At 36.7% G+C, this 117,775-nt stretch overlaps 3 protein-coding genes across 3 annotated transcripts; all 3 read left to right on the plus strand.

Moving 5' to 3' along the window:
• The first annotated feature begins 29,246 nt into the window (after positions 1-29,246).
• Positions 29,247-42,929, plus strand: LOC128234549 (solute carrier family 23 member 1-like). The gene is made up of 13 exons (XM_052948821.1): positions 29,247-29,648; positions 32,668-32,825; positions 33,378-33,478; positions 34,493-34,560; positions 35,552-35,733; positions 36,706-36,826; positions 37,208-37,364; positions 37,719-37,868; positions 38,141-38,244; positions 38,662-38,803; positions 39,577-39,708; positions 40,555-40,650; positions 41,305-42,929. The coding sequence occupies exons 1-13, from the start codon at positions 29,376-29,378 to the stop codon at positions 41,511-41,513; spliced, it is 1,893 nt and encodes a 630-aa protein (XP_052804781.1). The 5' UTR covers positions 29,247-29,375; the 3' UTR covers positions 41,514-42,929.
• Positions 42,930-58,075: 15,146 nt separating this feature from the next.
• On the plus strand, positions 58,076-58,561 carry LOC128223827 (keratin-associated protein 5-5-like). Its single transcript, XM_052933282.1, has one exon. It carries the CDS (start codon positions 58,076-58,078, stop codon positions 58,559-58,561), a length of 486 nt encoding a protein of 161 aa, XP_052789242.1.
• A 16,614-nt stretch (positions 58,562-75,175) lies between these two features.
• LOC128233880 (uncharacterized) lies at positions 75,176-96,004 on the plus strand. The gene is made up of 7 exons (XM_052947752.1): positions 75,176-75,612; positions 75,756-76,358; positions 82,450-82,962; positions 90,795-90,970; positions 91,426-91,510; positions 93,195-93,364; positions 94,010-96,004. The coding sequence occupies exons 2-7, from the start codon at positions 75,887-75,889 to the stop codon at positions 94,205-94,207; spliced, it is 1,614 nt and encodes a 537-aa protein (XP_052803712.1). The 5' UTR covers positions 75,176-75,612; positions 75,756-75,886; the 3' UTR covers positions 94,208-96,004.
• The last annotated feature ends 21,771 nt before the right edge of the window (positions 96,005-117,775 follow it).

The raw sequence follows: 117,775 nt of genomic DNA on the forward strand, positions 1-117,775 counted from the left end.
ATGTAAGTAACATTTGGTAATGAAAGTGTTGGCAGTCGCTATGCTTTTTTCATTTGATCGATTCTTTATGCAATATCGGTCCGAAAAAGCTGTTAACATATTCTTCATACTTCATGTGCGCCTACGACGAGAGTTTTGTAGAATTTTCGTTGCATGAACCCGCCAACCCCGACAAATAACATTCACAATTGCCAAAATAAAAAAAACGTAGTTCAGTAAAATGGTAGTGAAACGAAGTTTATATGAAAGCATATACTGAAGTCAAAACTGTTGAAGGTAACAACTTATGCTGATAGGAAGCATGCAAGGAATTCATGTTTCATTGTTTTGAGAGGGATATCGATATTATATACATCCTCCTTTTTTAAAAGCTTTACTACTCATAATCAGCCACGTTCAACCTTCTTCCGGCCATGCGCCCCCTTCTGTTTCCTACTTGTTATTTGCTATGTTGCTGATTTCCTCTCACATTGACATATCAATTGCAATTAATGCATTATGCATACCATGCAAGTGAATTGTCTGACAGTGTTTCTGAAAAATTCAGACTTTCCCAGTTTTGTACGATAGGTTGCCTGGTTACAGAGTGCTGAGATTTGGGTTTTACGGTTGGTGGTTGTCCATCTTTATTTTTGTCTTTATTTATATATTTTAAGATGCCTCAATTTGTGACAAATTATTCTAAAATCTGTTACAAAATATCTTTGTTATAGTAATATCTCAGAAAAAAAAACGAGGTCAACTTTTAAGACAAACATAATTACGCCAAAAAATGCTGGTCTTGGTAACATATCGAATTTGGTTATCAAGGGTAAAAACTAGCTCGCTAGGTGATATGTTAGAATAACATTGTCTACGTAACAGAAGCTGCTTTTTCATCTCATCCTTGTCATACTAAATCAGAATGATTGCCTTGATTGAGTTTCAATTAAGTTCAAATATGGGTCATCCTGTGTGCAAAAGTAGGTCAGTTGGGTACATCTTAGAAAAAAAAACTTAACTGCGCCATAGCGACTTCTTTCTTCTTATGATAAGTGTAAACATTGATCAAAGTGATGGATTTGATGGAGTTTCAATCGAGTTCGAAGATGGGTTATTTCAAATAACAAACTTTATCATACTCAATCTTAAAATTCCAGCAGTGGCAATAATTTAAGATAAATGCTTTATATATTGGTCAGACTTTGCTTTGATTAATACTCGGAAACTTTCGAATTATTGTCATTTAGGGTATGCAATTTTGTAGCTAGGTCAAATCGTGCTTATGCAATAGATGTTGCTTTTGTCATCCGAAAACTGAAAAACTTGATCCACCGAAACCGTAGTGTACGCGGGTGAGTGATTATAGACCACCATGGCGTTCTTTTGCATATATTGTATGTGTGTAGGCTAAATATAAAAAATGCCGAGCCCATAATAATTATAACAATGTTACAGAAAAATCTGTAGGTCATGTGTGACGTTGACATATTACCTAAAGAGATACTTTATACATGGCCCTTGTTCGCGATACGCGGTCTTCTCTTCGTCAAGCAGTTTCATATCAATATAAATAAAATGCATTGAAATTGTGGACCATGGTGCTGATTCCTTTTGTATTATCAAAAGAGTGACTAAGCGAGAGAACGAGCGACTGCATGAATGAATAAATGAGTGAATAAATGAATGCATGAATGAATGAATGAACGAACGAACGAACGAACGAACGAACGAAAGAACGAACGAACGAACGAACGAATGGGTGAGTGAGTGATTGATTGAGTGAGTGAGTGAGTGAGTGAGTGAGTGAGTGAGTGAGTGAGTGAGTGATTGAGTGATTGAGTGAGTGAGTGAGTGAGTGAGTGAGTGAGTGAGTGAGTGAGTGAGTGAGTGAGTGAGTGAGTGAGTGAGTGAGTGAGTGAGTGAGTGAGTGAGTGAGTGAACAAAGGAATGAATGGATAGTTAAATTTACTAAATAATCAATAAAAGAAAAATTGAGTTACTTAATAAATGAAAGAACAGGCAAATGGACGAAATAATGGATTGATGAAAACTGAATGTACGAACAAACAAATGCGCGCGCGCACGCACGCACGCACGCATGCTCGAACGAACGAACGTAAGAATAAATAAAAAATACAAATATAATAAAAAAATGGACTGAAAAGAGATCGTGCACCCTTGGCAGTGGTTTATAAACTGAAAAAGTTTTTGTTTCCTGTCTCAATGAGTGGTAGATTTGTTTCATAATTTGATTCTTTAAATTATTTCCTGCTATAATTGTTAACTATAATGACTTTCATTTAAACAATATTCTTTGTGTTTTAGGGAAGTTAATTATTTTATTGAATTGAAGTTCGACTTGAGTTGAAATAATATAATGTTGTTGTTGTTTTATCCTACCGTAAATATTTGCACTGTGTGTACTGTTAAATACATAATACATTATGAATAATAACTTGCTAGTAACGAATGCAGTATGTTGCTCTAACATTTTATTTAAATATAAACTTAATAAGGAAGCGTTAAGCTTGATTTTCTAATAACAATCTGAGGCAAGGTTGCATGCTTACCATATTTGCTGGTTTGCATTCTTGAAATATTTAAACCAACCGAATAAAAATGAAAGAAAGTACACCTTTGGGAAAATAATTTAAACGCACGCTTGAATCTAAAAAAATGCAGTGCATGTACTCAAGCGTGTAATAAAGGTGATAATGAGTCCCTCACGACATGTAATTCTCGCAGCACATGGAACGCAGGCTGTTTAACGTTTATAGGGAAATCAATTATCAAGGTTTCTATATATATATCTTATAAAAGTTGTTAATGACATCAAAATGCCAGATGTTGAAGTTTTACACAAACAACACCCCTTTACTAAAATTGTACATTTTCAGTTACTCCTATTTCTTAAAAAGTTATGTGACACATTGTGTGTATCAATGAAGTTTGACAAAAACGCTTAAGAGACTGTTACACATTCCATTTCTTAAGCATTTGTATATTGTGATACATAGAGAATAATACATGCTTGTAAGCAAGTAAGCAAATTGTATTGTCCTGGATTATTCTGTTATTGATGTGTGTGAGACCTTTAAACGAGTTATTGACGTCGCATGGAAATGTTTTCAATGTTGTACCATGGAGGGTCACGTGATCAGTTTGATCAACCAACATTATAATTGTAGAAATAAACTATAACGTATGTTTGATAAAAAAAATATGAACAAACAATTGTATAAACTGATCAAAGAAAAAGGAAAGAATCAAGATACAAAGGAACATATGTTTCATACTGTTATAACAAACCATTCGATATACATAATGGTGTTCATTAACTTGTCCCCAAATTCAAAATCCATGGAGTTGTGGATGTTTCAGCAATCAAAGAAACTCGGTTTTAACAACTTGTTAAGGTGATTGTCAGACTCGTTAAAAGACCCGTATAAATATTCTATGGCCTCGGACGAAACATGTATGGTTTCATGCATTTTTTATTACAGTTAACACATTAAAGCATCTAATTTATAGTGGTTTGATACTCTACATTATGGTTGCTCTTTGCATATATTTAACACCTAAGATAAAAGCATTACTACGACAACTATGCCCAAGATCGTATTAAATGTTTTGTTTGGAATGTAGAGAACAACTTATCTACGAAATCACGTTGACTGTGATAATGTGATTAGAATTAGGTCTCTTATCCTACATGTATGTTTGATGATAGCTATATTGGTTTTCGTACTAAGGGTTGACGCTAAACATAAAAGAAATGATGTGGCATAATGGTTAAATGCTATAAAAATGTTGTTTAAATGCACTCAACCACAACAAACTATTAAATGCGACGTATTACAGTCATCAAAGCGTTTTGGGGTGTATTTTATAACTTTATTTGACTTTAATGTTTGGCTCCGATAAAGCTTATAGCTCCAATACTGCTAATGTTGATCACTGGAAATATTGCAAAATACATTTCAAACAGGTACACCATACATAACAATATTGACGTGAAAAGCTACAGAAACAAGCTCAGTTGCAAAAGGTTTAAAGATAAACACGGTTTAATGGCACTGAGTAAACGCCAAAGACATAGAACACTAAATCACAAACAAGAAACATGGAAGAATAGCACCAATCTCCACAAGAAGCACAGTGCATACCTACTATATATCAAAAACAAGGTGTATCAAGGATCGTTAGGTACCGCCTTGGAACGTTCAGTAAAATGTAAATTTACTGGGGGTTTTAAACCTCACTCTTATCCCAACAATAAATAAAACGATAATAGATCAAACGCAAAATGTAAATCTTGTCAAAATATGCATTAACTTGAGGAAACTGAATAATAAAATAAATAATAAAAACTTATACGGGCTTGAAGACAAACGCGAAGCGTTTTTCTGTACAAGCCCTCTTACGGTTTGTACGTGTATGCAAGGGACTACTTCTTTTTGCCGGAGTGATAGGTATTAAAAAATTGGGGCACCACTTAACCATGAAAATGAGAACCAGAAAAGCTCGTCATACATTGTTCATATAAAGCGCTTGCATGCCGGCAAGCAAATTGTACATGTTTAGGGCGGGGTTGGACTTCCGTTAACCAATGAAAATCAATACGAAAATGACCGAGGTACATGTACAATCCACCTTCGGCACTACCATAAAAGTGGTAGAGAACATATGTTATGAATACACGTCTAAAGAGTACTTTTTTTTGACCGGAAATTTTATTTCATAACTCTGCAATAATAATAAAAAACGAACAGGGTTAGTCATAACAATCTTTTTTTTACCCCACATCTTAAAAAATACCGTCTAAATCGGATATCTAAATAATAAAATTAAATGTATTTATACGCATTTTACGACAACTGATGTAAACAATGATTTGCATATATCAATATCATGATGCAATAACAAGGATTTAAAGTTGCTTTCACGGTGAGTTGAACTAAGAATTATACTTGTTATTGTAAATTCAATCGTTCATACGTTGCTTTTATGACACCATAATGACATACCGTTGGTTTTTACGTTATAAACAAGCTAAGTTGATGCAATTGGTATCCACATCATCAATCGATATGACCTTCACGGCTTCAGGTCATAATTTATGACTCATCAGACATCACTATAGATGCCAAACTGCGACTGTTTACTTCGTTTATTGTATTGTAAAATTAAAGTATTGAATAAAAATGTTAAAACTAAATCTAAAAAACATTTTTTTTTTCATTAAATCTCATTGTGCATGAACCTGAGAAGAAAAGTGAGCCTAAAAATGTAGTGTAGGGCTCAGACTCACGACCGCAAGAACACTAGCACGGTGCTCTTTCCAACTGAGTTAAACGGGCAGCTGGTTCCAAATCGCACAGGCTAGACTGGTTCACCCATTAAAGGGGCTGTGTCACAGATAATAAAATAGCGACAAAAAATGAAAATTGTCGAAAAATGTCCAGTACAGTACTACATAGTTTATAATTTATTTAAGTTCAGCAGTTCGTATTTTTCCATTAAAAATACTATCAGGTAGATTTCATTCCTTATGCGTGATTAGCTAGTCGGTGTTATCACGTGATATTACCGAGGTAGGTGTATAGCTTAATTATGTCACCCGATTAGAGTAGGCCTTAATAGCTCAGTGAATAAGACACTTGACTTTAATTTTGGTGACCCCTTTTCGAACCCGGTCTCTGATATATTTTTTGTTACATTTTGGTTATTTTTTTACAATTAAGATATCAAACCGTAACACATTCTATAAGATAATTGTCCAGTGCAGTGATTAAACACACCACCGCAGCCAAAACTCTATACAGCTACTCAGAGCTAACTGGGCGGCTGGTCCAAACCAAAACACATTTCAGCTATCTAATCATAAATATATTGACACATGAATAATAGCCAAGTTTAAAAATTAAAAATGTTTATTGAATTAATATTTTTGTCATTGCGGAGTGGGTCAGATGATTCGCGAATACTTTAAGCGATAAAGATGTTTAACTGAAAATACAAAAAAAAAACTTGAAATCAAACGTTTAGTAATTCATAATTTGTTTTACAGTGTAGGGTTCGGGAGGGATTTCCATCAAATTTGGGCATGTTTGACCTGGTTTCAACAAGCATTATCATGTGAGTATTATAGATAATGAACTCGGGGGAGGTTTCAGCATAAAAGGCAATGTTTCTTTTTGGAAGAATTACATAATAACACTAGAGCTACAGTGTCTTACTGGTGATTGTTTTACCAACGTTTTCAGAAGGATACCTTTAGGCGAGATAAAATGTATTGACAAAATTGTCTTGCTTAAACTGGCACAATCATATTTCCGCCAAGAATTTCTTCATTTTAACCACTTTTCAAAATTATTCAGCTGAAGGCATGTATGAGCATGCAAGACAGTTTTTGACATTTACTCTTTCCTACAAAGTGAAAAATGAAATTTAAGTAAATAATTATTTAAATGGGGCGTGTTCGGGTGGGGTTTCCCCTTTCGACTACCTTTTTTATCCTGCATATAATCAGAAAATGCGGGGTCATCAGTTCAGCACGAATACAGTGGTGGTTTTTGCAATATTTTTCAGAAGTTTTTAACATGCTTGTAGGTGTGCAAAACTTACTACACATTTGATGCAGAATGATGTTTTATTTAAGCACCAGTAAATGGTAACCACGCCCACCCCCCAGGTCCGGGTAATAGCCGGGACTTTGACTTTCGGTCCAGCCAACCTCGGGTAAAATCCCCGCATTGCGGGGACGAACTGATGGTTAAACCCCGGCCAAATACACCGCACCTCCGCTAAATGTGGCGCTATGACAAAACCACCGCGGTCACCTGGCTCTTTTCCCCAATATACCTCCGGACGTGGGGGGCGTGGTTACGATTGACTTAGTGTGCATATGATTTTCAGCTTATGGACAAGAACACATCTACTTCAACAATCACAGCAACATAATAAGATCCCTATTTAAAAGAAATAAACCTTTCATTAATTAATTATATCAATCATTCATATATATTCATTAATTCATTTATTCAGTTTATACAACTTTAAACTTGGCATTTCTTAAGGCAAAATAAATAAAAAAGTGAGCCGCATTCATAAAGATTAGAGCCTTTTCCCTTCATGCATTAAAAAACAACCTTAATACATTATAAGTGTCTTAAAAACCCTAATGTATCGCTTATTTCAATAGCCAGCCTGGTTGCTGTAGCCACAGAGGAATTTTACAAGTACAAGAACCAGTGCTGGTCAAAATGTGGTCTCGTGTAGTTTTCCAAAAGACTATATATTTCATAAAATTTGTTCTTAAAATCCTTGAATTCATTAACCTTTCTGCAAATTTATTACATTTATGATTACATCAAATGTTGTGTATGCCTCAAATGAGTGTTTACATGCCTTTTTCAAACTTTAACAGTAATGGCAGATAGTTTTATTAGTGTAAAACATTGCTTTTGTGTCTTGCTTGCAGATCATGATGTGCCAATAAGCTCCAGTTAGCTGCGGCTTCCCTCCCCCTCCCTCGGCGGTAGTCCTGCAATCTGAATTCAGGAGATGCAGCTCTGAATCCAATATTACAGAAGAATGAAGATGTTAGTCAACTCTGTAGTATTTGTTTGTGTGTAAATGATTCCAAAGGGTGAGATTTGCATTTCATTTTGCACACACTCTATAGCAGATTTCTTCTGATTTGTGCAGTTGTTCCATAAGGTGTCACCATACTCTAAAAGCGGTCGAATGAAAGACATGTACATTTTTTTCTAAAGAGGGACGATTGAGGTCATACTTTCAGGACCTAAGAAGACCGATACGTTGCCAAGCTTTGTGGCCAACATTGTGTGATGTGCTGTGTCCATTTGGCATCGTTTGAAATGGTAATACCAAGATGTTTTTGTGACTCGACTTGTTCGATTGGAATATGGTTCATGTAAAGTTGTGGATGTACAGGCTTATTGTGTTTTCTAGAAAATATTATATACTTAGACTTGTCTGGATTGAAGGAAACAAGCCATGTTCGGGACCAGGAATAGACCGTTTGAAGATCTCTTAAGTTCGGAATGGTCTACCACAATGTATAAACTTGTATCGTCAGCAAATAAGAGAATATTGGCATTGATGTCCGTTGTGATATCATTGATATAAACGAGAAAGAGAAGTGGTCCGAGAATTGACCCCTGGGGACACCGGCGTTAATAGAAGACCAAGATGACGACAAATTAGCATATAACACATGTTGTTGGCGAAATGATAGATAGGAAGAGAACCAACGAGGCAAAGAGCCTGATATACCGAGAGGAGATATTTTGTGAGACCTCGATGCCAAACCCTATCGAACGCTTTAGAAATATCACAGAAGACTGCACAAACTTATTTGCCATCGTCAAGATACGTCATTGTATAAGAATGTAAGCAGGTTGATTGTAGAGTCGCCCTTGATGAATCCTGATTGGAGAGGGGATAATAGTTTTTTACTAACGAGATAGTTATAAAGAACCTTATGGATACTGCACTCAAGACATCTTGAGGAGAGATAACGATGTCTGATAAGACTGACGTAGCATTTCGTAAGTGAGGAAGCGGTTGAAAGTTTACATCTGGTTGTGTTGATTGTTTACAAAAATAGTTGTAAAGCATTTCAGTTTTATCTTCAGTTGGTCTTTTGAAGCAGTGCAATCATTTTCTTTTAATGTTGGTTGAGTTGCATTTGTTTGTTTATTTGTGAGGTTTTTTTTACTAGTTTAAACCATTTTAAGATGAGATATTGCTACTATTAACTTGTCTGATTAACTTGTGTTCATGTTTTTCTTTTGCCTTTCGAATTGAGTATATGACTTTATTTCTGGACCATGTAGAATTTGACCAAGCTGTCTCAGTGTTATGCCGTTTAGCTAATATGTGTATTTTTTCCTGATTGGTATTTGTTTTCTAATTATATTGGCTTTGGATTTAAAGTTATGTTTGTTTCTGAGTAATTATTCAAGTTGCCCTTGAAAAGAATATCGTTAATATGTTAGAGAGGAACACGCAGTTTTTGGCAGTTATGTTTAAAATTCGGGTTGTTGTGCTGCTTTATCACAAGGTTTGTGCTGATTGTTTCTATAAACAAAACAAAGATGCCTGAATTAAACTGTTATGATAAAATGTGTACTATATAAAACTGTGTACTATATAAAACTATGTTTCAATATGAGAGTAATACAATGTTGTGTAAGACGCAAAGTGTATAAATGCTAAATTGCTTATGAGGTGAAAGTAAACTTGTCAGGTCGAGGTAATACTGTCGGCCGAGTTGACAAATTTACAATAACACCGTCAGCCATCTAATATTTGTTTTGTTAAACCGAAACAATTTAAAGGGATCAATAGTGTGTTGTTAATACAAAATGACATTTTAAACCAAGAAATACTTTAAAAATCGTTTACTAACCATATTATTTATTGTTTTCGTCTGTTTACATCGGAAATAAAACATCAATGCATTCGCATGCGTACGATCATCAGTAACCTCCGAGTGTTTCCATACCAGATGAGAGCTTTTTTTTTTGACAGTAGAATTTCTCCATCTGGGCGACAGTAAATTGTAACAGGTACTGTACTGAAATCTACCGATACCGTATAAGAAATTTGCACTGCATCTGAGATATAATAATACCAAAAAAATGCATCAAGGAATTTAGCTTGCACTAATATTGGCTTGATTGTGTACTCTTTGTTTTAACAACAAGTTGTATAATAAGCATTTCGTAAGTTTGTTTAAACTAGCAAAATGACTCTTATTATTCAATGTTGTCAAAGACCATTTCCAAATCACATTTTTGTGGACTCAAGTAGATGACATTTTATATCATAACAGGTTGTGTTTATAAGCCATTTTAAAATGCTTTTCTGTACCCGTTTTTAATATTCTTGATATTATACTTTGTTGACATTCTATGTTTCATGTGTGTCCGGCCCGGGGCGGATAGTCCCAGTCATGGGACTTGCAGAAGCCGATTACGAGGATGCCGACTTACCGGTAACGCAGCGTGCCCGAGGGTTTTCGTTCCGGTCCGGAAGGACATGATTATTTTTTATTCCATTCCTTTAATTTTCAATTTTAGTTGAAAAGCCTTTTTGAACATTTCACAAAATAGCGCGTGTGACGTTGTTTACCAACGTCAAGAAGCGAAGTAATTTCTGTACATTGTTGACGTCAGATAGATTCTCTAGTACAGAGCGTTTTTACGATTAATTCTTTCATTCTGTTTTCTTCAGTTGCGCTGAATTATTTAGTCATAATTAAGTATTCATGAACGTCATAATAAGTTAAATCCGACTTGACGTTTAGTTGAGAGTTACTCATCCGGCATGGGGTATCCAAAAGGGATTTTCAGCCGTATTATAATTTAATTTATAAGTTCATATTTCTGTTTTTAAATAAACGTTAACTGTGTATCGTAAAACACAACAATGAATGGTACATCGTGTGTTTAACTCACATTAAGAGTTGAACATGTTTTATTCGCTACTCGTTGTTTGTCAGCAACAATTGATTTACATGACTTCCTTTATGTACGAAGTAGCTATTGGCATACATGTATTGTCCCTACAGGACTAACCCATTTTGAACATTTACAGACTGTCTTTTTATTACACTTTTAAATCGGCTTCAACACTAGTTCTTCATAACAAAACTGAATGAGCAGTATTAATTTGTATGGTATGATTTAAAACGTACACGTTAACAAGCATTTATATGAGTTCAAGACCATAATCAGGACAATGGGCATATAAGGCACCGTCGTGATGCGTGTGGGATTATATGGCTTTTGAATTGTTCATTCAATGATATAAAATATAATAGGTTTCGATCTTACGAGAACTTATTAGACTATATGAACAAGTGTATGATAAAAATGAGAATCCAAATGAGTTTAATCCCTTTCGTTCATTTATAATTATAAGTTCGAGATATTAAACCACATGAGCAGGTATGTGTTAGTACGTTCATAGGCTTCTTCCTTGAGTTTGAGAGGTTTTAAAATCAATTAGATAATAAGAAAAAGGAGCATGCGTTGCGCTGAATATTTATTGAGCTATATGTTTCGCATGAGCAAAACAGTATTGCAGTCACAATTTCAAATCAAGGAATTGCTGTTTCAGTTGTTTAAAACTGATAATACATGTAGAGTCATCGTAGGTTTTTACCCATTACAATAATAATGAAATGAAATAGTCACTTCTTTCAGACAATGCGACATAACATAGAAATGAAACTGAAACATCAGTTTTTTTCCTTGTCAATACAATAGATGCTGCTAAAGAATATCTGGATTAAAATGTATCACTGTAAGTCATTTAGTTAAGAATAGGAAAACCATAGAACTAGAATTTACCACAGCTACCAGAAATATTATCATTTACTCCTCAGATCAAGTAAAATCTCTTGGAATACAATTTACAAATGCTGCACAAAATGGACTAGATTTCCATTTTTTCCCATTATTTCAGAATGTCAAGTTTTGTCCGAAAAGTTCGCGTGACAGGAACTTACTCTGTTTGGTAAGCTTACAGCTTCTTTACACCTTTAATGATCAAGCAAAGTGCAGATGTTTGTTTTTTAACTTGTTAATATAATTACAAAAAGAATAATCCAGAATTAGAATCTGATTGCATTTCTTTAGGAAGCAGTTAAGCGTGGTATTTTAATGTTGAACAATTGAACTGATCACATAATTTGAACCACGTTTTCACTAATTTAAAAAACAATTAATTGTTTAAGTTTCATGAGGAAGAAGTATGTGTGAAATGTTAGGACTAGAACGATAAAAAGGTATTTTTAAACGGGGGCCCTTCGTTACTACAAATGATTACACGGTGATTCGGTCGAAATAATGCGCTCATTGAATGCTTGAATACACATGACATCTTTAAACTTCAACAAAACTGAATTGATGTATAGTACTTTACACTTGAACTCATACATTTTGCATATCCCTGAAAATGCAGCTGAAAAAATTCACAAAATGAAGACAACATATTTATACGCAACCGCTCGAAAACGGCGAAATACTAAGTGTATTGTTACAGGTGTGAGTCGGTTATAAGAAGTAGTTACCATAATTGATTAATCGATTCCAAACAATTCAAAAATTTCCTTAAAAATGAAATGATATGTAAACACTAATTCACTGATCAATAAACAAACAAACGAAGTGAATGCTTTTTGGAAACCGTATATCGATATCGCCATTTTGTAAGCGCCCTGCCTAAGAGTGTGTCATGGACTGGATTAAATGTGTATTGTAAGTATTTTATAATCAGGTTGTTACACATGAACGGCTCTACGTGTGCGTGGCATGACAGTTATTGAAATTGCTTCATTATTTGCACTGTATACATATTGTTCTTTGTGCAAATATCTGTGTTTTACCTGCGTTGTTTATGTGCGTGACCTACATTAATTGAGAGGCCTAAATCATGAACCTGCGTGTTTATTCTATTATTTAATTTGTTTAGATTACGATGTGAATTAGTGTAGTTCATCTAGCTTATTTTGATGACGTATATTATGCTTTTCGTTAATTTATGCATTCGTGCCGTTCGTGACTCGCACAGCTTCGTGACCTTAGGTGACCTACTACGTAGTTACATACCATGAATGTACTCAGCAGCGATGCCAAGTCGATTGTAGTTATCTCCCCTTATGAATCTCATGAATATAAATTTTTCACGGAAGGCGACTCAATGCTGGTACCGGTTTTATACACCCTTTAAAAGGCGTATATCAACATTTGCAGAGAACCATGTGGCTATTAATAGAATTAGATGATGAAATATTCTGGGATCCAGTCTGAGTTCACTGAAAACGAAAATGAACATTTGATTAAACGTTTTTTTTTTCATGTTTTAAGGCAAGTACAAAGGATTATTTGGTTTGTATTTAAGTATGGGAGGAGTCTCTCATAGTCTCACTTTTGTTTGATACGAAAACAACTGGACTATGAATGTTCTTAGACCATTTATAGACTTCGCCAAAATGTAAACAAAAATCCAAAATGGCTGCCGCGAAGTGAAACTACCTGGTATAGTTTTCACTTAGTCAGATGTTTGATGATTAATGCATGAAGCAGTTGCTGACAGCTTCAAAATGCAAGTACACCTTTTGTAAATAGCTGTAAACATTAAGAATGAATACATTTTATGTCTGTTCTTTAAATACTTGTTAAAAAAAAACATGTTTTTTCACAAAGTTTGTGTTCGTCCCCAGTTTCGTACCATTTCGTTCACAAATATGTTTACAGTATGTAATAAAGACGTGTTTATATAAAATAAAGCAAGAGAAAAATTCCAGATTTAGGTTACGTCAGTAGTTTTCTAACTGAAATGGGATATTGGGTTCATCTTCAAGTGTTGTCTTCATCGCACCTGTCATGAGCAGCTTTTGGTCGTGGTGGATCACTTAAAAGTTGAACCCATCAATTTAAACTGGTATGCCAGGGATGTGTTAATTGAGTATGTTGTGTAGGCTATAAGGGCGTCAATGATTGTATGTTTGGGTGTTGTTGATTTATCTATTTTCCTTTCTTATTATTTTAAACAGACCTGGGAGGAACTGTAAAGAACCAGCCAGACAGCCCGCCCGCCGAGCTGCCCACCCTGCCGAGCTGTACTTCGTGTATGCCAACATGCCGACATGCTATTAATTGTTAGTACTTCAAGATCATATAATGGAAAATTGTATCCAAACTGAAGTATAATTTGAGTAAGTTTGGGTCATATAAGCCCATTGATACTGTTTGTTCCATTCCTAAATGAATTCCTTTCATGTTGTTTCTCGATCACTTCTGGTGCGGCTTTGATAATAATATTATTTTCTAATGACACTGCTGGCTCGTTTAAGTCTTTGGTCTGTATTGTGCATGTATTCGCACATTTTGTTTGCTCTTTTAAGCAAACATTACTTTAATTTAAAATTCTATAAGCAAATAAACAAAACTTACTGCACATTTGATGCAGAATGATGTTTTATTTAGTGTGCATATGACTTTGAGCTTATGGACAAGAAAACATCTACTTCAACAATCACAGCAACACAATGAGATCCCTATTTTAAAGAAATAATGCCATCTTTCATTAATTCATTAATTCATTCCATCAGTCATTCATATATATTCATTTATTTATGCAGTTTATACATTGAAAATCTTGACATTTCTTAAGGCAAAAGAAAAGTGAACCGTTTTTATAAAGATTAGAGCCTTTTCCCTTCATGCATTAACAATATCAACCTTAATACATTATAAATGTCTTAAAACCCTAATGTATTGTTTATTTCAATAGCGAGCCTGGTTGCTGTAGCCACAGGGGAATTTTCAAGGACAAGAACCAGTGCTGGTAAAATGTGGTCTCATTTGGTTTTCCATAATGGCATTCAGCAAGGATTTCAGAGAAAGGAATACTGTCTCCAAGTAAGAAGAAATTCTAAGCATGTCTGGTTTTAATGCTTTCAAAATGCATCTGGGTACTCAGTAAGATGAGATTAACCTTTGAATTATTAAAATCTGATAGCAAAATGTCCAAAAACTATATATTTCATAAAATTTGTCCTGAAAATCTTTCAATTCATGAGCTTTTCTGCATATTTATCACATTTATGACCACATAAAAGGTTGTGTATGCCTCAAATGAGATTTTACATGCCTTTTTCAAGCTTTAACAGTATTGGCAGATAGTTTTATAAGTGTAAAACATTGCTTTTGTGTCTTGCTTTCAGATCATGATGTGCCAATAAGGCAAAAGAAATGAAAAGTGAACCGCTTTCATAAAGATAAGAGCATTTTCCCTTCATGCATTAACAAAATCAACCTTAATACATTATAAATGTCTTAAAACCCTAATGTATTGTTTATTTCAATAGCCAGCCTGGTTGCTGTAGCCACAGGGGAATTTACATTTCTTAAGGCAAAAGAAATAAAAACTGAGCCACTTTCATAAAGCTTAGAGCCTTATCCCTTCATGCATTAAAAATAACAACCTTAATCAATATAAATGTCTTAAAACCCTAATGTATTCTTCATTTCAATAGCGAGCCTGGTTGCTGTAGCCACAGGGGTATTTTCAAGGACAAGAACCAGTGCTGGTAAAATGTGGTCTCATTTGGTTTTCCATACCGGCATTCAGCAAGGATTTCAGAGAAAGGAATACTGTCTCCAAGTAAGAAGAAATTCTAAGCATGTCTGGTTTTAATGCTTTCAAAATGCATCTGGGTACTCAATAAGATGAGATTAACCTTTGAATAATTAAAATCTGATAGCAAAATGTCCAAAAGACTATATATTTCATAAAATTTGTCCTGAAAATCTTTCAATTCATGAGCTTTTCTGCATATTTATCACATTTGTGACCACATAAAAGGTTGTGTATGCCTCAAATGAGATTTTACATGCCTTTTTCAAGCTTTAACAGTATTGGCAGATAGTTTTATAAGTGTAAAACATTGCTTTTGTGTCTTGCTTTCAGTTCATGATGTGCCAATAAGGCAAAAGAAATGAAAAGTGAACCGCTTTCATAAAGATAAGAGCCTTTTCCCTTCATGCATTAACAAAATCAACCTTAATACATTATAAATGTCTTAAAACCCTAATGTATTGTTTATTTCAATAGCCAGCCTGGTTGCTGTAGCCACAGGGGAATTTACATTTCTTAAGGCAAAAGAAATAAAAACTGAGCCACTTTCATAAAGCTTAGAGCCTTATCCCTTCATGCATTAAAAACAACAACCTTAATACATTATAAATGTCTTAAAACCCTAATGTATTGTTCATTTCAATAGCGAGCCTGGTTGCTGTAGCCACAGGGGTATTTTCAAGGACAAGAACCAGTGCTGGTAAAATGTGGTCTCATTTGGTTTTCCATAATGGCATTCAGCAAGGATTTCAGAGAAAGGAATACTGTCTCCAAGTAAGAAGAAATTCTAAGCATGTCTGGTTTTAATGCTTTCAAAATGCATCTGGGTACTCAATAAGATGAGATTAACCTTTGAATAATTAAAATCTGATAGCAAAATGTCCAAAAAACTATATATTTCATGAAATTTGTCCTGAAAATCTTTCAATTCATGAGCTTTTCTGCATATTTATCACATTTATGACCACATAAAAGGTTGTGTATGCCTCAAATGAGTGTTTACATGCCTTTTTCAAGCTTTAACAGTATTGGCAGATAGTTTTATAAGTGTAAAACATTGCTTTTGTGTCTTGCTTTCAGATCATGATGTGCCAATAAGGCAAAAGAAATGAAAAGTGAACCGCTTTCATAAAGATAAGAGCCTTTTCCCTTCAAGCATTAACAAAATCAACCTTAATACATTATAAATGTCTTAAAACCCTAATGTATTGTTTATTTCAATAGCCAGCCTGGTTGCTGTAGCCACAGGGGAATTTACATTTCTTAAGGCAAAAGAAATAAAAACTGAGCCACTTTCATAAAGCTTAGAGCCTTTTCCCTTCATGCATTAAAAACAACAAACTTAATAAATTATAAATGTCTTAAAACCCTAATGTATTGTTTATTTCAATAGCCAGCCTGGTTGCTGTAGCCACAGGGGAATTTACATTTCTTAAGGCAAAAGAAATAAAAACTGAGCCACTTTCATAAAGCTTAGAGCCTTATCCCTTCATGCATTAAAACGACAACCTTAATACATTATAAATGTCTTAAAACCCTAATGTATTATTTATTTCAATAGCGAGCCTGGTTGCTGTAGCCACAGGGGTATTTTCAAGGACAAGAACCAGTGCTGGTAAAAATGTGGTCTCATGTGGTTTTCCATACCGGCATTCAGCAAGGATTTCAGAGAAAGGAATACTGTCTCCAAGTAAGAAGAAATTCTAAGCATATCTGGTTTTAATGCTTTCAAAATGCATCTTGGTACTCAGTAAGATGAGATTAACCTTTGAATTATTAAAATCTGATAGCAAAATGTCCAAAAGACTATATATTTCATAAAATTTGTCCTGAAAATCTTTCAATTCATGAGCTTTTCTGCATATTTATCACATTTATGACCACATAAAAGGTTGTGTATGCCTCAAATGAGTGTTTACATGCCTTTTTCAAGCTTTAACAGTATTGGCAGATAGTTTTATAAGTGTAAAACATTGCTTTTGTGTTTTGCTTGCAGATCATGATGTGCCAATAAGCTCCAGTTAGCTGTGCCTTTTTCCTCCACCGGTAGTCCTTCAATCTGAATCCAGATGATGCAGCTCTGAATCCAATATTTCAGGAGAATGAATATGTAAGTCAACTCTGTAGTACTTGTTTGTGTGTAAATGATCACAAGAGTGAGATTTATAGCAAATCAGGTGTAAATAAGCAACTTATAGATATTGGTGAAGTGCTGTACTCTGATTTTAATGCCAAATCTAGCCTTCAAAACAGATACGAGTACTTAAAGTAAAAATAAAAAAAATGGGCATATTAATGCTATCTCTTCATTTTCTACATCATGTAGCCACCTCATACATGAAAGCACTAGTAGTTGTCATGAATCTTTCAGTTTTGGTGTTTTTATACAATTTCTTTTGTTGCGCCATTTGTCCCTGAAGCAAACAGTTTGGCATATAGTGGTATTTAGACTGTCTATAAACACATTATCACTAAATTTCTTTTGTTAAACTGAACAGTTCTGTTACCTTTATATAAGTGGATAAGAAAAGCAAAATTTTGACAAGCTGAAGCATTTCAGTTTGGCTCTATGACATTTTTAGCTCTACTGGCCAAAGACCAGAACAGCTTATGCGATGGTAATTTGTACGTAGTATGTGCGTCTGTAAACAATTCATGTTTACACGATACAGCCTTCAGTTTTGATGGTATCTTGATGAAACCTGTACAGTATCTACATATCCATAAGAGCTCGGTTCCTTTTGAAAACCACCCAGATCCACTCAGCCAGTAGAGCATATGCCCTTTTGGGCCTCTTGTTTATATAAAACTCTAAGCGCAAAAGAAGTGCGAAAACCTTATTTTGCTTAGAAAAAAACTTATAAGAGTAGGCAGATCATTTTTTGTGGTGCTGTTCTGTAGACACCATTGAAAGCAAGAAGGAAAACTTTACTTGGTCAGACTATTCCAATGCATAGGGAAATAATGGCTCTTCAAAGGTTTGCAGCTTACCATTTGAGGGAAATGGCTGTTTCTGCTTTTTATGAAAATACCACAGGTGCTAATACTTGTCTCAATCATTTATTGTTTAATATGTCATTTCCAAACTTTCAGTATGTGTTGCATATAGCCTGCAGATGAACTATATGAGTTTTGATGTCTGTTCCCCCCTCTATCATGCAATGAATATTAATGACTATGTATGTGGTACATGTACTTTCAGAAAACTGAAGTCTTCAGGAAGTCAATGCCACAATGGTATTGATTTATTCAGCTCTGATGTACTCAGCTGTGATGTAATATGCCTTCAAGCCACTATCCGAAGAACATTCAGACGTTCTAAATGGACCATTGCCCTGTTGCCTTGGAAATCATTATGAGGAGGAGCACACAAACTGTCATGTTTTGGATATCAGATGTACCACGAACTGACCATAAACTTTTCAGATGCTCTGTTTATTTCATCAGCCAATTTCGATGTAAATTTTACTGAATAATGACAAACAGTCTTACTCATAAGCATCTCTTACTCATTCGTATTCCACAACTAAACATGCTTGCAATTACACTGTGCCATCTATCATAATATAGCAATGCTGCAATGTCCACATTTTTTGTAACAGTTGTTGCTTTAAACTGAAACTTTTATTGAAAATGGTGCATAAACACTGACAACACATCAATGTTTCTTTCATACATTTGTACATGTTCTTTCAGTGTTGATAATGTTGACATATTCCATGTACATTTACACATGTGTTTATTGACAACCTCATCAAAACATGCATAGTTTGCTCACATACATATTTCCAAAACAGACATTTACTGAATGTATTACTACTTTACGTTGATTTTGATATGTAAATAAAACATTATACTAGTTGTTTGTACAAAACACTTTTTATTTGCTATGTTGTTTGTTTCCATGTTCTGTCTGCATACAGATGGTATTATCATATCAATTTTTAGCTCGACTATTCGTAGAATATGGAGAGCTATACTACTCACCCAAGTGTCGGCGTCACACCTTGGTTAAGGATTTGCGTGCAAGCACACATAGGTTAATATCTCAGTTACTTCTTGGGGTATTGCATTGAGACTTGAAACAATGTTACTCAACCATCCAACCTAATTAATAAACCAAGTAAGATAACTCTACTTTGCATTTAATGTAAATTATAGGCTTTTATTATTTGACTTAGAAATTCTGGCTAAGGTTTTGCGTGCAAGCACACATAGGTAAATATCTCATTAAATACTTGAGGTATTGCATTGAGACTTGATACAATGGTACTCAACAATCCAATCTACTGAATTAACAAAGTTAGATAACTGTAGGTTGCATTTAATCCAAATAATAGGGCTTTATTATACGACTTAGAAATTCAGGTTAAGGTTTTGTGTGCAAGCACACATAGGTTAATATCTCAGCAGCTACTTGAGGTATTGCATTGAGACATGTTACAAGGTACTCAACCATCCAACCTAATTAATTAACCAAGTAAGATAACTTGACTTTGCATTTAATGCAAATGATAGGCCTTTATTATTCGACTTAGATATTTTGATTAAGGCTTTATGTGCAAGCACACATTATATAAATATCAAAGCAACTACTTGATGTATTGCATTGAGACTCATACAATTGTACTCAACCATCAAACTTCCCCATGTAAGATAACTCTAGTTTCATTAAATGCAAATAGTTGCCCTTTATTATTCGACATAGAAATTCTAGTTAAGGTTTTGCGTGTAAGCACACATAGGTAAATTTCTCAGCAACTACTCTATGTATTGCATTGAGACTTTATAGAATGGTATTCAACCACTAAATGTCATTGAATAACCAAGATATATAACTGTATTTTGCAAATAATTGCCCTTTATTATTAGACTTAAACATTCTGGTTGAAATTTTCCATGTAACCACATTTATGTTTATATCTCACCACATGATTTGCATTGAAATCTTATCTAACAGCGATCCATGCATGTTTCGCCAAAACTTTTCAATCCTTACACTGAAAAGCGGCGGAATAGTCGAGCCCGCTGTCTCTGTGTCAGCTCTTGTTCAAAATTAACGTGATGTTCATTTCCATTGTGAAACTTATCCCTTGGGAACGTTCAAACATATTCTACATACATTATTTTTTTATCTTACACTGTATATATATGTTCTATATGTATATGTCACGCCTAATTAAATTGAAGCCTGTCAACTCGTACGTTGTTGAAAACATATGAACCCCACCTTTCAACTTCCCTGTGTGTTCCTATCAATTCGTTTCTGAAATTCCTGTCATCATTTGAATAAATTGATTACTCCCTCGGGGCCACCGTTCCTCAGCGCTTTCAGCGCTTTGATTATTAACGTAAAAGCCCAGTTACTATGTGCATAAACGCAGAATAATATATTCATTTCCGGTAGCTTAATATAAAAAAGATAAATGATTACAATGTTTTCATTTTGACCCAGAATGACAGGAAATGTTAGGCATTTTTACTAAAAGTCGACAAATATTGATACCTAGTTGATTCGTTTCAAATAAAATTACTGACCACTAGATTCGTGTGTGGATAACGATGTAACTTAACTTGAAATCTTATCTTTGTCAACAGCCATCTGTTCTTGTTTGTACGTGATAATGGAAATGTTCTATTGTAACGTACATTATTTATACAAGCTGTCCAGTATTTTAAGAGAATCCTGTCCATTCGTCTAATAGTGATCTTTCCAATATATCAAGAATGGACTGCCCAATGTTCAAACAATAGCCACTTTTTTATTTATAAAATGGACAGTCAGTAGACTCCAAGCTACAATGAGCTATACAAAGAAGATAAAAAATAAACGTGACGTTACAGGTATTATTCAAATATATATAGTAATAGAAAGGAATTGGATCAAGGGGCTTAACTCAGCAAGTTCGAATGATGCACTGGAGCATTCTGTCACTGAAATTAATGTTATGTCAATGCGTCCAAACCGTTTGGTAAAAACATATAGGTAGTCTACATACCATTGTCCTGATTGCGCAAGGCTTATGTTCACTCACGTTTTGAGTGAGACGTATCATTAATGCAGTTATTTTTTACTAAAGATAATGATAAACATGTCATTTCAAACATATGCAGCAATTGTTCAAATTGCAATTGCTCCTTTAAATGCAACTTTACAGTGGAATACAGAAATGAGTCTTAGTATCAAACTCAGACACATGAATTTAGTAAGTATGCCGTACCGATGTTAAGTTTTAACATATTAGACAATATGGTGATCATATATTCAATGTGTGCCGGTAGCACAGCTGCAAAAGGATTCACTAGATGATCAAGGTTTATTTCATATCATACTTGCATCCGTGCAGAATTAGACAAATCCGTTAGTTTGAACTTCTTATTGACCTTTTGATATGAAGATTAATTTACGATAAGTTATTTTTATTAATAGTTCTCTATTCAAATTTGTTCTAAATAATACCTTAATTATCTCTTTTTTCTCCTTAGCATCCACATTTTACCACAACAAACATATCATATCCTTTTAAATACAACACCTCGGATTATATTTGATACTGCATTAACCACGAATGTTATTTGTAAAATGACGTTTTTATGTACTAAATTTAATTTACATACGATAAAACATTGTTTTCAGCGCTGTAGTTGCGTTATCCCCGCCAAACATTGCAGATAATATGTATTACCATCAACACTGAATCTTGTAGTATCGGTTCATCTTTGTTTGAAAACATTTGGTCAGTGTAATGGTAAAACGTGTTAAAAGCTAAGGTCGACATAATTCTGTACAGCATATTGCAAAATATATGTTGTTGATAACCCATTTGTGTCTGGAGGGTTGATAGTATATGAAGCTTGTATCGAGAGTGACAGAATACTGAAATACCATAATGTATCCTTTTGATTTCAACACCAAACATATTCAAAATATACATTTCTTCAATACAGTAAAACATCATGTTCTATACCAGTGTTTTCATGATCTAGCGGACCAGGGGTGCGTTTCAGAGACGATCGTTAAGGCGATCGTTAGCTGATTTTGGTAGTACGACTAAAATTACTGATCGGCACCGTTTCAGAGACTCAATGTGCACTTGCTTTATCGTTAATTTTGCTCGTAAACCTACGACCGGTAAGAGGCACTCGTTAACTTAACGATCAAGATGGCGGAGGAAGATTTTCTCAATATCAAAGTATATTTTTACTTTTTATCAACATTTGAGAGTTTAATAATGCGTGTAGCATGTTCGCTGGTGTGGAATTTTCCAAATATGTCTAAAAATAGCTGAAAACTGTACGAAAATGTTCTATTTCCGCCGTTCTGTCAAAAAAGGATTTTAACTGTAGAAGATGTAAGCTTTTTGTTATATTTAGTTAATGTGCTGATATTGTGTACATCTAAAACATGGAATATGATGTCGAATTTAATTTGGTTTCATTGCTGTTTAATATGTCATGTAAAACATTTTCTTGAAATTCTTCTATTTCGGATGGTTTTTAATTCGGATAAATAAATGCCTGTACATATTTTGTTGTAATATTACCGGTCTTTGTGGCATGTAGTCAATGAATAATTAAACCGTATTACCATTTTATCATGTCATAATATAACATAATTATTTTTCATATTTTTACACATCTAAAACTGATGCTAAATATGTAAATATACTGTACTGTACAGTAATGTTAACAACGCTGTCACAACAAATAAGTTGATTATTGGCACTTTAATACCATGGACACTATCAGGTGACAATGTAATCATTTTGCTTCACCTTTACTTGTAATTGAAACTTGTTTTAGTAAGGTATCATATGGTTTATGTAGAACTTTGAAGTATATGTACATATGTGAGTTTTCAACTGACAAAGGTTAAATCTTTTCTTTTTCAGTCATACCATTTGATGCCAAGTGTACAATAAAATCTGAAATGAAAATTGACAACAGATTGTCATGGTATTGGTGGAAAATGTTGTGTTCTTCATCGACCTCTGGTTTAATAATGGTATGGAAAAGGGAATTTAATTCTAATGTTGGTTTTATGAATAATAATGGAGGTATATTCAACATATGAACACATTGTCATAATTACTAATTAATGTAGAAACTAAACTGCAAAACCATATTATGTAAATATATTTTAAAGGGAGCGTCGAAACCCGCCACTGCCTCCATCACAAAAAATCCCGGATGATGATATACTTAAGATACAATTGTAACATAAATAGCAGTTGGTTAATCAGAATAGAGACCACGAGTTTGTATCATTTGTGTCAATTATTATAAAATGGAGAGTTACATTAATTGATTCCCTTCAAGAGATTATCAGTATTATTATTATTATTTTTATTATTATTAATATTATTTTTATTATTATTATTATTATTATTATTATTATTATTATTATTATTATTATTATTATTATTATTATTATTATTATTATTATAATTATTATTATTATTATTATTACTATAATTATCATTAGTAAAAAAGACAGGTGCGCTCATCAGATTAATATGACGTAACGTCATTTCACTTCAGACTGGGTCACTCGCTTTAACGCTGTGCTTTATCGTTATTTTTTACGTGCGACCGGAGAGTTTACGAGACGTTTCTGAAACGCCTTTATGATTATCGGTAAATTGGTCGTTAATATAATCGTAAATTTACGATAATGGCAGATCGTAAAATCTATCTGAAACGCACCCCTGTATCGTGTGTCCAAAGGTCCGTCAGTCCGCCAACTACGTTGTCAAAAATAACGCGTTCTATAATAACGCGATTTGTAACAACGTGATCCATTATAACGCGTTATATAATAACGCGATTTGAAACAATGTGATCCATTATTATAAGTATCTATCAACTGTTTCCGGTACAGTTAGAAAAATCCGACCCGAGGGCACGTGCGTCAGCCGGTTATGAGGCTTGCCGAGTTACCGGCCACGTAGCGTGCCCGAGGGTCGGATTTTTCGATCTGGACCGGAAATACATGATTGATATTTTTTCTTGCATATCTAAATTTAACAATTTGTTCAAACAAAATGACGTTGAAATCGAAATTTTGTACTATAACACCAAAAAGCGCGAGCGACGTTGTTTACTGACGTCATAGAGCGGAGTAATTTAAAACAATTAAAAATATCGTATTTTACGATTATTTATTTTCAATTTTAATTAAAACAAATATATTTGATTGCGCTTTATGGCATAATATATATTTCATAAACCATACAATAATATGAAATAAGAAATGGCGCGTTGTTGCGCATAACTCATCTTACATTGGGTATATAAGATGGGTTTTTCCAGCACTGGTCACATGACCGGAAACACACGTCCGGTATGTCCGGTTCTATAATCATACGATTCGTAACAACGTGGTCCAATAAAACGCGTTTTTTAATAATAGCGAGGTTTATTACACCGTGATCCAGTATAACGCGTTCGATAATAATGCGATTCGTAACAACGCGAAACAATATAACGCGTTCTATAATCATGCGATTCGTAACAACGTGATCCATTATAACGCGTTCTATAATCATGCGATTCGTAACAACGTGATCATTTATAACGCGTTCTATAATAATGCGATTCGTAACAACGTAATGCAATGTAACGCGTTCTATAATCATGCGATTCGTAACAACGTGACCCATTATAACGCGTTCTATAATAGTGCGATTCGTAACAACGTGATCCATTATAACGCGTTCTATAATAATGCGATTCGTAACAACGTGATCCAATATAACGCGTTCTATAATAATGCGATTCGTAACAACGTGAAAGAATATAATAACGCGTTCTATAATCATGCGATTTGTAACAACGTGATCCATTATAACGCGTTCTATAATCATGCGATTCGTAACAACGTGATCCATTATAACACGTTATATACTAATGCGATTCGTAACAACGTGATCCATTATAACGCGTTTTATAATCATGCGATTCGTAACAACGTGAAACAATATAACTCGTTCTATAATCATGCGATTCGTAGCAACGTCATACAATTTAACGCGTTCTATAATCATGTGATTCGTAGCAACATGAAACAATATAACGCGTTCTATAATCATGCGATTCGTAACAACGTGATCCAATATAACTCGTTCTATAATCATGCGATTCGTAACAACGTGATCCAATATAACTCGTTCTATAATAATGCGATTCGTAGCAACTTGATCAAATATAACAAGTTCTATGATAAAGCGATTCGTAGCAACTTGATCAAATATAACTCGTTCTATGATAATGCGATTCGTAGAAACTTGATCAAATATAACTCGTTCTATAATAATGCGATCCGTAACAAGGTGACCCAATATAACTCGTTCTATGATAATGCGATTCGTAACAACTTGATCAAATAAAACGCGTTCTATAATAGCGCGATTTCCAACAACTTGATCCAACATAACGCGTTCTATAATCATGCGATTCGTAACAACGTGATCCATTATAACGCGTTCTATAATAATGCGATCCGTAACAACGTGATCCAATAAAACGCGTTCTATAATAATACGATTCGTAACAACGTCATCCAATAAAACGCGTTCTATAATAATACGATTCCTAGCAACGTGATCCAATAAAACGCGTTTCAAATAATGCAATTCGTAACAACATGATCCAATATAACGCGTTCTTTAACAATGATATTCCTAGCAAAGTGATCTATTATAACGCGTTTAAAATAATGCAATTGGTAACAACTTTATACAATATAACACGTTCTATAATAATGCGATTCGTAGCAACGTGATCCAATATAACGCTATTAAAATAATGCGATTCGTAACGACTTGATCCAATATAACGTCATCCATAATAAAGCGATACTTAACAACGTGATTCAATGTACCGCGATCAATTTTTACGAAGTCACAATTTATCTCCGTCAATATAACGCGATTCGACATAGCACGATCACTATCACCCGATCCCTAGCAACGTTATCCAATATAACTCAGTTCAGTATCATGCGTTGCGACATAACGTGATCCCTAAAAAGGCTGTTTAATATAAAGCTATCCATAACAACCCTATTTAAAATAACGAGCGCAAATATAGCGCAATCTCTGACAAAGTGATTAGCAATAACGCGATCCTATAAAACGCTATTTTTAAAACGCAGTATCTTATAATGCAATATTAAATCGATTCGGCCCCATATAACGCAATTCCTAAAAACGTTTTATCTGATAGAGCGATCTTTAGTTATGCGACCTCAATATAACGCAATCCAAAATACCGTGATCCAATACAGAGCTGTTCAATACTAACGCGTTCCCTTATAGCACGACCAATAATAGTGTGATTTAATTAGATGACATCTTTATCTGCAATTGAACGCCATGTCGTGAAGGTGGTGGTGAATGAATCATTTGTAAAACTAATTTTTATGTGCATATTTAAATATATTTAAATATAAACATTGTCTGTGTGAATTTCGATTTTCTCATTGATATGATGTTCATACTGGTGCATTAAACATTGTTTTGTCAGTTAGAAGACAACCATTATTTTTATGTAAATTTTAAAAAGTCAAATGAATTATACTCAGTTATCATCAGTAGTAAAATGAAACTTGTTCCATTAACCGTACAGTGTTTTTGACAAGGCCAATGGGAGTTCAACCACATGTTATTGTATAGTGTTTGTATAGTTACGTGTATTAATCTCGGTCACGCTGCTCCGCCAATCTTCAATCTTAGACGACATTTTTGGACGCGCGTTTAATGTAACCATATGTCTGCAGGGAAACATTTCTTGCAAAATCAAACCGTTCCTTTTTAAAGCCTGAATACATTACTTTGCTTATGGCGTATATGAAGGCCGGAAAAAGAATCCCAATACATGTGATTTGCTATACAACAAAGTAGAAACACTAATTTCTGAGATATATTGTCGACGTGCTAACCATATCTCAAACAACTCCTTACTTTATTTAACGTTAACAAACTGTGTTGGTTTGTATCTCGGTTGCCTCGCAAGGCACACACTGCAAACGGGAAGCCAAATCGACCACGTTGGCAGCAAACTACGTTACATAACTGGATCCATATATTGGTCGACGAATATGTGGATTAAATAATATTGTTTCAATGACGTCAGTGTGCTTGTGACGACGTGATTCACGACTGATGTTTTAACGTTTTTAAGGTTTTAAAACTAATGAATTAACATAATATTATTTCAACTGAAATTTCTTTATCTTAAAGTAAACCAAATATACTTCCCATTGAGTAATATTTGTGTAGCATTCATATAACCCGTCAATTGACAGTACAATATCAAGAAAGTAACATGACGGACAGACAGACAGACAGACAGACAGACAGACAGACAGACAGACAGACAGACAGACAGACAGACAGACAAGACAGACAGACAGACAGACAGAAATATTTATTACGACGTGTACATAGTACATTGTCAATAAACTTATACATATTTCATGAAATATACAAATAACATTCAAAAGGACTATGATGATATTTATATATAAATAAATATAGTAAACATTCACATGTCTGGTAAATAAAGAACTAGAAAGAAAAAACACATCTAAAAAGACAAAACGCATCCAAAAACACAGAAAAAAACCATAGAGTAATAATTGTTTGTCATTTATGGTACCGAGGTTGTAGCTTTCAAAATATCTAAACAAATTATCAAATTTTATGTAAAAATCCACGACGGAAATGCTTCTGTCAATTCATCATAATGATAATTAAACAAGTTTTAATAGTGTTACGCCCCATTATTATATATGTAACATCAGTTTCCACATTTCACATAATTCATACAGTCAGGTTATTTATTTTTTCACCAGTCCCAGAAGAAAATAAAGCATATATATTTAACAATAACAAATATTTGAGTTTTGATTTAACGACAATGCTTCATTATTATTCTCCCTTTGTTCTAGTTCTATACCAAAACATGGATATCGAGATAAAAGGGGTTTTTCTGTTAAAGGGCTCTATTTCAAAATTAAGAAATCGGAAAATGATCCCATATGATAAACACTGAAAACAACATGCAAATTCTTATTTATTTATATGTAAAGAAATATTACTTGTACATGTGATCAAAATTGGTGTTGCGTTTAATATTGGCTTGTGGATTTGCACTTTAAATTAATCTAACTTGTATTTGTACGCTCGCTAATACGCCAATAAATCTATTTTCTCGTGATATTGTTATAATCTTGTAAAACTTTAATACATACATACACACTCTCAATCATGTTGTGCATAAAGGAAGATGCAAATTGCACGCTATCGAATTAAATTGATGGTTTCACGACGCATAAAGTCATAACAATATAAATAGTTGTCGTCGATTAACAATTGATTATATTCCGAGACATAGAACAAAACGATGACGCTAAACACAGATAGAAGAAATTATTTGTCCTGCGGCCGTATTCATTAACTAAGCATATTCGTGAAACATTAAGACTTAGTGAATATGTTCTTACTTCTGACAAGGATTACTTTAAATCTAATGTGGCCATGTTAAAGCTTGACCACACCTTGCATATTTTCATAATTTTGTTCTACTAACAGTGTAATTGTATGTTTGTTTAGCTCAGTAAAAAGACAATTGTATACGTTAGAAAATTGAATCTTTGTTGCTTTCTGTATACTGCCTCGTACTGTTTATCCCAGAGTGAGCGACTTCGATCGTGGATGTTTATTCCTGATTAGTCGGATGCTATCTTTCAGCCATTCATCGAAATCCCAAAAAGAACATTAAACCGTGAAACTCTTAAAGAGCCTGATGTTATTAAGGTCGTTTATCAGTTCACAAAGGTGACCATGTAACCTAATAAACGACATTGACCGTGAATGCTCATGTTCAGCCTGATGTTATCATAGGCATTATGATGATTATATATCAATGTGGTCTACCTTCATATTGAACCTTGAACTCACTGAGACACCAATAACAATTTTCATCACTCAAGGATAGACAGTTTTGCGCTTATTATTAGTCAGATTAAGTTTTTCGATCTTCAGCGGACCGTAAATGACGAGCAGAACATAGGACAGATAAATAATTGAGCAAAACCACACAACAGTTTGTAAAGATAAGATTTTCATTTGTGGAGTGCATTTTGTGTATTTAGTTGTTATTTAATGGTTGGAAAGGAAAGGAAGCAAACTGCATAAATCTGAACCGAAATGAACGAACCAAACAAAGAAAACAATGACGCAAAAGCAGATGAATCTAGTTGTCGACTGGGGACAAATCAAAATGTGGAATTCCATCAACAATCGGGCGACAGAGATGCAATGCAGACGAAATTTGATCAAAACGACAGAAAAGTACTGGAGCAGACGACAAAAATGAAAATGCCAATGGTTAACTTGCAAATGGATGACGAAGAATCCCTATTCCACTATGACGTTTTTGAAAATCCACCCGTACCTATGACGTTGTTTTTCGCCATGCAGGTAATGTTTTAATATTTTTCAATTATGGTTTTGTTATCAAATATCAGAAATTATTCAACCACCAATATTCACAAAATTAACCACGGGGAACTATTGAAACTGTTTGAAGCATCATACACTAGGTATAAAAGCAGCAACAAATTAACTCAAAACCGACATTTAGTGACAATTAATGAATGCGACTACAAAGAAATGCTGAACACCAAACAACTTATATATAACAACACAAACTCGACTCAGCAGAAATACCATGTGTAACAGAGCAACCACGACACAGCAGTGAACCATAGCTTTAACAACAGAATTCCATTAAACAGGAAACACTCGGTGTATATCTGACGACAAGGTGCTATAGCAAACAGCAAAAACAAGAAATGAATACAACAACAAGTAGTAAAGATAACAACAAACATCATGCTCGATACAAAACTACAGACACACAATACAACAGCAAGCAGTAGGAACGAATGGTGCAACAAATAGTATGTGCAACAACAAACACTAGTATATATATATATATATATATATAGGGCATAACAACCATCACTATGTGCTACAAACACTCGACATTGTTAACGCAAGAGCAAGTCATTCTTAAAAGAGCAGGCGATATCTGCAACAATCAACAGCAGTAAACCTTAGCTTTAACAATTAAACTCGATTCAAGGTTTTATCATTTGTTTAACGTTTGGTAAAACCTTGTCCATCTGTAGATAAACCCAAGTTATGTTCACCAATAAGTATTGCTTAAATACAGTATGAATTTAAACAATCAATACTTTGTGAAAGAAAGTATTTTTCCCACAACGAAAACAAAATTAAGCAACACCGATAAGATAAAAACGCAGACACTTTGTCGCAACAACAAAAATATCGGTTAAATATAAACAGTTCAACGGGACACATGTTTAACTTAAAGTAGCTGCACTAACAAACAAGAAACAGTTATAGGCGCAACAACAAATAATAGAAAATAGGAGCTTTAAATATCTGAACATACCCCAGATGATAACATTATAAGAAAAAAAGGAAATTGCCAAAAACTATCATAAAATTTATATCGTTGTGTATAACGCATTAAATCTTACTGACTGACGTATAACATTGCTAACGACCCTCGATCTTTAGCAGTTTTTGTTTACATTCCTATTTGAAATTCACTGGGTTTGTGAACCACGTAAATTCCAGTAAAAAATAAATAGCGTCATTATATGTATCTTTACTAATCATGTGACTTTCACATGCTAAATATGCATACTTCAAACTTGGAAACCATTATGCGCTTTTTTAAACGGGTAAACGAGGCTGAGGAGCGGCAAAATTCGTAGTAAATTTTTAATGCCTGAACTTGGTTAATCACATACAATGTATCTATAAACATAATCAGGAATTAAAAAGTTGACGTCTTTTCCAATAGGCAATTGTGACAAGAGCACTAATACATAAGCCCGGTTTCGTTGGATTTGACTTGATTTTGTGATATTGTCACTAATTTATTTCACCAGTTTCGTTACTGATGTCTTGACATTGCGATATGGGCACTTATTTATATGCCTGGTTTATATTCTGATGTCTTGAAATTGTGATGAGGGCACTGAATCTACGTACGGTATGTTACTAGTGTCTTGCCATTGTGATTAAGGCATTTATACCTATGCTCGATTAGATACTGGTGTCTTGACGTGGTGATAAGAACACTAATAGCTATATCCGATATGTTGCTGGTTTCTTCACATTGTGATTATGGCACTAATATGGGCCTGATTTCGTTACTTACGTCTTGGTTTTGTGACAATAGCACTAATATTGATTGCCGGACTCGTTACTTATATTTTGAAATTGTGACAAGGCCAATAATCTCGATTCGCATTTTCGTAATTTGTGCATTAGCATTATGACATGGACACTTATATCGTGTCCCGACTTTGTTATTGGAGAATTGGTATTACGACAAGAGCACTAATATCGCTTTCCGATTTCGTTTACATAAATGGTCATTGTGACCCGTGCTTAAATCGATTTCAGGCTTCGTTACTTGTGTCTTTGCAGTATGACAAGGTCAACAATATCTATACTAGGTTTGAATTATGTTGCCTTTTGAATTTACACGGACCCTTATATTTAGGCTCGGTTCGTTATTTATGTCATGGCAGTGTGACACGGGCACTAATATCGGTGCTCGCTTCGTAATTGAGGCCATGGCAGTGTGACACGGGCACTAATATTGGTGCTCGCTTCGTAATCGATGTCATGCCAGTGTGACACGGGCACTAATATCGGTGCTTGCTTCGTGATTGAGGCCATGGCAGTGTGACACGGGCACTAATATCGGTGCTAGGTTCGTAATTGAAGTCATGGCAGTGTGACACGAGCACCAATATCGGTGCTCCTTTTGTAATTGATGCCATGGCAGTTTGACACGGGCACCAATATCGGTGCTCAGTTTGTAATCGATGCCATGGCAGTGTGGCACGGGCACCAATGTCGGTGCTCGGTTCGTAATTGATGTCATGGCAGTGTGACACGGGCACCAATGTCGGTGCTCGTTTCGTGATTGTTGCCAAGGCAGTGTGGCACGGGCACCAATGTCGATGCTCGGTGCGTAATTGATGTCATGGCAGTGTGGCATGGGCTCTCATATCTGTGCTCGGTTCGTAATTGAAGCCATGGCAGTGTGGCACGGGCACTAAAATCGGTGTTCGGTTTCGTTACTGGTATCCTATCATTACGACACGGCCATAAACTATATGTCCGGTTTCGTTACTGATGTCTTTGCGTTATGACAAGGGCACATATATATAGTTTCTGATGTAGTGGTTTTTAACTTGTTTTTTTTTTTTTTTTTTTTTTTTACACAGTGTGATCCTATCCAAAACAGGTTTTATACCTCAATCATGGCTTTCCAAGTTAGGCCCGTGCTTTGTTGTGTGTGTTTTCCTTTAACCATTGCTAAGTTACATAAAAAACAAAAAGCCGTAACTTACCTTTAAATTCAACAGTGCAGTACTTCTGATTGCAGCAAGTGTTGATGTCGCTATCACGAAGTCTTTCCACGGCCTTACTGGTTGCGGACATTGTATGCGCCCGAACGGACGAGAACTTCAAAGCACGTCTTCTTAGCACGACGCTGTTTATTTCCGGTGTGACGTCATTTCTTCAAAACACCATTGGAATAAGGTATGTTTTGTATCAATATAAATATCTAAATTAATATTGTATGTGGTTCCTAATGGCATTTCAAACTATTTTACAAAACCATATAAAGCAAAAGAAGCGATTTTTTTCTTTTTTACTGGCTATTAGTAATATATAGGCTTGGTAATACTTGGAATAGTTCGATGAGTTTTGTATACATTTCCATTGCAAGCGAAATGAGATACGTTGTCAATATAGGTTATATCAACATTGATAACAACATAAATTACTACAATCAGTATAAGTATTACAGAAATATTTAGTCTTAACAGAGTAAACATGTAAAATGAATGGAAGTGTGTATTTTTCAACGATTTTAGTTTCTTTAAACAAAAAAACGACATCAAATGATACGGTAACATTTAATAAATGTACAAGTATTTGCTGATTAAGTTAATACACATTTGAAATTGAATAAAAATCTAACGGAATGCATCAAAGTTTTTTACATCAGGTTACATTTACAATGAAATAATGTATATCGGCAAGAGTATGACTGCGTTATTCGCCTACATTTTATTTCTGCCTCAAAAGACTGCCGTTGTACCAGGGTCCAGCCATGACATATGTTGTGCCTCTCCTTGCTATGTCATCCCTACCCCAATGGAAATGCCCCGACTTGACAGGGTCTACAGGTAAGTACGATACTACGTCTTTTTTAATGTTTGGAGTAGTATTACATGAACGTTGAAGATCCAATTATTACTCTAGTATACCATGTGATCATTGGCTTACCTGATATCAACATAAGAGCACATGTATCGGTATATGAGCATTCGAGAACATACAATATTCATATGTGAGGCTTTTGGACAAACCTCAGAAACGCGAATTGTAAATCCATGTTTTGTACGTGTTCCACCAGTTGCAATATTCTTCTCGTAGTATGTTAACTGATATGGTATTAATCTTCACCGTATTGGTGGTGAGGATTCATTCATTAAAGCCATCAAGAAAATCTTGGCCGAAATTTTCAGTAAAACATATTCTTCAAAACCGTTAATGAAAAACTATTTTGTATTTTGCTTTTACAGGTCTTAGCAAATTATCTGGATAGATGAAACAAAATACTTAAGCCTGTAACGCTAACGAATGTTCGAAACATCGTAGCCTGGGGACAAATTTAAAATTTATTTGAACCTTATGCTCAGAATTAGGATGCAGCGTTTGCTCGTTCCGCTCATCGTGCTTGGGCATTTATCTATCGAAAAGCTTATCCATAAACGTTTAAACATAATACTTATAAAGTCTGAGTATACACACAGTTCGTGTCAAAAAACGCTTAGCACATTATATAACATAAATATTATACCTGATATATCTTCAATAAATTGTTTTGTGTTTTGTCATTGCGTAAGGACTTGACACATAATAAGAACAGTATAGCATGTTTAAGACGCTGACAGTTTTATTCTCGAATTGATGGTGACATTTAAACTACACATTTTTCATAGAATGTTAATTTTGCATGAACTAATTGTACTCTGAATACCACTAAATCACGCCCCTGCAATTAGTACAAACGAGCTGTTACACAAATAAGGAAGTTGATATATAATGAATTAATTTAGAAACTATGAATATTTATGCGAAAAACTACAAAAACAAGATCAGTAGCAAACAGTTGAACCAAATATATTATTTTTCAGCTGCTAACTCTACTATAAACATAACGGACGGCGCCTATGGTGGTGACTATGCTGTAAAAGTACGGCAGGTAAGTGTATCGAAAGTAAACTTTCAATCATTGAAAGAGGTTATTTCAAACAAAATTATTTCAATTAGTATTGGAATTATATGTCAATAATAAGTACTGTATACAAATGTACACACCAATTATTTTCGAATTATTTTCACTTTAATGATCCACATCGACTCAAAAGTGCATATCCAACGAATAAGTATTAACTAGTATTTGATTAGTTTTTATGTAGTGCATCGACCAAACGAATATAGTCTAATGAAAAAATATCCATATTTATTTAATGAAAAAACAACAACTTTGTTTTGACATACTTTTGTATATATTTTAAACAACATGAAAATAAAACAATGCAAATGCAAAATATATATTCGAAATTTGTGAATGCGAACTACCAACTTTATCTCGATCTGAACTACTGATCTGCTTATTACTTGTAGAGTGATAACATTCGTATGATGGTATCAGATATTTGGCACACTGCTATCTTATTTTGGTCATTTACAAGATATGACAGCACATTCAATATGTGATTTAGTTCATAAACCTTGACATAATTAACACTGAATCAGACATTACAATAATCACAATGCTAAGATCATTTGCAAATAAAACAAGTAACGATGTGGCTAACAAACAGATGTAGTATGCAAAATCAGAAAGACGGCATTAATCTATTGCAATGATTAATAATGTTCAATGGTGAATTGTCTTTTCGGTACAAACCTGTTACATTCAACAGATGGTCTTGAAAAGCCAAGTTGAAAGTTGTAAATTCAGAACACTATTTGAGAAGACCGCGGAAGAATCTGATTACCTAAGCATCCATCAAGTATTCCTGAGTTTTTATTGGTACCCAGAAGGACGCCATAAAATCGCTGGAGAATAAACTTTTGGGTCAACGATAAATTGTTCCATCCATTTTTACTAGGAAGAAGAAGTTTCATAATCGCTGGAGCGTTAAAGTGCTGATCAAACGATAAACTATTTTTTTTACAAATTTCAGCTAGAAGGAAGTCTTATGATTGCTGGAGCTGTCCATATGCTGTTTGGCCTAACGGGGATGGTTGGTGTCCTGTTGAGATTCATTGGCCCGGTCACAATCATTCCTGCTCTCACTGTTGTCGCTTTGTACATCTACAGGGCCACTACAAAATTCGCTAAAGCACAGTGGGGTGTAGCTATGTTGTAGGTTTATCATGACTTACCATTGTTAATGTATGTGGGGTTTTTTACTTTAAAATTACCCGACTACTTATCACTGTATGTTCTTGAACATATACTCATTATGGTAGCTACAGTGACAAACCTAGTAGGTTGTTTATTAGCACAGATATTTAATAGTGACTAACTTCACACAATTTTCACTAATTTCAGCCCTGGTGATTATTATTATCATTTTGGCATTCGGAGAGAATAACATAATAGTAAACATGTCGTTCAAACTAGTTTATAATAATAATTAAAGGATATAACCATTTAATAATGTACCCATATCCACCGATGCTAAAACTAGAAAGTTGAAAGGCTTTTTCAACGCTGGCAGACCGATCATCGATCATCAAATGCATTTATAACCTTACAGTATGGCCATTTTTACTTCTACAAATTGCATCTACAAAAAACAGTGTTTGATGAAAAAGGGATAGTTTCCATCAAAAACCTACACTATTTAATTTCATACGCAACTTCTTGTTTGTGCATGAACACTGACTTGTGTGCCCTGGGCAAAATATCAATATCCATCTGTCAAACATACCAATAGCTTTCCGACCGTTTACACAATATTTCTTACGATTTGGCAGCTAGACAGTATGTATTATCAAAACAGTAACTTCCGATTTGGAGTACGTTGCCCTTAAAAGTTTCCAGATACTTTTATTCTGGTATTTATATTGACATTATAGCTAGTGGACTTTGAAACAAGACATTTTCATGAAAATGTAGGCATGCCATACATCTGTATGGACATGAGGATCACGAATGGAATAGTTTTAAAATGTCTTACTTCAAGAGGACTCTTTGAGGAGACTCAGAATAATATCACAATAAATCACAGTTTCGTCAAGTTCAGTGACTTAACTTCTGAAACGTGTTGCTTGCATTATGTTTTCAAAATTTGTTGGAAGCACTGATATATCACATGTAATACATGTTCAGGGTTGTGGCCACAGCGATGGTTTTGTCGTTCTACTTGCGCAGAAAGAACACCCCTATACCTTGCTGGAAACGGGGGCGTGGGTTCTACATATTATGGTTTCCCCTTCATAAGATGTTTGCTGTAAGGTAGCATTTAAAAGTGTATTACTTGAACACATAATATGTCAACCTTCGAAGGCAATGTTGTATTCCTATTCAATTGTTTGACTGATTCTGCCTAGCATCTGATGATTGAAAGAAACTATTATTATATTTGTTTTGCCAATATGCATTCAATTGTATTCTTACGCATATCATGATGAGGAATTACTACTAAATGTTATGATAGCGTTTTGATTAGGCTTTTGAGGGTCAGCACTTTGTTCTCCATAATTGACCCATTGTGGTAGCATCCTTCAAGGGTGGGAAATTCTTATTTACAATCATATTCAAGATATCAGAACGCTATCGCTGAAATATACGACCACCTATGAACCGACCTATAAGTTCGTGTCTTTTGTAGGTCTTGATAGCATGTTTACTTGGCTGGGGAGTAAGTGCTATCCTCACGGTTGCTGGCGTTTTCTCTGATGACACATCAAGTCCGAGCTATTACGCCAGGACGGATTCCAGACTCGCTGTTATCGATGAAACTCCTTGGTTTCTTTTTCCGTATCCAGGTAACTTAATGTTTGTAATTATTAGGAAAAACTTATGTTTCAAACTGTGTGCAATGTATCATTTGACAATATAAAAATGATACTTAAGAAAACCGCCCAATCGTAAAGTGAATAAGACACATGATTAATTGATAAAAGTATATCTGATATACAGAAGTATTATATGATGTCCAAATGCAGGGGTCGAAAATAAGTCAGTGTTATTCGTGTCGGGCTTCAACATTAAATGTCGTGAATTCGAACTCTTAGCATCTCCAAAATGACACAAGTATTGGTGCATTTTTCATACGAACATACAGTTGCATTTTTAATCAAACTGCACTAAGTGAGCAATTAAATACACGATATTTCCAGGTCAATTCGGAGCCCCTCTTTTCGAGACAGGAGCTTTTGTTTCCTTCATGATGGGAACGATTAGCTCCATAATTGACTCAATAGGTGATTACTATGCATGCGCAAAAGTATGTGACGCCCCGCCCCCACCTAATCACGCCGTAAATAGAGGTATGCTCAACACTTACCAATTATATACACTTTGGTTTCTTTTATATATATATATATATATATATATATATATATATATATATATATATATATACTTATTTTATAAATAAGTTATTTAGTAACTAGTGAGGCATCATGTCTGAAGGTAGCAGGAACAGTATGGAAGTTGTGTTTTATTGATAATTTTATTACGCAATTTCTTTCAACATTTAAAAATGCTTTATAAATCTGGACCGTAGTGAAATGTTACTTTCGAGTTGTATCTTACTCAGGTATAGCAGTTGAAGGTATGATGAGCTTCTTCGGAGGATGGTGCGGTGCGGGACATGCCACGTCAACATTTGGAGGAAACATCGGAGCTATTGGCATCACCAGGGTATGTTGACTTAAAGGTTACACTCTGAAAATTCAAGGATGTTTGGTTTAGTACGCTTTTTTGTATCACAGCGAAAACATAAAGTAGATATATACTTGCAATTGATGCAAAATGAGGAATATTAGTATCATTCGAGTAAACTATCATTTATTGTTATTATTTGTATTTCTACTTGTTTCTGTTTCATTATTAATCTATCTGATTCAGATTTGACTTATAAACAATTTGTGTTTTGGTGTGAGGCTTGATTTTTGGATTTAGTCTTTTGCGTCTTAATCATGTGCTTTTAAGAAGTAATATAGGACACACATTATATAAATACAAGCTTAAATGCCATATTTATACTTAGTGTTACTTGTAAACACAAGATTTACACTGAAAAACCAAATTTTAAGATAATTTTATAACCCTTTTTAGGTGGCGAGTTTGAGAGTATTTCAACTTGTCGGTCTTATCTACATCGTGTTTGGCATTGTGGGTAAGATTGGCGCTGTTTTCGTCACCATTCCCTACAGTGTCGTCGGTGGCATGATGATGATCAACTTTGGCGTCCTCATCGGTAGCTTTGTATAATTTCTAAATTTATTATTTTTTTAAATGTTTATCTTCATTCTAGACAAAAATATACATGGCATACATTACATGAGGATTGCATACTAACCGATAAGTAGACCATTACTTTCAGTGTGAGATCGAAATATATTGCAACGAGTATGGACCAAAAGCTGTATATCACAAGATGCTTCACGAAGTAAAATATATTTCGATCTTACACTGCAACAATTTTGTTTTATTATATACCTGCAAAGGAAGTGACAGCTATTTAAAGCTTGATTAAAACAGCACGCTAAATATTTCGGTATTGACGTCGTTATGATTGTGCCCTGTTCGTGCTGACGTTTTATTTGGAAGTAAAAGCAGGCTAAAACTTTAAAACAGTGAATAAACAGAGAGCTGTCATGTTTTATTATATCTATGATAATGAATGTTTTTTGATAAAAGTTCCACTACTTTAAAGTTTAAACTTCATGCCATGCCATGAACATTGCAAAAATGGTACCGAATCGATACCCATGGGTTATGAGACTAATATGTTGTGGTGGTATAGGTGTCCTTTGTGTTACCCAACTAGTGTTAAATTCGATCTATGCATTTTTTTTTTACCTTTAAATAAGGACATAAGATCTGGTTTCCACCCAGGAAATGGACCAGAGAGAGAGAGAGAGAGAGAGAGAGAGAGAGAGAGAGAGAGAGAGAGAGAGAGAGAGAGAGAGAAGAAACCCGTTGAAAAGATCTGAATATTTTTACCAGTACTGACTGTGAACATTACAGGTGTGATGCTCTCAAATATGCAGTTTATTGACATGTCGTCGACTCGAAGTCTGGCCATCATCGGAATGTCAATGTTGATAGCACTCATGACCCCGTATTGGATCGAAACCACGGACGAGCCAATAAACACGGGTAAAGCTTTTAAATATATATTGTTTTATATAATTTTAGATTTAGATTAAGATTTATTTTATTTTCCGATAACATTTTTGTACGAATGTTATCGTTTGACCAATAATGCGATGTTTAGAATCCGCAATGATACAATATAAGTATATAAATGATGGCTTTGTATTTTTTATCGCAAATCATACAGTATACAGATGATAATACAAAGGTTACAAACCGCTTCTAGTTCTTGAACAGAAACGTTTAGTTACACATGCACGTTAAAGGTGCAGTTGACTTCAATAGTAAAGAATTTTCTCTAATGTCTTATTTCACGTGTAGCCTCATTGTTATATTGTTACTGACACCCAAGTACCTTCAAAAGCATGCAGCTGATAAAAAGTCGGTTTTCAATACTTTATCAACGTGGTCTTTCTTTTTTGATTGTTATAAGTTTAAAATAGATCATCATTTTGTAGATTTTACAAATTTGGATTATAAATGATGAATCTATTAACTAATTTATGAACTGTCAATATTTAGCGTGACTTTAGGGGACGAAGACTTCATGACTGGCGTTACCATTTTAAAACAGTAGTTTGCAGGAGCCTGTTTACCATTGCTAAAATAATTTCCCTTTTAATTACACATTATGTATTGTAATCACATTACACCGTAGATATTTGCTATTTTATTTTATAGCTATAATATGTATGTTTAATTGTATTATTAAACTTTTCTTTTACCCCGGGTGTCATCGCTTAACAAATCAATTTCATAGATTATAACTCATAGTTTTCGGCTATTCTCATGTCACTGTTGCAACTGGTATGGGGTTTTTTGGTGATTGAACTTTTTATGTGTGTGCAGGAATACCGACATTGGACAATTTGTTCACCATGCTACTGGCCAACCCCGCATTTGTTGCTGGCGTCCTCGCATGTTTTATGGACAACACTATTCCAGGTATGTGTTTTTAGTCGTCTGTTCGTTAAAAGTTTATTTATCCTATCCACCAATTTACATTTGCAAAATAATAAGGTATGTGTATTCCGGTGGTGGCGGGATTCATGTTACAGGGTTATGTGTATGAAAACACTTAGTAACTAACACGTCTTGTCTGTAATCTGTTAACTGACATCTTGCTATTATACAAAAAAAATATACATGTTCAGGTATATCAATGAAAAGAATAATACTTTTGACAGTTGGGAAAGGCGTGATTTTATATTTGAATACTTGATAATCCCACCTTTTCAATAAATGCATAGTTTTATTTAAAAAAAAAATCCTGCTCGAAAATATCCACTACCGGTATACACCTTAATTTAACTATGACACCGCCGTAACGTGCAGGGTGGAACGGTTTCATGTTCTTAATCTATGATATAACAGGAAAACAGCCGTCTTTCAGTTCACAAACCTGAAGTTGGTCGTTTTAGTTTGCTTATTAACAGTACGTGTTTGTCATCACGCTTATTTCTAAGAAACAATCCTACTTAGTGTTCAACGGCTGTCTCGATACAGAACCGAGGTTTGAGTGAGAAATCTGTCAACCGGTCTTCTGAAAAACTTTAATAATCATACATGTATTTAAAAAAAAACATTCAATCTTAACAGGCTCGGATGAGGAACGAGGAATGGTATCCTGGAAGAAAAGCCTTGGAGTTGATGAAGACGACCTTGACACTGAGACCAAGGTCATAAACAAAGAGGTCGAGAGACGACGGAAAGTGATGCAGACTGTCTACACTGTTCCATATTGTGCAACGTTGCTTAAGAAAATGCCTTTTTTAAGATTTATTCCTTTTTATCCAAAAGGAAATTAATGATTGTTGATCATTTCAATCATTAATTGCAGTCAACATTGTAATTTTGTTGTTAAATTATGTGTACGCAGATAAATTTATATCACACATCGTCATGCTTAAACCATTGCGTTTAGATGCAATTATTATGCAAATGAGTATCTCATATTTTGTCTCATATTTATATTGTGTATTATGTGAACAAAAGACAATTTTCCATCGGCAGTGAATAGCGCCTCCTACTGAATTAAAGATTTTTTATCACATTTTGTACTAAATAGGCCATTATATATTTATGTCTAAGAGATACATTTTAACTTGCATGATATATTGACGATAAATTTTGATTTCAGTGAAAACCCATATGTTTCAAGGTTGGTCTTAGGAAAGGAATTAACACGAACAAAATAACTCTTTAACCACTTTTAATTACCCAGTGTGCGCTGACGTTTTATTTGGAACTGAGAGCGGGCAATAACTTTTCAAAACAGTGAAAAAAACAACAATTCTATTTAATTTACAAATCCCTTAAAATCACCGGAAAGCATATAGTGATATAATAAAAGAGTTTAGATTGTCGGGATTTCATGCATAAATTATCTCAGCAATACAATATGTGTTTGTTGAGATACCAAATTAAATGTGATAATATGCAAAACCTTAACCAGAATTACTACGTCAAATAATAGACGGCCATTATTTGTATTATATGCGAAATACAACAAGCTATGCTTCGTTATAATTCATTATAGTAAATTTTAACTGAAAGTTCACCGAATACAGTTATTTAAAAAGTAGTTCTTCTCACGCCAGACTGAAAGAGATCGAATGTTATAAATTTCCAGGAGCCAGAATCATATGACCACCATTTACGTACAGTTGAATTAACACTCTTTCACCCATAGGCATGAATCAAGCCATTTATGTGAACAAAATGTAAATGCATCCGAATCCATTGCTAACTGCTTTTGTAAAAAAGCATTTGAAGCCTTACTTCCAAATATGCATAAGACATACATGAGTTTTATGAAATTCCATTCCTAAATCTCAGACCAGCAGGCTTAAAATTGTCTAAATTGTTCATATGTTGAGCTCTAAGGCCGATATTTAATTCCAAGCAGCCTCTGTGTGCTTCATAGCGATGCATACAACTCATTGTTGCGTTCTCATAGTCAGAAGTTCTTTACACTCAGGACTCCATTATTGCTGTGTGACACTGCTTTACACTGGGTTTCAACTCAAACATGGACATTAATTACCGGTTAGTTTAATGACCGGTGAATGCAAAAAGGTTCTAAGTGACATCTAAAAAGAAGAAGATAGAACCTTTTCGCTTTCACCCCCCGATGTGGAACAAAAGACTGTAGATGGTGTCTCAAACCTTACCGATTCCACAACATATAACACATATTGCCCCATTAAAATGGTGAGAACATTTTTGACACGAGCATTCCTTGATGTTCATATTTTAATGTTAGAAACCCCCTATACAAACATATTACACCATTGAATTTATTGCTATAAAACAAAGGCATACCAGTGTTTTCTTGGTGTTACAAAATGTTGCAATCATGTAAATATTCACCAGATATCCCTTGATTCGAAATTATGCTTTTTGAGAGGCAACACTAGCTTGTGTGTATTTGAGTACCACGCGCTCTTGAATGTGACCAAGATGCTGACGGTGGATCATGGGGTACAGTGGGGATTCTAGTGCGAGTTGGGGTGGGGCTGGGTAGGGGTGTGACCGTTTCCTTGATATATTACTTAAACAAACAGGAATGTTTTCTTCAAAAGAACCATAACATGACGTTTAGTCCATTTATATTCGAAGGGGTGACTTAGATAAAACACGAAAATGCCGAAGAATAGACATGCAGCCATGTCTAATCTATTATGTATCTAAGTTATGTTGCCTTAGAATTAACATTAAGCGATGTCCAGTCCAATTTGTTCTAAGATGGCATTGCATGAGCATGACATGGAGCTATTTCTAGTTCATTTTGTGCCAAGAGGAGGTTGCCAGATAGATAACATAAAGTTATGTCTAGTTCCTGTTATGCCGAGTGTCAGAGGTATAAATGAAACTATATATCAAATTAGTTTAGTGCCAAGAGGTAGTTGGCGGAGAATCAACATGATGTAAGGTCAAGTCCATTTTGTGTTGAAGGGAGTTTGCCAGTGTTAATATAAAGATATGTCAAATATGTGTTTACCAAGTGGACGTTGCCGGAGAAATGACATAAAGTTTCGTACAGTCCATTTTTGCCGAGTGGCGAGGGGACAATGTCAGAGATATAACAGGCAGTTATGTCTAGTTCAGTTTGTGCCAACTGGACGTTGCCGAGGAATTACCTTGAAGTTATGTTAGTCTAACTTGTGCCTAGGGGACGTTGCCGAAAGGTTGTTCCCAGAGAGTTAACATCAAGTTATGTCTAGTCCATTTCGTGCCGAAAGGTTGTTTCCAGAGAGTTAACATCAAGTTATGTCTAGTCCATTTCGTGCCGAAAGGTTGTTCCCAGAGAGTTAACATCAAGTTATGTCTAGTCCATTTCGTGCCGAAAAGTTGTTCCCAGAGAGTTAACATCAAGTCATGTCTAGTCCATTTCGTGCCGAAAGGTTGTTCCCAGAGAGTTAACATCTAGTTATGTCTAGTCCATTTCGTGCCGAAAGGTTGTTTCCAGAGAGTTAACATCAAGTTATGTCTAGTCCATTTCGTGCCGAAAGGTTGTTTCCAGAGAGTTAACATCAAGTTATGTCTAGTCCATTTCGTGCCGAAAAGTTGTTCCCAGAGAGTTAACATCAAGTTATGTCTAGTCCATTTCGTGCCGAAAAGTTGTTCCCAGAGAGTTAACATCAAATTATGTCTAGTCCATTTCGTGCCGAAAGGTGGTTCCCAGAGAGTTAACATCAAATTATGTCTAGTCCATTTCGTACCGAAAGGTTGTTCCCAGAGAGTTAACATCAAGTTATGTCTAGTCCATTGTGTGCCGAAAGGTTGTTCCCAGAGAGTTAACATCAAGTTATGTCTAGTCCATTGTGTGCCGAAAGGTTGTTCCCAGATAGTTAACATCAAGTTATGTCTAGTCCATTGTGTGCCGAAAAGTTGTTCCCAGAGAGTTAACATCAAGTTATGTCTAGTCCATTTCGTACCTCAAGGTTGTTCCCAGAGAGTTAACATCAAGTTATGTCTAGTCCATTTCGTACCTCAAGTATGTTCCCAGAGAGTTAACATCAAGTTATGTCTAGTCCATTTCGTACCGAAAGGTTGTTCCCAGAGAGTGAACATCAAGTTATGTCTAGTCCATTTCGTGCCGAAAGGTTGTTCCCAGAGAGTTAACATCTAGTTATGTCTAGTCCATTGTGTGCCGAAAGGTTGTTCCCAGAGAGTTAACATCAAGTTATGTCTAGTCCATTGTGTGCCGAAAGGTTGTTCCCAGAGAGTTAACATCAAGTTATGTCTAGTCCATTGTGTGCCGAAAAGTTGTTCCCAGAGAGTTAACATCAAGTTATGTCTAATCCATTTCGTACCTCAAGGTTGTTCCCAGAGAGTTAACATCAAGTTATGTCTAGTCCATTTCGTACCTCAAGTATGTTCCCAGAGAGTTAACATCAAGTTATGTCTAGTCCATTTCGTACCGAAAGGTTGTTCCCAGAGAGTGAACATCAAGTTATGTCTAGTCCATTTCGTGCCGAAAGGTTGTTCCCAGAGAGTTAACATCAAGTTATGTCTAGTCCATTTCGTACCGAAAGGTTGTTTCCAGAGAGTTAACATCAAGTTATGTCTAGTCCATTTCGTACCGAAAGGTTGTTCCCAGAGAGTTAACATCAAGTTATGTCTAGTCCATTTCGTGCCGAGAGGTTGTTCCCAGAGAGTTAACATCCAGTTATGTCTAGTCCATTTCGTGCCGAGAGGTTGTTCCCAGAGAGTTAACATCCAGTTATGTCTAGTCCATTTCGTGCCGAAAGGTTGTTCCCAGAGAGTTAACATCCAGTTATGTCTAGTCCATTTCGTGCCGTAAGGTTGCTTCCAGAGAGTTAACATCAAGTTATGTCTAGTCCATTTCGTGCCGAAAGGTTGTTCCCAGAGAGTTAACATCAAGTTATGTCTAGTCCATTTCGTGCCGAAAAGTTGTTCCCAGAGAGTTAACATCAAGTTATGTCTAGTCCATTTCGTGCCGAAAGGTTGTTCCCAGAGAGTTAACATCAAGTTATGTCTAGTCCATTTCGTGCGGAGAGGTTGTTCCCAGAGAGTTAACATCAAGTTATGTCTAGTCCATTTCGTGCCGAAAGGTTGTTCCCAGAGAGTTAACATCTAGTTATGTCTAGTCCATTTCGTGCCGAAAGGTTGTTCCCAGAGAGTTAACATCAAGTTATGTCTAGTCCATTTCGTGCCGAAAGGTTGTTCCCAGAGAGTTAACATCAAGTTATGTCTAGTCCATTTCGTGCCGAAAGGTTGCTTCCAGAGAGTTAACATCAAGTTATGTCTAGTCCATTTCGTGCCGAAAGGTTGTTCCCAGAGAGTTAACATCCAGTTATGTCTAGTCCATTTCGTGCCGAGAGGTTGTTCCCAGAGAGTTAACATCCAGTTATGTCTAGTCCATTTCGTGCCGAAAGGTTGTTCACAGAGAGTTAACATCAAGTTATGTCTAGTCCATTTCGTGCCGAAAGGTTGCTTCCTGAGAGTTAACATCAAGTTATGTCTAGTCCATTTCGTACCGAAAGGTTGTTCCCAGAGAGTTAACATCAAGTTATGTCTAGTCCATTTCGTGCCGAAAGGTTGTTCCCAGAGAGTTAACATCAAGTTATGTCTAGTCCATTTCGTACCTAAAGGTTGTTCCCAGAGAGTTAACATGAAGTTATGTCTAGTCCATTTCGTACCGAAAGGTTGTTCCCAGAGAGTTAACATCAAGTTATGTCTAGTCCATTTCGTGCCGAAAGGTTGTTCCCAGAGAGTGAACATCAAGTTATGTCTAGTCCATTTCGTACCGAAAGGTTGTTCCCAGAGAGTTAACATCAAGTTATGTCTAGTCCATTTCGTGCCGAGAGGTTGTTCCCAGAGAGTTAACATCCAGTTATGTCTAGTCCATTTCCGTGCCGAAAGGTTGTTCCCAGAGAGTTAACATCAAGTTATGTCTAGTCCATTTCGTGCCGAAAGGTTGTTCCCAGAGAGTTAACATCAAGTTATGTCTAGTCCATTTCGTGCCGAAAGGTTGTTCCCAGAGAGTTAACATCAAGTTATGTCTAGTCCATTTCGTGCCGAAAGGTTGTTCCCAGAGAGTTAACATCAAGTTATGTCTAGTCCATTTCGTGCCGAAAGGTTGTTCCAAGAGAGTTAACATCAAGTTATGTCTAGTCCATTTCGTACCGAAAGGTTGTTCCCAGAGAGTTAACATCAAGTTATGTCTAGTCCATTTCGTACCGAAAGGTTGTTCCCAGAGAGTTAACATCAAGTTATGTCTAGTCCATTTCGTGCCGAAAGGTTGTTCCCAGAGAGTTAACATCAAGTTATGTCTAGTCCATTTCGTGCCGAAAGGTTGTTCCCAGAGAGTTAACATCAAGTTATGTCTAGTCCATTTCGTGCCGAAAGGTTGTTCCCAGAGAGTGAACATCAAGTTATGTCTAGTCCATTTCGTGCCGAACGGTTGTTCCCAGAGAGTTAACATCAAGTTATGTCTAGTCCATTTCGTGCCGAAAGGTTGTTCCCAGAGAGTGAACATCAAGTTATGTCTAGTCCATTTCGTGCCGAAAGGTTGTTCACAGAGAGTTAACATCAAGTTATGTCTAGTCCATTTCGTACCGAAAGGTTGTTCCCAGAGAGTTAAAATCAAGTTATGTCTAGTCCATTTCGTGCCGAAAGGTTGTTCCCAGAGAGTTAACATCAAGTTATGTCTAGTCCATTTCGTGCCGAAAGGTTGTTTCCAGAGAGTTAACATCAAGTTATGTCTAGTCCATTTCGTGCCGAAAGGTTGTTCCCAGAGAGTTAACATCTAGTTATGTCTAGTCCATTTCGTACCGAAAAGTTGTTCCCAGAGAGTTAACATCTAGTTATGTCTAGTCCATTTCGTACCGTAAGGTTGTTTCCAGAGAGTTAACATGAAGTTATGTCTAGTCCATTTCGTACCTAAAGGTTGTTCCCAGAGAGTTAACATGAAGTTACGTCTAGTCCATTTCGTACCGAGAGGTTGTTCCCAGAGAGTTAACATCAAGTTATGTGTAGTCCATTTCGTACCGAAAGGTTGTTCCCAGAGAGTGAACATCAAGTTATGTCTAGTCCATTTCGTGCCGAAAGGTTGTTCCCAGAGAGTTAACATCAAGTTATGTCTAGTCCATTTCGTGCCGAACGGTTGTTCCCAGAGAGTTAACATCAAGTTATGTCTAGTCCATTTCGTGCCGAAAGGTTGTTCCCAGAGAGTGAACATCAAGTTATGTCTAGTCCATTTCGTGCCGAAAGGTTGTTCCCAGAGAGTTAACATCAAGTTATGTCTAGTCCATTTCGTACCGAAAGGTTGTTCCCAGAGAGTTAACATCAAGTTATGTCTAGTCCATTTCGTGCCGAGAGGTTGTTCCCAGAGAGTTAACATCAAGTTATGTCTAGTCCATTTCCGTGCCGAAAGGTTGTTCCCAGAGAGTTAACATCCAGTTATGTCTAGTCCATTTCGTGCCGAAAGGTTGTTCCCAGAGAGTTAACATCAAGTTATGTCTAGTCCATTTCGTGCCGAAAGGTTGTTCCCAGAGAGTTAACATCAAGTTATGTCTAGTCCATTTCGTGCCGAAAGGTTGTTTCCAGAGAGTTAACATCAAGTTATGTCTAGTCCATTTCGTACCTCAAGGTTGTTCCCAGAGAGTTAACATCAAGTTATGTCTAGTCCATTTCGTACCGAAAGGTTGTTCCCAGAGAGTTAACATCAAGTTATGTCTAGTCCATTTCGTACCGAAAGGTTGTTCCCAGAGAGTTAACATCAAGTTATGTCTAGTCCATTTCGTGCCGAAAGGTTGTTCCCAGAGAGTTAACATCAAGTTATGTCTAGTCCATTTCGTGCCGAAAGGTTGTTCCCAGAGAGTGAACATCAAGTTATGTCTAGTCCATTTCGTGCCGAACGGTTGTTCCCAGAGAGTGAACATCAAGTTATGTCTAGTCCATTTCGTGCCGAAAGGTTGTTCCCAGAGAGTTAACATCAAGTTATGTCTAGTCCATTTCGTGCCGAAAGGTTGTTCCCAGAGAGTTAACATCAAGTTATGTCTAGTCCATTTCGTACCGAAAGGTTGTTCCCAGAGAGTTAACATCAAGTTATGTCTAGTCCATTTCGTACCGAAAGGTTGTTCCCAGAGAGTTAACATCAAGTTATGTCTAGTCCATTTCGTGCCGAAAGGTTGTTTCCAGAGAGTTAACATCAAGTTATGTCTAGTCCATTTCGTGCCGAAAGGTTGTTTCCAGAGAGTTATTATCTAGTTATGTCTAGTCCATTTCGTACCGTAAGGTTGTTCCCAGAGAGTTAACATCTAGTTATGTCTAGTCCATTTCGGACCGAAAGGTTGTTTCCAGAGAGTTAACATCTAGTTATGTCTAGTCCATTTCGTGCCTAAAGGTTGTTCCCAGAGAGTTAACATGAAGTTATGTCTAGTCCATTTCGTACCGAGAGGTTGTTCCCAGAGAGTTAACATGAAGTTATGTCTAGTCCATTTCGTACCGAAAGGTTGTTCCCAGAAAGTGAACATCAAGTTATGTGTAGTCCATTTCGTGCCGAAAGGTTGTTCCCAGAGAGTTAACATCTAGTTATGTCTAGTCCATTTCGTGCCGAAAAGTTGTTCACAGAGAGTGAACATCAAGTTATGTCTAGTCCATTTCGTGCCGAAATGTTGTTCCCAGAGAGTTAACATCAAGTTATGTCTAGTCCATTTCTTGCCGAAAGGTTGTTCACAGAGAGTGAACATCAAGTTATGTCTAGTCCATTTCGTGCCGAAAAGTTGTTCACAGAGAGTGAACATCAAGTTATGTCTAGTCCATTTCGTGCCGAAAGGTTGTTCCCAGAGAGTTAACATCAAGTTATGTCTAGTCCATTTCGTGCCGAAAGGTTGTTCACAGAGAGTTAACATCAAGTTATGTCTAGTCCATTTCGTGCCGAAAGGTTGTTCCCAGAGAGTTAACATCAAGTTATGTCTAGTCCATTTCGTGCCGAAAAGTTGTTCCCAGAGAGTTAACATCAAGTTATGTCTAGTCCATTTCGTGCCGAAAAGTTGTTCCCAGAGAGTTAACATCAAGTTATGTCTAGTCCATTTCGTGCCGAAAGGTTGTTCCCAGAGAGTTAACATCTAGTTATGTCTAGTCCATTTCGTGCCGAAAGGTTGTTCCCAGAGAGTTAACATCAAGTTATGTCTAGTCCATTTCGTGCCGAAAGGTTGTTCCCAGAGAGTGAACATCAAGTTATGTCTAGTCCATTTCGTGCCGAAAGGTTGTTCCCAGAGAGTGAACATCAAGTTATGTCTAGTCCATTTCGTGCCGAGAGGTTGTTCCCAGAGAGTTAACATCAAGTTATGTCTAGTCCATTTCGTGCCGAGAGGTTGTTCCCAGAGAGTTAACATCAAGTTATGTCTAGTCCATTTCGTGCCGAAAGGTTGTTCCCAGAGAGTTAACATCAAGTTATGTCTAGTCCATTTCGTGCCGAAAGGTTGTTCCCAGAGAGTTAACATCAAGTTATGTCTAGTCCATTTCGTGCCTCAAGGTTGTTCCCAGAGAGTTAACATCTAGTTATGTCTAGTCCATTTCGTACCTCAAGGTTGTTTCCAGAGAGTTAACATCTAGTTATGTCTAGTCCATTTCGTACCGAAAGGTTGTTCCCAGAGAGTTAACATGAAGTTATGTCTAGTCCATTTCGTACCTAAAGGTTGTTCCAAGAGAGTTAACATGAAGTTATGTCTAGTCCATTTCGTACCGAGAGGTTGTTCCCAGAGAGTTAACATCAAGTTATGTCTAGTCCATTTCGTGCCGAAAGGTTGTTCCCAGAGAGTGAACATCTAGTTATGTCTAGTCCATTTCGTGCCGAAAGGTTGTTCCCAGAGAGTTAACATCTAGTTATGTCTAGTCCATTTCGTGCCGAAAAGTTGTTCACAGAGAGTGAACATCAAGTTATGTCTAGTCCATTTCGTGCCGAAAAGTTATTCCCAGAGAGTTAACATCAAGTTATGTCTAGTCCATTTCTTGCCGAAAGGTTGTTCACAGAGAGTGAACATCAAGTTATGTCTAGTCCATTTCGTGCCGAAAAGTTGTTCCCAGAGAGTGAACATCAAGTTATGTCTAGTCCATTTCGTGCCGAAAGGTTGTTCCCAGAGAGTTAACATCTAGTTATGTCTAGTCCATTTCGTGCCGAAAGGTTGTTCACAGAGAGTTAACATCAAGTTATGTCTAGTCCATTTCGTGCCGAAAGGTTGTTCCCAGAGAGTTAACATCAAGTTATGTCTAGTCCATTTCGTGCCGAAAGGTTGTTCCCAGAGAGTTAACATCAAGTTATGTCTAGTCCATTTCGTGCCGAAAAGTTGTTCCCAGAGAGTTAACATCAAGTTATGTCTAGTCCATTTCGTGCCGAAAGGTTGTTCCCAGAGAGTTAACATCAAGTTATGTCTAGTCCATTTCGTGCCGAAAGGTTGTTCCCAGAGAGTTAACATCAAGTTATGTCTAGTCCATTTCGTGCCGAAAGGTTGTTCCCAGAGAGTGAACATCAAGTTATGTCTAGTCCATTTCGTGCCGAAAGGTTGTTCCCAGAGAGTTAACATCAAGTTATGTCTAGTCCATTTCGTGCCGAGAGGTTGTTCCCAGAGAGTTAACATCAAGTTATGTCTAGTCCATTTCGTGCCGAAAGGTTGTTCCCAGAGAGTTAACATCAAGTTATGTCTAGTCCATTTCGTGCCGAAAGGTTGTTCCCAGAGAGTTAACATCAAGTTATGTCTAGTCCATTTCGTGCCGAAAGGTTGTTCCCAGAGAGTGAACATCAAGTTATGTCTAGTCCATTTCGTGCCGAAAAGTTGTTCACAGAGAGTTAACATCAAGTTATGTCTAGTCCATTTCGTACCGAAAGGTTGTTCCCAGAGAGTTAACATCAAGTTATGTCTAGTCCATTTCGTGCCGAAAGGTTGTTCACAGAGAGTGAACATCAAGTTATGTCTAGTCCATTTCGTGCCGAAAAGTTGTTCCCAGAGAGTTAACATCAAGTTATGTCTAGTCCATTTCGTGCCGAAAAGTTGTTCCCAGAGAGTTAACATCAAGTTATGTCTAGTCCATTTCGTACCGAAAGGTTGTTCCCAGAGAGTTAACATCAAGCTATGTCTAGTCCATTTCGTACCGAAAGGTTGTTCCCAGAGAGTTAACATCAAGTTATGTCTAGTCCATTTCGTGCCGAAAGGTTGTTCACAGAGAGTGAACATCAAGTTATGTCTAGTCCATTTCGTGCCGAAAGGTTGTTCCCAGAGAGTGAACATCAAGTTATGTCTAGTCCATTTCGTGCCGAAAGGTTGTTCCCAGAGAGTGAACATCAAGTTATGTCTAGTCCATTTCGTACCGAAAGGTTGTTCACAGAGAGTTAACATCAAGTTATGTCTAGTCCATGTCGTGCCGAAAAGTTATTCCCAGAGAGTTAACATCAAGTTATGTCTAGTCCATTTCGTGCCGAAAGGTTGCTTCCAGAGAGTTAACATCAAGTTATGTCTAGTCCGTATCGTGCCGAAAGGTTGCTTCCAGAGAGTTAACATCAAGTTATGTCTAGTCCATTTCGTGCCGAAAGGTTGTTCCCAGAGAGTTAACATCAAGTTATGTCTAGTCCATTTCGTGCCGAAAGGTTGTTCCCAGAGAGTTAACATCCAGTTATGTCTAGTCCATTTCGTGCCGAAAGGTTGTTCCCAGAGAGTTAACATCAAGTTATGTCTAGTCCATTTCGTGCCGAAAGGTTGTTCACAGAGAGTTAACATCAAGTTATGTCTAGTCCATTTCGTGCCGAAAGGTTGTTCCCAGAGAGTTAACATCAAGTTATCACTAGTCCATTTCGTGCCGAAAAGTTGTTCCCAGAGAGTGAACATCAAGTTATATCTAGTCCGTTTCGTGCCGAGAGGTTGTTCCCAGAGAGTTAACATCAAGTTATGTCTAGTCCATTATGTGCCGAAAGGTTGTTCCCAGAGAGTTAACATCAAGTTATGTCTAGTCCATTTCGTGCCGAAAGGTTGTTCCCAGAGAGTTAACATCAAGTTATGTCTAGTCCATTTCGTACCGAAAGGTTGTTCCCAGAGAGTTAACATCAAGTTATGTCTAGTCCGTTGTGTACCGAAAGGTTTTTCCCAGAGAGTTAACATCAAGTTATGTCTAGTCCATTTCGTGCCGAAAGGTTGTTCCCAGAGAGTTAACATCAAGTTATGTCTAGTCCATTTCGTGCCGAAAGGTTGTTCCCAGAGAGTTAACATCAAGTTATGTCTAGTCCATTTCGTGCCGAAAGGTTGTTCCCAGAGAGTTAACATCAAGTTATGTCTAGTCCATTTCGTGCCGAAAGGTTGTTCCCAGAGAGTTAACATCTAGTTATGTCTAGTCCATTTCGTACCGAAAGGTTGTTCCCAGAGAGTTAACATCTAGTTATGGCTAGCCCATTTCGTGCCGAAAGGTTGTTCCCAGAGAGTTAACATCCAGTTATGTCTAGTCCATTTCGTGCCGAAAGGTTGTTCCCAAATGGACCGAAAGGTTGTTCCCAGAGAGTTAACATCAAGTTATGTCTAGTCCATTTCGTGCCGAGAGGTTGTTCCCAGAGAGTTAACATCCAGTTATGTCTAGTCAATTTCGTGCCGAAAGGTTGTTCCCAGAGAGTTAACATCAAGTTATGTCTAGTCCATTTCGTGCCGAAAGGTTGTTCCCAGAGAGTTAACATCAAGTTATGTCTAGTCCATTTCGTGCCGAAAGGTTGTTCCCAGAGAGTTAACATCAAGTTATGTCTAGTCCATTTCGTGCCGAAAGGTTGTTCCCAGAGAGTTAACATCCAGTTATGTCTAGTCCATTTCGTGCCGAAAGGTTGTTCCCAGAGAGTTAACATCCAGTTATGTCTAGTCCATTTCGTACCGAAAGGTTGTTCCCAGAGAGTTAACATCCAGTTATGTCTAGTCCATTTCGTACCTAAAGGTTGTTCCCAGAGAGTTAACATCAAGTTATGTCTAGTCCATTTCGTGCCGAAAGGTTGTTCCCAGAGAGTTAACATCAAGTTATTTCTAGTCCATTTCGTGCCGAAAGGTTGTTCCCAGAGAGTTAACATCAAGTTATGTCTAGTCCATTTCGTGCCGAAAGGTTGTTCCCAGAGAGTTAACATCAAGTTATGTCTAGTCCATTTCGTGCCGAGAGGTTGTTCCCAGAGAGTTAACATCAAGTTATGTCTAGTCCATTTCGTGCCGAAAGGTTGTTCCCAGAGAGTTAACATCAAGTTATGTCTAGTCCATTTCGTGCCGAAAGGTTGTTCCCAGAGAGTTAACATCAAGTAATGTCTAGTCCATTTCGTGCCGAGAGGTTGTTCCCAGAGAGTTAACATCAAGTTATGTCTAGTCCATTTCGTGCCGAAAGGTTGTTCCCAGAGAGTTAACATCAAGTTATGTCTAGTCCATTTCGTGCCGAAAGGTTGTTCCCAGAGAGTTAACATCAAGTTATGTCTAGTCCATTTCATGCCGAAAGGTTGTTCCCAGAGAGTTAACATCAAGTTATGTCTAGTCCATTTCGTGCCGAAAGGTTGTTCCCAGAGAGTTAACATCAAGTTATGTCTAGTCCATTTCGTGCCGAAAGGTTGTTCCCAGAGAGTTAACATCAAGTTATGTCTAGTCCATTTCGTGCCGAAAGGTTGTTCCCAGAGAGTTAACATCAAGTTATGTCTAGTCCATTTCGTGCCGAAAGGTTGTTCCCAGAGAGTTAACATCCAGTTATGTCTAGTCCATTTCGTGCCGAAAGGTTGTTCCCAGAGAGTTAACATCCAGTTATGTCTAGTCCATTTCGTGCCGAAAGGTTGTTCCCAGAGAGTTAACATCAAGTTATGTCTAGTCCATTTCATGCCGAAAGGTTGTTCCCAGAGAGTTAACATCAAGTTATGTCTAGTCCATTTCATGCCGAAAGGTTGTTCCCAGAGAGTTAACATCAAGTTATGTCTAGTCCATTTCATGCCGAGAGGTTGTTCCCAGAGAGTTAACATCAAGTTATGTCTAGTCCATTTCATGCCGAAAGGTTGTTCCCAGAGAGTTAACATCAAGTTATGTCTAGTCCATTTCGTACCGAAAGGTTGTTCCCAGAGAGTTAACATCAAGTTATGTCTAGTCCATTTCGTGCCTCAAGGTTGTTTCCAGAGAGTTAACATCAAGTTATGTCTAGTCCATTTCGTGCCTCAAGGTTGTTTCCAGAGAGTTAACATCAAGTTATGTCTAGTCCATTTCGTGCCGAAAGGTTGTTCCCAGAGAGTTAACATCAAGTTATGTCTAGTCCATTTCGTGCCGAAAGGTTGTTCCCAGAGAGTTAACATCAAGTTATGTCTAGTCCATTGTGTGCCGAAAGGTTGTTCCCAGAGAGTTAACATCAAGTTATGTCTAGTCCATTTCGTACCGAAAGGTTGTTCCCAGAGAGTTAACATCAAGTTATGTCTAGTCCATTTCGTACCGAAAGGTTGTTCCCAGAGAGTTAACATCAAGTTATGTCTAGTCCATTTCATGCCGAAAGGTTGTTCCCAGAGAGTTAACATCAAGTTATGTCTAGTCCATTTCGTGCCGAAAGGTTGTTCCCAGAGAGTTAACATCAAGTTATGTCTAGTCCATTTCGTGCCGAAAGGTTGTTCCCAGAGAGTTAACATCAAGTTAAGTCTAGTCCATTTCGTGCCGAAAGGTTGTTCCCAGAGAGTTAACATCAAGTTATGTCTAGTCCATTTCGTGCCGAAAGGTTGCTCCCAGAGAGTTAACATCAAGTTATGTCTAGTCCATTTCGTGCCGAAAGGTTGCTCCCAGAGAGTTAACATCAAGTTATGTCTAGTCCATTTCGTACCTAAAGGTTGTTCACAGAGAGTTAACATCAAGTTATGTCTAGTCCATTTCATGCCGAAAGGTTGTTTCCAGAGAGTTAACATCAAGTTATGTCTAGTCCATTTCGTACCGAGAGGTTGTTCCCAGAGAGTTAACATCAAGTTATGTCTAGTCCATTTCGTACCGAGAGGTTGTTCCCAGAGAGTTAACATCAAGTTATGTCTAGTCCATTTCGTTCCGAAAGGTTGCTTCCAGAGAGTTAAAATCAAGTTATGTCTAGTCCATTTCGTACCGAAAGGTTGTTCCCAGAGAGTTAACATCAAGTTATGTCTAGTCCATTTCGTGCCGAAAGGTTGTTTCCAGAGAGTTAACATCAAGTTATGTCTAGTCCATTTCGTGCCGAAAGGTTGTTCCCAGAGAGTTAACATCAAGTTATGTCTAGTCCATTTCGTACCGAAAGGTTGTTCCCAGAGAGTTAACATCAAGTTATGTCTAGTCCATTTCGTGCCGAAAGGTTGTTCCCAGAGAGTTAACATCAAGTTATGTCTAGTCCATTGTGTGCCGAAAGGTTGTTCCCAGAGAGTTAACATCAAGTTATGTCTAGTCCATTTCGTGCCGAAAGGTTGTTCCCAGAGAGTTAACATCAAGTTATGTCTAGTCCATTTCGTGCCGAAAGGTTGTTCCCAGAGAGTTAACATCAAGTTATGTCTAGTCCATTTCGTACCTAAAGGTTGTTCACAGAGAGTTAACATCAAGTTATGTCTAGTCCATTTCATGCCGAAAGGTTGTTTCCAGAGAGTTAACATCAAGTTATGTCTAGTCCATTTCGTACCGAGAGGTTGTTCCCAGAGAGTTAACATCAAGTTATGTCTAGTCCATTTCGTACCGAGAGGTTGTTCCCAGAGAGTTAACATCAAGTTATGTCTAGTCCATTTCGTTCCGAAAGGTTGCTTCCAGAGAGTTAAAATCAAGTTATGTCTAGTCCATTTCGTACCGAAAGGTTGTTCCCAGAGAGTTAACATCAAGTTATGTCTAGTCCATTTCGTGCCGAAAGGTTGTTTCCAGAGAGTTAACATCAAGTTATGTCTAGTCCATTTCGTGCCGAAAGGTTGTTCCCAGAGAGTTAACATCAAGTTATGTCTAGTCCATTTCGTACCGAAAGGTTGTTCCCAGAGAGTTAACATCAAGTTATGTCTAGTCCATTTCGTGCCGAAAGGTTGTTCCCAGAGAGTTAACATCAAGTTATGTCTAGTCCATTGTGTGCCGAAAGGTTGTTCCCAGAGAGTTAACATCAAGTTATGTCTAGTCCATTGTGTACCGAAAGGTTGTTCCCAGAGAGTTAACATCAAGTTATGTCTAGTCCGTTGTGTGCCGAATGGTGTTTGCCAGAGGTATAACATAAATGTATGCCTTATCTATTATATGCCGAGGGGACGTTGCAGAAGAATATACATGTGTAGTCCTTTTTGTGCCGAGAAAACATTGCCAGAGAAATAACATATAGTTATGTCATGTCCATTTTATGCCAAGTGAATGTTGTTGGATAATAAACATGAAATATGTATTGTCCGATTTGTGCCAAGGGGACATTGCCAGAGATTTAACATGAAGTTATGTCTAGTCATCTTTGCCGAGGTGACGCTGCCAGATGATTGACATTTAGTTATGTCTAGTCCATTTTATGTCGAAGTGATCCTGCCGGGGAAATAAGTTGAAGTTATTCCTTGGCCGCTTTGTGTCGAGGGGACGTTACCAGTTGGTCATCATAAAGTTATGACTAGTCCATGCTGTGCCGAGGGAACCTTGCCAGAGAATTATCATGACGTTATGACAAGTCCATGCTGTGCTGAGGGGACGATGCCAGAGAATTACCATGAAATTATAACTAGTCAATGCCGTACCGAAGGGACGATGCCAGAGAATAATCAGGACGTTATGACTAGTCCATGCTGTGCCGAGGGGACGATCCCAGAGAATTACCATGCAGTTATGTCTAGTCCATGCTGTGCCGAGGGGACGATCCCAGAGAATTACCACGAAGTTATGGCTAGTCCATGCTGTGCCGAGGGGACAATGCCAGAGAATTATCATTAAGTTATGGCTAGTCCATGCTGTGCCGAGGGGACAATGCCAGAGAATTACCATGAAGTTATGTCAAGCCCATGCTATGCCGGGGACGATGCCAGAGAATTACTATGAAGTTATGTCTAGTCCAAGCTGTCCCGAGGGGACGATGCCAGATACTTACCATGAAGTTATGACTAGTCAATACTGTGCCGAGGCGTCGTTGCCAGATACTTAGCATGAAGTTATGACAAGTCCATGCTGTGCCGAGGGGTCGTTACCAGAGGTTTACAATGAAGTTATGACTAGTCCATGCTGTGCCGAGTGGACGATGCCAGAGAATTACCATGAAGTTATGACTAGTCCATGCTGTGCCGAGGGGACGTCTTCAGAGAATTACCATGAAATTATGACTAGTCCATGCTGTGCAGAGTGGACGATGCCAGAGAATTACCATAAAGCTATGTCAAGTACATGTTGTGCCGAGGGGACGATGCCAGAGAATTACCATGATGCCAGAGAAATATCATGAAGTTATGTCTAGTCCATGCTGTGCCGAGGGAACGTTGTCAGAGAATTACCATGATGTTATGACTCGTCCATGTTGTGCCGAGGGGAATTACCATGAAGTTATGGCTAGTCCATGCTGTGCCGAGGGGACGATGTCAGAGAATTACCATGCAGTTATGTCTAGTCCATGCTGTGCCGAGGGGACGATGCCAGAGAATTACCATGAAGTTATGGCTAGTCCATGCTGTACCGAGGGGACGATGTCAGAGAATGACCATGAAGTTATGACTAGTCCATGCTGTGCCGAGGAGACTTTTCCAGAGAATTACCATGGAGTTATGACTAGTCCATGCTGTGCCGAGGCGACGTTGCCAGAGAATTACCATGAAGCTATGTCTAGTCCATGCTGTGCCGAAGGGACGACGCCAGAGAATAACCATGACGTTATGACTAGTCCATGCTGTGCCGAGGCGACGATGCCATAGAACTACCATGATGCGTTACACTTTTGCATATAGAGTAATTTTAACAACAATATTTATAAATTAATGAAGTATACATGACCAAAACCAAAAAGCTACTAAATCTTGTGTCCGCGTTTGGTTAGATTTGGTAAACAAGACTATTAATTAAGCAACAGTGGGAAATGGCAGGTCCGCTCTTGAATGCCATGTAAATTGGAGTCATGTGCCATTTCTGGCCGCAGAAGGTTTCAAAAGTTGACAACCTGATTAAACGAGTTGGTCATACGCAGTGATCACATTCTGTGGTCATTTTCGTAAATAAACCATTCCCTTTTGAGATTAGGCGGCAGAGGACTTTACCATCAGAGAATTTTTCTTAAATCTTTTAAAAACCCATGCTTAACGTAATACTAAAGAAGGGAAACTCTGCTGAACAACCTAGTTTGTATTTGTATCAAAGTGTGTTGTTCTCCCTTAGTTATTGAATTTATGTGAAAATACGAAAGAGTGTAAACATTGAATATAAACTGTAACTCGAAGAACAATTTATTACTAACTTAGTAAAGACTTATGTTGTTAATATATGCAACTTATTATAAAGAGACAATAATAAAAACTGTTTTAATCTTTGTAAGATAGACCAGAGGACCTAGTTGTTTTTAAAACCCAACATATTTATATCTTTATATAATAATAATTTCTCATTTGAATGATTGCTTTTTTTTCAATAAATATGTAATAAAATATTATATCTTGAACTTTGCTCAACCTCATCACAGATAAATGTTGAACAAAAGACGTATTATGCGCTACCTCTGCGAAAGACTTTACATATGTATAGAAGCATATATTTTTAAAAGTGGAAATACATGTATTTTGCCTTCTCTACCTACTTGTATAATAAAGAAAAGCCTAAAACTAAACACAGCGTTCCTTCCTATACCTAGTTAACAGACTACATCGCCACAATAGACGATATGTTCTCCCCCCCCCCCCACATAAGTAGATCCAAAAATTTAACCATGCTAGAAATTCTTTTCTCCCACCTCAGATAAGTAGATCCAATGATTTAACCATGCTAGATATTCTTATCTTGCCCACGGGCGAAGATAAAATGCCCGTATGGAACTCCTTTTACCACATTGTAATTACCTCCCTTGTTGAAGACTGTCGTCAGTAGCATCAAGGAAATCTTGTCTTATGGTAATATTTAGAACGCTAATTAATTATTTTTTTGCTTCAAATGTCACTATAAAACAGTTTTCAGGCACCATTGAAGAAATGATGCTTCATTCTCCTTAGAACTATTTAAAAAGACCGATTTGACTATTAACATTAACTGGATTACTGCGCGTATATGGCTCAAGACCACAGTTATCTGCCCCCCCCCCGTTGACCAAGATCCGGATGTTAATACAGAAAAAAGAGTGCTTGTGTTCAAGTATGAATATTTTATTTAAATTGAATTTGACACTCTATTGCAGAAATTGATAGTTTTCAGTGTAAATATTGGAAAAATCATAGCTTGTGGAAGTCTGAAAATTTGTTGTTTATAGCCGATTGACTCCTTGGCGGAAGGGTTCTGTATTTGAACTCAATTTTGACAGTCGGGTCAATAGTCAACATGGTGTTTTCTTGTGATTATATTTTGTGTCTTGAATTGTTCTAGAGATGCCATGTCCTTGTTTTTCAATTGGAATGTGTATAAAGTCAAAAGCCAGGTTAGTGTCTATATGAAACATATAGTAAAAATAACTGTGGTCTCACGCCATATCCATGACAACCACGTGTTATCGCATATCCATACGCAATTATTTTCACTAAGCAAAAAAGAGTTCCAGCAAAAAATACATTTTTACTTAATTTTGTTTAACTGAGGTGGTAGAAAAAGCATCTACCATAGCCGCTCGTATAAGATAGGTTCATCCCGACCCTCGCGCAGTGTGTTTTGCGGAAACTCGGTAAATCTCGTTTCCGCAAAACACCCTTCGCTCGGGTCGGAATGAACCTATCTTACACTCTCGGCCATGGAAGATACTTATAATCTTGCCCACAGGCAAAGATAAAACAAGTACCCGTATGAAACTCCGTTTTAATGGTCATCACATTGTAATTACCTCCCTTGTTGATGACTGTCTACTGTAGCATCATAGAAACCTTGTAGTGTGGCAATATTTAGAATGCTAATTAATTATTTCTCGCTTCAAGTGTCACCATAAAACAGTTTTACGCACCTTTCAAGAAATAATGCTTCACTATCCTCAAAACAATTTAAAGACCCATTTGACTATTAACCTAATCTGAATCACTGCGCGTATATCCATGACAACCACGAATTATCACATATCCATACGCATTTATTTTCACTACGCACAAAAGAGTAAAAAAAATACGTTTTTGTTTAACTGAGTTGGGAGAAAAAGCACCTTCCATAGTCGCTCGTGTAAGATAGGTTCATCCCGACCCTCGCGCAAAGTGTTACACTCTCGGCCATAAAAGATACTTTTAGACGCCAACTCCGCAAAGTTAATGTGGCGAGGTTTCGAGGGCGGTAGTAGTCCCATTTCTGATTGCCTATCAGTCCGGACAAGGTTTCTGTGGCACATGGAGATCATTCATGTATATATATGTCGGTGTTGGTGATGATGCCATGATTTAGATTATGTAAAAACTATAAGGGCGGTAAAGTTATGGGTATAATTTTATACATAAACCAACAAATAAAAAGCCCAATAAGGAAACACATTGTGGCGAATCCATGGTTAAGTTGTTCCCTTCTTCAGCACTAAATATGTTAAATTCGGGGACGTTAAATGGGGATCTCGTGTATAAGTGCTGAGTGTATACGTGCTGAACAATGAAGAACGTTAAAGTACCAGGGGCCGTATTCAAAAGGCATCTTAAGTCATTTCCTAACTTAAGTTGATTTCTTAAAATTTTACATAAGTCAAATTAAAAGAAATGTATTAGTGTTTTTAATATTAAAGTATTTTTTCCCATTAAGGTCAATAAAATAATGAATTTTGGAAATCTTAAAGCTTTAATTTCTTATGACTTAAGAGTTACTACAATTAGGAAAGTGCCTTAGTTAGGAAATGACTGAAGAAGTTTTATGAATACCGCCCCAGAGGTAGAATACGACTGTATCAATCCCATGGATATTCGTAACCGGTCGTTAAATAAAGTACATGACCACAATCCAGAAAATACATTTTAATTTGTTCAAGGGTAAGCGTGAACAACATTACCTGGTTCCAGCTACTGGTGTCTTAATTCTTGTGTGGATTTCATCTGATGCTCTCTTCATTTTTTTTGTTCAGTTTAAATCATTAACAAAAAATGTTTTTACACAAGTGAAATTCTTTACTGTTCTCGTGCGTACTGTTCCACAACTAGCAATTTAATTGTGTTTCATTCTATTTCAGCGAATTCTGTGACCAGACAGCGTTATTGGAGGTATCAGCAAGTATACAGAGGCTAACAGCTTGGACGAAACTGGGCTTAATTGCTGCTCCTTTAAGACAATGGCGTCCACATTTTACAACTTGTTCCGTGCAACCGTAACTGTAGTTGAAAATGTTATTGTTCTTTCTGATTATGATCATGTATGTGAGTTATTTTTTCAAGTCAATAATTTATGCGAGGAGTAAATCTGATTTAAAGGATATCAGTTATATTAAAAACATTTATGAAAGAAATTTTGGAGACATGTAATTTATTAAAATAACCAAATACAGAGCGAAATGCATAAACGTAAATAAATTGCTCCAATGATAAAGCAAGTGCTTCTGCCACTTCAGTTGCTGTTGATGATGCTGCTGCTGATGATGATGATGATGATGATGATGATGATGATTGATGATGATTGATGATGATGCTGCTGCTGCTGATGATGATGATGATGATGATGATGATGATGATGATGATGATGATGATGATGATGATGATGATGATGATGATTTAATGTACAATTTTTCCCTTAGCCTGCGCTATGTTTTGTAAATATTGATACGACTATAACAAACTTACAGCGACTTCTTTCAAACGTGGGATGTATTTTGCTTCATGCAATAACCAAATGTGACGTCAGAAACCACGTGGTATGTCAACACTGATCAAAAGATAGATATGTCATTCGTGGAATATAGGCTTGAGAGAAATACTTTGGGTGTTCACGGGGCGAAATATATTAAGATCCTACAATGAAATAAACAATTACTCTCATATTTCAGTCGATTATTTTTGTTACACTAGATTTATTGTTATCATGTATATACATTTAAAGCTGCACTCTCACAGATATATCATTTTTGCAACTTTTTTATTTTTTATCTTGGAAAGAGCAAATTTTTTGCGTAAATATCTGCAAACCAATGATATTAGAAGATTGCTGACAAAAGATGAAATCGTAGATTTTCATATTTTCGTTCGAAAATTAATGTTTCATGACTTAAACCGTTACTTACGTTTTAAGAAAAATGCATAAAACATCAATTTTTGAACTTAAATATAAAATCTACGATCTATTTTTTATCGATTATTTTCCCTCATTTGTTTATGTACATCGATTAAAACAAACTTGAAAGAACGCCCAAGTCTGTCAAGAGCAGATAACGAGTTATGTTCATCGATTGTATTAGACGTAAGAATGGTTGCCCTTTTCGAATACTCAAACTCTTTTCATGTGATTCTTTATTGTACATAAACAATTCGGAAAACTATCGTCTGGCGTTTGGTAGTATACACCTGTCATTCAATTTTATTCTATTTCATAACAAAGGAGAAAACTATATTTTATTCCTTAATCCAGGTGGTTCTTTATGAATAAAACTCTCGAAATTGAAAATGAGTCCAGTGTACTTAATAACATTTTTAAAAATGACCTTCAATTAAGCTCAGCTTATTTCAAGTGACATTAATTACCCATTGTTATGAACATAAAACTAATACTTATGTTATTTAAGTCAAAGCCCCATTTGTTGTTCAGGTATTATTGTTCCATGCATGACTTGTTTTGCAACGGTGAGGTGATGTTTGCGTTATGCACGATGGTTCGTGCAAGTGTAGTCATCCGTGTAGCTACGTGTACAGGTCAGGGTCAGAGTTAGGGTTAGGGTTTGGGGTGATAAAAATGGATTACAAGTAATACGAAGTTAAGGTCGTCAAGGAAAACATCCGATAAGCATTGGGCAATAAAAGGGATTGTCTGAGCCTCTAAAGGCAGGGGCCGGCCCTTTTATGTGTTTTGATGGGAATAACATAAATTGTTATTTTGTCACGGATACTTGTATTATTACAAGTAATAGTTAGGGTCAATGACTCCGTCCGATAAGTAGCGTGCCATAATAGAAAATTGTCTGAGCCACTAGAGGCAGGGGCCGGGCTCTCCATGTGGCTGTCAATCAGTGTGTGTATACCATCTGATGAATAACGTCATAAATGATGTCTGAAGGCAACATTTTGCCTCAATTGATAACTTAAAACAAAGATATATTTTTTCTTTACTATTTTACATGAAACAAAGGGCACTCTATGTCGCTCAAAGCCCCGCCTTCGTTGTATTACCTGAGTTTGATTTAAACCTATTTCTGAAATAATGTTAGTGCTCCATCAGGCAGCAGTTTTGTGGAAAGATTTGTATGTCGGAGTGTTTTATGAAACTAAACTCTCAATCAAACTCTGGTAAAATAAACTGAAGGCATGGGTATGTAAGCGGCGTAGACTGCCCTTTGTTTCGTTTTATATGATAAATAAAACGTAAAGTTAACTTTGTTTAAAGTCTTCACTCAAAGAAAATATTGCCTTCCGAAGTAGCATTTATCACGTGGTATACACACACTGTCTATGGGAATAACCATTTAAACAAAATCATGATTTGTACTTTTGTCACTGACACTTTTATCATGCGATCACTTTCGACAGTTTTCAAAACTATTTAGAATATAACACCAGGATGATATTTCATCTGAGTATTAATCTCCGAGTACATTACCTTTTGACTAAGCGTTGAGGAGCTTGGTTATTCTTTCTTCATATGAAAAATGTTTCACCGCATCCCAACTCCGCCACAAAAACACAGACACACACACACTCGCTACCCCGTGTCATTGCGATATTCAATGTCTGGTGTTCAAGGAGCATTTGGTTTACAAGACGACCGTACCTGGTACACTAAACTCAATAGTGGGCAGTATTTGGTACGCATACTCTCAAATGCGTTACAGGAATATGATACGCAGTATTCATATAGAAAGTGTACTTGTGTTCGGTACGTCAGGCAGAGAGCTGCTGTGGTGGCGATGGCCGGGTGGTTAGCGTATCGGGTTACGAATTACATGTACTTAGCAGATTTATAAACTGTTCGGCGCTAAAAAGCTCTACATAGCTCATACAGTGTATGTATACCACGTGATAAATTGCGTCATAAATGCTACATCGGAAGGCAACATTTGCTTCGAATGGAGACTTTAAACAAAAATAACTTTCATATTTCTTCACCATTTTAAATGAAACAGAGCGCAGTCTACACCTCTTATGGAGCCCCGCCTTCCGTCTTTACCAGATTTTGATTGAGGGTTAAGTTTCTTAAAACACTTCGACCAACCGTTTCACAATATGGTCGTCTGACGCAGCACTGTCAAAAAATTAGTTTGGAAACATGTCTTTCGAAGTGTTTGATGAAACTTATCACCTTATCAAACTCCAGTAATAAAACGAAGGCATAGACTGCCCTTTGTTTTATTTAAAATGGTGTAGTAAAAGAATAATTATCTTTGATTTAAGTCTTCATTTTAAGCAAAATATTGCCTTCCGACGTAGCATATATGACGTTATTTATCACGTGGTATACAAACACTGTTATACTGCCTGTTTGATTGTCAATGATCATTGCGACGAAACACAAATCTTACCTTTAGAGTGCTACTTAATCAGAATTCATTCGGAAGCGCTTGATTGCCATATTTTCTGGCTTCACCAGATGTAGCGTTGAGGCAGATGGGGCAATTAGATGACATGAAGTAACATTTTAATGATCAAGAATGGGCGAGGTGAGCGTATGTATTACGATCATTCTTGAATAGGGGCCATGGCTTATGTGAAGCACCAGTGTATGAAAAAGATATTGTCCTGATTTATCTTGTACTGTGCTGGGTTTTTGTTTATTATAATTTCTTTTTGCTCGAATGTGACGAAAGCTGACAGCTTTAAGGAACAGTCACGATTCCGTCTTCTTGGCAGAAACTTACACTGGTGTTCATTTTGAAGGCCATGAATATACCTGATGGGGATCGAACCCACAAGCGCTTGAGCGAGAAGCGGACACCAATACCATTAGATCACGTTCATCCTTCAATATTAAATGGCTACGAAGTTACTTAAACTATTTTTTACCAGATTTACAAAATTGGTCGTGCAAGTATATTTCAATTACCTATTTAACTGCTTATTTAGTTTAGTTGGAAAAGTGCTTGGAAATAAAATGTTGGATGGCTGCAAGGTCTTATGCCAGTTTAGTATTGTTTTAATACATGAATGAATCTCAAAAGGAAAGTGTTGACGTAATTCCAAATACGGCATGTTCAGCGTCTTGAACTTAATATTTTGAAATGTATCAGTGTTGGCTTGTGCACAAATGGCACGTCGTCAATTTCCCACGTGCATCGCGCCGTTTGATGTCCACCTGTTCATTAAAATATCTTATGGTGTGATGTCTTTATAAAACTCCTTAAATTACGTCCTGTACTTATACATGAAAAACAATTTTGCTTATAACAAAAGAATGAATTCACCTGAACTGAATAACCTCCGACAAATTATGAATTCTTTGAATAATCAAAAAGTATTACATTTGTTTGTTTATCTGAGATGTACAAGTCAAACACTTTTCTGATTGATATAACCATTCAAAGGGCTCCAATCGTTGATCGATGCAATACGTTCGTGAGAACAGGGAAATCTGGATTTAGCATCTTTTGCGTACCCGATAACCTCAAATCAGGTTGCGCCATTTGGGCAAACCATTTTCATGGCCTTTAAATCTTCCATTCATAAAAGCAATCAGCTTTCACGCACCGCGTCATGGTAAATTGAGCGCTGCTTGATGCGTTATTTAAATCAAAACCATTCGGACAATTTTGACTAATCGAACACGCAAAGGGGTCTGTGTTGTTGATATATTTCGGACATAGTTAACATATTTTACGATGCTTAAACTGATTAAATCGCTGAAATCCGATTGTTAACAGCACGGTATATAATTATAAATTCTTTATAGATGATTTACATTAAAGTGAAATCGGTATCGTGTTAAGGTTTGAGATTAAATTTCATGAATGAAAGTGTTATGTGTCAAATAAATGCTTCCTACATATCTATCAATAAGAATTACAACTTATCTAATGTTTAAGTAATATGCTGTTTTTTATTATTTTAATCACTACAGAAATATCTGTTTTTATGTAGGCGTTTTCCATATTTCATCGGGCCTGCCTTCCCGTCCAGGTGGTATTCAGTGCTGTCCGCATCCGTCTTCCGTACCCGCGTTCTAAATTGGAAACCATTGTTCACGTGTCCGCAAAAATAATACAGAAATGTTCTAAGCAGAATTATCATCTGCTAATATTACATTATTTTTAATGGACATGAAGTAAGCGGCCCAGCGACCTAGCGGCGTAAAGTTAGCGGCCTAGTGGCCTGAAGCCTAATTTTTTTTCTATATTTCAAAGAAATTGAAAATGCATTTTCTTGCAAATGATAAATCAGCGGCCTTTATTTTTTTGTATGCGTTTTCTTCTTCAAGAATTATTAATTAACTGTTTTAAGGCACAAATCATCAAATTATAGCGATTTTAAACATGTTTTTCCAAAAAGTCGCAAGCAGTTCAGCGGTCTAGCAGCCTAGCGGCGTAAAGGTAGCGGCCTAGCGGCCTAAAATTGTTCCATATTTTAAATCATTTATACATTCTTCTTCGTAATACCGAGGGTCATAACTTAAGTAAGGAATACGTAATAGTTAGGATATTTCTATGTTAAGCTGTTTTTCCTTTCGTATGTCTGAACAGCGATTTAATACTAAAATTTATTATATAAAGCATACGCTTCTAAAATCATAGTGACGTTATTTTTGACGTCAGTTCAATTGAAACATACATTTTGACGAAATAATAAGTTTGTCCAAAATGCGTGTCTTGTTATTTGTGTTTAAATTTTGATCACATTTTATATTTCCTTTAAAAGCTACATTTTAAACACAAAGCCATTCGAGCAAAGTTTCAGCAGTACAAACAATTATGTTTTAAGTTCAACTCTATTTCAGATGTCTTTCTTTTATACATGTGTTAGTACTGGAAAATAGGCCAAGCCTATTATATCAATAGTTTTAATGGTGACTTATATCTCTAATTTGACGTAATTTTGAATTGGAATTAGCCCGTTATTATAAAGAGCTTTTAAACGCGGTAAGATGAAAGGCGGGACATGGGACAAATGATTTAATATGGTCACTCCACAGGGATTAAAATAAGTGGAGAAATATGCATGAATGAAAACATTCAACTAAGACGTAGATTGTCGAATTAGCAAAAACTACTCCACGGGATGTATACATGTGCCGAAGAAAAGATGGTAAAATTATTTGCTATAGTATGAATTTGTATGTATTGAATGTTGTGCGATGAAATTTCGCTGGCGTACTTAGTAAACATAAAATATTGCAAGAATACAGTATGAAATTTGTGTAACATAACTTTTTTTTCATTCGCCTGTCTGACGATGCGTAGATTCTCGTAGTACGTCAGATGGCCGTACTGTTGGGGTTCTTCGCCCCTCCCGCGACCCCCACCCCCTCCCAACACACACACCCAGAAGCATCCCATGTTACTATGCTGATCAGGGATGGTATTCAAGATTGATCTTAATTGGATCTAAGAACGATGGAGCTAATCGGATTGCGATATCTAAGTAACGGCCCAATACTTTGAATGAAGTCAATCATTTATGGCCATACGAATTACTTAAGTTGCATATTGAATACTGCTCCTGGTCGTTTCACAAGTTAGCCGTGAGTCGAAATCGGATATTACAAATGCAGTTTCCGAGTTAAGAGGCAACTTTTACTATTTCGATGCGGATGGAAATACTAGAATGCCTTTCAAAAAATGCGTTAAGATCCAGATTTGAGCCCAGGTCCCCTGGCTGCTAGTCCAGCGTCTAAACTAGACCAACAATTCTGAAGCATATCGATCTTTATGGGAACGGGGCCTTGGGTTGGTATTCGTTATTCATCTTAAGTCGTTTCGTAACTTAAGTAGCGTTCCTCACTTAAGACACTTTTCTTATAAGTATTCAATTGGTCACATGATATAATAACTTGAACAAATTAGAAAATCAACATAAATAGGAAATTACTTCAGATGAGTTTATAAATACCGGCCCGGTGCCCTGAATCATAGTTGCAGCTTTACAAATCTTCCGGTAATGCACTTGACTATCAATCCAGGGGCCGCAAGTTCGATTTCCCGCCGCACCACTGTAAACTTCAAATCGTCTTCTGGGAGGGACGTTAAATATCGGTCCCGTTAGCAAGGTTCACATTCTGTCTGTGCACTATGCTCCCAAAACACAATAACTAAGAATTACCGAATGGGCCTTGGTCAAAGGTCTTATATGGGAAACAGATTTGTAGTACTGGTCATTTTTTTTTTTAAACTGCTTAAATTTCCGAACTTATATCATCTCATTTGTAATAATTCCATCTTACGTCAACTAAACGCCAGCTCCACAATGTATCGAAGGTGCAAAGAAAATGATCAGTGGACACTTCCGTGGTGCAGCTGTGCTTTCGTTTATATGTATAAACGATAATATAACTTATATTTCATCTGATATTTTTATTAAATGTTTCGGAAATCGGAGAAAAGTTGCTTAACACTTAATTCGGTAAGCGCAGTGGATAGCGCACTCGCTCCTCACCTAGGCGACTCAGGTTCGATTCCCGGCCTGGGGTAAGCGCGCTCGCTGTTCACCTAGGGGACCCAGGTTTGATTCCCGACCTGAGGTGAGCGCACTCGCTTCTCACCTAGGGGACTCAGGTTCGTTTCCCGGCCTGAGGTGAGCGCACTCGCTCCTCACGTAGGCGACTCAGGTTCGATTCCCGGCCTGAGGTAAGCGCACTCGCTCCTCACGTAAGCGACTCAGGTTCGATTCCCGGCCTGAGGTAAGCGCACTCGCTCCTCACGTAAGCGACTCAGGTTCGATTCCCGGTCTGAGGTAAGCGCACTCGCTCCTCACGTAAGCGACTCAGGTTCGATTCCCGGCCTGAGGTAAGCGCACTCGCTCCTCACCTAGGCGACCCAGGTTCGATTCCCGGCCTGAGGTAAGCGCACTCGCTCCTCACCTAGGCGCCCCAGGTTCGATTCTCGGCCTGAAGTAAGCGCACTCGCTCCTCACCTAGGCGCCCCAGGTTCGATTCTCGGCCTGAAGTAAGCGCACTCGCTCCTCACCTAGGCGCCCCAGGTTCGATTTTCGGCCTGAAGTAAACGCACTCGCTCCTCACCTAGGCGCCCCAGGTTCGATTTTCGGCCTGAGGTAAGCGCACTCGCTCCTCACCTAGGCGCCCCAGGTTCGATTCCCGGCCTGAGGTACGTGCACTCGTTCCTCACCTAGGTGCCCCAGGTTCGATTCTCGGCATGAAGTAAGCGCACTCGCTTCTCACCTAGGCGTCCAGGTTCGATTCTCGGCATGAGGTTAGCGCACCCGCTTCTCACATAGGCGACCCAGGTTTGATTCTCGGCCTGAAGTTAGTGAACTCGCTTCTCATCTTGGCGACCCAGGTTCGATTCCCGGCCTGAGGTAAGCGCATTCGCTTCTCACCTAGCCGAACCAGGTTCGATTCCCGGCCTGAGGTTAGTGCATTCGCTTCTCACCTAGCCGACCCAGGTTCGATTCCCGGCCTGAGGTTAGTGCATTCGCTTCTCACCTAGCCGACCCAGGTTCGATTCCCGGCCTGAGGTTAACGCATTCCCTTCTCACCTAGCCGACCCAGGTTCGATTCCCGGCTTGAGGTTAGTTCATTCGCTTCTCACCTAGCCGACCCAGGTTCGATTCCCGGCCTGAAGTTAGTGCATTCGCTTCTCGTCTTGGCAACCCAGGTTCGATTCCCGGACTGAGGTTAGCGCATTCGCTTCTCATCTTGGCGACCCAGGTTCGATTCTCGGCCTGAGGTTAGCGCATTTGCTTCTCACCTAGCCGACCCAGGTTCGATTCCCGGCCTGAGGTTAGCGCATTCGCTTCTCACCTAGCCGACCCAGGTTCGATTCCCGGCCTGAGGCTAGCGCATTCGCTTCTCACCTAGCCGACCCAGGTTCGATTCCCGGCCTGAGGTTAGTGCATTCGCTTTTCACCTAGCCGACCCAGGTTCGATTCCCGGCCTGAGGTTAGCGCATTCGCTTCTCACCTAGCCGACCCAGGTTCGATTCCCGGCCTGAGCGCATGTGGTCACCAATCCGGACAACAATGGTGGTGTCCGGGTACTCCGGGTCCCCCACTACACAAGAACACACTCTCGCATAGCATTGTTATAACTTGTTCAAAGGTCGATGTAAAATGAATAAAACTTTTACTACAGGTGTACTGCTATTTCGTTTCAATATTATACGAACAGTGGTTTCAGGAGCTTTTCTCCCGATAGCTCATTTTCTTTGGACTAACGATACGTGGTGGAGCTAGCGTTTAGTAGGGTTGCATGTGGGTTCGTTAACATAATCAGTGTGTGTATACCACGTGATAAATAGCGTCATAAATGCTACGTCTGAAGGCAAAATTTTGCTTCGAATGAAGACTTTAAACAAAGATAACTTCACTTTTTCTTCACCATTTTCAAATAAACATAGCGCAGTCTATGCCGCTTACGGAACCCCGACTTCGGTCTTTTACCGTTAAATTAGTTAGATTGAGAGTTTAGTTTCTTAAAACACTTCGACAAACCTTTTCACAATACGGCCGTCTGACGGAGCACTGTCAAAACATTATTTTGGAAATAGTTTTGTCGAAGTGTTTGATGAAACTAATCAACTTATCAAACTCCGATAATAAAACGAAGGCGGGGCTCTTTAAACGGCATAGACTGCACTTTGTTTCATTTAAATTGGTGTAGTAAAACAAAAGTTAGCTTTGTTTTAAGTGTTCATTTTAAGCAAAATATTGCCGTCTGACGTAGCATACATGACGTCATTTATCACGTTGTATACACACACTGAGAATTGTATGTTCGTAACTAAGGGTGACAAGGCAATTCTGGTGTACCAGTATTTTCAATTGTTTCCCTTGATGCTATTTTCATTTATGGCTGTGCAAAACCAGGGCCAGTATACAATATATTTCTTATCCTTATACTTATTAAGCTCGATACAAATAATAATATATGGTTAAAATTTCGAACATGTTCACTATTTTGAAACTATTTACTATGAAGCTTTTTTAATGGTCCCAGGTACGACCATTATATTAAATTGAGAACAACATTATCGCGTAGAACAGAGCATATATATATATAGCTAATCGTAAAAAAGCATTACTTAACATATGCTAGTATTATTTCCCCATCATGGCAATGCTATTTTGTTTGATGTCGACAAAATTTCCATTGCTTATTTTCAACCAACTAGGTGGTCTGGTTGTCTTATCAAAAACAAACTTCGGCACAATGAACCATATCTACAATCACAGAATGGTTATCACAGAAAGCATTTCACAAATTCTTGAATGAGAGTTTTAAATTGGTGTTCTGTAATTTAAGGTACCTGGCCCACAAAAGCGTAAAAACTTATGCTTGGGGAGCATATGCTTTTAGTATCACTTGAAAGGTTTTATGTGCACAGACATGGCATACAACATTTATACCCAAATTATATAAGCTCTTTTTGGCCTTGTAAGATTGCGAAATATGTTCATTCCATGTCCGATTTCAGTAGAAAAAATGGCCGAGGTACGAACTGCAATAACCTTTAAATATATGTATATTTAAATACATCGTTTGTTATCTATTGTTCATATAAGTAATTGGCAAGGAAATACTTTTGAAATGATACCGTACCAAAAATATAGTTCTACTATACAGTAGAATTCGTTTGTGTGGGCTTATGACAATGGATTTTTTTTCTGTTCATTTATTTAACGAAATTCGATTCTGACGGATGCACCAAAAATCACGATATAACGGGCCGGGCCCCCTTTTCCTGCGGCCTGCGGCGAGCTGCAACCGCTCTTTTTTCTGTAGTTTGCCAAAATTGAATTATCACCTTTTCAAGATAACCAGGCATCAGCATTTAACACTATTGTTTTAGAGCTTTAAGAAAATCAGCTCATGTGTGGGTTGTAATCCTTAAATGGTCAGTTCGGTACCCTCGCGGTTCTTTTAGAACTGAACGTTGCGTAGGAGAAGTCCCATTTGTGGTTACCGGTGTGAACAAAAATGTCCAAGTCATTAGAGAACATTTTCATGTCAATATGGTAGAGTAATTATGGTCAAATCACACCATGTTATGCACCAGTCAATTGAAACCACGCCCCCCCCCCCTCCTCAGGTCCGGGGAATGGCGGTGACTTTGACTTTCAGTCCAGCCAAGCCCGGGCAAAATCTCCACCCTGCGGGGAAGAACTGCTGGTAAAATTCCCGCCAAACGCCCACGCACCCCAGGGACCCGAGGTAAGGCCCATTCCCGGAGATCGGAGATTTTCATATTTCCGTTCGAAAATCGATGTTTTTGCGTTTTTCTTAAACCGTTAGTAACGGTTTCAGCCATAAAACGTTAATTTTGGAAGGAAAATATGAAATTCTGCGATCTGATCTTTTGTCAGCAGTCTTTTATCATTGGTTTGCAGATATGTACGCAAAAATTGGTTCATTCCAAGACAAAAAAAAATAAAAAAAAGTTGGAAAAACGGTAAATCTGTGAGAGTGCAGCCTTAACCTTCAACAGGAGCTTTGGAAAGTTAGATCGAAGTGTTTAAAAGCCAGACATCTAAAATACGTACCATCAAACGTTAAAAATAGTGATATATCGTTAAAACTAGTGAGTATATAAAAATGTGAAAAGCGTTAACAACGCTATTGAAAATTGAAACATTTAAGGTCTGGATTTACAAGATTTGCATCAAACGAGTAGCTGCCTCATGCTGTTGGATCTTTGCTTATAAATATAAGTAAAATATTCAATTAAAGCAAAATCGTTGCAAACATAAAATGATTCATTCTAATCAACTAAAAACTGCAAACATTCATCGGTGTCACCTTTGTCTGTTTTAAATATTTGATGAAAAACATATTTTACAACTACAAAGGTTGGTATTTAATCGTTTTGCGTACCTTAACAACAGCATATTTTGCGAGGTTATTGAGTTTCAATTTGTAGTTCAATTCTATATATTTATGAAATCAAGACACTAACGCAATTGTTTAACATAACAATTCTATGTATTAGGGTATTTTTTGCTGAAGATTATGCACCAGTCAGTTGTAACCAGGCCCCCCCCCCCCAGGTCCGGAGAATAGCGGGGATTTTGATTTCCGATCCAGCCAAGCCCGAGTAAAATCCCTGTCCTGTGGGGACGAATTGCTGTTAAAATCCCCTCCAAATCCCCCCGCCACCCAGAAACACAAGGTGAGGCCCATTCCCCGCTGTGTTGGTTCGAAGACGAAACCACCGCATTCACCCGGCACTTACCTGGAAGGTAAAACACAGACCATTTCCCCGGCTATCTCCGGTATACCCCCGGACCTAGAGGTGGGGGGCGTGGTCACAATTGACTGGTGGATTATAGGCTATGATAACTGTCGTTATCTCGAAAGTTTCATTTGTAAATGTGCAAGCATGTGCTGCTTATGCACCAGTCAATTGTAACCACGCCCCACTCTCATGTCCGGGGGTATACGAGGGAAAGCGGGGGAAATGTGCCGTGCTTTAACCTTCCAGATAGACCCGCAGTGAATGCGGTGGTTTTGTTTTCGCGCCGAAAATAACGTCGAATTGTCCTTACCTTATATGTCCCTGGGATGCATTCGGCGGGGATTTTACCAGCAGTTTGTCCCCGCAGGACGGGGATTTTACCCGGGGTTTTCTGAACCGAAAGTCAAAGTCCCCGCTATTTCCCGGACCTGGGGGAGCCGTGTTTACAATTGCCTGGTGCAGTATTTTAAATGTTTGTTTGCATTGCTATTTTTATTTAAATGACCGTCGTATTGTAAGTGAGTTATGTTACATTACATAAGTTATACCTTCAACACCATTATACATAACAAATAAATACAATAAAAACATTGTCAATCGATCGATCTGTGAGTGTGCAGCTTTAACAATAGATAATTTATGTGTGGATATAACATTTCATTTCATGATTCTAATATTTCTGTTTGTAAAACAAGCCTAGCCATAAATCTGTGAGCCAGGCCGCTATAAGTACATGGCCAATTTACCTCTGATTGATAATCAGACATCAAAGACCCGCCGCTACTGTTTATAAACAGGTACCTGGCCACTTTAATACTACACTACAGCAGTACGATAAACGCTCAGCAGTTCACAATATTCGTTATTTCACTGTTTTTCTCATTTCACAAGGTGTAACACGAGTCGATTGGCTTAAAGCTTTTATACGATTGATTCATACTTTTAATTGTATTAACGTTGTAATTAAAATCCTTGATATTATGTTTCTTTTTATAAAACCGCGGTACCTTTGAAATTGGCTCCTATGAATTAGTAATGACCAAATGCGAAGCGGAGCGGAGCATGAATTGTGTTAAGCGAAGATATATAAGACGGTGCGGATTATCTGATGAAAGTCAGTGAGTTCAGCCAATGTGGTTGGGTACATGGAATTTAGTTTCAAATGGAAATACAACTCTAAAAAGGCGGAGAAAAAGTTGAAGAATTTTATCGCGCTGAAAATATATATCTTAATTATCATTAGCTTATGTAAATGTGAAAACATTTCTGGTTTTGTTTTACATATTAATTGAATTAACGCGTTTGAAGTGAATTTATGTGACTTACTGCCGTTATTTACAGGCTACGGTAGGTAATTGCGAAATTGTGCGAGAAAAAATAAATATCTCATTGTTAACGAAATATATTTGTTAGGTATAATATTTATAACAAAAACCTAGCTACAACGTTGAGTCAAATATTTTACTCATCATATGAAATTTATCAAATAGTAACAAGACGAGACATAATATCAAAATTATGGATACCACGGAGCTACAAACTATTATAGGATGTGAAGTTAATTTTATGGGATAAACGTTAACGTCAAAAAACGTAGGTGTTTCATTAGTATATTTTTGCGATGGGTTTAAAGTTAGTGATATTATCGGCAATCGCCGCGAGATATGGATTGCTCGTGCCCCCCGTGCTCGGGGCTTCTATGAAATACATAGACAACAGTTCTGAACGTCATGACAGTTACTTCCGTTACACGACGGAACAAGAACGTTGGGCTGACGTTGCTTACACGTATATAAAAAATTTGGACTGCTCTGATACAATGGACGCGTTTTTTACAACTAAACGCGAGTGTAAAGAGTTGGTTGATATCGAACGTCAAAGAATGAACGTTTACATCGCGTCACCGTCAATTTTTGGCGCCAAATACCGGGCGTCATTGCCGGATGAAGAGCTAACACGGACGGACACACATGACGCCGTAATGGTTGTAGATCCTTTCCCTACGGCGAATTTTGGACATTTAGTGTTGGTGTTTTATATCGATAAAGGTGTTAGTCCAGGAGACTGTTATAATATGGACGGCCAGAATTTAGGTACGTATGTATAAATACATGTTTTATTGGCGTTTATTCTTAATAAATTGGCATGTTCATAACAAACTAGAATCTTCTTTAAAGTAGTTAAGCCACACTCTCACAGATTTACCGTTTTGACTTTTTTTTATTTTTATTTTTGGAATGTGCCATTTTTTGCGTAAACGTCAGGAAACAAGTGCTATATGACTACTGACAAAATATCAGATCACAATAAGCCATATGAACGATCGAAAATTTATGTTTTTTGGCTTAAAGCGTTACTAAATTTTTAAGAAAAATGAGTATTCCGGCAGTTTTCCAAACAATTGGGATATTTTCTTTTGTGTGTTATCTTGTATGACTGCATCGAAGGCTTTGGTGCCGAAATGAATTATTTTGAGCCAAAAATAAACTATAGATCAAACTGTCATTCTGTGAAGGTTCAGCTTTAACAGTGTTATTATAAGCTTTACACGTTTCTTCAAACGGTATCGTATAGTTTTTATATTAATTTTTTTGTAACGGTTATCTTTAAACCCGTGAACATAGAGCATAAATACAACCAAAAACGTTACGGTTTTATTAAAGGACAGGGAAAAAGCAGAACCGAACTTGTTCTAACAGCTTGTCATAATTAAATAATAGTTACTTTTGTCTTCTAAACTATTAAGACGACAGGCTTTAGAGAATTAAACATATATGCTTATTTTCTTAGTGTTTAGCGCGAAATGGCTCTATACTTGCTAGCTATTACAACCGTATGCAAGCTTCTAAAAAAACAACTAAATCAAACTGAATGATGACTATCTTGTAATGTGCTTCATCTAACTTTGGCTGTCAGAGCTTCTTTGAATGCGGATTAATAGTGAATCTGTCCGGCAATCCCATTGGCGGTGGCATGACTCCCAGCACTTAATCAAGTTACAGGATCATTGTGACTGTTTATGGAGTTTGAATTCAATACATTGTATTAGCAAAAAACCATCCCATTGAAGGCGTTCAGTACAAGATCAGTTTTCTATCTCCGACCTAAAACCCCAGAAAGTATATTTTTTCACAAAAATTGTACTTAAAACTCACAATATTTATTTTTACTCTTAACAAATATGTGTAATGAAGTCTTAAAGGGTGTTTTGATTTGTTTCTTTGTTTCAAAAAAACTATCATGGTAAATTCACAATTGTTGGCATTTAATCATTATTTTCACAATGCAATGAAAGAAAAAAAACACTCACAAAATAAACACATTTACACAATTCAGCTAGTCTAAGAGGTACTGCCAACATCGCAAGATATAGTTTTCAGATTTGAGATCTGGAATGACGTATGTTAGTGGTCTAACATTGAGGACTTCCATCCTGATAATTATCTTCACATTGTCGTAGCTTAAATGTATCTAAACGTCTCGTATGTGATGTATTCATTTTTTCTGATGTTTGGACGGTAATTATCTCGCGAAAACATACATTTAAACTGGCAATAAGATGTCCCTATGTTGTATGAAAATAGCCAAATTCTCTAACCCCACCCCTTAATAAAACAAAATATATCAAGGTTGTTGGGAAGGGACCGCATGTCCGAAAATGCGCCTCTCCCCCCCCCCCAATTGCGCCGCCTCAAACGCCTCTTCCTATAACCACCCCTGTGTACGATTATTGTTTTATTGATACCGGCATCTTGCCTAATACCGCGACAAAACATATGGCCGTTGCATACCAATTTGTAAAAATCATCTCCCCCAATGTTAAAATCGGTGTATAAAATAAACAGTAATGCTTTTTACAGTTTACTAGATGAATTATTAATATATATTACAGGATAGCATGTCAATGAACGAGGCGTTACGGGGCGCAACTTCTCGGTCCCACATGCACCCCTTCTACCCCCCCCCCCTCCCCCCTCCAAGAATGATTTGGCAGGTGTACTCGATATACATCTTTCTCCAATATTGACATACAAAAAATGATCACTTCATCAATAATATGAGGATGGGGAGGGGGCAAACGCCGGACGCCCCCGACCACAGCCATGAATCCTTTAATGTCGACCGTATCAAAACAGTACCTTAGTCATTCTGTTAAATTAGCTTTAAACTATTCATCACTGTTTACGTGGATTAATCTGTAAATATTTGATTTCCATATCCGTCGATTATGAATCAAGTGATTATCTATTTACAAACCACATTAACCGAATATGATGTTTCAGTTTGATTGAGATATGACGAAGATTAAATGGTTGGTGTTGGTTTTGTCCTAACATACATGTTACACCAGACATGCCAACCCATCAATACATGCGATATGGTATTATTATTACGTTTATTTACAAAAGGGCTACAGTGACTTACAATATGTTTACAAGCAAAATACAAATGATAAAAAAGACAATACAACGTCAACTACAGCAGCATTGAGACCTGGCTTTTCCCTAAGTTCTATCAAGTATGTCTGTGTTGTTGTTTGATAAAAAAATATCATTAACGTAAAGTGAATTATACCTTTAATGTGCGCTGTATTGAACATTAGAAAACATTTAGCATACAAAACAATGGGATCAATTCAGATGTAATCCATCTCCGCGGAAAAATCGTAAAAACTGTATATTTTTGCTTTCTGATATAATACCACACTTTATAGTTTGTGTGTGACGAAAATGCATTTATAGTTTGTGTGTGACGAACAGGCATTATTTCAATGCTATATATTGACTGCCGAAATAGCAAATGCTTCAGGTGCTAATGGAATAAAATAAAGGCGGTTGATGGCGTTAAGACACGCAACTCTTTACTGATGAAATATTGACGTAATGCGACTGAAATTTTGTGTTTAGAATGTTTGGAAGTGGTTCATTCGTGACTTTACAGTTCCAAACAGGCAGGGGACAATCCCCCACCCACCTTCAAGTACATTGTATTGAGAATTATCTAATGAAATGACCATTCTCGCTCAAATGTACGTTTGAACAATTCAAAATACCACAATTACGTCTGTGTTAGCAATTTTTTTTGTGTTATTTTTTTCTTTAAAAAAGTTCCTTTATTAATTCAAAATGTAACAAACTGACAGTTATTATTAAATAACTTGATAAGCCAATTTATAATATCTTTAATATAAACTCTAGATTGTTAATCCATTTGAAGTTACTGTCACAACAAAATGTGATTAATTGTGCATATGACCGTCCTTACTTTGAACTTATAACAGCCTAACTTCTTGAAAACTTCATAAACGTCAGAAATGACGCTTTAATGCTATCCTCCACTGATGTACTAATTACCGTGTCTTTCATATAACCACTTCAAAAGAATAATTTTATTTGAAAGTTTTATTTCACCTGTGCGTTAAATTTATCTATTTAATTAATTCGTATCATTCCTGCGCTAAATGCTAACAAGTGTGAGTTTTTTTATGATATTAAAGATATTATTCTATATTTGTAAACACAGACATAAGCGAAACGAAATAACAGATAGTAACTGTTGGGTTGGTGTTTGATGTGTTTGGAATTAATTTGTAGTAGATTCCTTTGATATTTTGCCAATATCTACTACCATATGTTTGATCAAACAAATACATAAAATGCATAAATTTGATTAATTACTTAACTTGTTTAAAAATACTTGTTTTGTTATCATTTAACCCGTCAAAAAGAGCTTACGTCAGATAGATATAAAATATATTGCGCTCTTAGTTTTGACCTCTTTCCTTTAATATTGAATAAATTGTTTTGACATCGTGATTTCGAATTTAAGAAGCACTGTATAGCATCATAAGTTATTTAGTATATCACATTACAGTCAAGTTGGTTAAGAAATGATGACATGAATGTAAGATAATGTTTTAAATGGTCACATTAAATTCAGATAGTATCTTATATAGTAACATGAATGTAAGGTAATGTTTCAAATAGTAACATGAATGTGAGATAACCAATAGTAACATGAATGTGAGATAGCAAATAGTAACATGAATGTGAGATAGCAAATAGTAACATGAATGCTAGATAACAAATAGTAACATGAATGCTAGATAACAAATAGTAACATGAATGTGAGATATCAAATAGTCGCATGAATGCTAGATAACAAATAGCAACATGAATGTGAGATAACTAATAGTAACATGAATGTGAGATAGCAAATAGTAACATGAATGCTAGATAACAAATAGTAACATGAATGTGAGATAACCAATAGTAACATGAATGTGAGATAGCAAATAGTAACATGAATGCTAGATAACAAATAGTAACATGAATGTGAGATAGCAAATAGTAACATGAATGTGAGATAGCAAATAGTAACATGAATGCTAGATAACAAATAGTAACATGAATGTGAGATAACAAATAGTAACATGAATGTGAGATAGCAAATAGTAACATGAATGTGAGATAACAAATAGTAACATGAATGCTAAATAACAAATAGTAACATGAATGTGAGATAGCAAATAGTAACATAAATGTGAGATAGCAAATAGTAACATGAATGTGAGATAGCAAATAGTCGCATGAATGCTAGAACACAAATAGTAACATGAATGTGAGATAGCAAATAGTAACATGAATGTGAGATAACAAATAGTAACATGAATGTGAGATAGCAAATAGCCGCATGAATGCTAGATAACAAATAGTAACATGAATGTGAGATAGCAAATAGTAACATGAATGTGAGATAACCAATAGTAACATGAATGTGAGATAGCAAATAGTCGCATGAATGCTAGATAACAAATAGTAACATGAATGTGAGATAGCAAATAGTAACATGAATGTGAGATAACCAATAGTAACATGAATGTAAGATAGCAAATAGTAACATGAATGTGAGATAGCAAATAGTAACATGAATGTGATATAGCAAATAGTAACATGAATGTGAGATAGCAAATAGTAACATGAATGCTAGATAACAAATAGTAACATGAATGTGATATAGCAAATAGTAACATGAATGTGAGATAGCAAATAGTAACATGAATGCTAGATAACAAATAGTAACATGAATGTGAGATAACCAATAGTAACATGAATGTGAGATAGCAAATAGTAACATGAATGCTAAATAACAAATAGTAACATGAATGCTAAATAACAAATAGTAACATGAATGTGAGATAGCAAATAGTAACATGAATGTGAGATAGCAAATAGTAACATGAATGTGAGATAGCAAATAGTAACATGAATGTGAGATAGCAAATAGTCGCATGAATGCTAGATAACAAATAGTAACATGAATGTGAGATAGCAAATAGTAACATGAATGTGAGATAGCAAATAGTAACATGAATGCTAGATAACAAATAGTAACATGAATGTGAGATAGCAAATAGTCGCATGAATGCTAGATAACAAATAGTAACATGAATGCTAGATAACAAATAGTAACATGAATGTGAGATAGCAAATAGTAACATGAATGTGAGATAGCAAATAGTAACATGAATGCTAGATAACAAATAGTAACATGAATGTGAGATAGCAAATAGTAACATGAATGTGAGATAGCAAATAGTAACATGAATGCTAGATAACAAATAGTAACATGAATGTTAGATTATGTTTAAAATAGTAACGGAAAGTAACATGAATATTATATAATTTAAAAAATAGTAACATGAATGTTAGAAAATAATTAAAATAGTAACATGAATGTGAGATAACTAATAGTAACATGAATGTGAGATAACATATAGTAGCATGAATGTTACATAATGTATCATGTATGTTAGAGATATTTCAAATAGTAGCATACATATTGGCCCGATTGATCAGAAAGCCGCTAGAAGTCAGCGATTCGTCAAATTAACAATCGCAACATTTCACGTAGCGCTTGCTAACGAATTGTTAAAATTCCGATATCGCTAAATTTAAGCAACACATGTGCAATGGGGTTGACCCATAATGCTTTAGCTTTTTCCCACAATACATTTGGATGCATCAAGTATTACCCACAATGCATTAAAACACAATGGCTGCCCTAAAATCATTTTGTCTTTAGTAGAAAAGTGTAAGAAAAAAACAAGAACACGTAGCAGGTTTATTTCTGACATACAGTATTTAGGTTTCTGTTTAAGTCTGTTTCATTCTTGTTTTTCAGGGAACCAGCACTGCTTAACCATGGCGTTACGAAAACGTTGTAAAAACGCATTGGAGCGTCGTTTTCGACGAAGAAATTATGCCAAACGATGTGAAATCAACTTTTTACCAGTTGTTCATTTTGACACACCAAATGACGGCTCATCAGCATCAATATCGTCATCGGAGGCGTTCCCATTAAAACGAGAAAACCATTTAGAGTGCAAGTCAAACTTTGCCGGTTTCGGACAATGTCCTGAATTTCGGACAGTTAAAGAAACGTCGGAATTAATATGCAATCCGATCCGAGATAACACCCAGAGGTGTTCTACGACTCACGAGACAGTCCATACAAGCTGCCGGATGTTTGAAACGTGTGACCAAGCGGTGATTTTGTCCGGCGGTTGGAATCGACTGACGACGTCGCGACGCCATCACCGTAATGTGGAGTTATTTTATTGGATGTTACGAGAACATGGATTCAAACGACGTAACATAAAGGTGTTCTTCGCGAATGGAGCTGAGGGCGTGCAAAGTAAGTCTTCAATATGGAATTTGTAGATATACCGGGTTAAAGTGGCTCAAACAGGCCCCAAGCACCAACCCCTGACACACAGCCGCGCCAATGAACTCTCATATAATTGTACTGGTTATTGATTTGTTATGTCCCCGTTACAGACGAGTTAACATGAACTTTGAACGCCTAATATTTAATATCTAAAACTAGCAAGACCGTTTATTTAGAAAGCATACGATGCATTCAATAACAAAACTCGACCGATTTTAACTATCTTTTTTGCCAACATGAGTATATCTCGACATTCATGCGAGGCATCGTCGATACCCCCTGTGCTCGCTTACGCTATGGCCCGCTATTCACTTGCGGATCCAGAGGTTCGGTATATCCGGCGCCCCGTTTAACTGATCCTTTAATATAAAAACTAAAAATATCTGAACTACTAGTACTTTATCTCCATGAGTTCATGTAAAAAGCATAGTGTTGTGTTCAAAACACTTTTTACTCTTCTTAAAATTTGACTGAACATTTTCAGAAATCAACTTAAGTTAAGAAATGACTTAAGATTTCTTATGAATACAACCCCAGCACTGGTATTCATGAAACGTCATAAGTAATTTCTTAACTAAGCCGATTTCTTAACATGTTCATAGTAACATGAAAATAAATTTATAAGGTTGTTTGTTTTTTAAAGCATCTATCTTCAATAATTCAATGAAGATAAAGTATATTAGATAATATTCAGTTATTATCTCATATTATCTTGAGATACTTAATTTAGGAAATTGACTTAAGAAAGGATTATATGAATACGGACCAGCAGTGCTTTATTTCTTTGGTAGCCTTGACTGAATTCTGTTTAGGAAAGTACGCGATTTTTTTTGTTACATTCGCCCATATTTTGTTCGTTTAACTTGCACGGAAAACATGTCTGTTTTCTTCTCAAAATTCATAAAAACGATACGAGATTACATTTTCATCTAGTTTGATACATTGATACATGAGAAGAAACATCAATTTTGAGGGGAAAACATTAATTTAGCGAAATACAAGACGCGACAATGTAACAACAACAGCTTGTGTTATTAGTAATTTCAACGGGCGAGGGACGAGTCCGTGACGTCCCTAGCATAACAAGATTTCTCGCATACTTAGGCGCAAAAAGATGATACAGTTTTATGCATCACACCCCTCCCCCCCCCCAAAAAAAAATAAAATAAAAAAAGATAATAATAATAATGAAAATGGGAAAAATAGGCCGCATTTCTTTTTATTTGCTATTTTTTTTTTTTTTTTTTTATTATCAAAAACAAGAAATTATATGCATTGGAACATCTTTTTAATCACTGTTATTGTTAAAATCGAAATCACTTCATTTCTTACATATAATAAAAAAAGAAAATCATATAAAACTCATATTTCTCAAGGCAATAAATCGTGAGATTAAGGGACGGCAGACAAATAGGGCAGGTCGGAAAACCTGAAAAACATTTTTATTATTTACGCCATTACTGAATGCATCATATATCATTTACTGCTCATGTTATTACTGCGTAAGAACATCATATATGTTATCTATACATAAAACTCGTGATAACGACCTGATTAATTGATTACTCGAGAGATCACAAGTCAATCACTTAAAGCATAAGTCATAAAACCAGCAGTTTCATTTGAAATAAATAAAGTAGAAGTTGACACAAGTGTGACGTTAAGCGTGATTATGAAAGTATACAGTGAGCCAGCTGTAAAGAGTAAACCTTATAATGCAAATCTTCACGTTAAATAGTTTGTTTTTCTTTTCTTTTCTTTTATCATACTAGATAATTAAACAATACAGACCAACAAAAACAAATCGGCGGCGATATCAAAGAGGTTTAAAAGATGATATACTCATTGATCGGATCTTAATATTCAGAGATCTAAGGGAAATGATTGATAAATATTGCGGTGATTTGTAGAAATATTTGTAATGAGTATCAAAGCAAAGCGGTAACATCAAAGGAAAATGCCGACGAAAGTATTGAGATGGCCAGGCGACATCTTCACCCTGCGTTTTTCGTAGACCGACCGTCGGGAATAAGGCATGTTCCGACGGCGCCGGGTTGAATATAAATATGTGAAAATATGGTTAAATTAAAGAAAATAAAAGAAAGAAACATACAAAGCTATGATTATAAATTTACTATAATTATTTAGTATGTGTTTTCTCAAATATATAATACACTGATTTCAACAATACGTTATTTGCGTTCTTAATGATGGTCGACATGTTTTCAACCTCGGGGAATGAGAAGCGTTTATTCATCGTCGAAAACCACTTCCTATATAAATTAACACGCACATAAATTTAATGTCATGATGAAAAGTTGACTTAATCTGTTAGACAAGTCACATCATTCTTTATATTGGTTAGAAACTATCAATAATATTTTTTATACCGTGACAATGCATATTGCTTTTTATCTCGTGGCCACCACATAATGTCTCGTTCATCAGACTAAGTCATCTCGTACCAATGACTAAGTATGTCGTAGCAACGACTTACTAACTCGTGCCCATGACTAAGTATGTCGTGGCTACGACTAACACTCTCGTTCCAATGACTAAATATGTCGTGGCTACGATTAACACTCTCGTTCCAATGACTTAATATGTCGTGGCTACGACTAACACTCTCGTTCCAATGACTTAATATGTCGTGGCTACGACTAACACTCTCGTTCCAATGACTTAATATGTCGTGGCTACGACTAACACTCTCGTTCCAATGACTTAATATGTCGTGGCTACGACTAATACTCTCGTTCCAATGACTTAATATGTCGTGGCTACGAATAACACTCTCGTTCCAATGACTTAATATGTCGTGGCTACGACTAACACTCTCGTTCCAATGACTAAATATGTCGTGGCTACGACTAACACTCTCGTTCCAATGACTTAATATGTCGTGGCTACGACTAACACTCTCGTTCCAATGACTTAATATGTCGTGGCTACGACTAACACTCTCGTTCCAATGACTTAATATGTCGTGGCTACGACTTACACTCTCGTTCTAATGACTTAATATGTCGTGGCTATGACTAATACTCTCGTTCCGATGACTTAATATGTCGTGGCTACGTCTAACACTCTCGTTCCAATGACTTAATATGTCGTGGCTACGACTAACACTCTCGTTCCAATGACTTAATATGTCGTGGCTACGAATAACATTCTCGTTCCAATGACTAAATATGTCGTGGCTACGACTAACACTCTCGTTCCAATGACTTAATATGTCGTGGCTACGACTAACACTCTCGTTCCAATGACTTAATATGTCGTGGCTACGACTTACACTCTCGTTCCAATGACTTAATATGTCGTGGCTACGTCTAACACTCTCGTTCCAATGACTTAATATGTCGTGGCTACGACTAACACTCTCGTTCCAATGACTTAATATGTCGTGGCTACGACTTACACTCTCGTTCTAATGACTTAATATGTCGTGGCTATGACTAATACTCTCGTTCCAATGACTTAATATGTCGTGGCTACGTCTAACACTCTCGTTCCAATGACTAAATATGTTGTGGCTACGACTAATACTCTCGTTCCAATGACTTAATATGTCATGGCTACGAATAACACTCTGGTTCCAATGACTAAATATGTCGTGGCTACGGCTAACACTCTCGTTACAATGACATTATATGTCATGGCTACGATTACCAATCTCGTTCCAATGACTAAATATGTCATGGCTACGACTACCACTCTCGTTCCAATGACTTAATATGTCGTGGCTACGACTTACACTTTCGTTCCTATGATTACGTATGTAGTGGTTACGACTAACCATATCTTTCACACGAGTAAGTTATCCACTTCTATGCGAGTTCAGCCTATTTGAATGTTGAACAAGATTATTTGTTTTACACATGCAGATATTCATTATTAGCCTCAGTGTACATGACAAATATACTTTTTTTCACTGTAGAGTCAGCAACCAGATCGGACAATACTCTTTGACGATATTTAAAATGTGCTTGTGCTGTTTTATTTGTTGTTTGTAAAAGATTGCACACCTTCTATTATGATTGAACGGTTCATTTGATGCTTGCTCAGTCAGTAAATTGGCAAAGCAAATGGAATGCATCTGGCAATTTCAAACCGTAGATACACCCAAAAGCCTAATTCGCAAATGAAATAAAATCTTACTATTCTAGGCTGTCTTTTGTACGAGTCTTGCCCTTCGGGTATTTTTTCCTAGCGTTTATATTAAGATTGAGAAATATACATCATAAATATAAATGCCAAAAGTTTTTTTTTTTAAATAATGCTATTAATACTTACAAATTAAGGTACATTTTTATAGACTCAATTCAGTCTCAGTCATAAGAAATGATTTTGTAGATCATATTCTCTATCGATTTAAGAGTCAGACTCAGCTCAGAATATTTCATTTCCTTAAAGGGACTCGCTCATGTTTTGAAAACAACAACACATTTTATGATGAAAATAAGTGTAACAAATGTTGATATATGCTCAACTATTGTCTTTGAAGTCCTTGATTTTAAATAGCGTTAGTAACGTTGTTCGAAAAAAGGCTTAATGTTATATTAAAAGCCCTAGTAGGCGAGCGGTTTTGCTGTTGGTTTTCTAAACATATCTTGATCGATCCGGCTTGGGTTCGCTCTCCTCTTAAACTGGGTGTTTTGTATACTTGAGTCGCACTTTTTCGGCAATTTCGGTATCATAGAGTAAAATAATTATAAAATTAGTGTTTGTAAAAGAAAAAAACAACAAATATTTGGTCAAAGACATGAGCAAGTCCCTTTAACGCACACATCTTTGCATCTATTGATTGATGGCTAACGTTAAACTAGTTTATTGGTATTCTTTTTCAGACTTTTAAAACATGTACTTATGATTTTAAAAAGAAAACGTTAAGCTTATAGTTTCAGTACACAATACAAGAAAATTTGACATTTAGACCGAGATTAAGTTTGAACGAAAATAACATTTAAATACAACTGATCCACTTGAAACACAAATTCACCTCTATTTGTTAAGGATTGACAAAGCTATACTTAAACACTTGGTCAACATTTATCTATTGTAGCCATTGGATTAATGTATTTTGTTAAAGAAAAATAAATATTCGAGTCACTCGAAAACACTTTTTTTTACAAAACTAAACGTAAGTTTCCCAGTTTTCCGTAAGGATGGGACGATTTAAATTCGTAATATATTGCTATGTACTTCAGATAAATTCAGAAACAGTTCGAGATCAATAGACATGTCTAATTTTGATTTGATCGGTTCTCTTTGATCAGTATCGAACAGTAAGACAGGCTACCGCAGTGGATCACGTAGTTTACCTTTGGGTCGGCAGACTTCAAAAACAAAGATCAAAAGCGCGGCGTTTGTGTCGCCGTTTTTGATCTTAATGAATTTACACTGGTTAGGCAAAGGAAATAATGAGTGGTTCCCGATACATGTTAACACGACTAAGGGAAAAGGTTGCTTTCCTTTTGTGAAAACTGCCATTGAGTTTAGCTCTGAGTTAATTTAAGGAGTTAGTATACGCTTGCGGCTAACGTTCGCAATTTTCGGTATATGCGTTGCTTTGCAACAGGGATAAACAATAGAACAGTTTGCTTACTTGATCGACTGTGCGCCTTAACTGTACGTAGCCATTTTCAAACGAAAATAACCTCGGATGCATATGGACGGTTTGCAATGTCAGAAGTATTTGAATTGCGTTTAACTGAGCAGCAAGTAGATCGCGTAGTGATTTTCGATTTAGCAACTTAACTTTTTTTTCTTTTCTTTTTTGGAAAATGACCGAGGTGTTCCGAATGAAATGAACGTGGACATTATTTGGAATTTCAATACGTAAAAGGGTACAAAATGTATTCTTATAGGGGATCAGAAACCACAACACTTTGTTTATGTGTCCGGTATGTTTCTATCATCTGTGGCCTTTTGTAGTGTAATCTGTATTTGATAGATACTACCTGGGCTTTGAACTACTGATCCAATCCACGCAGGTCTAAAAGCCAGCGCCGTCACCACTTTAAAACCATGGAAATCAGGGGAGTCGTAGCCATCGATTAAGCCATTAACATCACTAGCTTTTGAAGTTCGACACTTCAAATGGCGTTTGCCCTTCTAAGTGACAACAATAAAGACTTTAATGTTCTGGTGGCGCTTTGTTTCTGATTGTAATGAATAATTGACATCATTGGATGAAGCTTACTCGTTGGCTGTCTTCTTTCTTTCCTTTATTACGCTCAACACATTATACATATGAATAGAGGTAGACATTATATTACAATATAATATAATATAATTATAATATAAAAAACAACAATTAATAAACCGGGTTTGGGGGGTCAGATTAAAGCATTATATATTTGAATTTGAAAAGACATAAGATAAGACATAAGTTGTCGAGTGAAGGTTTGTTTTTTAATTGTAACAATCAAAATTAATGTCTTCAGATGTTCAAGTAACAACACTGTGTTGTGTTTTTTTTTGGTCTTTTTTGGAAGGGGTTGGGGATGGGGGGGGGGGGATGGGTGGAAGTATCAGCCTCAGCATTTGCAGTGATGGCAGGGTGCTTGGTTCTGCCACACACCCATAGCCTACCCCCTATTAAATACCAAAATGTAAAAAAATATCCCCGCACATATAAATAATTATATGGGAATAGTAACTTGTACTAAATAACAAGTACCCAAATCACCTCATCGCAGATATAATAAATGTTAGGAAGATGACCTTTATGTCAAAATAGAGGAAATTTAAAAAAAAAAAGTGAACAATTAAAGACCGTGCTCCCTCCTTCATTTGCAGAAATGAGTCAGTTATATGATTTTAACTCTTCAGCGCTGATTCGCTTCGTAGAAACAAATGATTATCTATCTGAGTACCCCCATAATGCATCAGTGATAACCTAGATAATAAATATACAGTCGAACCCCGTTGGCTCGAACTCGCTTGGCTCGAATTCATCATTGAAATAGTTTTATTTTGTTATTGTTTGTATTGTGTCAGAAGGCCAATATAAACTTGTTGGAAAGTGTTAATTATAAATAAAATGTAAAATGTATTGTTGTAATTAGCGTTTCAATATAACGTTTTAAAGTGATTTGAAGTGATTTATTTTTTCCCCGAGTTATTGCGACGTAATATGATAAACTGCTTACGGTTACGGTCGGGTTGTTCTATTTATAGAATGGCTGAGAAAGAATTACTGTAAGGTTTTCTTAAATAATATGAAGTGCTTTTAAACAATTCTGAAGAAAAAAAACATGAACAAACGGTGCAAATATAAGTAATGAATTGCGTGATTGATGTAATTATCGGGGATATGAACGCCATTGAGCTGGGTATAGTACGCATGGACTCCCTTTAACCAGCCCAACTGCGTTCATATCCCGGATAATGACACCAATCACGCAATTCATTCCTCAAATAAATCAAAGTTGTTTTCACCTGATAAAGAATAGAGGAAGTCGAAACGCGTTGTGAAAATGGGGATATGTCTTCAGGTTCGGACATTTATAATCATTACTAAATATCCATGCACGTGCGATCCCAAAGATGATCAAACTAAATGTTTGAAAAAGTTAAGTTTAAAGAAAAACTAATAGAAGTCAAATCTGCTGTCGCAACAGAATGTCAACCAACACAATTAATCACGTTATATCTCATTTAAATTAACCGCATGTCATCGCCCAAAGATGATTAAGGCAATGATCACACATGGTCTATGTGAACGTTAACATTCACTTTGAAACATGATTCATTTTAATCTCGTTGATGACGTCCTATTAATTTATTTCCAGTGCCAGGGGAGCACCCTCATCAGGTACTTCCGGCTGCTATGAAGCTGGCCTTCCGGTATCACCTTCAGACTATGTGCGCAACAATACACTGCGTGGACGCTTTGGTTCTGTATATGAACAGCCCCGCGAAGACGGACGGTACCGCTCTACTGTGGGACGTGGACGGGGATGGCATTGTGAGTAAATCATGAGGTCACATTTACTGGCACATGCCAATGTATGCAGTATTTTAACTCGATGACATCACATTTATTTATTAATTTCATTGCTTTGGTGATGTCATGGGAAAGCCATTGTGACGCATTCCATCAGATTAAATGTACATAAATGTTCTAAGTCACGATTCATTGAATCATGCCAATAAAACACTATTTTGGTTTCGTTTTCCATTAAGAAATTGTATGGTAAGGAAGTTAATAAACAATAACAAAATCCAACCTACCCACTCACATCTCAAAATGTGTGTCCGGTTAGGCGAAACAAAGTTTTTTTATTATGGCCCCAATGGCAAAATGCGGACTGAACTATTGGTATCAACATTCAAGGATGAACAAGAGAAAACAACATTAAAATAAAAGAGAGAAATGGTATTTTTGGAATGTTTCCTAACTTTCACTTTCAATACTTCTAGGCCAGCGAAGGAGAGCAATACCCCATCGACGAGTTGTTATCGGACCTCTCGAACTGTCAGGCACGGTCTGTCCACGTGGTTATAGGTACGTATCCAGTGTTTTAAACTCCGTTAAGACTCGGTCGGTCGCCGATCTCCACTTTCGGAACTCCTCAGCCATTTCCCATCGAAAACATTATCGGATGTATGCCGGTACATCAGTAGAAGTAGTTCGAGAAAAAAAACATTAATAAACTCCAGTAAAGTCATTACATTGCACTGTCAAATTGAAATTACTACGCGATCTACATGCAGCGTAGATAAAATGTAAAGGTTTCTTACACTGTAAATCGTCCATAAACATCCGAGGTTATTTTCGATGGAAAATGGCTGAGTAGTGTCGATTGTTATCGATTGTTATCTGAAGGTTTTTTTTAGTTATTCGTATACTGTTTGGTGTCTTATAGCGCTGTGACTCTTGTTTGGTATGTGTTTGACCCCAGTTTGGTATGTGTTTGACCCCAATCTTTGGGCTTTCTGATAGAATAATGGTTAGTAACAAGTAGTTTTCATTGTTTTACTTATAGCAGCCCTTCTCTTAATTATACTCATTTAGTTTCTAATACATGAACTAAACATTAACAAAAACAGTTGTCCTTCTTGAAAACCAGGAATTTAGTAGATCATTATGACGTCACGACTCAAATATATGACAATGGAATATTAATAATATCTGTCATGTGTTCCCGTTCCGGATAGAAAAATCCGACCCGAGGGCACCTGCGTTGCCTGGTAACGAGGCTTGCCGAGTTACCGGCTACGCAGCGTGCCCGAGGGTCGGATTTTTCTATCCGGAACGGATACACATGATAGATATTTTTTCTAGCATACCTTAATTATTTTTTTTTTGAAGAAGCTGCATAAAAAGCTTATTTTTGTACATTTCGCCAAAAAGCGCGTGCGATAATGTTTACTGACGTCATGACGCGCAGTAATTTTTATTCACTGTAAACGTCAATAAGTTCCTTCGATATCAAGTCTTTGAAGGGTTATTTCAATTTGTTGTGAAGATATATTTTTGCAAAGTTAATGTTTATGAAACTCATCTATTGAAATCTCATAATTATGGTTACTTAAAGTATATAATAAAAGAAATAAAAAGTATTACGTCACAGCGCGTGACTCATCTGGCATGGGGGAATGCCAGATGGGATTTTCCAGCACGGCTGACGTCACCGGAAATGCCTATCCGGTGTGCTAGAAATGTACATCTGTGGATCATTATGACGTCACGACCTAATATATGACAATGGAATATATGTACATTTTTAGATCATTATGACGTCACGACCCAGTATATGACAATGAAATATAAAATTATGTACATTTGTATATCATTATGACGTCATGAACTAATATATGACAGTGGAATATATGTACATTTGTAGATCATTATGACGTCACGACCCAATATATTACAATGGAATACATGTATATTTTGGCGCTGTTTTGCTGGATAAGAAGCGCTGAACGTTGATGCCCGTACCCATATTTAAAACTAGGTCTACTTTTCTGACAAACTGGTTATTGAGATTATTAAACATTGATGGAATATATTATTGTATGTTGATTTTTGAAAAAAAAGTTCAGTGAATAAAATTTACATCAGATTTTCTGTCCGTTCACGAGCCACTGAAATGATACCCATATATATGTACATTAAATTCTCGACGATCGAAAGTTTTGATTATAGCTGATGACTATTAAATTGGTTGTGTTTAACCTTATAGATCAGTCCTATGCTGGGGAGGTGGCGGCAGCGTTCCGAGGATCTGCGGCTCACAAGAACGTTCTAGTGTTCGCTAGTGGCCGGGATAACGAGTATGCTTACAATGACGATTACACGCTTCACTGGGTAAAGGCAAACCACCGGAAACAATGTAGTCGCCAAGTCCACGAGGTATGACATTTTTTTGGATGGTTACTTAATTGCAATATGACATGAAGTAAAATCTTTATGAATAAGAGTGGACGGAGAGAGAGAAGCGATTTAGTCTTTCTTAATAACTATGATTTTATTTCACGTCATCTAACTGACTTAGAATACAAAACCATTCGCTGACAAATTGTTGTTTCAAAATCTTACACAAGGATTCTGTGTCAATAGGTGGACCTTAAAACTCCCGTGAAAGCTCAAATACTCAATGATAAAGCCTAGTACCTAATGAGTGCCTATCTACAATGTCATTGGCTGTATATAAGTAATAGTAAGATGGCATGATGTAATTTCTTAATGAATAAGAGTGGGCAGAGTAAGCGTAGCGAACGAGGCTTTCTTAGGCATAAAGAAATTACTTCAGGTCATTTAATTGACTTCAAATACAAGCTTGTTGGTTGATACATGAACAACGTAAAATCTATTGCATACATGCGTTTCCCATTACGTTACTTGATGTGCACGTTGTATTTGTAAATAGTGTCTGCTTTTGTTTTCTTCGAAAAGCGGGACACAGCATTTATATAAAAAATGTTCAAATAAGTAAAAAACATTTTATACATAGTCTGTTCTCAATATTGTATTACTATTTTTTTTTAAATTTTCCAGCATACTGCTAACGCCATAAAACAATCCTCTCCAATCATGCGTGAAGGCGAACAAGGACGAGTCCACTCGACAATCTTCGGCGCCCCTTGTGACGTCACTCCGGAGTTTTCCGATCAAGAATTGCGCGAGCACTACCTTGGATGTCAGAACCTGCCAACTGCCGAATGGTTAAAAGCCTTATCAAGCCAAGGGGATTGATTGTTCTTTTACGGAAGAAGAAATGTGTAAACGTGATGAAGTATCATATTTAATGTAATATAACCTTACAAAACGCATTCCAAATATGACAGGGGGGTTTAAATGTTGCATTTTGTGTTAAGACAATAAATCTCAGTGATACTTCAAGACGATTTATCGAACTGAGAAGTGATATGCCTTTCTGTATATATGTGGCCGAATATTCGGTCATATTTGAAGTGAAAATGGACACTTTGAACTGATGTGACTATGTAAAAATTCAATGTGCAATATCGCCTACGTATATAAAATCACGTGTATTTTCACATGTAATACGACTCTTATATGATATTCGATATCAGTTCACGGGTAATATTTGATAGTTCAATACAACAATGATATAACGCTTATTCGTTGATATTATATTGGACAGTAATGAATTTAAGAATTTGCCCATTTATTTGTAGAATAGTATAATTGGCAATTGGTTAAAACACTGATATCAAGTTTATTCATTGATATTATCTTCAAGGCGTGTTTGACACTTATGAACTTTAAATTACACCCTTTCTTTGTCGAATAGCCTACTTAACAATCATTTGCTCTATCGTGGAAGCAAGATATCATATTTATTTTATTTTGTACACTTCAAAAAGCTCTGACCGTTTCTGTTTCGGACGTTATGACTAATGGAACACGTGATGTCATCAATAAAATATAATTATCATATCGAGTTGACATTTAGAAAATGAGTAAGTTAGATATTTCTTTAAAGCTGACCTCCCACAGATTGAACATTTTGACTTTTTTTTTTCTTTTAACTTAAATTAAAAATCTGCGATCTATTTTTTTTGTCAGCAGTCTTATATAACTGGTTTCCGTAAATTGGCTCGTTTCAAGACAAAACATAAAAAAAGTTGTCAAAACGTCCAGTCTGTGAGAGTGCAGCTTTAAGTCTCTATTTCAATTGAATTCATCCATTAGATGACCTCATCTGCAATCATTCAAGACCAAAAAATCCTGCTTTTAATATGTGTTTCGGTAGTAACACATCAAATCCTTTTGAATGATACAAACTTAATATGGGTCATCAGGGACCATGGTTAGTTTACCAATGAACAGCTTTAAGTCCAAGTCTAGACTCAGACGCAGAAAAACACGTTTTCTTGATTACAAGGAATCATCATAATTCCATCACTAAACAATGCTAATAATTGTAGAACTTCAAATGGTAATAACATTCAGCAAATGTCATCATCAGTACCGATCTAGAATGGAAGTTGCAATGGTAGGAATGCCCGCAGTTTTGTCACTTGTGTCAAAACTCAGACCGTTAGACCATAGCCCATGGAACCCAAAGTTCACATGTTTGTACAACAGATACTTTAAATTATAGGCCGTAAAGTTGTCTTTGCCCTTGGATACTGACAAGATCTAAACGTGTACATTTCTATTATTTATTTCCTGTGATGTTTGTCAGTATTTATCATTTTCATTTATAAAAACTGCTTTGTAATTGTATGCCGACCAATTCCACCTTATACCTTATGACAAGTATGACTAAACACCAAAAAGCGCGAAAAGCACAGATCTTGCGAAAAACGTTTCCTTGCTTTTTGTACTTTTCGGTGTTTAGTCATAACGACTAATGACGTAATGACATATACAAGAAGCTATGTATGTCAATATTTATTATAGCGTTCGAGATCTACGTTTGGCTGTTTATATGTTAGACCTGTTCAACGAAAAGCGTTTACATTAGTTTAAAATTCTTACTTAACTTTAAAATGATTATGTTGATTTGAAAGAATAAATTCTTATCCCAATCCACTTGCCTTTGTTATGAATAATAGCTGCAATGGGTACATGTAGAGAGAGGGAGGGAGGGAGTGAGGGAGGGAGGGAGGGAGGGAGAGGGAGGGAGGGAGGGAGGGAGGGAGAGAGGGGGGGGGGAGGGAGAGATGGATAGGGAGAGTGAGAGAGACAAATATACGACTTTAATATTAACAGACTGACAGACAGACTGGCGGTCATGCCTACACTCAGACGGGCAAACAGTCAGAAAGACAGAAAAACAGACAGTCACATGGATTTTGCTAGCTAGCCCAAATTTCTCGAAACTTCTTAAGCTTAACAGGCTTAAGTAGCTTATTTGAATTACCCAATATTCATACTTAAACTAAAATTCGATATATTGTGGGTATCATGAAGATAATTCCTCTCATGTACAAACACTCATCAATACGTATATATTACGCAAATAATTGATACACAAAATAGCATAATCCTGTTATAAAGGACTTCGAAGTTTCGAGACATTAGGGCCATGATGTTTAATTGTATTGTTCGTGTAAAAATAATTTACCAACAAATATTATAGAACTACTTTAAGCTATGGCAATTTATATTTAGGATCCTATTTTATTGATATCAGAAGTGAAATGAGAGATTTTTCAATCGTTCAAAGTCAAAACAGCATGCTTGCAATATTTTTCAGGCATAAAACATCATTTTTTGAACGCGAATAAGAAAAGTGCGATCTGATCTTTAGTCAGCAGTCTTAAATTATTTCCAGTTGTCAGACATTCACGCCAAAAAATGTTTATTCCAAGACAAACAAAATGTCAAAACGATCAATCTTTGAGAGTGCAGCTTTAACATACCAAAGTAATAAGGGCATTAACATTTCACATCATTGTGATTCAGACACCTTAAGTATCAGCCCGTCCGTGAGGCATTCAAAGGGTGTACGATTTCAAAGTAACGCAATCAGAAGACTTTTTCTTAAATCGAAATGATCAAAGGACTTTGTAATAATATTTATCTGGCTGCCTGTTAGGCCCAAATTAACATATTAGCATAAACAAACGGCCTCCTTAAACTTCACAGCAATATATGATAATACTGATAATGTGAAAACTATAAAAGACCGTACTATCTCTGTTTGCAAACAATTTAATTTACATTACAAATTGATCTAAGGGTGTTAATCTTTGAAACTTGAGAATTTATCTCAATCAAATATGAAACGCGAGATAAAGAAACACTTTTATAGCGTGAATGAAAAAGAAGGCTAATTTGTGACGAAAATTCATTGGGATTCATATGGTATCCATTTTGGTTTAAAATTTCAAACGTCCGAATTAAGTACTTAGTGTGCCTTTGCATACTACCACACGAACTACTTAACAAGGTGTCAACGATGACCATAGAGCACGGATATTGTACTGTTTTTAAGAGCACAAAGCCTCCTAGTGTTTTCTTTAATAAGAAAAGAGTAAATCATGGATATTGAGATGATCAAAATACACACTGGTGTACGGAGTATCCTATATCCTGGTTCACGGTTACTCTTTATCCTGGTTCACGGAGTATCCTATATCCTGGTTCACGGTTACCCTATATCCTGGTTCACGGAGTATCCTATATCCTGGTTCACGGTTACCCTTTATCCTGGTTCACAGTTACCTTATATCCTAGTTCACAGTTACCTTATATCCTGGCTCACAGTTACCCTTTATCCTAGTTCACAGTTACCCTATATCCTAGTTCACAGTTACCCTATATCCTAGTTCACAGTTACCCTATATCCTGGTTCACAGTTACCTTATATCCTGGCTCACAGTTACCTTATATCCTAGTTCACAGTTACCTTATATCCTGGCTCACAGTTACCCTATATCCTAGTTCACAGTTACCTTATATCCTGGCTCACAGTTACCCTTTATCCTAGTTCACAGTTACCTTATATCCTGGCTCACAGTTACCCTATATCCTAGTTCACAGTTACCTTATATCCTGGTTCACAGTTACCTTATATCCTAGTTCACAGTTACCTTATATCCTGGTTCACAGTTACCTTATATCCTAGTTCACAGTTACCTTATATCCTGGCTCACAGTTACCCTATATCCTAGTTCACAGTTACCTTATATCCTGGCTCACAGTTACCTTATATCCTAGTTCACAGTTACCCTTTATCCTAGTTCACAGTTACCTTATATCCTGGTTCACAGTTACCCTATATCGGGAACTGGGTTTCAGTAACTCGGGTAGTGGGTTTCAGTAACATGGGTAGTGGGTTTCAGTAACTCGGGTAGTGGGTTTCAATAACTCGGGTAGTGGGTTTCAATAACTCGGGTAGTGGGTTTCAGTAACTCGGGTAGTGGGTTTCAATAACTCGGGTAGTGGGTTTCAATAACTCGGGTAGTGGGTTTCAGTAACTCGGGTAGTGGGTTTCAATAACTCGGGAACTGGGTTTCAGTAACTCGGGTAGTGGGTTTCAAAAAATCGGGTAGTGAGTTTCAATAAATCGAGTAGTGCGTTTCAGTAACTCGGGTAGTTGGTTTCAGTAACTCGGGTACTGGGTTTCAGTAACTCGGGCAGTGGGTTTCAGTAACTCGGGTACTGGGTTTCAGTAACTCGGGTACTGGGTTTCAGTAACTCGGGTAGTGGGTTTCAGTAACTCGGGTAGTGGGTTTCAATAACTGGGGTAGTGAGTTTCAGTAACTCGGGTAGTGGGTTTCAATAACTCGGGTAAAGGGTTACAATAACTCGGGTACTGGGTTTCAGTAACCCGGGTAGTGGGTTTCAATTACTGGGGTAGTGAGTTTCAGTACCTCGGGTAGTGGGTTTCAATAACTCGGGTAAAGGGTTACAGTAACTCGGGTAGTGGGTTTCAATAACTCGGGTAGTGGGTTTCAGTAACTCGGGTAGTGGGTTACAATAACTCGGGTAAAGGGTTACAGTAACTCGGGTAGTGGGTTTCAGTAACTCGGGTAGTGGGTTTCAATAACTGGGGTATTGAGTTTCAGTAACTCGGGTAGTGGGTTTCAATAACTCGGGTAAAGGGTTACAATAACTCGGGTAGTGGGTTTCAGTAACCCACTTTCAACAACTCGGGTAGTAGGTTTTAGTAACTCGGGTAAAGGGTTTCAGTAACCCGGGTAGTGGGTTTCAATAACTCGGGTACAGGGTTACAATAACTCGGGTAAAGGGTAACAATAACTCGGGTAGTGCGTTTCAGTAACTCGGGTAGGTGGTTTCGGTATCTCGGGTAGTGGGTTTCAGTAACTCGGGTAGTGGGTTTCAATAACTCGGGTATTGAGTTTCAGTAACTCGGATAGTTGGTTTCAATAAATCGGGTAGTGGGTTTCAATAACTCGGGTAGTGGGTTTCAATAACTCGGGTAGTGGGTTTCAGTAACTCGGGTAGTGGGTTTCAGTAACTCGGGTAGTGGGTTTCAGTAACTCGGGTAGTGGGTTTCAGTAACTCGGGTAGTGGGTTTCAGTAACTCGGGTAGTGGGTTTCAGTAACTCGGGTAGTGGGTTTCAGTAACTCGGGTATTGCGTTTCAGTAACTCGGGAAGTGGGTTTAAAGGACTCGGGCAGTGGGTTTCAATAACTCGGGTAGTAGGTTTAAAGGACTTGGGTAGTGGGTTTAAAGGACTCGGGTAGTGGGTTTCAATAACTCGGGTAGTGGGTTCCAATAACTCGGGTAGTGGGTTTCAGTAACTCGGGTAATGCGTTTCAATAACTCGGGTAGTGGGTTTCAATAACTCGGGTAGTGGGTTTCAATAACTCGGGTAGTGGGTTACAATAACTCGGGTAAAGGGTTACAAAAATTCGGGTAGTGGGTTTCAGTAACCCACTTTCAATAACTCGGGTAGTGGGTTTCAGTAACTCGGGTAGTGGGTTTCAGTAACCCACTTTCAATAACTCGGGTAAAGGGTTACAAAAACTCGGGTAGTGGGTATCAGTAACCCACTTTGAATAACTCGGGTAGTCGGTTTCAGTAACTCGGGTAGTGGGTTTCAGTAACTCGGGTAGTGGGTTTCAATAACTCGGGTAGTGGGTTTCAGTAACTCGGGAACTGGGTTTCAGTAACGCACTTTCAACAACTCGGGTAGTGGGTTTTAGTAACCCACTTTCAACAACTCGGGTAGTGGGTTTCAGTAACTCGGGTAAAGGGTTACAATAACTCGGGTAGTGGATTTCAGAAACTCGGGTAGTGGGATTAAAGGACTCGGGTAGTTGGTTTAAAGGACTCTGGTAGTGGGTTTAAAGGACTTGGGTAGTGGGTTTAAAGGACTCGGGTAGTGGGTTTCAATAACTCGGGTAGTGGGTTTCAATAACTCGGGTACTGGGTTTCAGTAACTCGGGTAGTGGGTTTCAATAACTCGGGTAGTGGGTTTCAGTAACTCGGGTAGTGGGTTTCAATAACTCGGGGAGTGGGTTTCAATAACTCGGGTAGTTGGTTTAAAGGACTCGGGTAGTGGGTTTCAATAACTCGGGTAGTGGATTTAAAGGACTCGGGTAGTGGGTTTAAAGGACTTGGGTAGTGGGTTTCAATAACTCGGGTAGTGGGTTCAATGACTCGGGTAGTGGGTTTCAATAACTCTGATTACCCGGGATTACATGGCTTCCAATTACTCGGGTTGTTGATGCAGTAGCCATTACATTGTACTTGCTTTGCAGCGACGATATGAATAAATGTAAAAGACTTATTATATCTTAGTTATGTTGGGTTTGATAACGTGAAAACACTATGAACAATATAAATAGGGGCGGATTCGAGGAATTGGTGTTAGAATGGGTGCAACTTTGGGGATGCAATTAAAGACGACTAAAGACGACCCCACCTACCCCAAAACCAAAAAGTCGATGGTTAAGATGGGGTAAGGTGAGTGGATGGTGTCCTTTCAAATAAAGGTTTGGCTGTTATGGGGTTTTAAAAACTCGGGAAGTTTAATGACTCGATGTCGATAAAAGTTTGGCTGTTTTGGGGACTCTAATGGTGCATTATATATGTTGATATATTTGCCTTCATACTCATACAAAATTAGCCCCCACACCCAAACCTTTCCATAATCCGCTACTGGTAATTGCACTTTACAGCCAAGGACGACGCTGGAATGCCTGTACTCTTAGATCTAGTCATTCAGAATTCACAACAGACGCAGAAAACATGACTAAGTTGAATTGAAGTATTTCATCATGGATCCACAATCAGAACAATGATTATTTTAATAGTGCACCCAACGGATTTCTTGATAGCAATGCATTTTAATGACTAACTTGATAATGAGTATTGAATGACGAATTGTGTCATTCTGAAAATTTTAATAAGTATGCATACACTTGATAAGTTATAAAAGTGCTTAGAAATGACTAAATGCATTACTAACTCCTCTTTACGTGAATTAACACAGAATTCCACTCACCCGCGTAAATAATTAAATCTGCAATTATCTGCATTTGACATGTGGCACTTGCCGTATCTAACTATTGAATTGTTCCATCTGATGTTGATGACATGCATTTAATTGATAACTTAAAGTGACTCTTATTCAAAATCAATACATACACATGTATAACAAATATTAACTTTGACTGATAAACCTTTAACTACTTACTTAATAATGTATTTATGGAAAATATTAATCACTGATAACAAAAGCGTAAGCGTGTATGTAATAGCAGAAAGCGCAAAAATATTAAATGATTGGTGAGTGGTAAAATATTAACTGTGGTCTACTATAGTCTCATAAGGTAGAAGTACCGTCGTGTCTTATTTCTTCGCAAACAAACTCGGTATCCTTCATAAGAACCATTGTTTTCAACATTTATTCATTCCTTTTGGAATATTAAAACAATAGTATTAATTGTGGTAAATCTATTTGGGAGTAAGAGTGCATCTTTAATATTACTTTTCATCAATTTTAAGTTAATGTGTTCAATAGCATCTTGTGTCAAATAAGAATTTAAACAACAACTCGACGATTGGAAGAGTGAAAAGGTACTAAATGGCATTAGACTCAGACGCAGATAGAACCTTTTCGCTTTGAAGCTGCACTCTCCAGGGGGGAGAATCGAGCTTAACCTTAGCATTCAAACAAGATGGCGGCGCCCATGTAAAAGGTGAGTTTTTCGGCGATTTAAAATTTTGGAAGCCAGTTTAGACACTGGCATATTGTGAAAAACCTGCTAGAGAAAATTCCACACCCATTGGTACTTGGATCTCCATGAAACATGCTGTAGTTTTGTCAAACATTCGGACATCGGCATCGACTCGAGAGGAAAACGAACTAAAAGGCACGGCTAAGGTTAGGATCCCTCGATAATATTGGCCTGTTTTGACGATTAGCAACACTTTTCATGATTGTTGTGTCAAGTTGGTGCAATATAAATGTGTATTGATCAAAAGTTATCCGTCTAGAAACCGGTAATGACGTATTTGCTTCAAAATTAGTATTTATGCACAATGCTAAGGAGCAGTGCACGCAAATAAGTGGCTAAGGTTAGGTGCCATTTATTGAGAGAGGCGTTCATTACCTACGGTAATTTTGTTTCGTGTTTGTATCTGTTCTTTCTGAGAGATTAAAGGTTTCCGTAACACTGTGCGACATCATCATTATCCAGATGAGGTATTTTGAAACTGCCAAATCTGATTTCGCTGTGTTTTCATCTAGATACAGTTGAGAAAAAAAATACAGTGACGCGATGTTGTGGATGAAAATCGTCTATTTTGTAGTTTTTGGTGTACCTTTTTAAATTTGAGGATGCATTAAAACAAGTAATAAAGAAATATTCACATTCATATTTAATCAATCGTTACCAGAAGCGAAACTGATCGCACTTAATTAGTACTTAAATTGTTAACGGTAGATCGGTCTTGTCAAAAATGTTGACAAAAGAGTGTAATGATGATAAAGGTTTAAAGTAGATGAATGATGTTTACTATATACTCGTATTTGAAAATAATGTCTGGCTCGATCAAACATAGTTTAAACGGTTGCATGCATAGGACGAATACTTTACAGGTTGTTAAATAGGGCCGATCTAGAACTGTTATGTTTGCTGTGTCACTAAACCCTTGTTTCTCCTGACATGATAATACTCTATTGTTTAGATCTTCATTTTTGATTTAAGACAGTCTTGCTGTACGTAAACGCAAACATGGCTAACGCTATTTAGCAACCCGAGACAAATTTACCGTACGCACAGCTGTCATTAGGTCTAGAAAATGACACAGCAGGATCCAGATAATAAGATTCTGAACTTGTCTCGGAGGCAGAATCGGTAAATGCCACAAGTCGAGGGAGTGAACTGAATCTCCTTAGACCGAGCCTGGTTTGACAATTTGTACCAGTAAGTTAGCAGGAGTCTTACGATAAGATATTTTTCTAACTTCCTTTGTTTTTTGGGGTTTTTTTCTAAAAAAAGTGCAACTTTAGGAGAAGAGCTGGATAGACTCGCACACAACGATTTTTGTTTTTAGGAAAACATGTTTGTTGTTGGTACAAATTGCCAAACCAGGCTCGGTCTAAGGAGATTCAACTCACTCCCTCGACTTGTGGCATTTACCGATTCTGCCTCCGAGACAAGTTCAGAATCTTATTATCTGGATCCTGCTGTGTCATTTTCTAGACCTAATGACAGCTGTGCGTACGGTAAATTTGTCTCGGGTTGCTAAATAGCGTTAGCCATGTTTGCGTTTACGTACGGCAAGACTGTCTTAAATCAAAAATGAAGATCTAAACAATAGAGTATTATCATGTCAGGAGAAACTAGGGTTTAGTGACACAGCAAACATAACAGTTCTAGATCGGCCCTATTTAACAACCTGTAAAGTATTCGTCCTATGCCTGCAACCGTTTAAACTATGTTTGATCGAGCCAGACATTATTTTCAAATACGAGCATACAGGAAACATCATTCATCTACTTTAAACCTTTATCATCATTACAATCTTTTGTCAACATTTTTGACAAGACCGATCTACCGTTGACAATTTAAGTACTAATGAAGTGCGATCAGTTTCGCTTCTGGTAACGATTGATTAAATAAAAATGTGAATATTTCTTTATTACTTGTTTTAATGCATCCTCAAATTTAAAAAGGTACACCAAAAACTACAAAATAGACGATTTTCATCCACAACATCGCGTCACTGTATTTTTTTTCTCAACTGTATCTAGATGAAAACACAGCGAAATCAGATTTGGCAGTTTCAAAATACCTCATCTGGATAATGATGATGTCGCACAGTGTTACGGAAACCTTTAATCTCTCAGAAAGAACAGATACAAACACGAAACAAAATTACCGTAGGTAATGAACGCCTCTCTCAATAAATGGCACCTAACCTTAGCCACTTATTTGCGTGCACTGCTCCTTAGCATTGTGCATAAATACTAATTTTGAAGCAAATACGTCATTACCGGTTTCTAGACGGATAACTTTTGATCAATACACATTTATATTGCACCAACTTGACACAACAATCATGAATAATGTTGCTAATCGTCAAAACAGGCCAATATTATCGAGGGATCCTAACCTTAGCCGTGCCTTTTAGTTCGTTTTCCTCTCGAGTCGATGCCGATGTCCGAATGTTTGACAAAACTACAGCATGTTTCATGGAGATCCAAGTACCAATGGGTGTGGAATTTTCTCTAGCAGGTTTTTCACAATATGCCAGTGTCTAAACTGGCTTCCAAAATTTTAAATCGCCGAAAAACTCACCTTTTACATGGGCGCCGCCATCTTGTTTGAATGCTAAGGTTAAGCTCGATTCTCCCCCCTGACTCTCACAGATTGAAAGTTTTGACAACTTTTTTTTATTTCTTGTCTTGGAACGAGCCCATTTATGCGAAAATGCATGTAATCCAGTCTTATAAGACTGCTGGCAAAAATTAGATCGTAGAATTTTAAATTAAAAATCAAAAAATGGTGTTTTATGCACTTTTCCTAAACCGTTAGTAACGGTTAAGCCATAAAACCTTACGTTTGGAACGAACATATGAAATTCTGCGATCTGATCTTTTATCAGCAGTCTTTTATCATTGGTTTGCAGATATGTACGAAAACATTTGCTCATTCCAAGACAAAAAAAAAATAAAGTTGTAAAAGCGGTAAACCTGTTAGAGTGCAGCTTTATGCCCTCATCCTTAGAAATGTCACTTCAAAAATGCGTTGAAATAGCTGTACATGTGTCAATCTGTTTTAGTTTGGGCTCACAGTACACAATCAGGTCCCTAATTCTACACCTATTTCTCTGACCTCTCCAGGGCGGTTACCCAAATATAGGTATTGATACAGATACAGTCAAACACCGTTTGCTCGAAATCGTTTGGCTCGAATTCCTCGTTGGCTCGAACTGTATGGAAAGAACCTATTTCTGAATACTGAAGGTAAAAATTACCGCTTGGCTCGAATGTTTTGAGGCTCGAGGTATTTTCGCTTGTCTCTCGAAGTTCGAACCAACGCGTTTCGACTGTATTTTGAATTATGTTTTATCTCTCTTTTTTTATTTCGACGTTGTGTGGTGTCTGTTGCAAAGTGTCTTCAATGCATATAATAGCTTTTGACGATCTTCAGAGTGGGCGTATCCAAAATATGTAGTGTTGTGCGTTATTAGTAGGAATCTATATACCAAGGTTGTAAGGGTGTCAGGTTAACGCACTGGTTTGGCGCACTCGCTTCTCACCAAGGCGAGCCGGATTAGATTCCCGGTCTTGGGGCATGTGAGTTCGGTTTGTGGTCACCAAGCCAGACAAGCGGGTTTTCTCCGGGATATCCGGTTTCCACCACAACACAAAACCGCACTCTCGCGCAACATCGTGCCAACGAGAGATAATTATTATAAGTTTAATATAACTTTCTTCACAATCGTTGTAAAATAAACAAAGTTTAAACTAATCGATATACTGAAGATGCATGTGAGTTTGGTTTGTGGTCGATATGCCAGACAAGTGGTTTCTTCCGGGTGCTCCGGTTTCCCCAACAAAACAACACAATTTCGCGTAAAAAAACGGTCAAAGGAGAGTGATTTATATAATGTTGTTGAACAGGTAAGCCTTGGACGAAAAATTAATTGACTGTGCCTGTAGTTTAAAATACAATGGTTATTTGCTCTTATTAATAGTATGATGTTGCCCCTGTAATTTCCACTACAAGTTTATTTTCCCCTTATTGATAAGTATGATGGCGTCCTCGTAAATTCCAATTCAAGTTTAATTTCCCATTCAAGTTTACTTTCCTCATATTGATAAGTATGAGGCTGTCCCTGAGGTTTCCACAACAAGTTTACTTTTCTCTTATTGATAAGTATGGGGTTGTCCCTGAGGTTTCCACTACAAGTTTACTTTTCTCTTATTGATAAGTATGAGGCTGTCCCTGAGGTTTCCACAACAAGTGTACTTTCCTCTTATTGATAAGTATGAGGTTGTCCCTGAGGTTTCCACAACAAGTGTACTTTTCTCTTATTGATAAGTATGAGACGGTCCCTGTAGTTTCCACAGCAAGTTTAATTTGCTCTTCTTGATAAGTATGAGGCGGTCCCTGAGTTTCCACAACAAGTTTAATTTGCTCTTCTTGATAAGTATGAGGCGGTCCCTGAGTTTCCACAACAAGTTTAATTTGCTCTTCTTGATAAGTATGAGGCGGTCCCTGAGTTTCCACAACAAGTTTACTTTTCTCTTATTGATAAGTATGAGGCGGTCCCTGAGTTTCCACAACAAGTTTAATTTGCTCTTCTTGATAAGTATGGGGCGGTCCCTGAGTTTACACAACAAGTTTAATTTGCTCTTATTGATAAGTATGAGAATGTCCCTGTAGTTCACACTACAAGTTGAATCTGCTTTTGTTGATAAGTATGAGACGGTCCCTGTAGTTTACACAACAAGTATACTTTGCTCTTGTTGATTATTATGAGGCAGTGCCTGTAGTTATTGATAAGTATAAGACGGTCCCTGTAGTTTCCACAACAAGTTTAATTTGCTCCTATTGATAAGTATGAGTTTGTATTTTACTCAACAAGTTTTCTTTTCCTGTTATTGAAAAGCTTTGGGTTGTGTTTGCGTGAACTGATTTTCCACTGACCACAAAGCCGCAACCACAACATCAATTGACAAAGATATCTGAATATTCATGAAAAGTTTGTCCGCTGTCTAGTGCCGATTCTGGTTACAGACCACTTATTAAACAATTTAGTAAAATAGTTACGTTCTTTTCACAAACATAATATTGATTTAACGTACCCACTATGTAATTAATTATATTACTTGTATGAGCTTAAAAATGGTGGTGAAAAGTAAAAATAAAATGTAGATGAAGAAGATCAAACATGTTCTTCATTTGTTTTAAATCACAAACCTGTTAGCTGATACATACAAAAAAGGAATGAAGAAATTGACAATTGTCGAATATGATACATGGCCATGATCTGATTCACTGTCATGTGTAAGTAAAGAGGTAAAAACATGTTACACTGAGTAGTCACTTCCGAAATGATGTAATTTGACCTTCAGTGCATTTTGGTCATTGTCGGGTAGGCTTTTATCATAATGCATTATTAAGATTTTGGTTTCTTGGCTTATTCTTGTAGTCTATTTATATCTATTTATAGGTGTGATTTTTTAAAAATACAAGAGGGTTCTTTAATTGTTCTAAGGATTCTATGCCTACCTAATGTAACATTTTTTAGAAAAACAACTGTTTTGAAAATGATAACCTTGACGACGACGATGATGATGATGATGATGATGATAATGATGATGATGATGATGATGATGATGATGATAATGTTGCTGGTGCTGGTGCTGGTGCTGGTGATGATGATCATCATAATGATCATGATGATCATGATTGCCACGACAACGACAAAAACGACAGCGATAACGACGCCAATAATGATGATTATGAAGACGTTGACGCAGATGATGACTTACAATGTACTTGTAAAAAGTTGTTAATTCAACTTGTTAGAGGCTGTGAGTCAGTAGCTTTCGACGAGATAAATTATGTTTGTCAATACTAAATTATTAATGAATTAATCAAATTATACAGTGAGATTGTAAGTGGATCGTAAACAAAGATGCAAATAGACACAGCAGAGGAATGTGACTGAAGCTTTGATAGTATTGTACCTTGAACGTCACCACGCTGATAGATACACAGAGCCATTGTTTCTGTATTGTCTTTTTTTGTGAAACTTCATTATTAAAAGTACATCTCAATTATTCAATAGGTAAATGTCAAAATCATGTGAATAATGAATCTAGGTGGCATGAATGGATCTTTTATTTCAAGGCGCTCAATTTATTTGAATACAGAAAAACACTTTTAAGTTTGATGCATTATTGTGTTTTATTCATTTGAGTTTCATGATCTTAACAAAAAGCATATGATATTGCGGACAGATAAAAAAATACTAGTGATATGTAGGCGCTTTTTTAACTTGAAATATTTTCCAACGTACCTATGAAATTAAAATGTCATTTTTATTAAAGATAAATATTTTTTATCTTTATAAAAATCAGATATGTTTTATATCTGTCCTTTAAGGAGATGGCAGTCTTTGTTTTCAGTGCTTTTCTTAAAATGAAATGTAAAGTTACTAACTGAATTCATTAAAGACATAATTTTAGAATTTACATATTTGCAAATAATTAAGTCAAAATAAGCTGTTTTTCTTAAATTTAATACATTGGCTAATATATTTGGATTGCAAATTGAAGCTAGTATTAAAGCCAGAGAATCAGCTTTTAGTTAAACAAGAGGGCCATAATGGCCATAAAACGCTCACCTAAGCAAATGGCCACAACTCCGTGATTAAGCATATATAAAAATGTTGCAATTTAAACATATACTGATGATATATGTATATTAAAAATGGAGCAGTTATAAAACTGTTGATATCTTATCCAGGAGGCAGAAATTGAAAGGCGCACATATTGATATTAGCGATATTTTGCCCTATTTTAACTGTTGAATTTGTGGCCACGTAGCTATTAATTATTATTTTTATTTTTTCTAAACATTAAATTTCTAGCTTGCAGACAAACTTGTCAATTATGTAATAATGTTAACATTTAAAATAAACAAAAGCTGTCACAGTATGTGACAAATGCCCCCGAAAGTGACATTGACCTATGACAATGTCAGTACATGAAAAGTTGATCTTGCCTTTACGTGTCAATTACATACGGCAAGTTATTTTAAATTGCCTCTGAACATAAAAAATACCACCCATACTTGACAATCTACACTGTTATGTCCTTGTATCTAGCATTCCATTGTGAATAAACACTAAGTGTATCATTCACCTTAGAGATAGGGACATGGGTCCTGTACGCGACACGTTGCCTAGGTGTGTCAAACACATGTGGCAAGTTATTTTAAAATCTGTCCATACAAGGGAAAGTTACAGCCCGGAAACGACAACCTATACTCTATGTCTTTATATGCAGCACTCCATTGTGAATAAACACCTAAGTGTGACCTTGACCTTAGAGGTAGGAACATGGGTCTTGCAAGAGACACGTCGTCTTGGTATGTCGAACACATGCGGCAAGTTATTTTAAAGTCTGTCCATACAAGGGCAAGTTACAGCCTGGACACGACAACCTATACTCTATGTCCTTATATGCAGCATACTATTGTGAATAAACACCTAAGTGTGACCTTGACCTTAGATGTAGGGACATAGGTCTTGCACGAGACACATCGTCTTGGTATGTGAAACACATGTGGCAAGTTATTTTAAAATCTGTCCTTACAAGGGAAAGTTACAGCCCGGACACCACAACCTATACTCTATGTCTTTATATGCAGCACTCCATTGTGAATAAACACTAAGTGTGACCTTGACCTTAGAGGTAGGGTCACGGGTCTTGCACGCGACACGTCGTCTTGGTATGTGGAACACATGTGGCAAGTTATTTTAAAATATGTCCATACAAGGAAAAGTTACAGCCCGGACACGACAACCTATACTCTATGTCTTTATATCCTGCACTCCATTGTGAATAAACACCTAAGTGTGACCTTGACCTTAGAGGTAGGGACACGGGTCTTGCACGCGACACGTCGTCTTAGTGTGTGAAACACATGTGGCAAGTTATTTTAAAATCTGTCCATACAAGGAAAAGTTACAGCCCGGACACGATAGGCAGCACTCCATTGTGAATAAACATCTAAGTGTGACCTTGACCTTAGAGGTAGGGACACGGGTCTTGCATGCGACACGTCGTCTTAGTATGTTGAGATTGTGCTATATTTAAGGAATGAATTGCGGGGTTGATGTCATTATCGGGGTATGAACGCAATTGGGTTGGTCCGAAGGACTCCACGCGTACTTTGACCAACCCAATTGCGTTCATATCCCCGATAATGACATCAACCCTGCAATTCATTCCTTATATTTACACCAATAGTTCATTATTTCATTCAAGAATTGTTAAAAAAATACTTCATTTCATTTAAGAATACCTTTCAGTAATCCGTTCTTACCCATTCTGTAAATAGAACGACCCGACTATAACCGGAAACATTTTTTTCAAATGACGTCACAATAACGCGGGAAAAGATCAACCACTTGAAATCACTTTAAAACGTAAAATTAAAACAATTCTGGTACCAATATATTTAAAATATAATAAACTTACACTTTTAAAAATGTTGATCTATATTTTACGGGACCTGCAGACACAATACAACCAATAACAAGATCAATAGCTTTTATGTATATTGTTATGCAATGAATTACGATCCAAACATATCCGAAGATGTTGCGTTCATCGATTGATGAACGCAATTGCCGAAAGGCAGTTCATTTAAGGAACGGAAGTTGAGGTGTAAATAGTGCTGTGTATAAACGAAACACGATTGTGCTATTTTATAAAAGTTGTTGTCATATGTGCTATACCGTTTTCTTACAATGTACAAATGTATGCAATTGTGGTTTTAAATGTGTTTTGTGTGATCCATAAACGTAAAATAAATAAATTTGACACAAATAATTATTCTTTTGTTTCACTTTATTTTTCAATAATAAGTTTGCTGTTTTCACGACGAAAATATGTAACAAGACTGTTCAATTGTGGATGTAAACATCGGACAATCCAACTCAAACGTGTTGGGATTGGTGATATTTTTTGTAATTCGGATGAGTCGACTTCTCGTTATCTCGACTTTTTTCACAAGGTCCTGAAAAAGTCGACATAACGAGTTTCGACTGTATTTTGTTATGACATTTGGATGTTTCAGGCCACAGGTCGACGTTCTATCAGTATAATCTAAAAGTATACATTCATGCTAAATAATAAATTAATCAAATTACAACTAATTCATATTCCCAAGTTTAAGGAATGGTTCAATTTGTAACCTCATTCATTAGGTTTAAATGTTAGTAACAAATATTAATTAACAAATTATGAAAAGAAATCACACCCGCTTTTTCAGTAAGAAAATGTTAACATGATAATACGTTTCTTTAAATAAGAAATTAGGCGGGGAAAGGGCGTATTTAAAGATTTTTAATTAAAAACAAGGAGACCATCCTTTCTGGCCATATTGAAAGTTTGTTTTAAATTAATATGATTATTACTGGTTTTGAATTACAATGTTACATTACAAAAATCGAAAGCTGAAATTAAAATGAATTTAAAATAGCAAAATATTTGTAATTAAGGCCACCGAGTGCTAATGAAAATAGATAAAATTGCACTGTCACGGGATTGACTTTTTGCCTTTTTATTAAATTAATTAAGTATAATTTATAAAATTTGAAATTCCGATGTTTTTATGGAATATGACATACAGTATTGTGTCGAACAATTTTTGTACTCCAGATAATTAAGACGTATCATATTCCAATGTAATTGACAAAAATATTAATTGGTTTTCTTTGGTACAAGATTATAGTTGCATCTTTTTAAATCTGTAACTTAAATAATTTCTAATTATTGGGATTTTATAATTGACTGTCATTTATTGAATAAATGGATTCATTGATTAAAATACATATTTATTCTTAACTGGCGTTTTATGTCTGGGCCAATGAAAAACGAGGATTGTTAAAATTTTCTTTTCATTAGTCTTACAAATATCGATTCTGACGAATTCACTAAAAATGAGTAAAATGAGTATTTTTCAGTCAGTCTGTTTTCCCACCAAGGCCTCCTTGCCAATTGCAACCACGCCCCTCCCCCCACAAGTCCGGGGAATAGCGGGGACTTTGACTTTCGGTCAAGCCAATCCCAGGTAAAATCTCCGCTATTTTCGGCGCGAAAACAAAAACCAGCGCTTTTACTCGGCACTGCGGGCCACCTTAAAGGTAATAACACGGCCCTCCTCCCCCCACTATCTCCGGTATATGCCCGGACATGGGGAGGGCGGGGTGGGGTTACAATTGACTGGTGTATTTACCTAGTGCCAGCAGTAAAAGGAACCATGTACATGGTGTTTGCGTTTTTGTGTGGGCCAAATTTTCTGTTCATTAATTCAGATATATTTTCACGAATGTACCAACAAAAACCACTTGAGTTAAAGCTGCACTCTCACAGATTTGCCGTTTTTCTTGTAATTAGCATATTTTTTGCGTAAACATCTGCAAACCAGTGATGAAAGACTGCTGACAAAGATCAGATCGCAGGTCATCATATTTCAATTCCAAATTTGTTGTATATCTTTAGCAATGGTGTCCGGTTAATCATAGTAGTTAACTAGCTTAAACTGTCTTTTAATAACGGGGAGTCATTCGTAAGTTTAAAATATATTGACCAATGTAGAAGTTAAGAATATTTTGTCTGTATCATGGTTTTTTACCTTGACCAATGGTGATTACTAGCTTACATTACCTCCAAACAATGGAGAGTCAATCATGTTTTTTTTACCTTGACCAATGGAGATTAGTAGCTTACATTACCTCCAAACAATGGAGAGTCAATCATGGTTTTTTACCTTGACCAATGGAGATTACTAGCTTACATAACCTCCAAACAATGAAGAGTCAATCAAGTTGTTTTTTTACCTTGACCAATGGTGATTACTAGCTTACATTACCTTTCAATAATTGTGAGGGAAATGAGTGAGAAGTGTATAAACTTTAAATCGAAGGTAGATGTATCGTTATTATTTTTCATCTGTACATATTTTAAAAGGGGCCGAAACAACCTTCTTTAGGCACACTTTCATTGAAAGGTAGACAAGCGTATCGGAAGTAGCTCGACATTGAGTGCGAAAGTTAATTCCCCTAGAATTATCAAGCGGACACAAGTTAACAAGATGAAGTGACGATGATTGATTCAATTCATGATTGATTGAAAGTGATTGTGGTTCCGGTGGTGTTGGTGGTTGTTTCGGCGGCGGCGGCGATGATGATGATGATGATGATGATGATGATTTATAATGAAACACATATACTACTAGACCACTATTACCCAAAGAGATGAATCGGCTCGGTAAATTGGTAACATAGGCGTACAAACGAAATTAAGGGCTGCTAATGCTTGTTTTAATGCGATGAACTATTAACAATCGAAGATTATTTTGGTTACATGGATACGACCTAAAGCGCAATGGCCAAAGGCATATCTTTCATTACCGAAATTCAATCGCTGTTTTTACAACGGGAATTTTTGACGGTTTCATTTTATCGGAACTCGAAAGATACATCTGTGATAAGGCATTGTTTTCTTTGACCTTATTCCGCTGCGAATGTGTCTGCGGATGCAGGGTTGCAGGGCTATGTATTTTTTTAAGTTTGTACACATGTGCGATATATCGGTACGCGAAGGTCTTTCATAAGTTCAGCGTCATTATGTGATACGGGTTAAGAACATTTTTCAACCAACATTCAGTGAATTTACGACAAATTTTATCCAGTCAAATGTGTGTGTTTTTACACTCTTATAGACTCCTTTTCCCATTCCTGATCTCATTATGCATATGCCATTTCGGGGTGGGGGGGAGTGGGGGGGGGGGGGACAAAAATGATTTGTACGCCACGGCGTATTGGAATACACATATGAACACCACTGGGTTGTCCACTTTTATATTAAAGTGAAAACCACTTCGACAAATTAGAGTTTGAGAGCTCGGAGCCAAATACAGTCCAATCAAATATATTTATTCTGGTTTTGAAGTCCTTCCCAAAGAAGTTTATTTAAAACATCCGGTATTAGACGAAAATGGCACGCCAACTAATATAAGTATTTAAATTGGGCCACATGTATGTGTAATTTACATAACCTTAACCCTGACCGTCTCCGTGGCCTAGTGGTTGGCGTCAGCCTACCAAGCGGGAGGTCGTGGGCTCGATCCCTAGCCGCGTAATACCGAAAGACTATAAAATACGTCATTTGCAGTGTACATTTACCAGAAGTGTAAGGATTTTGAATGGCACGTAGACCAAGGTGTTACACAATGTTCACAGTTCTTGTAGTGTCCCTTACCCAACAGTTTACAGTATATGTAGTGTCCATTACCCAACTGTTTACAGTATTAAAGTGTCCATTACCCAACTGTTTACAGTATTAAAGTGTCCATTACCCAAGTGTTCACAATTCTTGTTATGTCCATTACCCAAGTTTTCACAGTTCTTGTGGTGTCCATTACCGAAGTGTTTACAGTATATGTAGTGTCCATTACCGAAGTGTTTACAGTATATGTAGTGTCCATTACCGAAGTGTTTACAGTATATGTAGTGTCCATTACCGAAGTGTTTACAGTATATGTAGTGTCCATTACCCAAGTGTTTACAGTATTTGTAGTGTCCATTACCGAAGTGTTTACAGTATATGTAGTGTCCATTACCCAAGTGTTTACAGTTTTTGTAGTGTCCATTACCGAAGTTTTTACAGTATTTGTAGTGTACATTACCGAAGTGTTTACAGTAGTTGTAGTGTCCATTACTGAAGTGTTCACAATTCTTGTTATGCTCATTACCCAAGTTTTCACAGATCTTGTAGTGTCCATTACCCAACTGTTTACAGTATATGTAGTGTCCATTACCCAACTGTTAACAGTATATGTAGTGTCCATTACCCAACTGTTTACAGTATATGTAGTGTCCATTACCGAAGTGTTTACAGTATATGTAGTGTCCATTACCGAAGTGTTTACAGTATATGTAGTGTCCATTACCCAAGTGTTTACAGTATTTGTAGTGTCCATTACCGAAGTGTTTACAGTATTTGTAGTGTCCATTACCCAAGTGTTCACAATTCTTGTTATGTCCATTACCCAAGTTTTCACAGTTTTTGTAGTGTCCATTGCCCAACTGTTTACAGTATATGTAATGTCCATTACCGAAGTGTTTACATTATATGTAGTGTCCATTACCGAAGTGTTTACATTTTATGTAGTGTCCATTACCGAAGTGTTTACAGTATATGTAGTGTCCATTACCGAAGTGTTTACAGTATATATAGTGTCCATTACCGAAGTGTTTACAGTATTTGTAGTGTCCATTACCCAAGTGTTTACAGTATTTGTAGTGTCCATTACCCAAGTGTTTACAGTATCTGTATCGTCAATTGCCCAAGTGTTAACATAATTTGAAGTTTCCATTACCCAAATGTTTACAATATTTGTAGTGTCCATTACCCAAGTGTTTACAGTTCTTGTAGTGTCAATTTCCCAAGTGTTTACAATATTTGTAGTGTCCATTACCCAAGTGTTTACAGCATTTGCAGTGTCCATTACCCAAGTGTTTACAGTATCTGTATCGTCCATTGCCCAAGTGTTAACATAATTTGAAGTTTCCATTACCCAAGTGTTTACAATATTTGTAGTGTCCATTACCCAAGTGTTTACAGTTCTTGTAGTGTCCATTACCCAAGTGTTTACAGCATTTGCAGTGTCCATTACCCAAGTGTTTACAGTATATGTAGTGTCCATTACCGAAGTGTTTACAGTATTTGTATCGTCCATTACCGAAGTGTTTACAGTTCTTGTAGTGTCCATAACCCAAGTGTTTACAATATCTTTAGTGTCCATTACCGAAGTATTAGAGTATATGTAGTGTCCATTACCGAAGTGTTTACAGTATTTGTATCGTCCATTACAGAAGTGTTTACAGTATTTGTAGTGTCCATTACCGAAGTGTTCACAATTCTTGTTATGTCCATTACCCAAGTTTTCACAGTTCTTGTAGTGTCCATTACCCAACTGTTTACAGTATATGTAGTATCCATTACCGAAGTGTTAACAATATATGTAGTGTCCATTACCGAAGTGTTAACAGTATATGTAGTGTCCATTACCAAAGTGTTAACAGTATATGTAGTGTCCATTACCGAAGTGTTTACAGTATATGTAGTGTCCATTACCGAAGTGTTTACAGTATATGTAGTGTCCATCACCCAAGTGTTTACAGTATTTGTAGTGTCCATTACCGAAGTGTTTACAGTTCGTGTAGTGTCCATTACCCAAGTGTTACAGTATATGTAGTGTCCATTACCGAAGTGTTTACAGTTTATGTAGTGTCCATTACCGAAGTGTTAACAGTATATGTAGTGTCCATTACCGAAGTGTTTACAGTTCTTCTAGTGTCAATTACCGAAGTGTTAACAGTATATGTAGTGTCCATTACCGAAGTGTTTACAGTATATGTAGTGTCCATTATCGAAGTGTTAACAGTTTATGAAGTGTCCATTACCGAAGTGTCTACAGTATATGTAGTGTCCATTACCGAAGTGTTTACAGTATATGTAGTGTCCATTACCCAAGTGTTTACAGTATATGTAGTGTCCATTACCGAAGTGTTTACAGTATATGTAGTGTCCATTACCGAAGTGTTTACAGTTCTTGTAGTGTCCATTACCCAAGTGTTTACAGTATATGTAGTGTCCATTACCCAAGTGTTTACAGTATTTGTATCGTCTATTACCGAAGTGTTTACAGTTCTTGTAGTGTCCATTACCCAAGTGTTTACAATATTTGTAGTGTCCATTTCCCAACTGTTTACAGTATATGTAGTGTCCATTACCGAAGTGTTTACAGTATCTGTATCGTCAATTGCCCAAGTGTTAACATAATTTGAAGTTTCCATTACCCAAATGTTTACAATATTTGTAGTGTCCATTACCCAAGTGTTTACAGTTCTTGTAGTGTCAATTTCCCAAGTGTTTACAATATTTGTAGTGTCCATTACCCAAGTGTTTACAGCATTTGCAGTGTCCATTACCCAAGTGTTTACAGTATCTGTATCGTCCATTGCCCAAGTGTTAACATAATTTGAAGTTTCCATTACCCAAGTGTTTACAATATTTGTTATGTCCATTACCCAAGTGTTTACAGTTCTTGTAGTGTCAATTACCCCAGTGTTTACAATATTTGTAGTGTCCATTACCCAAGTGTTTACAGCATATGTAGTGTCCATTACCGAAGTGTTTACAGTATTTGTATCGTCCATTACCGAAGTGTTTACAGTTCTTGTAGTGTCCATAACCCAAGTGTTTACAATATCTTTAGTGTCCATTACCGAAGTATTAGAGTATATATAGTGTCCATTACCGAAGTGTTTACAGTATTTGTATCGTCCATTACAGAAGTGTTTACAGTATTTGTAGTGTCCATTACCGAAGTGTTCACAATTCTTGTTATGTCCATTACCCAAGTTTTCACAGTTCTTGTAGTGTCCATTACCCAACTGTTTACAGTATATGTAGTATCCATTACCGAAGTGTTTACAATATATGTAGTGTCCATTACCGAAGTGTTAACAGTATATGTAGTGTCCATTACCAAAGTGTTAACAGTATATGTAGTGTCCATTACCGAAGTGTTTACAGTATATGTA

Source organism: Mya arenaria, chromosome 1, assembly GCF_026914265.1.
Source record: "Mya arenaria isolate MELC-2E11 chromosome 1, ASM2691426v1".
NCBI classification, from domain to species: domain Eukaryota; kingdom Metazoa; phylum Mollusca; class Bivalvia; order Myida; family Myidae; genus Mya; species Mya arenaria.

Bases quoted from the DNA above. Each gene is read 5' to 3' on its own strand.
- LOC128234549 (XM_052948821.1), top strand. From the start codon at position 29,376: ATGAACGAACCAAACAAAGAAAACAATGACGCAAAAGCAGATGAATCT. The intron at 37,869-38,140 runs GTATGCTCAACA...TATCTTACTCAG, and splicing joins TAATCACGCCGTAAATAGAG to GTATAGCAGTTGAAGGTATG. The intron at 39,709-40,554 runs GTAAAGCTTTTA...ATGTGTGTGCAG, and splicing joins GGACGAGCCAATAAACACGG to GAATACCGACATTGGACAAT.
- LOC128223827 (XM_052933282.1), top strand. From the start codon at position 58,076: ATGATGCCAGAGAAATATCATGAAGTTATGTCTAGTCCATGCTGTGCC.
- LOC128233880 (XM_052947752.1), top strand. From the start codon at position 75,887: ATGGGTTTAAAGTTAGTGATATTATCGGCAATCGCCGCGAGATATGGA. The intron at 90,971-91,425 runs GTGAGTAAATCA...CAATACTTCTAG, and splicing joins ACGTGGACGGGGATGGCATT to GCCAGCGAAGGAGAGCAATA. The intron at 91,511-93,194 runs GTACGTATCCAG...TTAACCTTATAG, and splicing joins GTCTGTCCACGTGGTTATAG to ATCAGTCCTATGCTGGGGAG.